This window comes from Pelodiscus sinensis, chromosome 1 (genome assembly GCF_049634645.1).
Source record: "Pelodiscus sinensis isolate JC-2024 chromosome 1, ASM4963464v1, whole genome shotgun sequence".
Lineage (NCBI taxonomy): Eukaryota > Metazoa > Chordata > Testudines > Trionychidae > Pelodiscus > Pelodiscus sinensis.
The window spans coordinates 185247492-185391670 of NC_134711.1; the positions used below are offsets into that span (position 1 = coordinate 185247492).

Consider the following 144179-nt stretch of genomic DNA (forward strand, 5'->3'; position numbering starts at 1 on the left):
TATATGGATTCTAGCTTCTGAAACTTTTCCAAACAGCTCCCCCTTCTAAATTTGCAATGCAACAGACTCACTTTCCTGTAATACCTTTAACACATAGGCTATGTCTAGACTGGCATGATTTTCCGGAAATACTTTTAATGGAAAAGTTTTCTGTTAAAAGCATTTTCGGAAAAGAGCGTCTTGATTGGCACAAACGCTTTTCCGCAAAAGCACTTTTTGCGGAAAAGCATCTGCGCCAATCTAGACGCGCTTTTCTGCAAAAAAGCCCCGATCGCCATTTTCGTGATTGGGGCTTTTTTGCGGAAAACAAATTCGAGCTGTCTACACTGGCCCTTTTTCCTGAACGGGAGCAGCATAGTATTTCCGCAAGCACTACTGATTTCTTACAGTAGGAAGTCAGTGCTTTTGTGGAAATTCAAGCTGCCAGTGTAGACAGCTGGCACGTTTTTCCAGAAAAGCGGCTGATTTTCCAGAAAAACTGGCCAGTCTAGATACAGCCATAAAGAGAAACATCTGTAAGGTTCTTTTCCCTTATCCAGAACCATCTACCGGTATAATCCATCCCACGTCACCAAAGTGAATTTTAACTTATTCAAGGACTGTGCTTTCCATGTAATGTTTGCTAATAAGAAATAAAAATAATATCTTATAACCCTTCTAGATAGATTATTTCTTTGCCTGGCATTTTCAACTTTTGGAGCTCCTCCATTGTCATGTGACCTGTCTTTAGATTTCTGCCTGCTGGTCTTTAGGGCTACATTTACACTGCAATGCTATTTCAGGATTCCGGAGTATCCCGAAATAGCTATCCTGCATCTTAACAGCAAGCCCGTCATTTTGAGCTTGCTATTCTGACGTCCCTGTAAACCTCATTCCGCAAGGAGTAATGAAAGTTTTGGAATAGCAGGTTATTTCAATATTTGGTGTTGTATAGACAGCGTCAAATTCTGAAATAAGCTTTTTCAAAATAAGATCAAAATAAGATACGCAATTTGAGTAGGTCAAATCGTGTATCTTATTTCAAACCATAGTGCAGTGTATATGTAGCCCAGAAGTCCAAAATATTTTATACTGTGCAAGTATTTTAAGCTGAGTGATAATGATTTCATAGCAATATGGGGAAACAATTGCACAGTACAAATCAGACTTACTCTAGTCTCCCTTCATCAGCACATCACTAGCACTGTAGATGAGCCTAACAGAATTCCCAAAAGTAGAAAAGGACTTTATAAAAATTAAAACGACAAAAATAACATTAGTTTTTTGGAGAGTGGGTAATGGTGCATAAGTCCCAGAGCTAGATGATTTAAAGGGGAGAAATCCTTTGCCTCTTCTATAGGAGAAAAGAAAAATTGCTGTCAGATTTAATTTGCATAATTTGTAATATTGCACCAGCGCATTTTCATACAGCCTTTTTGTTGTAACATTTATTGTTGATTGGAGTCCTGATTCTAGAAATACTAAATGGTGAAGACAAAGGAATTTATGAAAAAGGAAAAAAACTAAAACGCTACTGACTCTGACAGGTGAATAAGCCCAAATCCAACAAACAGACTAGAGGGAATCCTTTCTCAGAGATGTGGGGCTCTGATCAAGGGTTTTCTTTTGCTCAGGTTTTCTGCCCATACATTTTGAAGTCTTGCTAGAGTTGGTTTTATAAATTAAAAAATAGGCCCATGCTTAGGTCTATTGCAGGGCAGGGAGAGGTGGAAAGGGACTGGGAATGGGGCAGAACCTTACCATGCAGCAAGTACAGCTGAGATGAATCCAGCAAAAGACTATACTAATCTATTTTCCCCGAGAATAAGGAAGTAGCAGAAAAGGAACCGAGTTATAATCTTTCACAGGGCTTCTCCTCCGTACATAGGGCTACTTGTGAAAGATCAGTCTAGATGAACTAAGTATAAATAAAGGGTATGCATTCACTCTCAACTGGGATGTAAGAGTGTAACTGTTTAAATGGTTAACCAATAAGCATCAGTTTATCGGTTTCTGTTATGGTTACACGCCAGCTGCCACCCCGCGCTGCCAATTCTTTATCAGAGCCTGCAGTGTGGGGAGGAAGCCAGCTCCCCGAGAGTGAGGCTGGCAGCTGGAAGCCGGTACACATAAGCCAGTTCCTGGTGCTCCTGCGGGTCAACTGTCATCCTGTGCTGAGGGCTTTGCAGTAGAAAGCTTATACTTTCTCCCCAGCTCCCTGGGAGTGGAGCCAGCAGCTGGAAGCTTGTGCGCATCAGGACCTGGTGCGCACCAGCTCTCAGCTGCTGGCTCTCCAGAAGCAGGGCCGGCATAACAGGCTTTTATAACAGACTTTCTTCTTGATATGCTTCATTTCTTTCATGTCTTGTGAAGAGTCAGGGAACCTGTAATTGCAATGCTTAATTTTTATACTGCAGAACCTGCAGCATGTAATCTTGTAATCCCTACGATTTTTAACAGTTGCATGGCTACAATGGTTACATGGTTACATTATTAACCATATTTTTACATTCCTACTCTCAACCATTCCACTCAACCCCTCTGTCTGTTTTTCATTAGGGTTATAGTTGGTGGGTGTGTTGAAGGAATGTTGTTGGTTGGAGGGTTTTTTTTGGAGGGAGGGATCTGTCAGGGCTGTTCCCCACTTTGGCACTCCAAGTGCAGAAGGTGGAGGCGTACAAGAGACCTTAAATACCTTGCCTCTATAGGCTTCTGCTTAAAAAACTCCACAAAGTTACAGATTCTCTGGCCTTAGGAGATAGGCCACCATCAAGTGAATTAAGAGAAACCCTGAAAACCAGGAAGAAACACTTGAACTTCTTCCCAAGGGGTACTCCCAAGCTCTTTTGCCACAAGAGAGCTTGAAAAGAAAAACCAAAAACACACAGAAAACAAACTGTGTCTCTGCTAGCTGACCTCTCAGTCTAGGGAGGCACATACAGAGACTTACTATTACCTTCCAGGACACAAGAATTTTATTAAAAAAGCAAAAAGATATATACTTGATAAAGCATACTTGGTTTCTAGGTGTTACAAAGCAACTAAGAACAGATCAAAACACAAAGAAACACAGTATCTTTGGGCTGCAGCTTAAATATGGTGAGTGGGGGAGAAAAGGCACACAGAATTCACACAGAGAAGTTTAAGCAAACAGCAAAATAAAGAAAAATATCCTGATTGTGACTAAACATACATTTCTCTATTTACTCATGACCCATACTGATCCATACTTCAAGGCCCAATCCATTCCCATGCCCAATTTTTCTTGTAAAGACATGGTAATACTGTTTGATCATTTCATCTTGCTTCCTCCAGCTGCTAACTTAGAACTCCCACAAAGGAATACCAGCCAGGTATCTATATTCCATTTAAATTTCAACAGTCTTTCCCATTGGCTTTCATGGCTTTCTGCCAACTCCTCCTAGCTATCTGAGTTTAACCCTTTAGTCACCAGGTGCTGGTCAGCACTCCTATCCATTATAGGGCCATTAACTGCAAATTGTGTGATGGTCTTTATTTGATAAAGCACAGTAAAATACATTGTAGTTAGAAAACTGCTAAAATCTTAAGCCATTTGAATATAATCATTCAGTTAGAGATCAAATAGCATCTCACAGTTGGCTGGAACTGGCTTTGTTTCCCACATTTCCACAATTTAAAGTGGAAGTAATAGAGGAAATGTTGTGTGGGGAATGCTCAGATAGTCCTTTCTAATGGTGGAAATACTTAAGTATCATCTGTATACAACTAATATAGAACAAAGTGGTTTATTATCACTGTTTTCTGATTTATGACTCACATTATGATTTTATTTTGAAATGGTTGGATTAAAAATTAATGTGTGGTAAAAGAAGAATACACAACAAGGAATGGAGATCAGGTTCTATCAGAGGCAAAGCCCTTCAATGATTTATTTCTTATAACCCTCCGAAATGAGCATCTCAATGCTGTGTTTGCAGGGACACGGCAACATGCATAACGTTATGTTAGCACTTCCAAGGTGCAACAGCTTTCGTTTTCAACTTTGAAGTGCCACACACTATTCATCTTTTAAAAGTTTGAGTAGTTTCTAAGAAATATGAATAATTTATAGCCAATGTGCTTAGGCTTGATTAGTGTTCTTTTATAACAGACTGTCTTTATTATATGCTTCATTCCTTTCATATATTGTGACGAGTCAGGGAACCTGTTATTGCAATGCTTACTGTACAATTCAACTTTGATCATGTATACAATGAAAGTTAGATACTGAGATCTTTGTTTCCTGTTCCAGGCACATTAACATTACATATTAGAAGAAGACAATCTAGGGACAAGTTAATAATCATATACAATCATTTCTCCTGAAGAACTCTGGGAGGTGCTATTCTCTCTGGCTATGTCTTCATTGATGCGATCTTGCTGCCTGTCTACACTGGTGGGGAGTTCTTGCGCAAGAACACTGACATTCTAATGTATGAAATCAGGCCTTCTTGTGCAAGAACTATGATGCTCCTGCTCAGGAATAAGCCCTTTTGTGCAACTGTTCTTGCACAAGAGGCCAGTGTAGACAGGCAACGTGAATTTCTTGGCAAGAAAGCCCTATGGTTAAAATGGCCATCAGAGCTTTCTTGCGCAAGAGAGCATCTACACTGGCATGGATGCTCTTGTGCAAAAGCACAGCTCTTGTGCAAAGGCACATGCCAATGTAGATGCTCTCTTCTGGAAGAGTTTTTGCACAAGATCTCTTCTGCAAAAGAGTTCTTGCGCAAAATCATGCCAGTGTAGACGTAGCCTCTGTCTTTCCAAATCACAGTTCCTTTAGACAATACCCCTTTTGCCCACATGTGAAAGCATCCTTTATGTGTGGTTCTCCCAGGGGCCTAATTTGAAATGGACGAGATGCCGGGCCTCAAGCCAGCACAGCAGGCCCAGAAGTGCCAGGGTTCTGAAATGCCAAGGCCAAAGGTGCCGGAGCTCAGACCTGGCGCAATTTAGGCTCTGATTCTCCCCTCTTTTCTGTGGAAGGAGCGCTTAGCTGCTTCCATGCACTGTCCCAACATCATGACCATGTTAGCCTAATGATTTAAGCCTCACAAGTGCTGTAAGTTTTTAGACTCAGATGGGGAAAATGGAGCACAGAAAGTGAAGTGAATTGCCCAGAGTCACTAAGGGCATGTCTACACAGCAGGGCTAAAGTCAGAATAAGCTACACAACTTGAGCTACGTCAATTGCATAGCTTACATTGAAAAAGCTTAATTTGGCTTTGGGTGCTGTCTACACAGCAAGAAGTTGAAGGAAGAATGCTTTTCCTTTTACTTCCCTTATGCCTCGTGAAATGATGAGTTGAAGTAAGAAGTCCTCCAACTCGACATTAATTCAAAATAAAGGCTATCAGTCTAGACATGCACTATGTTATTTTGGAGAAACATCCATTATTCCGCAATAACGCTGCTGTGTAGACATAGCCAAAGAATCAATAGTTGAGAGATGAGAACTGAACACAGAAGTCCTGACTCCCACAAAACGCACTCTTCCAGATCATAAAATGATCCATTTTACTGAAGCTCTCGCATCTGGGATGCTTAGTTTTGTTTAACCAAACAAAAAGACAGTTTCAGAAATAGTCATCTTAATTATATGTACCATTAGATTACAAATACGCATTTAATCTTAATTTGATAAAAGTACATAAATATAAGACTTTTACACGGGTTATAATACCTCGGGAAATTATTACACTTTTAAAGTATGGCATAAAATCATAGACCTATAGGATTAGAGGGGACCACCATGGCTAATGAGTCTAACTACCTGCTAAGAGGCAGGATTTACTGTGCATGACCCATCCAAAAGAGATGGATATCCAGCCTCTTTTTGAAAACCTCCAGTGAAGGAGCCTCCACAACCTCCCTGGGCAGGAAGGGTATGTCTACACTACAAAGTTAATTTGAACTAACAGACGTTAGTTCGAATTAACTTTAATAGGCGCTACACATACAAACCGCTAGTTCGAACTTAATTCGAACTAGCGGTGCGCTTAATTCGAACTAGGTAAACCTCCTTCTATGAGGACTAACGCCTAGTTCGAATTAAGTAGTTCGAATTAAGGGCTGTGTAGCCACTTAATTCGAACTAGTGGGAGGCTAGCCCTCCCCAGCTTTCCCTGGTGGCCACTCTGGGCACCACCAGGGAAACTCTTCTGCCCCCGTCCCAGCCCTGGAGCCCTTAAAGAGGTACGGTCTGGCTACGGTGCCCGTGCCAGGTGCAAGCCTGCCAGCACCCAGCCAGCAGACGCTGTACCTGGCACGGCACGAACCAGCCACCCGCTGCCACCCAGCCCTCCGCCTCTTCCCGGGACCAGGCTGGTGGCTCCCAGGAGCCTGCCCAGGGCTGCAAGAGGCAGGCACCCGCCTGGTCTAGTGCGGAGATCGTGGACCTCATCGAGGTTTGGGGGGAAGCCTCCAACGTCCACAACCTCTGCACTAGGCACAGGAAAGTGGCCGTCTAGGGCAGGATAGCTGCCAGCCTGGCCACCCAGGAGCAGGTTTGCATGAAAATCAAGGTGGTCCAGTGAGACCCCCCGACCCTGAGCCCTGAGCTTAGAAGATAAGAACACAAGAATGGCCATACCGGGTCAGACCAAAGGTCCATCTAGCCCAGTAGCCTGTCTGCCGACAGTGGCCAACACTAGGGACCCTGGAGGGGATGGACCGAAGACAGTGACCAAGCCATTTGTCTCGTGCCATCCATCTCCAGCCTTCCACAAACAGAGGCCAGGGACACCATTTCTACCCCCGGCTAATAAAGGAAGAAATGTTCAATAAATATTTCTGTTATGTACTGGGTGATGGGAGAGAACAGATGTGGCTATATCATATCAAAATAGTCTTTCCCTTCCAGTTTTTCAGGAGGATGTGAAACAGCAGCTACTAAAGTTAGACATTTTTAAATCAGCAGGTCTGGATAACTTGCACCCAGCAGGTTTAAAAATCTGGCAGAGGAGTTTGTTGACTCATTAACATTGAGTTTCAATAAGTCTTGGAACTCTGGGGAAGTTCCAGAAGACTGGAAGAAAGCCAATGTACCACTATTTTAAAAAGGTAAACAGGATGACCCAGGGAATTATAGACATCAATCCTGAGCAAGATAATTGAGCAGCCAGTACTGGACATTGATGAACAAGGAATTAGAGGAGGGAAATATAACAAATGCTAGTCAACCTGTTTATAGAAAATAGATCCTTTCAAATTAGCTTGATTTTTAATACATAACAAACTTAATTGATAATGGATATAGTGTTGACATAATATACTTTAACTTCTGTAAGTCGTTTTACTTGGCTCCACATAACATTGATTTAAAAAGACTAGGGAGGTATAAAATTAACATGGCACACATTAAGTGAATTAAAAGCTGGCTGGTAGGTCTCAAAATGTAATTATAAATGAAGAATCATTGAATGGATATGTTTCTAGTGGGGTCCCACCGGGATCAGTTCTTGTCCCAACACTATTTAATGTTTTTTATTAATGACCTGGAAAAAAAAGATGAAAACATCACTGATTGCAGATAATACAAAAATTCAGAAAGTGATAAATAATGAAGATGACAGATCACTGATTCGGGTGATCTGGATCATTTCGTAAGCAGGGTGTAGGTACACAATAGGCATTTTAATATGGCTAAGTGCACACATCTAGGAACAAAGAATGAAAGTCAGACCTGCACAATGGAGAAGAGGCTCTATCCTGGGAAGCAATAATTCTGAAAAAGATTTGGAACCCATGGTGGATAATCAGTTGAACATGAGCTCCCTGTAGGGTGATGTGGCAAAAGGACTAATGAAATCCTTAGTTGAGTAATGAGGGAGAACTCAAGTGGGAGTAGAGAGATTATTATACCGCTGTGTTTTGAACCAGTGTGACCATTGCTGCAATATTGTGTCCACTTGTGGTATCCACAGTTAAAGAGGATAAATTGGAGCAGATTCAAAGAAGAGCCATGAGAAAACATGCCTTACAGAAGAAGTGGGTAATAAGCGAGCTGTGGGCCAAACACAGGGTGCCAAAGTTGCTTGGCAGGCCACCAGATGCTTTATCTGCTTGTGTGTCTGCATGTACAGCCGCTCGTAGCTCCTGTTGGTCATGCATCGCCGTTCCTGGCCAATGGGAGCTGCGGGAAGCATTGTTCCAGTCCACACCACTTCCTGCTGCTGTCATTAGCTGAGAACAGTGATCTGTGGGCAAGAGGAGCTGAAAGCAGCCATACTTGTGGAGGCGGGTAAATAAAGTGCTGGTGGCTCACCAGGGGCTACCATGGCAAATTGCCTACAGTTTATTGACCACCTCTGCTGTCAAGTGATATATTGAACCTCTTGCATCTATGTAGCTTAACAAAGATATTGAGGGGTGACGCTATTACAGCCCTTATATCCACTTGCCTCTAAAGGTGTTTGCTAACATCAAAGACAATGTCATCTCTTTAATTACCTCCATCTATAACAATGCCAAACTAGGAACCCTGCTTCCACTTAAATGAAGATAATTGTCCACAATCAGCTGCTGTTTCATTTGCGGGGGGAGGGGGAGGAGTAAGGGTGCTGATACCTTTGTAGAGGATAGGGTCCAAGCAGGCTCTTTCTGCAACTGGCTGCTCCAGCAGTGAGCCAGCTGCTCTCTCTTCTGGCACCACAGCAGCCCCTGGTGGATGAAAGGTGTAATTGCCGTACCTTTCCCCCCCCTTCCCCCACAGAGTCTTGTTATTCAGGGAGGGGAGGGGGGAGAACCTGCAGAGGAAATGAATTCTGTGCCTTTTTTGTTGTTGTTGTTGTTGTTTAAAAAGTGAGAAAGTCATGAACCCCTACTGCCCCCGGTTCTGGCATCAGTGAATGATAACAAACAGTGGACATCACATTTCCACTTTTAATTCCCAACTATTTCAGCACTCTTAGGAAATTATTTGTAATGCTCCCTTTGCGCTAATATTCAATTAGCTTTCTAATGAGTGAAGAGCTTGCATGAGATGGCCACTTTACCAAGTACAGTACCAGCACAAGAGTTCACAAACAGCTGTTTCAAAGTAATTGAAATCATAATGTGCAGAAAAATTACTTTTATAATGGTTGTCTTGAAGATTTATTTTTTAAAAAAATGTAATTAAAAAGTAGATTTAGAAATATGCTCAGCATCCCAAAAGATTAAATATTAACATGGTACATAATTAATAAATGATACATCTCTCAATTACTAATGGGTTATTGACACTAAAAGCCTAACATTATGGAATATTAGGGCAAACAAAGGCTTTTGGGGAATATCTCCAAGCTTCCAGGGTAAAGCTCTATCTCATTCCTCCTGAAAAATCAAAATGGATTTTGAAGGCCCCTAAAACCACTGAAAAAGAAAATGTACAAATGTAACTGATGACTCTAATGATTAAACTGGTGCTGAGAAAATTCAGAAAACATGTAGTATTTTTGAATACCATCCTGTAGATTTTCAGCAACTCACCTAAAAATGGCAGAGACAGTTCTTGCTCTGAGATTAGCAGTTTACAACAGGCACATGTTATTTTAATTAATGCCTCAATGTTTTTAGACATATTGCACAACTTGGATATAAGGGAGACATTAACTATGGTGTCATACTTAAAATATATATTCTTTACATAGATTGAAATTAGGGAAGCCACCAATGAATATAAAACTCTCACCACAAACCAGAAATTTCGGGCACAAGAGATTTGCTAATCCAGGCACTTGGTATAGTTTTCCAAACTATACAATAAAATGATAGAAATTAAGACTTGTGTGTTATTGGTTGTTTTGTTTTCCGGGGACACCAAGTCACTATCCACAATGAATCCAAGATATCTCTCTTGAGTAGTTATAGCTAAATTAGTCCCCATCATAAACATACAATATGATGTATGTAATTGTGGATAGTTCTCTGAAAACATCCATTCAATAGGCAGCAGCAGTCAAAAAAAGCAAGCAGAATGTTAGGAATCATTTAAAAAGGGATAGAGAATAAGACAGAGAATATCTTATTGCTGCTATATAAATCCATGTTACAATCACATCTTGAATTCTGTGTACAGATGTGGTCGCCTCATCTCAAAAAAGATATATTGGCATTGGAAAAGGTTCAGAAAAGGGCAACAAAAATTATTAGGGGTTTGGAATGGGTGCCCTATGAAGAGAGATTTAAAAGACTGGGACTCTTCCTCTTAGAAAAGGAGGCTAAGGGGAGGGGATATGATAGAGGTCTATAAAATCATGACAGGTATAAGGAAAAATTGTTTACTTGTTCCCATAATATAAGAACTAGGGGATCACCAAATGAAATTAATAGGTAGGAAGTTTAAAACAAACAAAAGGAAGTTTTTCTTCACACAGCACACAGTCAACCTTTGAAACTCCTTGCCAAAGGATGTTGTGAAGACCGAGACTTTAACAGGGTTCAGAAAAGGACTAGATAAATTCATAGAGGTTAGGTCCATCAGTCGCTATTAGCCAGGATTGGTAGGAATGGTGTCCCTAACCTCCGCTTGTCAGAGGCTGGAAATGGATAACAGGAGAGGGATCACTTGATGATTACCTGTTCTGGTCACTGTCACTATGGAATTTGGAATTGGCCACTGTCGGACAACGGGATACTGGGCTAGACGGACCTTTGGTCTGACCCAGTATGGTCATTCTTATGTTCTTATGGTTTTCAAACTTTTTTTTCTCATGTCCCAGTTGAAGAAAATTATTGATGTCCATGGCCCAAGATAATTTGACAAAAATGTGGGCTCCAAAATGGGGCTGAAGATGAGAGCTTTGAGGGGGCTCCAACTTTGGGGGTGGTCAGGTCTGGGACATGAGAAACTTGCCTTGAGTGGTTCCTGTGCAGCAGTGCAGCAGAGGTGCGAAGGCAGACTTCCAGCCTGTCCTGGCACCACAGATCATACTGCACCCCAGAAGTAACAAATTCCCAGCCAACGGGAGAGCAGTGCACTCTGTGCACTCTTCCCCCGCCTCCCTCCACACACACACATCTATGAGTTGGACCTGCTTCTGGTCACTGCAGCAATGAGATCCAGTTCCTAACATTCTACAATCCATTACTGGGTTGCGCCCCATATTTTGAAAACCACTGTATTAGGACATAAGCTTTCCTGGGTAAAACCCACTTTATCAGATAAACTGGAGTGGAAGTAATAACAAAAGAAACATGATGGGCTCTGCCATGTATATTGGCCAAACCGGACAGTCTCTGCACTAAAGGAGAGATGGACATCAGGAATTGTAACACACATAAAAACCTGTAAGGAAAGTAACCTCTCTGGACATTCAGTAATGGATTTTAAAGTAGCCATCTTCTACAACAAAATTTCAAAACCCAATTACAAAAGGAGACAGTAGAACTAGAGTTCATTTGCAAATTCATTATCAGATTCAATTAATTACATATCCTAATATGCTGTATGTAACTAAACAATAAAATATTCTATACTCTTACATTATCTATGCCCAGCACAATGGAAATTTATATATAGCATTCAATAAAATTTGTTTGCACAGTAGTATTGATTAAAGGATAATATGTTAGTAGTGTTTAATATGTGCCGTATAGATTGTGATGGTATACAATTTATAGCAATATAATTTCTTTTTGAATGTACATGCCGAACTATGTCAAGTGTATGTTTTACCATATGGCTATAATCTTCTGACAAATTGTATCTTGACTATGGGTAAATTTGCTAGGCCCACATAGGCCATCTCAGCCCTAGGAAAGTATTTTGAAATTTCTAAAGTTGATTTAATTACTCCAGATTTAACAAATTTGAACTAGCATGTCCCCACTACAGGGAAGCTTCATAATTAGTCTAAGGCAGGCTCCATTAATGTGGACATGCTACCTCAGACTTAGAGCCCCAGGAAACACTGAGGAGTAATTAGTTCAAATTAGTCTGGGGAGTAATTATTTTGAAATAGCGGCATCAAAATGTCCACACTATCGCTATTTCAAAATAACTATTTTGGAATTAGCGTTACTCGAGATGAAAAGCAGGAATACAGATTTCGAATTCTGCAACCCATTATTTTGAAATAATGGGCTTGGTAGTGTGGACACTCTGCTGATAAATCCAACAGGAGGGGGCAGTATTTCAAAAGAAAGTCCTAATATAGACCAGGGCATAGTGTTTATAAGCTGCATGCAGGATAATTACAGCAGCTTGTTATTGCAACTTTTTATTTGTATCCTGATTTCCTGAATCAAGATATTATGCAGTTGAAAAGCTGATATAAGGCCAAATCTGCTGATTTTACTCACATGGGGAATAAGGAATTGGTAGTGCTTTCCAATTTCCAGTCCGCTCCATTTCTTGTAGGAATGGTGCCCCAAGGCAGTGAAGTAGGTGAACCAGATTCTGATCTCTTTTATACTGGTATAAATCCAAAGTTAACCCATAAATAAACAGGAATCTTTGGATTTTTTAGGTGAGTAACTGAAATAGACATCTTGTCTAACACAGCTGCTTGCACAGGTAAAACAGGCAAGATTTAATCTGGACTACAAGGATTTATGGAAAAAGTTGTTTTTTCTCGAATGCTCATTTTAGTTCCCTTGTGATAACAAACCCAGTTTCCCCTGCAGCAGATTCACTCTAGGCCTAGCCATTGAGCCAGCTGTTGCCCTAGCTTTATAAAGTAAACTTGTTATGAATTTCACTATCATGTTTTCCCATCTCCATTTCCGGTCTTTTCTTAACAATCCTGGCGGGCAGTGACCTGCTTCCTATACTTCTGTTTTGAAACAAAAGGCTCTCGAGGAAAGAGATGGACAAGCTGTTTCAATAACTACATTGGCAGGATTTTGTCTGGCAGGTTACAGCAAATACATTACATTATTAAGCCATTATATTGAATGGTGGCTCTTTATCCTAGAGAGCTATTTCCAGGAAGCTTTGCTTGGAACCTGTTAGCACAGTCACAGTGTTTTTCTTTGTTGACGGAAACCCCAGATCAGTGAATTGGTTTTAATTCCCAAGCTGGCAAAGCTAAGTATTGACTATCTCCAGAGAGGGTTATGGCCATGTTGCTTTTTATAGCACCCCCTGGCAGCCAGTCTATGAGATGGCATCAATCTTTTTTCCCCATCCACTGGTTAGGGATACCACAATAACTGCTGACAGTCAGACAGGGAGGAATGTAACTAGAAAATGGCAAATGGTACAAGGAAATGCTGAAACTGCAATGCTAATAGAGAAAGATCCCTTGGAATTCTGAGGGTATATAACAATAAAATGTAATTGTGCTGGAAATTAAATCTCCAAGCAATATTGATTGCTCGTAGCTTTTTACAAAAAAAATTCAATCGTATTTACTATGTAGAGATAAGAGCTGACTCCAAGCACTTTGTCTGATTCAGAACCTTATATCAGAAATCTAAAGATCACTCAAATTAAGGGGAGATAGCTAACTACTCCCCTGGGTATAATTTACTTACCCCGTTAGAGCAAAAGAGGAATATTTTACTTACCCCGTTAGAGCAAAAGAATAGCACAGTACAGAGTCAGTCCAAACTGAGATATCATTCAGCAAATCATGGCAGTGGCTTTTGTTTTTCTTAAAAGGTGTGGAAAATCATTTATTTCCATTAACTCTATATTAATTGTTCTTGTTCTCATTCAAAAAACTCTGAAATTGTGCAGCCAAAATCCCTGTAAATTCTATAATCCCCCATTTTATATTATTATTTAAAACAGGACTACTGAATATGCGGGCCCGTTTGCAGCCCGCGATGTGTTTCGGGTTTACATGGGGCTCAACCTGAAGAAGTGGGTTGTGCCCATGAAAGCTCATGCTACCATCTACATTTTTTGTTAGTCTCTAAGGTGCTGCAAGACTATTCGTTATTTTTAAAGTTTTTTCAGTTACAGACTAACACGGCTACCCCCTGAAACTTTTGAACATTAGTACTATATTCCCACATAATACAATGTCACAGAAACTGCAGTCAAGAATACTAATAGCAAGTGGCTTTTCTCTTATTATTTTGATTTTTCCCAGCAGAGTTCCCCACTCTAATTTTGTTCCGTAACTTGTGGTTTACAGCATGTAGGCATGTATTATGTAGTACAGTAGAACCTCAGAGTTACAAACTGGCTGGTCAACCATATGCCTCATTTAGAACTGGAAGTATATGATCACGTAGCAGCTGAAACCAAAAAAAGCAAACACAGTATAGTTCTTTGTTAAAAATAGACTACTAAAAAAAGGAAAAAATGGCATTTTTCTTCTGCATAGTAAAGTTTCAAAGCTATATGAAGTCAATGTTCAGTTGAAAAATTTGGGAGAACAACCATAACATTTTGTCCAGAACTACATACTTTTCAGAGTCGCAAATAACCTCCATTCTTTACTCTGAGATTCTACTACAGCTTTCATATTTCTACCTTATATCAGTGGTCTAATTCTGAATGAGGAATATGTTCCTCTTGAGTGATTAAAACTGTTAGGAAACATAAGACTCAGTCCAAATTTAGCACAAACCTCAAACCAAATCCTTGAATTTGTAAGGTTAGATTTGGTTCAAAAAAAATATGCCAGCCTGCCATCTCCAGGAAGAATAGAATTTCTGGAAGGAGGACAACCACCAAGTAACATGAGATAGAAGTTCCACATTTTTCTTCTTGCAGTATGTCAGAATATGGTAATTGTCATTTAGAAACCAATTAAGAAGAGCATATTAGACACTTGTCCTGGAGGACAACTAAAGGAACAGGGGAAACCACAATAGGAAAAAATAATCCCACAAACGTAATTTAGCCAAAGCCTTCACACTCAGAGTCTGCTTCCCCTAGCATTGGCAACATGTAACCTCACTTCCCAAGCGGACACCTGTTTTCTAGTCCAATTTCCTGAACCTCTCCCCAAAACCACTTCATACAGCCAAAGGAAGAGGGGAATCCCACACAATACTACAATGGGCTATTAGGAAGGACAACAGCCTCTTTGGGATTGCAAAGAGTGAAGAGAAAAGGAAACATTTAGAGCTAGATTCTGACATACTTGCTTGTCTTGACTAACACCGAAATTCCTGAATTCAGCATGGCACATAGGGCTTCATCTAAAACCTACCATAGTCAATGAAAATCTTTCTACTGCCGTACATGAGCTCTGAGACAGGCCATAAAGCACGTACATAATATTAATCATGTGCTACAATCCAGTTGAAGCCAATACATTTGAAGCATGTGCTTGACTTCTTTGCTGAGTAGAGATAGACAAGCACATTCTTAAGTGTTTGCTGTATTGTTCCCTTTTTTTGCACACATAATCCCACTGAAGTCAGTAGGATGAACTATCTGGCTCTGTAATTTGGCAGTGAAATGCTTTCAGGCCAGTAGCACTATTATCTTTATTCTGTTAAATGTGAATATCAACTATCAGTCAAAATATATTTTTGAAAATAACAGTAATGTTCAAACTTTTGCAGTTCTCTGGAAAAATTCCCCTGAAATGAAGCAGAGCAAGCTGTATCTGGTTTGACTTTTAATCAAGCTATTTTCCTTCAACATATTGAGAATTTGGAAGTAGGGAGTATATAATTCAGTATGGAGACAGAATACACAGTTATTTGTTCATGTTACTTGAAATTGTTTATACTAATTTAATCTCATATAATACACAATGCAATGCATCATGCCATATGTGCTAAACTGCTGCCTCTCTTCTACACCAAGCAAACTTTTTCCTGGGGGCAGTCTAAAATTTTACAACATTATTGTTACACCTAGAAAATATTTGAATCAGGTTTTACTCTCTTTTCACTGTGAGGTAGTGACTTAGGAAACCTCAGTAATGAGGTAGCTCTGTATGATGCCGCCCAAACACACTCCCAAGCTGTACCAACCAAAATGACTAAAATTGCTCAGGTTTGTACTCGGAAAAGCCAGGCACTTGGAAATCAATTTTTTGGAGGGGAAGATGATACAACTTCATCAGAAAAATGAATCATTTGTCATGTGCTCTGGCAGTTCTCCATGTGTTTATCTGGAAGAGGAGGTTACTGGAAGATGGCAAACAGAACCATATCGTCTACAAACTACCTCCATATAAAGGAAGGGATTAATTTGAAAGTTGCTGGCAGAAGTACATAATTGCTTCTAAAATAGCTTCCAAATGTGTAGATCCTGAAACACCTATTAATCATGTATACTTGTCAACAGCATCATATAACCAGTACTTAAGCAAAGCAAAAAGAGTTTTAGTAAAATTATGGAAAGATGAACCAAATGGGTCTGTCATTTTTTCCAGCTGACTGTGACACAGCAATTCTAGGAAATTCACAATATTACTAGTTATTATGAAATGCTCCCATCATGCACCAAGCTTTACATATTATATTTTAAAGAATCTAAAAGTTATTAAATACATGGGGTGAAATCCTGGTCCTAGAAAAGTTAATGACAGAACTACCATTCAGTTCAGTAGGGCCAAGATTTCACAGTAGGACTCTACCACTAATTTTATACAATCAAAATTGAATGTTATTGAAAGCAGACAAGAGGGATAAATCTTCCACTTGGCAGCTAAGATGAATTTGGGCAGACCAAAGACCAGAAAACTGATACCAATCTGCCTTAATGGACCTGAACATTTTGCTCAGTATTTCTTCTTGCCCAATATTTCTTTCAAAAGAAAAGCGATTATGAAATGCCAATTTTCCAACATGCTTCAGTTCCAGTGTATTTTAATGATGAAATACTCATGAGCAATGATTAAACCAATGGCAACTTGGGCTAAAAAAACAAATTTATTCTTTGAGTTCAGTGACCCTTTCCTGGTGGATAATTCTTGCACTAACCAACAGGCCAGTTGTTTCACAACACTAGTCCACTGTGTATCTTAAATTATTTAAGAGAATAGTTTTTTCCCACTTACTTGCATTGGTAAATAATAATGGAGAAACCATTAAAAACTATATTTCTATTAATTCTGTGATCTGTGAATCATGTTGGCAACATCTGAGTCTTTGGCAATTGCTTTGGTCAGATGCTAGTTGATGGCATGGTCACTTGTACCTGATCCAGCTGTAGTTAGGGTGCAGAATCATGGGCATCCTTGGATACATACAACACCCACACTCTATACCCTAGGACTATGTCTACACTGCAAGATTTTTGTGCAAAAACAGCCAAAATTATTCCACATTGAATGTAGCATATGGGCCCCTTGACTAGCTAGGAGCGATCGATTTAGAGAAGCACAAACAGAGAGATTGTGAATTTAAGAACAGTGTAAAGTAGACTTCACTGCACAGGGAAGCTGGGGCTCAATTTTCAGCTCTGGAAGAAGACTTTTTAATTGAGGATCTCCATGACTTGCACAGCCAAATGGTTAAATAATAGCTAAAGAAGTGTAATGCCATCTGCACACAGAGATATTCTAAATCAATTACTAAACCTTTCTTCATTTTTCCAGATAACTAGCCAGAATCTGCCCTCAATCTAATCTGTGCAAACCTACTGAAATTGATGAGTTTTACCCTCGAAAGCTCATGATACAATATATTTATTAGTTTCTCAGGTGCCACAGGACTGCTCATTGTTTTTAAAGGTACAGACTAACACGGCTATCCTTCTGAAATTGCTGGGCTACCTGGGTATAAATTAAAAAAATATTTGGTGCAATGTTTAATTTTATCCGCCACATCACAGCTGGAAATATGCTATGTGACTATGTATTACAATATAAATGATTGCTACTGGCATGAATAATAGGCTATGGGTAGCAGCTGGATCTTACATTTACTGTACATATTAGTTGAAATATCCTTGGTGTATTCAAATAGCCTATTATATATCATAATGTATAATAGATGGATTGTATAATAATGATACCAGGACCAATCTGTGAAGTGTGGAACACTGGATGTTGTATATTCCCAGAAGTGCTATTATTGGCTCAACCGCTTGCCAAGGAACTTACTAAACTGGAAGCTGCTAGGCCCACACCATTTCTGACACACGACCCATGCCTGCTCCGATTAAATTCAGTTGGATTTTTGCTACTTAAAGAGGACCAGGATCATGCCCGCAACGCAACTGTTTCACAGTGGAGCAATTTCAGTCAGTTTGCACAGATTTAACTGAGGGCAGATTCTTGTGTAGCCTGATATAAATTCATTTATAAAATAAAAACATGATCAAATAGCTCCCTTAAATATCCAGCCTTTAGCACTCTTGTTCTTCCAAATCCAATCTCTCCTCCCAGCATGCACAAGTGCCCTGTTGATTTCAATGGCAGCTGCTTGTATTTAGCTGCAAGGGAATAGGCCATTGGTCTTTCCTATCAATCCCTGTGTAGCTAGCTCAGGTTAGTTGTGGCTGAAAGTTGTTTCAATCCATGGCTGATGAGGAGAGGTCTGTATGTCCACTGGTGGTTTCCATACCCATCCCAGTTGTGAGAAGTCCTATGATGGAGAGAAATCCCCTAATAGGTGAGAGAGTCAAGGACCCAGTTACTCACTTCACCCACCCCTAATTAAGTCACTGTTTGGCAGGCAGAGACAGAGGGACTAAAAAGAGATGAGGTCATAACCTTGTAAGTAGGCTGAGAGAGTTCAGTCAGAGGGAGTGTTCAGGAAAGGGTTGTGGATTTGTTGGTGATTAAGTGCCCCCAGAGGCAGTAGGCTGGACAGGCCAGTACTCAGTACCAGAGCCAGGGAAAGGCAGAGCAGACCCCACCAGGAAAGGGCTGAGGAGAGGACCCTAAGGATAGATAGGATTCTTTGGGACTTCACCTGAATATCTGGCTACCTAGAAAGTGTTTGGACTAGCTGCTTCTCAGATGGATGCACACTAGTGATGAAAACCCCAGCAATGTCACGCTCAGATGAAGGAGCACACTGGTGGTGAATATACAAACTTACAGATCCACATCACAAAACATACCACATACATGGGTACTCCTCTGAGCATCACCGGCACAGAGACCAAGAGATAAATAAACACAGAAACTGAATTCTCTTGCCCCTCAAGGGCAGTCCATCAGGGTCAAGGTGGAAGGGGCAGGAGCAAACTTATATTACTTCAAGCCATGCAGTAGTTTTCCTATGGGTCAGAGGAGAGCACCAGTGTCCAGAGCTGTCACTCCAACACATTCACTTCCTGCAAATGATTTTGTTTTTTAAAGAAAGCTCTGCTGATATTACAGGAGTGGTATGTGTGCATGTGTACGTCCATGCTTCCCTTAGGGTGTGTCTAAACTACACCCCTCTGCCGACAGAGAGATGGAGATTAGGCACTTCACTATTGCAAATGAAATGGGGATTTAAATATGCACAAGGCATAAGGGATCAGTCGGAAAAGGGTTTCCTTGTCAACCAATCCCCGTCTAGGCTGCCCCTTTTTGCCGGCAAAGTGCCGCATTTCTATTCAAATGAAGCACAGGATGTTTAAATCCCCGCTTCATTTGCAATAGCGATGTGCCTAACCTACATCCTGTCAGCAGAGGGGTGGAGTTTAGACACAGCCTTAGTGTCTATGATTCTGCCTCCAAGTCTGCACACTGCAGCTTCATTCCATGCATCCACCTGCCTATCTTCCACCTAAACTCAAGGCAATCCATGAGCCTGTGAAGATAGGAGAGGACCTATATTGCCTGTGGGCCTTATACTGCAGACGTGCCCTGTGGCTAACTCCACACAACACAGCCCAGAGGGAAGGACAGCGCTGTGGAAGCGATGCTCACTTTAGTCCCTAGTTAGTGCAGTCAGTTGGGACATAGGCCACTCCCTATGTTTGAGTCCCCAATATGTCTACTGAAGAGAAAGGATTTGACTAAGGATCTGCCACTCATGTAAATGTTCTAATTGCTGACCATAGGATCTGCTGATATGTAGGGTGGCTCAATTTCTCCTAGTGGAGCTGTTCCACTTTAAATATTGAGTAAGTCAGAAAGAATGAGAATCATTCTATAGTCCAGGAGCAGAGTTCCTGGCTGTGGATTACACAGAGTTTATACCCAAGCTGTAGATAAATGGCTTTCCCCATGAGATGGATGCCATTATGCCCAGCATCAGTTCTGGAACACCTACAGGGAGTGTCTTCTTGTGCTTTCTGCCCCATTGACAGCTGAGCAAAATCTGCCCCTAAGGGTGTGTCTAGACTACATGGCTCCGTTTACTAGATATAGCAAAATGAAGCGGTGATTTAAATAATAGCCGCTTCATTTACATCAAAATGGCCACCACACTGTGCTGATCAGCTAATTGTCGGCACAGCGCGGTAGTCTAGATGGGGATCAGCCGACCCCAGAATCTTTTGTCGTCAGATCCTTTATGCCTCTGGAAATATAAAGTGCTTCTATTGACATCAGTGGAATAACTCCACTTTTACAAAAGTCTAAATTGAATTGAAAGTCCAACCAATAGCCTTTAAAACTATTTTATGAAATTACTTGTGCTCAGTGCATTTAGTTAAGAGTATCACAGTTTGACAGTGGTCTGAACTGCTCTCAAAGGAAAGGAGGGAAGTAATTATGCATCCCCTATCCTCTACTTGCTAGTCACAGAAGGACACCGAAAGGCCAAAAGGAAAAAATGCAGGCAGTAAATATGAATAAGTTCAGTTTAAAAAGTACATTTCCATGTAGTTCAGGAAAATGACAGTTGAAGAGGGAAATAACCACAAAGTGGGGGACTCATTTAGTCTAATTTTAAATCCACTGAAAGACACAGTTTGACTCCAAGGTTAGTGTTATGGATTACACATGTTCCCAGTAGGAAAGACAGAAAACAGAATCAGTGAGAATAGAGACACAGGTGGAAAAATGGAGTACAATGAAAAAAGTAACTTACAGTAACTTGAAATGTGTGGTCCACAGACACATTCCTCATTTAGTGAGTGCACTTCCAGTGTGCATACATTGGAGAATTTTCTAGTCAGCAGTGTCTTTGCACCCTCCTCTCCTCCTCTACTGCAAGAGTAGAAAACAAGAAGGAAGGGTTTGCAATAAGTGGCCGGTTGGCCAGATGCAGTTCAACACAGTTAGCCTGTCAAGCTGATGGATGCTTTGTTTACTTGCACCTCCTGCAGCCCATGGTTCACTGTTCTCGGTCAATGGGAGCTGAGGAAAGTGGCATGGGCCAACCTACCACTTCCTGCAGCTCCCATTGACTGAGAACAGCCAACTGCAGCCAACACGGTGCACTCCAGGTGATTCTCAGGGCTGTCTGGAGTGGAGGGGGGTGTGGTGCATGCCAGGCAGCACTGAGGGCTGGCTGCTCCCAGCCCTACCCCTTCTGCCCAAGGCCTTGCCTCTTCTGGAAGCACAGAGCTGGGTCCCCCCCTCCTTGCCCAGGAGCCTGGTAAATCTGCTGGTCTCTCTGGCTGTACCCCAATGGGAAAAAGACCCATAGTCAGATGGCATCTGGCAGGAGGCCTGCTGCCTGGTCCATTCCTACTTGGTTTGGACAATACAGCAGCAATTTTCTACTTATATTACTAAGATTGCCTGGCCATGAATGGCGGGAAGGAAGAAAGATTTTCATGCTCTTTATAGACCCCTGGGTTCTAGAACACTGATGCATCTGACGGAGTGGGACTTTGCCCACGAATGTTTATGTTCCAATAACTCTATTAAGGTATGTCTACACTACAAAGTTAATTCAAAATAACAGTCATTATTTTGAATTAACTTTAATAGCGTCTATACGTGCAAACTGCTATTTTGAATTCAATTTGAAATAGTGGGGCGCTTAATTCAAATTTGGTCAACCTCATTCTACGAGGAGTAACACCAAATTTGAATTACCTAATTCGAATTAAGGGCTGTGTAGACACTTAATTCGAATTAGCTGGCCTCCAGCCCTTCCCAGGGTGCCCTGGTGGCAGGTTGAAAGTAGGGTAAATGGTGGGTTCTCTATAATTTGAAGTTTATATCACAATTTGAAGTCTTCAGTAACTCAGCCAGAGGTTAGTGGTGGCTGAGGTTCGGTGCTTGCAGTGTATAGGAGATCAGATTGGACAATTTTAGTGGTCCTTTCTGGCCTTAAAGTCTGAGAGTTCTTTGCTCTTGACAATCTGTCATGTAGGTGTTTACCTGGATTCTGACTCATTCACCAGCAGGCACAGGCATGTACACAACTGGAGAACTGGCCCAGTGTTGTTCCAGACCTGAGATTTTGAGTAGCCCATGACCTGTCCTTCTGAAGTAGTCCGATACCATTGCAAGGAGGCATAAATGGATGCAGTGCCTATCTAAGGGTGCATCTTACTTACTTTTTAGTAGAGCCTCCTTGTGTCTCATCTGGGGAATTAACTCACCATTGTCCGTGCCCCATCCTGCAGCTGCTCAGCTCATTACTTCAGTCATCCATTCTGTGGTCCCTCTTTCACTAGTTCAGTGCTGAAGTGTCTGATCTTCATGGCTTAAGCCTCTAGCCCATCAAGTTAAGTAAGTGTCTTTTGGGGGCTAATTTCTAGTGGCCCCAATGAGTTCTCTTGTCACCACCTGGGATCCCAGTACCGGCTGCAAATAGAACTGTTCATAGCTGGTAACCGGGACCTGGTACCATCAATCTGCTCATAATGATGTTGGTGCCAGTGATTTCAGTGCCAGCCATAGAGCCTTCAATGGATTGCAACAGCCCCTCATTGATGAAGATCGCTGTGCATCCTGGTGCTAATGAGCACTGGATACTGAGGGGTTTTTGTGGTGCATCCTACACCTCCTCAGTAGGGATCTCCAAAGCCATTCCTACCTCTTTCATGAAGCCTTGAAGTAGCTTGTATTCCAGCCGTGGGAGGTAGCTACTACTCCAAAGCAAGACAGCATCCAGATAAAACTAGGTTGTGGGTGACACCATCTGTTCTTTGATGGTACCTGGACCTGTTGCACTGGAGCTGCCCTCTCATGGATCTGGTTTTGAGGACACCGTGAGGGTCCAGCCTCTAGGGTAGCAGTGACGGGGAGGCCAGGCCAGCGTAGTAGAGACTGCAGCACTAGGGCCTAGAGTGTCCTTACGATGCTCCATTCTCATGAAGGGGGACAAGAGATATATATCCAGAGCTGAGATCAACATGGCCAAGCCCCATGTACCAAGCAGGAATGTTTATTGGCTGTCCTGTGAGTCAGAAGATGGAGTGCAGCCACTTGGAAAGGGTTGTGGTTGCCCCCTGAGTGTATGGAGAACCTGACATGATGGCAGAAATAGCAAGGGCAAAGGAATCAGGGATATGACTGCAGCTTCAGTAGCTGCATAGGCAGCAGCCTTGGCAATTGGCCCAAAACAGTGGAGCATCTACAGATCGCTATGACAGTGAGCACAATTGGAGTTGGTGGTAGAGGTTAGCAACTGGTTGGTACTAGAGACGGCTTCTACCTGATACCCAATAGGTTAATGCAGACTACCAGTTAAAGAAGGAGAGACTAGGGAAACAGATGAAAGGGAGAAAGGAAAACAAACTAATTAAATTGATTAAAATAGACATTCCACATACAGAGCCCTTTTTTATGCCAGCCCAGCTTTTGAGGGCCTTCTGTACCACATCGCACAGGCTTCCCTTCCACTAGAATTGTGTTTATTTATATATTATAAACTGAATCATATCTGGAGGGAGAAAACTAGACTTAAATTAGGGGGGAGGGTGAAATCTCTGACTTTGAAATTTAGGAGCCTTACAAAAAAGAGAAGCAGGCAACCTTCACCCTGCCCTCTCCTGTTGAATGCACCACAGTAGCTGTTGCCCTGAAATGGGTCATGGATTTGGACTGTCCTATGGGCAGAGTTAAACTAAAACTGTGCAGAAGAAAGATGCAGACAGCCTGGCTTGAGCTGGGCAAGTCTCCTCCATAGGCAGATTTATTTTCTAGGTATATAGAACCATAAAAAAGCAAGACAGTAAGTGAGACATAAGCATACTTTCATATTCCTTTCATCTCCACAGCCTCCTCTTATTCCCACCATAATCATCCAGAAGAGCTCAGTCATCATACCCTTGCAACAAATCTTCCAAATTGTTTGAGGGTGTGTTTCTAATTGTGGTGAATTACTACAGGGGACTTGAGAACATCCCCTCCATACCCTTGCATCTGTCTTGTTATGCACTAGCATGGGACAGTACCAGACATTTATTTAAATAGTCACCTTTACAGCATTTCTAGCCAGTGAACTAAGAAGGGTTTGCCTTTGGCCAAGCCTATAAGAACTTTGCTAAGCTTTTCTCAGCTGGAAATTGAGTATAATTTTCAGTTTTACTCTTAAAATCCCTTCCCGCTATAGAACACAAAGTCTTCTCCAAGTCCTCAGCAGAAACATTCTATAATCCCCTATCCCAAAGAAGCCTTTAAATCAAAAGTTTTAAAAGAACACAGGTGCTGCTGGTCAGCACTGATTCTGGCATTGCACACCTGTGCAGATCTGCTTCTTTAAAAGGCTGTATTCTGGCAGGGCTCATGTCCTAAAGCTGCAATTCACTAATGCTGTAGGCAGAAATTCTCCTCAGAGAAGAAACCTATTAGTTCTTAATTTTGTATTAAAATATATGGGGGCTTAATAATAAAAGGCACATCTACAGAGTAGAGCTAAAGTCAAATTAAGCTACTCCACTTCAGCTATGTCAATTGCGCAGCTGAAGTTGAAATAGCTTAATTCAGCTTTTGGTGTTGTCTATATAGTGGGAAGTCAAAGGAAGAACACTCTTTCTTTGACTTCCCTTACTCCTCGTAAAATGAGGCTTAGAGGAATTGGAGTAAGAAATCCTCCACTGCGACATTATTTCAAAATACAGCTGCTCCCCAAGTTGCAAACAGGGGGTGGGATAGCTCAGTGGTTTGAGCATTGGCCTGCTAAACCTAGGGTTGTGAGTTCAATCCTTGCAGAGGTGATTTGGGGCAAAAATTTGTCAGGGATGGTACTTGGTCCTTCTGTGAAGTCAGGGGACTGGACTCAATGACCTTTCAAGGTCTGTTCTAGGAGATAGGCAATCTCTATTATTATTATTATTCTGAAATAACATTGCTATGTAGATGTACTCAAAGTGATCCAGAAAGGAGTAATAACATTCAAGAAATTAAAAGGGAATTAGAAATGCTGTCTGGGCAAAGTTTGTGTCTTCAAACATGATAATATCTGCTAACTACTCCTAAAGTCCCTACTTCATGTTTTCCCTCAAACTCCTAGGAATACCACCTATGACCACCTTGATAATGCTCTAAGTCTCACATACCTCCACTGAAATAAAGTTACACTGGTGTTAATTGATGGAGAGGCAGCCCCAGTATAAAGGGAGAAAGCCTAGTTTGACTGCATATTTCTGACACAATGAGCCACCACTGCAAGAAGTGCTATTTTTTACTCTCCTATGTGTGAAAAGATTTAGCTGCAGCTCTTCCTGGTATGTGCTTTTGACTCAACAATTCCAGAAACACCTGGATAAAATCAACTACATTATATTGTATTAGGAACTTTGTATATCTTAGTTATACTGTTAGGAATAAGAAGGTGAATAAAAGTAACTGGGATTAATATGAAGAGTAGGTTAACTTTTGCATGGTGCTGAAAAACAGGCAGGAAGGAGGCGGGAATTAACATCAATTTAAAAACTGTCAAGACCAGGCAGTTCTAAACTCAAAAGGATCTAAAGATTAAGGCTTTTGGCTTGAGTCATTGTTATTTGATACTTACAGGAAATTAAACCACAGAAGCTGTAGTCAAAAACATTAATAAAAGCAAGGAAATTCGGAGCTAAGGAAGAAATCTTATGATATTCTAATGCTATTTTCACTGTTGCAAAGGCTTTCAGAACAGTGGGTTACTCTGTAAACTATATTGAGTGTGCTGCAATACTTAGGTTGAACTAAGAGATTCAGCATTATCTCTGTATTTACATGGTCTGGATGGATGTAAATCATGTTAGGTTACTCAGAACTTCATCTGCTTTAATCTGAACAGTAAAGTGTAGAAAAGCGGCGCCATCTGTTTTTTTAAAAAAGAAGGCAAACTTGAAGGGCACTGATGAGATTGTTTGAAGTAAAAAACATCTGGCATGTGCAATGAATCTGGGGGAGCATCTTTCTCACTGGTGTCAAATCAGAATTACAGAACTGATAAGAATATGCAGTTACACTGTTTGTAGTTTTTGCTAATAGCCTACAATTGGTCAAAAATAATGTATATTATAATTCCTGGAATAATATTCTGTCCATGTAATACAGATAAGTAGTCTGAAATTAAAACAGTGAAGCCATTTTTAAGGAGCCTTTCCGGCAGCTGAGGAGGATTTATCCCAACATTCTCATTAAGGGTTGTTGTGGCCAAAAGCAATGACCCCTCCTACAACATAATGCTTTTCATAGTAAGGTAAGAAGCCAATGATTGGAGTCACAGGTCTGCAGTTAACAGACTGCTTGGCTAGCTTGTAAAAGCCAGCTACATAAGGGCCCTTTCTCACATAAACCCGGTTGCTCATTCTCTGCCATTTAAAACAAAGTCAAAAGTCTCTGGGAATAAGGCCTTGATTGAAATTAGTTACGATCAAAGCCAGAATGGAAGCCAGCAGTAGCTATAAGGGGACAGTGGGAACTCAAAATCTAAGTATTCTAAAGTACAATGAGATTCATTAATTAACTTATAAAATGTATTCAGCAAAGAGTTACTTGTGGTAGTATATATTTCATATTTAAAATAATAAATCGAAATTGCCTGCTCAGGGTAAAGCAATCACACCTCTCTGTTTAAATGAATTGTGCTGACTAAAACCTCTGCTGAAGATTAAATAGCTGATTTTTAAAAGAGCAGGACATCGGGAATGTATCCTTTTTTTCTTGATATAATTAAAAATGGTGTACAAAAAAAATGTGACTTTATATGGGTCTGTTGATAAATTGTATAGTCAATTGTTTGACCACACATTCGTTTGTTATGAAATGTACTCAAGAGACTAAAAAACCAACATCAGTCAGGTTTTTAATGCACTTCTGGAAAATGGTATTTTATAGAACTTGTCTCCAAGAACCCATGTTACATTCACCTCACTCAGAAGGTCCACTCCCAGTGTTGCACATTTCAGGTGATATTATTTATATAATTTTAGAAGTTATAAGTCTTCACGTGTCATTAAAATCCAACCCATCAATTTGTCACAGCTCCCTAACTTGTTCTGTTCCTTTCTTATCTTTGTTTTGAATACTAGCATTTCAGGAACTTTTCCATGAAGGTATTTCCCCTTAGCTTGTACTAAGATGTAGAACAAATGTATCTTGATTTATTTTTACAAGTTTCCTATCTGATTATGCCAAATACTTATTTCAGCAAATGCAAAGAGTTAAGGGATACTTGACATAAGTGAATACGAGTATAGTTTAAGCCAGTTTAAGCAAAATATTGTAACCGTGCATACATATATATGGCATGGCTAAGATATTCATATGATATATACCGGCCAGCATATATTGATCAAAAGGTTAATGATATCTCAGGGAATGTTAACACTAATATATTAAACCCTGGTCCTGCAAGTAGACTACTACACCCATGTAGAGTGCACTAACTTCAGCAGGATCCTGGGCACCTAATAGTTCAAGTATGCAGATTAGCTTATAGAATCGTAGACTAAGTATTGGATTGATAGATAAACTTTAGCTGCATTCTTATCCATCTTTATAATAGAGCCCAAGCAGTTAGCTCTATTGTTCATTCCCTTTTGGGCACTCATTTGAACTGAACATTCCAAGCACTTGTGATCTCGGCATCACAAAAAGCACTATTGCAATTCTTGTGATCAGTGTCAGTAGACTCACCAAGGACAAAGCTAGCAAACTCTGGCTAGCCCACTTCTTACCCCGGGAGGTGTCTCTGTAGGGCACTGATGGGATGTGAAGGTAGCTTGTGCTACAGTTGATTATGTACTGTTCCTATTGTGTAGAGGGATCATTGTAATCTTGAGGGCTCGAATAATTCAAGCACTAAGGGCCAGATTTTAAAAATACCACACACACAAACCTGAGCCAATTCGCATTTAAGTAAATGGAAAGACCCCAATCTACCTCAGTGCAAAGTAAATCTCAAGATCCAGTCTCACATTTAAAATTCCTTTCATTTCGAAAGAATCTACTTTACCACTAATTAGGCATGAATTTCCTAGAAAGACAAATGTTAATATTGAAAATGTACGTGTTCAGATCCTAACAGAAAAATGCACAGTACTGACTAGACACTGCATTTCAAATGCCCAATTTTACTGAAGAAGCCAAAAAAGCTTGGCATATTTTAACTTAATTTATTCACAAACCATTCTGTGCTTTCTCAAGGTGTACAGAAAAAAACGATTATGAATTCTGTTAGCCTGAAATAATTAAAAGGTCATCAATTTACTGTCACCGTACTGATATGGTTTAATTACGTTCTATAAATATATTGAGCAAGCCATCAGAAGATTATTGTATTGCTGAAATGTGTTGTTATCTTAACAACAAACCAATGTGCATTGAGTGGGATGTATGAGGGAATGCTTGAACTTAGTTTTAAATGAGGGGAGCTGATATGAATCTAAATGTTATATTTTCATTTATTTATTATTCCACTAATAAACACAAAAAATACAGTACAACAGAAATCACACTTGAAAGTTTGTGTTTCAAATTCTACCAATGGTTCATTAACAACATTAGGATGGACAGTTAGAACTCTGTTAATTCATCAATAGAACTTTCCTTAGTTAAAAAATAGCATTTATCTCCTCAGAGAAATATGATAAAGAAAACCTATAGGCTGATTTAAAGCACACGGGCTCAGTGGTATCAATAAGTATAGCCCCACTGAATTAAATAAAACTACATGGATTCATCCCAGGATCAGAATTGTCAGGATTTTGTTTGAAGTAACATCTAATACTTTGCTTTATAGATAATTATATTGATTATATTTTATGTGTTTTATATCATTTGAATAAATCTTACGAAGCCTGAAAACTTGACAATTACCTTCTTTTGCAATAGGTGTTGTTCAAAATGCACATTTATAGTACTGAGATACTTACCTTTATTGGGGACATGCCTTTACACAGTATTTCCTGTACTCAAATAAGATATACCTCAGACACTTTAGTAGGTTTGATGGCATTACTGTGAGCCTAGTTCACCCATTGTACATGCTGAATGTTGGTAAGGGAACCAATAAACATCACATTCTCAAATGTTCGCCAACAAAAGAACATAAATATGGACAAATAACTTGTATTTAAAAAATATAATGCTAAATATAACTATTTTGCATTATTCATGCAGCTAGAACTATTATTGTTCATATTTCCAGGGTATCCCTCCCGATAGAATTTGGGAGCCATTGCATATATTTAGAAGGATGTCAATCCCACCTTGCAAGACATAAGAAAAAACCCTTCTCTCTCCTAAATTGGTTTAATTCTAAGAGATCCCAGTCAAGGATATTTGCAACTCCATTCCTGGGAGAAGACTTACTTAAGGAATTAGACTTATTTTATTGCATAGCTAGCCGAGAGACTCCAGCTCTGGTAGTAGTGAATTCCACAGGAAATATTCTCCACTAAGAAGACCTTCTCCCTAGCTTTCACAAATGCAAATCTAGTATCATTCTTAAAGCCCTGAGCATAGGCCACATGGGATTATAGATCATGACACAGCTTCTCAGATAGCTACAGCTCATGTGCTATTTTGACAAGAAACACTAGGGTCTGAATTCTCCAGCCCACTTAGTCCTCTTTGCCCCCAGACAACTCAAAATCAAATAAGTATTGGTTTTGGTACAATGGGTTTGCACAAATTCTCAACTGCTCACTGGTTTTACTAAGAAAGAAAATAAAACTACGGGCCAAAGGAGAAAATACTTATGTGACCTACCTCAAGTGACCTTTCCCAGCAATCATAGTTCAAATCAAACCACATGGCCAAATAGCAGCCTCAGATGTTCAATGATAACCTGAGAGGATCAAAAAGTTATTATTCTCCTTTAGAGGAAAAACCAACCTAAATTTTGACAAACTACTGCTGAGCAGCCTTTGAAGATCAGTCTCAAACCAGCACTGATTTTTAACGTTTTCAAGGTTGAAATCTAAAGTTCTGCATATCAGCATACATCCAAGCAAGGAATATATACATATGGATAAATTTAACAGCTAATGAAAAATGTTGTTACTCACAATCTATGGGTATGTGTACACTTGCCCCCTCGTTCGGACTAGGGAGGCAAATGAAGCATACTGAAGTTGCTAATAAAACAGGGGATTTAAATATCCTGTGCTTGATTAGCATATCCGCGGCCAGTCGCCATTTTAAAATGCCGGTAGCCCGAATTAACTCGCCACATGTAGACGTGGTTGTCCGATCCAAAACCCTTCCCTCAAATTAACTGTTACTCATTGCATGAGGAGTAACATTTTAAAATGGCGAACAGCATTTTAAAATGGTGACCAGGCTGCGAATATGCTAATCAAGCGCAGGATATTTAAATCTCACCCTTCATTAGCAACTTCGGTATACTTCATTTGTCTCCCTAGTCCGAACTAGGGGGCAAGTGTACACATACCCTATAAGAGTGTTCTTATTTTTGATAATTTCTCATGTATTATTATGGTCTAGGATTTATATCAGCACATTGAAAATTGAGCAGTCTAATGAGGACATCGGGGTGAGTGGGGTGGGGTAAAATTTCTAGAAAATTACAGGTTAACATTTATTTGTCCAAATCTAATCATAAATGTTATAACTGGCATGAACGCATCTTGATATCTTTGTGTATCTAACAAGAAGGAAAAGGTTTTATTTTTCTTGTTACTATACTGTCCTATTAAGTCCTACCTGAATACAACAGAAATAATCCTGTAGCATAACACTCCCTATTTGGGGGCAAATATGTACTGACAACCACAAGTCTTCTTTTATTTCTCACTACATAGAAAAGAGAGCACAATTTAGTCTTCAATATAGTTACATGTTCTGTTATTAGCCTAGTAACTCTTGCAGCATAGTTGCCAGACACCTTTCCCAATAAGAGGGTTAGATTTTTACAATATTTGATTGAAAATGCACAATGACATGGAACCTGTATTTAACTGAAGGAAAGTGTGTGTCAGAATATTACAGTGCAATCAATCAATCACAGACAGAACTATGATGTCACACAGTCTTCCTCCAGAACACAAGTGTCATCATTGTACAGTTGAAGCCTAAGGACTTTTTTTTTTTTTTTTTTTTTTTTTTTGCAGGAATAGTTGTGGTTGAGAGCTGTTTACCTATATTAAGTTTGTGTACAGCCCTATGTAAATTACCAGCAGATTGTGGTCAGCGGTTGTATGCAGACTTTGTCATTTTGCTTACTGACCACACATTCCCATTGATCAATTCTCAATTGGATTATTGTTAGGTTTAAAAGCGCCTCAGCAGCAGAAAGTAGCTGTGGTAGCTGGCAAAGCAGAGATGGATAGCAGAATAAACAGTGAAAGTGACAAGATTTGAGACTGAATTGATCACTGTCAGCGAGTTAGTGGTCAGCTGTCTGACCTTTGGTGCTCAAACTAAACATCAGAATAATGTTTAGACAAACACATTTGATTTTTGAGGTAATGGGTATGTCAACTAAATGACAAACCTTAGAAAGGTCAAAGGGATAGCCATTTTTCAGACTTTTTTCAAGCACTAATCATTCAGTTAGGCAACAGTGCATATCTGCTCTGGACAGAAAGAGAACTTCACTTGTATGCACACTGCAAATTGTTCAGTCAAAAACCATAGTACAGTAAAACCAGTTTATCATACTCATCTTCTTTCCAGAATCATATTTTGCTACAATTGACATTTTATTACAACTCTATGCTCAGGAATTTAGATCCTGATGAAGGCCCTGCTATGTTTTAATATTGGCATCATTCATCCTAGCAAGTGAAGAAAATTATATATGTATATATATGCAATTGATAATCATAGCTTTATTTAATAAGACCATGAGGTATATATGACAAAGCATAGCTTACTCACTGCTGTTATTCATTTCAAGCAATCCATTCTTTACTTTGGCTATTTTTGATTATATGCTATTTTGTAATCTTTCTTGCATGCTGCACATAAATCATATGTGTATAATGCTAATTACAGTCGTTTAAAACATTTAGACAGACTCTGAGCAGAACTGGACAACAACAGACTTGGTTAGAATTCCGGTGCGTGACCTATACCTGAACTCCCACAGCAATGTTATTGGAGCAGCAGGAAATACGACAAAAATATTACTGTGGACAAACACTTTGAGATTCAAAATCATTGGCTATGACTGTAGAATGTAGCTAAATCTGTGCTTGAGCAGGCATTACTTTTTTAAAAATAAAGTTAATTGGAAGCTTTACTTAGCAAAGTACAGAATTATATGACAGGAAAAAAATAGAGCTTTTGACTATTCCTGTGCTGAAAGATCACTACAGTGGAGGATGATGTCTGGGGTGTTTGTCTATCAGGATGACAGAAACAACAAGGAAAAAAATCATCCTCCTACTTATCTGCTTTTACCACAAAAATATTCACAGCACCAATGGGAAGAAAAGAAGAAAGAGATAAAGAAGTAATAAATGATTCCTAAATGTGGTATGAGTTCTTTCTCTCTCTGTGTCTCACATACATACACTCCCCTTCCTCCTCCTGTGCTCCCTTCCCCAGTGCATCAAGGCAGTTGCTATTTGGCATGCACTACAGGCAGACTAGCAGCAGCTATAAACATTCTGCATAGCTCTGTGTATTGGTCTCAAAAGGGTTTGAGTCTATATATTTCACCAAGTAGTCACCAACAGTAGCCATCATCTTTTGGGCAAAAGAAGAGATGGAGGGGAGCCCATTTAGCCAGCTCTAATAAAGACTGAGTGACATGTGGAGGAACCATCATAATCTGAGAAGTCCTCCTAAACCATTTCACCCAAATGCCTCTCACTGAGCACTGAATGCCATTTTATAACAACGTCTCTCATGATCCTCAAATACTCTTGATCAACAGGGTGCATAGTTGTACAATATTTTAAGAAGGTTGGGAGGAACTCAACACTTCTATACTAAGTACTACGGTCATCTGAAGAAGTGGTCTGTGTCCACAAAAGCTAATGATACCACCTACATGTTTTGTTAGTCTATAAAGTGTTACCAGACCATTTATTGGTTTTTTAAGTTTATCCTGTACAAACTAACTCAGCTACCCCCTGAGGATTCCTCAGTGAGTCCTAATATCACCAGCAATGACTGCTTAACCTTATGACAATGTCACTAGCAATGACTGCTTAACCTTATGACAATGTCACTAGCAATGACTGCTTAACCTTATTATTTAACCATGTACTAGTGTACTGTAATAATATATATTATTTAGCCCACCATTTCTTAATCCTGGTGTTTAATTATGTGTCTGAGCTATAGCAAGGTGATGGGAAAGGGTGAGGTGTTGAAAAGAGAAAGGCTTTTTATTACTAAAACAGTCCATATCCGATTTCTCTATTTTCACTGCAGTCAGGGTCTTCTCTGGCTCTACTGCTGACACAAAATGTTGGTTGCGTTTATCTGGCAATTGCTGCCTCTCCATGAGCTGATGACAAAATACCATGGCACTCTAGAATTTTTATGCTGCTCCTGCTACTGGAGTTGTCAATACAGCTGCTGCTTTCTTTTAATCTCATTCGCATTCTAGGATACATAAGGAATGTGGGCACATCCTTTCTGGTGTTGCATTGAAAGCAAAATGATATATGCACAATCAAATGAAATCAGATGCCACTTTACTTTACATTATAGAAATATCTCATGAAGTAAGGCCTGTAATCTTACATAATAGCTCTTGAACATTTCCTCACATGGTAAGTATAATGTAATTATAAGATAGAAATAACCACGTATTTATTTCTCTGATAATGAAGAGTGCCTGTTACATGGCAGTTAATTTGGGATGTGATAAGTACTCTTACCATTATGCTACAGGATATAGATACAGGGCAGATTTAAGAAATAGGTGAACCCAAAGAAATTGCCTTCAACTTTTACTGCTGGCCGTCAAGTCTAGTGTGTTTCTTTAACACAAACTATTTCTACTGACACTCCAGGGATAATTTTTCAAGACTTTTCTAGACTGTGGCCCACATCTTTGTGTAAACACAGGCTCTGCTGAACCTAACATAAACAGCAGTTGGTCTTTGTGTACAGAAAGCATGACAAATACCACTGCCCTAAGCATAAGTTGTTCTGCATCTTCTTAAATTCTAAAGGCTGCCATAGAAAATAATAATTTAAAGTCCAAAAAATGAAACCTGTTTTCTGATTGCATTTAGATTATTCAATGTATGTGCAATGATGATTCCTGTGCTAACCTAAACCATCCCATTTTATATTCCATTGCAGGCTGCCTCATTAGCAATAGCTGCTGATCACCACATAATCAACATAATGTGTTACGGTATTTCATCAAGGACTCCCACATAAGGTTCCCTATGAATCTGTAATACACCTCATGTCCCAATAGTGCATATGCTTGCAGGGAGATTGAAAATAATGAATACTTTCCAGAAAATATAACCAAGAAGAAAGGCAATTCCAGTTAAGTTCATTTGCTGGCAATGTGTGATTTTCTTCTGGAGTAATGTAGTGAATCTGTGGTACTAACTCTTAAGCATAATAGTTTGCAGAGGGATGAGAGGCTGTGAAGATCCTATAGAAGCAGCCACTGCAGGACTATGTTTTCTCTGTGGAAGTATTTGGAAAATGCCTGAGGGTTGGTGAAACCCGTTGCATTTGACAATCGGAAAATAGGCTCTTGGGAATTAGGAAGATATATCACTTCTGGTTGGAATGCTTGAGCAGTAGCCAGAGATGGGATGAACTTTTATCAGACATAGGGAAATCACGGCAACCCTTCTATGAGTTTGGCAGCAAAATTTTAATAAGGGGCTGCAACATGATCCCTACGACAGCACATCACTGCTTACAGAAGCCACTAATACCATCATTTCACAGTCCACACTATATGCCTCACGCACAGATTAAATGGGTCACCAACATTACAATGTGTCTGGGCTCCACTGACCCAAGAGCACTCCATGATCTGTGTTTCTTGAACAATAGCACAGTATTGGCATTCTTAACATTCAGTCCAACTTTTCCTAATCTATGTTCCATTATTCCAGCCTTTGAAAATGTCTTGGCAGATACATAGGCTCAGTATTGATTTCCATTCACCCGTATCGTTACTGGTGTGTAGCAACCTATGGTGTAATATGAGAAAAAATATTGATTTCAGGAAACTTAATATTATTAAAAGACAGTTGTATTAATCTCTTTCCTGGATTTTGGCTGGGGGTTTTCAGCCTCAGAAAATCAATGAAGCGAATACCCTGGTTAGATCAAGAGAGCTTGTTAGACTCTTTTTATTGTAACAGTTCCATGTTATGTTAAGAGCAGAAACTCTAAAAGACTATAGGCCCAGTGACAGAATTACAGAACTTGAATGACTGGAACCATAATGTTGATAGTTTCTTCAGTGACCCCTGAAGGAACAGGAAAGCTCCATAGGGAGTGTAAAATGTATTCGTTTTCCATGCAGCTCCAACCAAAGTCTATGGTATTTCAGGAGATCATTATGATCATTATTTACTAACTTTTGAATACAATAAATAGTCTTGTGCCACATTAGAGATTAATATTTGCTAGCCTCTAAGGTGCCACAGGACTACTCGTTATTTTTAAAGTTACAGACTAACACGACTGCCCCTCTGTAACTTTTGAATGATACTAAATTGTAGCTACATTAAGGACAATACCCTCCCTCTCAGAATACAGGCCAGTCTTGCATGAACTCTAACCTGCAAATGACTGATACCTAGAATATTTGATAAGCAAAATGTTCCCATGTCTTAATTCATAAACTAGTTTTCAATAATTGTCCAAATCTGCTTCTCTTATGCTTATTCTGCAGATGGAGGCGGCTGTTTCTACCTTCTTATCACATACCTGAATGACCGACAGGATTCAAAGAGATTAACATTTCATTTGGGAACTAGAACATCCACATTTGGCAATAAACAAGAATTACCATGGAATTGCTAAGAGAAACTTTTTTTTCCACAATAATCCAATAATTCCTGAACTCCCAACTAAAATCTATTTCTCAAGCCCAGAGCCCCCTTATAACCATTTCATTATATTCAATCCTCTAACTACACAACAAGAAATATTTTTAGTCATAATGTTACAGGTAGTCAAAACAAAATACTCTCCCTCCAATATTTTTATCTGAATTTCCATCTGATTAGAGGCCGTTACAAGTTTCACCACCACCCACCCCAACCAACTCCCTGTAGCCGGAAATGTAAATATAACCTGACTGCAGAATTTCTGTCATTCATTGTCCCAGTTCTCCCACACAAAGATTGTTTTAGAAGGATAACACAAATAGAGTTGGGATCAGTGGATCCACAACTATTCTGATTCACTGGCCACTTTCCCTTCTTCAAAGGTCATATTGGTTTCAGATACACAACAGCGCTAAGCTATAGGGTGAGGTTTCTGGCCAGCAAGGTTCCATGCTGTGATTCAAATTTTGGCCCTAGTTGAAAACTGAGGTTGAAATTTAATCCAACTGAAAATCTACCTTTTGATTTCTGTGGCAGAAAGGGGATCTTGGCCCCCAGCTGCCAGTTGAAGTCCATGTTAGTCCATGACTTTTGTTGACAAAGATATTTCTGTCTCATCCTATTTCTGTCCCATACCACTGTGGCTCTTAACTATAACTCATCTATATGACTGCAGAATCTCACCATATTGTTTTCAGCTCTTTGCTATACCCTATCAACTGGAAATACTTTTATGAAAAACCAATTTGCTATGAAATTATTATTTCACTATAATTTTGTGCCACATAAGACACAATATTTCCCACATTCCCAGGAGCAAAGACAGTATGGTTATGTGAATGATAACCTACAGGCAAAATTAACAGAACAGTGTCCATTTTACTAACCTCTAGTCCCAAACCAACTATACACAACCACACACCACCTGACTTGGAATCTCATCAATTATCATTATAAAAAAAGCAGGAAATGAATGGCTCATGGTTTGAATCATCAATAATTTAAATAAAAAAGTCATAAAAATCATCCTTCTTCCTGCAGTGTAAATGAATGTGATTCTAAGTGTATAGTAAAGACAAAGTAATTGCCAGCAAATTAACTTCCAGGGAAGATGAAAAGGGAACTCTGTCTTGTCTTATTGTTGCATCATTTCCTACGAATGGAGTTTTGATTATCTCTTTTTAGAATCTAGTGTTAAATTCAATATATATGTGCTCATCTGGGGCAAGAGAAATGTAACATGAGCTGTAAGTGGTGTCCAAAATGTTTGCACAAAAATATATTGTAGCTAGATACACAATGATGGGCACTATATTCAAACTTCAGATAGACACTGAGTTTATAGCCTTTTCCTTAGCAATATCTCCAAAGAATATGTAAAATTTATGTTACCATACAAGAAAGGGATGAAGGTCTTTAATATGTCATTATTTTTCTAGTTTTTTTCAACAACAGACTACAAAAAATAACAAGTATCCACGTACTTTAGAGGCTAACAAAAATATATCTCTAAAGGTGCTACAGAACTATTCATTGGATTTTTTTAAGTTACAGACTAACCCAGCTACCCCTCTGAGACAAAAATATAAATTAGAGAACACATGCAATTCAAATTCTATGCTCAGATGTTCTGAAATAATATAATAATCCACCAAAAAGTATTACAGAAGAAGTTAGAATCTAAAACTATTAAATTTAAGTTTGATTCTGTCCTGAAATATCTAAGGGTATGTCTACACTAGCTCGTTAATTCGAGTTAGGTAGGCAAATCAGGCCATCAGAGTTGCAAATGAAGCCTGGAATTTAAATATCCTGGGATTTATTTGTATGTTCCCATCCGGCCGCCATTTTTAAATCCCCCTTAGTTCGAACGAACTGCCCACAGCTACACGCAGCAATTTAAAGTTAATCCAAACTAAGTCCTTAGTTCGGATTAACTCTTACTCCTCGTGAAATGAGGTGTAACAGTTAATCCAAACTAAGGACTTAGTCTGGATTAACTTTAAACTGCCGTGTTTAGCCGCGGGCAGTTCATTCGAACTAAGGGGGATATAAAAATGGCGGCCGGATGGGAACATGCAAATAAAACCCAGGATATTTAAATCCCAGGCTTCATTTGCAACTCCCGTTGCCTGATTTGCCTACCTAGCTCGAATTAATGAGCTAGTGTAGACATAACCTAAGTAAATAATCAGTAGCTTTTGGGGGGTAAGTATGATTCAGAGTCATCTTCTCCCCTCCACTCCACCTACATGGGGCAAACTTGTCCTTCTAACCAGGAGGAGCTGGACAGTACAAGCATACCTCCCGAGTCAATCCAATGGAGTCCAAACATAACACAAAACAATTTAGTTTTTAACACCTCTTCAGGTTCAGGGAGAAAGTGCAACATCTACAGGCAGAAAGCCCCTTTTAGCAATGTATTGCATTGCATTTCCATTGGCCCGCTGAGCCAAAATCAGAAATAAAATCCGCTTCTATACATATATGCAAGATACACAGTGTTGTGTAGGACTGAGCATTCAGTAGCTGAACTGCTCCTGTTAGGCTGTGATATAAATCCAATTCACCAGTAAATGCTAGAAGTTCAATTATATCCCTCCCATTGAAAATATATTTGTCTTGTATCTTTTTGCTATGTATTGGGTATTTGAAAGCTAACAAAATAATAATCTCTCATTCTGGTGAAATGTGTCTTATATCTGAGGTAAATATTTTAAAGTCTTGTTTTGAAGGTAAATATTTAAAATGGGGAGACATGGATCCCCAAAAGGATTAGCTAATTGTACACATTATTCTACAGTAGAAAAGAATTTGTGCATTCTTTATTCAATAGACCTCAAAAAGTTTACAATGTGCTAAGTTTGGATACAGAAAGTGCAGTGACCTTGGTCCTCTCTGTTCATTGCTCTTAGGCTGTGTCTAGACTGGCCAGTTTTTCCGGAAAATCAGCCACTTTTCCGGAAAAACTTGCCAGCTGTCTATACTGGCCACTTGAATTTCCACAAAAGCACTGACTTCCTACTGTAAGAAATCAGTGCTTTTTGCGGAAATACTATGCTGCTCCCATTCGGGCAAAAGTCCCTTTTGCGCAAAGCTTTTGCGCAAAAGGGCCAGTGTAGACAGTTCAGATTTGTTTTCCGCAAAAAAGCCCCGATCGCCATTTTCGCGATCGGGGCTTTTTTGCGGAAAACAAATCTGAACTGTCTACACTGGCCCTTTTGCGCAAAAAGTGCTTTTGCGGAAAAGCGTCCATGCCAATCTAGACGCTTTTTTCCAAAAATGCTTTTAATGGAAAACTTTTCCGTTAAAAGCATTTCCAGAAAATCATGCCAGTTTAGATGTAGCCTCACTGTATATTGAGTTTTACAACAGTAAAATTCCACTGGCTTAGGTTGTGTTATCCCAGTTACCCACTGTCAATAGCAGTAGATTGACATTAGATTGTATTGCCAACAAACATGGCTGTCATTTTGTACTGATAGCCCAATTCAAGTCCTACCAATGGAGACAGTTTCCATCAATTTAAGTGGGAGTTAGTTTGGGCCCTTTTACCTGGGTGCAGCAATGTGGAGAAAGAGCTGAGTAAACTCCTGAGTACAATTTGAACTGAGAATCACCTGAGTGCTTTTTGGTTTTAAAGTAAGCACCCTGGAAACAACAAAAATTGTGTTTTAGCACTATCTCTTGCCAGCTTCATTAATATTCCAAGGCTGGGTCCAATATACTTCATATGTACACTTATCAGCTGTCGACTCCCCTTTTTACTCTGGGGGTCCCATGAGTGTCAAGAACAACTGTATCACTTGAAAAATCTGCTGGAATTATTAATAAAGATAAAAATATATTTGTCCAATCTCTAAGTGGTCACACAGCTGTTAAGAACATTTTCAATTAAATATAATTTCACTGAAATATGCAGTTTCATCAAATCCAAAACACTTACGGTGCGTCTACGCAGCACCATTTTGTGTTATGCAAATTGTGTATTTTATTTTGATTGAACTTTGAAATGGCATACTTTGAAATTTGCTGCTGCTACACAGCACCAAATTTCAAAATAACACTCTATTCTGAGACAGCCCTTAACCCTTGTGGAACGAGGAATACAGGGATGTGAAATAGCATGTCTGCTGTTTTGAGACTTATCTTGAAATAGTAGGCACGTTCAAAAGATGTGGGCTAGCTATTTCGGAATACTTATGGTATCACAAAATAGCCCCATTGTGGAGACGTACTCTTTGTGAGAAAATATTGGTTTGGAGAAAGATTTCACTGAGAAGGTTTCTGAAACCAAGAGCTCTGTGTTCTTATGTGACCAGAGACACAGACCTGAATTAAAAAATTGAGCTTTTCGATTTAAAATCAGCCATTTTGACAAAATTCCACTTCATTAATTCTAAACATTTTTTTTCCATTGTAAAGCAGAACAAAAACAAATTTCAAAACCTTGTGACAAAATTGTGACAAAACAGAATTGTCATCCTCCAGCCAGCTCTTCCCAAGGTGCTGATCAGAGACAGTCAGTGGAATACTTTTATTAGTGTTGCATGATTTTTGTCAGGTGACACTTGTTTTCAGTGAAAAATGCAATGTTGCCAACACCAAAATATTATGCAAATTTGTGTCAATTTCGCCAAATTGTTTCAGTTAAAAAAAACTGGGGAAAAAAACATTTTGTTTTGACATGTTCTAAATTCAGTGTGTCAGTTTTTCAGTTCAAAATAACTTCTGTTTCTAAAATGTCCTTTAATCTTATTTTTAAATCAAGGCTATAAAATGGTCAAAAACAATACAAACTTTTCAGCTTGTCAGAATGGAACCTTTTGCTTAGCCTAGAATGATTTTTCTTTTCCTTTTCAATTTGCTGAAAATGTTTTTAAAAAATCTTTTTGATTCAGCTTTTAATTTTGTGTTATTTTTTTTCAAGATTGCCAACAAAATGAAAAATCCCTCATTTGCCCAGCTCTAGTTTTTAGTTCTTTACACGTGTTGATGTTGCATTTGTGTGTTTGTGTGAATTAGAATATTCTATTTGTAGTTTGTGATTTTTGCTTGCAGCTATTTGTTGTTATATTGCTTTGGGGCTGCTAGAGTGGAAAAAGACACCACAGCAAGAGCATAGTCAATGTGTAGAGAAGCTCATTTTAAGGTTTCACCGCCTCTCCTTTTCCCCACAAACAGGGAGTCTAGTATAGGAGGCATTCTTGTTGGTGATTTATACTGCACATGTGCTTTGATAGGCTCTTCATATTTCCATTGAGGCCATTTGCTGTCTCTGCTATGATCACTGACCATACATTTAATCCATTTTTATTTTTATTATTGCTTTTGGGTATGTCTACACTACCCCGCTAGTTCGAACTAGCGGGGTAGTGTAGACATACCCTTTGTGTTACAATGATGAATACTCCTCCGAGTCACCAGAGAGTAAATAGGCTATAGTATATGTTGTCAGTTTAGTCGTCATTATATTTTATTTTTCATAAATAAGTATATTTCTTCATGTATAGTGATGTGTTTCTTCTATTTAAGTTTGTACTTTTCTATACAAAGTTGAATACACTGTTAGTTTATTAAGTTTACACCAGAAATGCGAATTGCTTCACTGAGTATAATGGCCATACAACACTGCTCTGTAAAACACATAGGCACCAATTCAAGAAAGTATCCCTATTTAGCAAAGCACACAAGTATGTACTTGACTTTAACATTTGTGTTAGCCCCATTGACTTTGATATGAGAGGACCATAAAAATGTGAGATGCCAAACTAGGGATAGTGGGAGATTAGCAAACATTTTAATTGTTACCTTTTATGTCAGTCAACATTTTCCTTTCAGATGGACATTGGCAACTTGAAATATAGTCCATCACAAAAGATGTTAAGATGTTTCAGGAATTCCTATTCTTATGGTTTTGCCATCGGAAATTTTTTTAACATTTTTTCTCTTTCAAGTTGCTATGTGAAAGACCAGCACAAACAAAAGGGGCAGTTGACTGACTGACTGAATATATAAGGGACACAGCAAAGCAGACAAAACACTGTCAAATATACAATATGAACATACAGGAAAATAGAAGAGGTTTCCCTCTAATTCCTTTATTTGTTATAGTTGGTGATACTTGAAATAAAAAATGTTGAAGTGGAGGTGTGATTTTTAAGCTGACAGCCTCTCTTTTAAATTGTGTATATTATGGATCATTGTAACATAAAATGATTATACCATATTATATATCAACTAGTTTAATAGTAATGGCTACAACATTTTAAAGTATTCAAAGCACAGCCTCAATATATCTTTAAAACTAAAATGCATTAAGGGGTATTAATAAAAACACTTTTATTGTATATGAGATACCAGTATTGCTTCAGAGTATGCATCTCAGATGTTCATACATGATGCACACAATTGATCAGACATAGGGTGCATGAAGACAGACACAGGGATGGATCTGAATGGCAGACTGCAACTGGGAGGGGGGTCTGTTCACTCTAACTAGCAAACTTGTCCAGTGCTGGATTACAGATATCCTAGCATACAACCCATAATTCAGGGTAGACTCTCCTGGTATACCCTTAGGATTCATCTCACTTTTCTGAAACATCTTACCCTCTCCAACCCTACAGTGAGCAGGAGAGTGGGGGAGACAGAGGGCAAGGAAAGGGGAACTTAGTCTTTAAAAACATCCGCTCTCCCCTTCTCCAGGTATCTTTCTGTTCTGGGTTCACAAGAGAGTCTGGCTACAAGTTACAATGAACTCAGCATTCTTAAAAATTAATATAAGTGCTTTTTAAATCCTATGATTCTTTAACCAAACTATCACACAGTGCCACAAGGAAGGAAAACAACCCAGCAGGCTTCTGCCAATTTGGAAAAAAAATTCTTCCTGGCCCCCTAAAACAGGCACTCGATTGGGTTCCCATCATCCAATAACAATGCAGCTCCTACAAAGACAGAGGGTGGAACAGCAGAGTGGGATATTCTGGCTGGCATAAGTAAGAGCAGCACTATGGCTGCTCTGACTTGTGCCAAGAACCAAACCAGAATTGAGAGAAAAATAAGAGCTTAGAGCTACAAGTTTGTCACAGCTAAGAACAAAGCTTCTTTTCTCCTGACTCCCAGACCAGTGCTCTATTCCCTGGATAACAAGAGGGTGGGCAGAATAAAAAGAAGATAGAAATAAAGATGTATCAATAATAATTAGCAGCCTAACCAACAGCTTTCTAATTCTTAAGCCTATAGTAACTCTTATAACCAATCCCATGCAATTGTTTCTTTTTCCTTTTTGATAAATTCTTGATACTCAAGTTCTCGTGAAAATAGGCCAGTTTATATTGTGTGCTCTAGGAACGAGAAGAAGCTATTCTCTGTTTAAATTCTCAGCTATGTCATAGGTTGCACATGTGTGTTTCTGTGATTTGTGAAAAGTCCTTAAACATAAGCAGACTCCCCATCTCTTCTAGCCAATGTTTAATGGCCATCTTGCCTTGTTTTATTCTCCCCTGGGAGTACATTGCCTTGAGCAAATCCCTTGAAGCTTATTGACTTCATATTTTCATTGTTTCCTTGTCAAGGTTTTGCTAAGGAAAACTTTTCTCTGACAATGACTGCATCTTCCTAAAAGCTTCTGATTCCTTCTGTTTGAAGCATTGGATCCATCATCATATTTTTCTGCCGTAATTGCCTTGGGCCAATTTCTTCTAAAAGAATTAAAAATGCAAATCTAATATCATAATTGGGTAATAGGATAAGCTTGGCAGCTCAATCAATACTATCTTCCACTGTCAATAATAAGGCTATGATGCATGTTTGTCAGAACTGACCAATCTCACTTTATCACTGGCACTGTGGTCCTTCCACATCTATAAGCTGTGACATTTTATTAGTATCCTGCTATCAATCAACCCTAATTTTTGGATCATAGAAATTCATGTTGTCATCTTGAAGCCTGGCGGCGTCAGGGTTGCTCTCCGAGCCAGGCGGCAGAGCCTTGCAGTCTTAGCCTTCTCAGAGACTCCTCAGTTCAGTCTGATGGGGGGTAGGGACTGACAATAGCACACTTGGGTGTCTTCATTTTCTAGCCACAAATGACTGGGGTTAGCAGCAAAGGACGTGGCTCGTAACCACTGTGGAAAGAGAAATCTGTAGATCAATAAGGGAATGCCCACTGGTATTTGTTCTGTGGTGCCTATTTCTAAAATAGTGGGGGAGGAATAGAAAACTTCATCCCCTGTGCTGATCCCACAAAACCTGTTTCAGGCAGTTTTTTATACTATTTAATAGTGCAGCCTTAGTTCTGTGTAATTAAATGTCACAAAGATGGCTTGGTGTTAAAGCAGTTAACAACTAACATACTAGCACACATCATTTGCTACTGCACAGTGATAATCACAGTTAGGCTGTGTCTAGACTGCATCCCTTTTTCGTAAAAGGGATGCAAATTAGACACATCGCAATTGCAAATGAAACGGGGATTTAAATCCTCCCCGCTTCATTTGCATAAACATGGCTGCCGCTTTTTTCCGGCTCGGAGCTTTGCTGGAAAAAAGCACCAGTCTAGACGCGGATCTTTTGGAAGAGAAAGCCTTTTCTGAAAGATCCCTTATTCCTTATTTTAAGAGGGATAAGGGATCTTTCGGAAAAGGCTTTATCTTCCAAAAGATCCGCGTCTAGACTGGCACTTTTTTCCGGCAAAGCTCCGAGCCGGAAAAAAGCGGCAGCCATGTTTATGCAAATGAAGCGGGGAGGATTTAAATCCCCGTTTCATTTGCAATTGCGATGTGTCTAATTTGCATCCCTTTTACGGAAAAGGGATGCAGTCTAGACACAGCCTTACTGAAAAAGAGAAGCTCTCTCCGTGATGAAAATCCACAGTACTACTAAATACACGTAGGGTGTGTCTAGACCACAGGGTTTTTTCAAATGAAGTGGCCTTTTTTAAAAAAAACTTCCCCTGCATCTAGACTGCTGCCACTTTCTTTCAAAAGTAAATCGAAAGAATGCAGCAGTTTTTTCAACTGTGGAAAACCTCATTTTACGAGGAAAAACGCCTTTTTTCAAACATACTCTTTTGAAAAAAAGGCGCTATGTAAGGCACACTGCTTTTTTGAAAGAGAGCATCCAGACTGCTTTTTTGAAAGTACTGGTTGTAGTCTAGATGCTCTTTTTTGAAAGAGGCTTGCAGTCTAGACGTAGCCGTACTTCTTTGTTTTGGCGTATTTTCAAATGCTACCTTTCCAGAAGACACACCGACTTTGAATCGGCACTCATTTACACTAGAGAGATGAGGTGGATGAAGTAATATCTTTTATTGGGCCAACTTTTGTGGGTGAGAGTGAGAAGCTGATTTATACTTATAGCAAGAAGGGGGTCTCTGGACTCTCAGGGTATGTCTAAATAGTTAATTCAAAACAAGATATTTCAAAATAACGCGCCTACACACAAAATTCATTTCAAAATAGTGTTTTGCTATTTCGAAATAGCACGTCCACACTGATTGGATGCTGAATTGCATTTAAGGCCAGCTGAAACTGGTTCCAGCAGGGTATCAGGTCAGTAGTTACTTAGCCTCAGGCAGCAGCCACACAATCTGAGGCCTGTGCTTAAAGGGATCCCCCCTGGACAGCCAGTTCTCAGCTTTCCCTGCTTGCTTGCCTACCTTGCTGAGGGACAGCAAAGCATTTTTGTCTCTGTTTCTTTGGTTGCCTTGATTTGGAACACCACAGCACTCGGCACCATAGAGCCAGAGCTGCCCCTGGGCACTCTGGTGCTCATTTTGGATGTCTTGCTGCAAGCCTGGCAGCAATTGCCGGAGACTGCCTGGCAGCATTTGGAGCAGCCCAAACCCTAGGCCCTCTTCCAGATCCTCCTGGGGGACGAGGGGAGCAGCAGCAGTGCCTGGATGCCAGCGTACCCCACCACATCTGGCATCTGCACACAGCAGCGACTGGTGGGACCACATCATCCTGGAACACTAGGAAGACCAACAGTGGACCCAGAACTTCAGGATGAAGAAGGACACTTTCCTCGAGCTCTGTGAGTGGCTCACCCCTGCTTTGCAGTGACGAGACACGCACATGAGGCCCACCATTCCCCTACACAAGCGTGTGGCCATTTCCCTCTGGAATCTCTCCACGCCAGATAGCTACCGATCCATGGCGAACCAGTTCAGCATGGGGAGATCCACCGTCAGAGCAGTGCTCATGCAGGTAAGGCAGTCTCCAGCCACTGTGCCTCCCTGGAGGGTTTGTTCTGTCCCAGCCAGACTATTCACTGCCCGTGGTGGCCAGGATTGCAGGGGGGGGGGTTGCTTCTGGGAGGGGGTACAGGGCAGTAGCGGGGAAGGAGCACTGTCAACCATCCTGGCACCCCAGTGACTCTCGGTGGTTTTGTGTGTCCCTCTGCAGGTGGTCAAGGCCATCAATAGCATGCTTCTCCGCAGAGTCATCCACCTCACTGATATGGACGAGGTCATCAAGGGCTTTGGCACCCTGGGCTTCCCCAACTGCAGGGGGGGCAATCGACAGGACACACACATCCCCATCCATGTCGCGGAACTCCAGTCCTCCCTGTACATAAACCGGAAGGGATACTTCTCGGTCATCCTGCAGGCTGTGTCTGACCACCAGGGCTGCTTCCTGGACATTAACATGGGCTGGTCTGGAAAGGCACATGACACGCGGGTTTACCGCAACTCCTCCGTGTTCCAGAGGCTGCACACTGGAACTTTCTTCCCCAGCCACCACATCAAGGTCGGGAATGTGGACATGCCTGTCTGCCTGGTGGGGGATGCGGCCTACCTACTGCAGCCCTGGCTCATAAAGCACTAAACGGGACACCTCAACCCCTCCCGGCAGGCCTTTAATGCCAGGCTCAGCAGGGCCCGCATTGTGGTGGAGGGGGCCTTCAGCTGGCTGAAAGCCGATTTAGATGCCTCCTGACCCACCTGGACCTCTCCAAGAAGAATATTCCATACATGGTGGTGGCATGCTGTGTGCTGCACAATTTGTGCAAAAGGAAGGGGGAGGCTTTCCTGCCAGCCTGGACGGCAGAGGCCGACCACTTGGCTGTCCTCTACGTGCAGCCCCGCATCGCTGCCAGCCAGAGGCCCATCGGGGGGCTGTCCATATCTGGGAGGCCCTGCAGGAGAGCTTCTACCCAGGAGGAGGACTGAAGTCTCCCTGGCGTGCCCCACTGGGGCCTTGTGCCTTATTCCACCCTCACGTCCTTCCTCTTTCCTCTCCCTAACCCCTCTTCCAGATGTACAATAAAAACATGTGTGTTGCCAAAAACAGACTCTCTTTATTGACCATAACTAGGGTGAGGGGGGAATGAGGGTGAGAGAGGGGCGGGCTAAACCTGGGAGGAGGAAGCTGGAAGGGGGAGGCAAGGGAAGGAAGGGGGGAGAAGCTCAGGGTTGAGGGTCTTGCTGGTCCACCTATCTCCCAGCACTGTGGGTGTGGAGGCCTCGGCGTCCCCGGGGCGGGGGGAGCGGGTATGGAGGGTGGGGCGGGGGGGAGGAAGAGGCAGGAGGTGGAGCAGGAGTGGGAGGAGGAGCGGTAGATGGGGTGGCAGCAGGGGCTGGAGCAGCAGGAGGCACCAATCTCTGCTCCAGGGTTTGCAGGTGGTCTCCCGCCGCAGCTGCAGGTCTTCATGCACCCAGTGCTCCAGGATATGGACCTGCCTTTGCAGGAGCCCCAGGTGATGCTGCTGGTACTCCTCCTGGTTCTGGGTGAGCCTGTTGGCCCGGGTGTGGGTGGATGTTCTAGGTGGGGTGGTGCGCCCTGAACTCGCAGCTGGTGAGGCTGTGGAGAAAGAAGAGAAGTGGTCAGTTCTCTCTGGGGACACAGTGGGTGAAGCCCAGCCCCCCTCTGCAAGGTGTGGACGGCAGGTCTCCACACCATCAGAGCCGATGTGCTTGCACACAGGCCATGTTTGGCATGTCCTGCTATCCCCGGGAGTGTGAACTGGCCCGGGACTGCACCCATGCCCCTGTGCTGTATATAGTGTGAGGATGAGGAGGGAGGGAAGATGTGCCCTGCCTCTGCATAGAGGAGGCTTGTGGAGGGAGGGTATTGTGCAGTGTCCCTCCCCGGGGTCAGGAGCATGTCATGGGCCTTCATAGATACACGCGTGTGAGTAACAGGCCAGGGACCCTGTGTGGAAGCCAGCGGGGGCCACGTGCCCAGGGTGGCACGGCACATGCACAGGTTGCTGTGTGCTCCGTGGTCAGCAAGGCCCACACGCGCAGTCCCTGGTGTCCCTCTCTGCCCCCGCTCCCCGCCCCGCATAAGGGACAGTGATGGTACTCACATGTCGAGGCCTCCCCGGCCTTGGATGACACCAGTGACATGGCTGCAGTGAGGCCTCGGAGGTCCTGGGTGAGTGCCACACTCCCTCCAGGTTCCTGCAACTCCTGGCCATAGTCCTCCTTCTTTTCCTCCTCCTCCTCCATGCCCTGCTCAGAGCCCTCTGCCCCAGGGTCGATGTGGTCCGGGGCATCATAACAGGGGCAGAGGTCTGGGTCAGCCCCTGGTTGGGAGCTGCCCCCTGTGGCCCTGGCATAGGCCTGCCACAGCTCTTTGATTTTCATGTGCACCTGCTCCTGGATGTGCACGTGGCCTTTGGTGTCCAGGCTGTCAGCCATCCACCTGTATACGGCCACGATCCTGTGTGTCTAGTGTAGAGATCATGTACATTGGAGGCCTCCCCCCAAACCTCAATCAGATCCATGATCTCTGCATTGGACCAGGAAGACATCCACCTTTTGCAGCCGCTGGCAGGCTCCTGGGAGCTGCCAGCCTGCTCCTGGGGAGCAGTGGAGGTCTGGGTGCCAGTGGGTTGCTGGTTTATGCTGGGCCAGGGGCAGTGACTGCTGGCTCTATGCTGGCAGGCTTGCAGCTAGCACAGACACTGTGCCCAGAGTCTACCTCTTTAAGGGCTCCAGGGCTGGAGCAGAGCAGAAGAGTTTTCCTGGTTTGGCCCAGAGTGGCCACCAGGGCACCCTGGGAAGGACTGGAGGCCCCCTATTTCGAAATAAGAGTCTACACAGCACTTATTTCAATTTAGCTATTTCGAATTTGCCATTATTCCTCGTGGAATGAGGTTTACCAAATTCAAAATAAGCGCTCTGCTATTTTGATTTAATTTGAAATAGCGGTTTGGCTGTGTAGACGCTAGTAAAGTTATTTCGAAATAACTTCGTTGTGTAGACATACCCATAGTGGTGTAAATCAGAGTATCCACTGAAAATAATGGCTAGAAAGACAACAAGAATAACAAAGTTCTACAGAAGGAGCATACAATAATTCAGACAGGGAATAACACTATCTGATTCCCCTATTGACTGGAGATGGCATGCTCAAAACACCCTTCACCTTAAGTAGTCTGCATATAGAGATAGACAGATATCATTATATAGTAACTAAATGCAGGAACCAAAAGCAAAAAGCACAAATATGAATGATTTACATGATCTAAAGCCTTCTCCCGATCAAGGGAAATCAGTCTAGTATGCAAATCAAACATTTCTGAGGCTGAAACCACGTGCCACACTAGGAAACGTTATCAAGAGTTGATCTATTGAGGATGCAACTGAGCTCATCAGAGTGCATGAGCAAACCAATCAGTTTTCAATGTATTTGCCAAGGCCTTTAAAAAAAGTTGGAGCAAGGAAGGGACACGGGTCTCCAATTCTTCATCTGACCATGGTTCCTTTTCTTAGACAGCAGGGTAAGAACCACTCATTGAAAACTGAGATCCTAAAAAAAAATCCTCAAAGAGCCATTGAGTCTGAGGTGGAAACCCGTGATCTGCAGCATACAAGTGTAAAAAGAAATTCACAGCAAAGTTCCTCATCCCCACAGGATATGAAAGCACTTGGCTCAATGATTTCTTGAAGTGGCCATTCATTTTCTGTTCTACAGGTTTCTTTTCCAAGCTGAAGAAAAACTGAACAGGTGAATCCATTTGATAGAGTGGCCCTGAAATTGGCCCTAATCGGCATACCCTGAATTTGCTCTCCAGCAGGTCCTGCAGGAGCTGTTTTATTTATGTGTAGGTCTTTTGCAAATCAGCATGAAAGGCCCTTTCATATTCCACAATCCCCAACTCTAACTCTGGGGAAGGGTTAGGGTTGTCTGCTGTGCATATCGCTCAGAAAAAGCGTATCATAATAACTGTACTCACCTCCCATCCTTGCCTCAGGGAGGAAAAAATATTTTGTGAGGCAACCCAGGCCTCCCAAAAATAACTGAAAGAGTCCCAAAAATGAACACCTGGTGAAAGATCAGTATTAAAATGACAATATAGACAACAGTCTTGAATAGAAAGAAGAGACTACACAAATGCACCTAACTGTGATCAGAAATCCCAACAGGAACAATACAACTAGAAAGCGAACAAGACAAATGATGAGTAAAACATAGAAATAGTCCAAATGGGCCATTGGGAAAGAGCTGGCACAAGCATTCAGCCAGATGTATAAGCATTCACATAAGGGTGAAAATGTCATCACATACCAGACAGGTCAGAAACTTGTAAAACTAAGTTCCCTCTAAGCTGTGTGGCTGCTCCAGCACACCGCAAGGGAGTGACACCTCTCCCCACAATCCCAGTCCCACCAAAGCTGCCACAGCGAGGGAGAAGTGCTCTCCCCCAGCCCCAGGCGTCTGTGGTGAGAGAGGGCTGAGGTGAGGTCTGCACTCCAAACCCCACCTCTCCAGCCACACCCCAGAGCCTGCCTCCCCAGTCAGAGTCCTCCACCCACCCCACAGTCTTCATAACTTACTAGGACTCTAACCAGCTGCTCATTGACAAAAAAAGCAGGAACATTAAAGATCATGACTTTAACAGCAGCTGTTTTGAGCAGAACTACAGGAAATAAAGCACCTGAACAACAACGTTTCCTCTAAATTTTCCATCCATGTACAGAATAAATTTTATGTGCCCTGAAGAATGTGCAGATATGCGCTACCTCTAGAAGCATGTGCTGCCAGCTGTGGATGCTGAGGGAACTCTACTAATTATCTGGGAAGCATTTGAATCTCTCCTGGGTGGCCACCCAAGCACTCATTTTACAGGAAATACTGCTGCACAACATTTGCCTCCATGACACTGGTTTAACCAGGCTAAGCAGGCAACAAACAAAACAAAAGCCTTGCTCATGCAAGCAGCTTAAAACACATTTTTAAGCCAATCATCTTTTCCCACTGTGAGAACACACTGCTTATCAGAAACAGAATCTGGAGGCAAAATTCACAACTCATAAGCACAGCTTAAACCCTCAAAAACCACAACAAGCAGAGGCCTCTATCCCTCTGGATTTGCCATAAGCCCTGAGGGCAGACAAAATTAAACCCACAACAACCACAAAACTAAACAGAAACGAAAAAAACAACAATTCAGAGAACAGCAAATCACACCCACACTCCACCTCACACCCAAAAATCCCCCAATCCTGAGGGAAACCGACAGAAACAAAGAGAGGCACAGCATTAGCTGTTACAATGATTACTGCACAAGGACTAGCCCCTAACTGAACACTTGGATCTAGAAGAAAATTCCCATACAAAAAAGCTTTGTAAAGATGATGTTAAGGTTTCAGGCACACATCCATGTTATAAGTGTGCGTTAGCCTTCAAGAACATTAGAGAATTTTAAAAATCAGAGACCTAAAAAATTCAGCGTTAAGGTTGCACTCCTCAAATAACACACGAATTTGTGCTCAAATAACTTCAGACTCACCTCTGCCCTGGTATCATTGCAATCAGACAATATGCTTAGAAGCATTGCTCCTCCTTTTCTATATTTGGCTTAAGGAAATATATTTGTTCATTTTCAGGGAGAGAAGTCATTTAAACGAAAGGATGGAACAATCAACCACAGATAACTTGATTTATGGATCAATTTAGAACTGTCTGCACTTATCAACTTCTTAAACCTCAAAGAATAATAAAAAAATATAAAGTATCAGTTACAGAAACAACTTCCTTATTTTTCAAGGAATTAAACCGGTTCTAGAATGTGGCATAACTAGATAAGTATTAAGATCCATGGAGCTAGGATTCTTCCAAGCTACTATTACTATCAGACTAGGGTTAGTCAGCTACCTCCTCCTCTCAGTGATAGAAATGTAGCCGTGTTAGTCTGGTGTAGCTGAAATAAAAGGCAGAACTATGTAGCACTTTAAAGACTAACAAGGTGGTTTATTAGGTGATGAGCTTTCGTGGGCCAGACCCACTTCCTCAGATCAGTATGTGGAAGAAAATCGGCACAACCAGATATACCAAAGTGATACAATCAAAAAAAAGTGAACGCATGTGAAATTGACAAATCAAATTTTATGTCACTACCTCACAGAAACTTACCTTCCCCTCTCACCCCCACTCTGTTCTAAAATTTGATTTGTCAATTTCACATGCGTTCACTTTTTTTTGATTGTATCACTTTGGTGTATCTGGTTGTGCCGATTTTCTTCCACATACTGCTCTGAGGAAGTGGGTCTGGCCCATAAAAGCTCATCATCTAATAAACCATCTTGTTAGTCTTTACAGTGCTACATAGTTCTGCCTTTTGTTTCTCCTCCTCCTCTCAGGGTCTTGAAGTTCTTCTCTGCTTCTTGGGAAGTACTAAACACAAGAAAGCATAGGAAATGCAGATGACCTAGGCTGAGTTAGTAATTTTAGGGACAGTGGATTGGAAGTGGGCACTCCAGAGGCAAAGGGGTGGATTCCTGGGTCCCTAAGGAACAATCTGGGAAACTCATGTCTCAGCCTCTAGAGCAGGGGTGGGCAAAAGGGCCTCTGCAGGTCGAATCCAGCCCACCAAGCGGGTTGATCCACCCCACAGAGGTCCTGTCACTCCCCCGCCCCCAGGCCAATCAGGGCCTGGAAGTGGGAGGAAACACGCTAAGTCTCCTCCTATCCTGCTCCTGCCTCTGCCCTGCAAGGAGTGTGCAGCATTGCGAACCACTGTGCACTTCTTGCAGAACTGGGACAGGGTGGAAGGAGACTGTGTACTTGATTGGCCTGGGGGTGGGGGGAGCGCAAAGTCTCCTCCCACCCTGCAAGGTGCTCGGCACTTAGAGTCAACTGCCAGCTGCTGCTCAGCTGGCAGCCGACTCTAAGTGCAGCACTCCCTTGCAGGGCGGGGGCAGACTTCACATGCTTGCCCCGCCCCCGGGCCCTGACTGAACTGGGGGTGGAGGGCATAAAGTCTCCTCCGTCCCACCGCCAGGGGCGTGGGCACCTAAAGAGACTCACCAGCTTTTCAGAACAACTGGCAGTTCTCTCTAGGGGGCAAAGACTTCACATGCTTCCCCACCCACAGACCAATTAGGGTCTGTGGGCAGGGAAGCATGGAAGTGTCCTGGCCCGGCCCCTTCTTCCTGAGGCTCCCAATCAAAAATTATTGCTCAACTCTGCTCTAGAGGCTAATCAGGTGTCCACTGGTACCACCGCAAGCCCTCCATTCTAGATGTGGAACTGCAGAGTTCCTTCTCCCCATCAGAACAGAGGCAAACTTTCCTCCATTCAAAGCTATACCCTGATGTGTTCCCTAATAGACCTGTACTGAAACACAGATTGTTCCCTCTTATTTTAGCCTCACAAGGTGCTAGTGCCAGAGGTGAGAAAAGCAGAGGAAAACCACTACTTTTGAATGTTGAATTTGTGTTTGAGATCAGCTCATACCAGAGATCAGTATTTCTTCTGGTCAAATCTGCAACCAGTGCAACACATCTCATTTTAAACCTTGCCCTTTCCAATGAGCAGGGCCTGCTATGTGCCGTTCTTCCTCGTGTCTCTCTATGTGAGCGAGGCATGTGATAGAGATGCAAATGCGGATGGACAGTGAAGAGAAAGACACTCCAATAGGAGACTTGACAAATGGTAGGATAAAGCCAGATAGAACACATATATCAAACTTTGAAACATTTGCATGCCTCTTATATTTGAGGAGGTGTGACAGTGTTTCTTGTTACAATTATCTGCAGGCATTGGTGAAGCAGGTGTTGGCTAGTGCACTATGCCTCAATTTTGATAGTTACCCTTCACAGTATTTACTGTTGCAAGTACACAAAAGTGTATGGCCAACTGGCTCATTTTCAAACACATCTGATGCACATTTCAAGATGCTAAAAACCCTGCTATGTAGCTTCATGGCCTTTTGCATATGACTTGCTATTGCCTTAGACATCCAGTGATGCAGCTATGAAAATCTAGGGCACAACATTTAAGCCACTTTGTAAAATAGTTTGCTTTTTCTAAACTAAAATAACTTTCAGACCCGCTTTTGTTAGTTCATCCTTGGACTACTGCCTTCAATCCTTTTGTCTCGTAAGCATCTCTTCCATAAGACAGCATTACCAACCATGACAGCATTGATTTTCAAAAGTATGATTGCTAGTGAAATATTAAACCCTATTGATCTGAAATTCAGGATCAGTTGCACGTTGGATTGTCTGCATATTTCGGGGATGGACAGTTTCATTTATCAGTTCTTCCACTTGCTGAATAATTAGAACTCCATCATGTTCCTGCTTTAAGATGTAGGGCTTCACGTCAGCCTTCAGCATCTTAAAAAATGTTCTATGCATTAGGTTTACTAATTGGTCAGTTTATCCTCTTAGTGAAGCTTTTTCATTCATTATTGAGCAAATTCACTCCAAGTCCTCTGGTTTTTCAGTCACTATGCGCACATCTACACAGCAGTGTTATTTCAAAATAACTCACTTTATTTTGAAATAACTAGGTGAGCATCTACACAGCAAGCCCGTTATTTCGAATGTCTAAATAATGGGCATTTTATTCTGAATTCTGTAACCCTCATTGTATGAGCAGTAACACCCATTTTGAAATAATTATTTTGAAATAGGGCATGTGTAGACAGGACAGCTGAAGTTATTTCGAAATAAGGGGCCTCCGGGGCTTCCCACAGCTGCCCTGGTGGCCACTCCATCCACAGCCATAAGAACTCTATTGTTCCCTTTCCCCTGCAGCCCTGTAAGCCGCAGCCTCAGTGAGGGAATCAGTTTGTGGCACTACATGAGCCCTGCTAGCACTGTACCACACACAGCAGCGCCAGCTCTGCATTCCCTGCTGCCATGGCAGACCCCACCACACCACCCATGGATGCAAGCACAGCTGCCGGCATCTCCCAAGCCCCTTCCTGGGGGGCGGAGGAGATGGGCCCCATCCTGGACTGGTGCAGAGATCCTGGACATCATTGAGATCTGGGGAGACAAGGCTAACCTCCAGGATCTCCCCACCAGGCACAGAAACACCAACACCTGCATCCGGAGGGCTGACAGCCTGGTCCAGAGGGGCCACATGCGCACCCAGGAGCAGGTGTGCATGAAAGTAAAGGTGCTCAGGCAGGCCTATATCAAGGCCAGGGAGTACAGCTCCTGCTCAAGGGCAGCACCCTAGTCCTGCCTCTACTTCAACCAGCTCCACCACATCTTGGGGGGGGGGGGGGCAGTGCCTTCTTTCCTTCATTGTGGCTGGAAACACCCACTGTCACCCTCCTGAAGGGCAGGCCTGTGGCCAAGGAGGAGGAGGACAAGCAGGCCACTGACACCACAATATCCACCAGCCAGGAACTCAGCCAGCCCCTGGAGCTGATACCACTCTCCCAGGATGTCACCCAGGAATCAGACAAAGCCAAGGAAGGCCCATCAGGTGAGCTCCATTTCTTTCCCTAGGCACACACAGGGAGAGGAGGTGGGCTGTGAGGGGCTGCACACTCCTCTCTTGGCCTTCTCGGCCTGGGGACTGCACAGCAGCCTGTGCACTTGGAGCGCCAGGCCAGAGCACACAGCCACAATGAGGTTGCCTCAGAGGGCCCTTGTGCTCCTGCTGACAGGTTTTCTGGAGAGGCCTGCCTTATTCCCAACTCCATGGTGGGACACCCTCACACCACAAGCCACCACTAAGGACACACACACACATACACACACACAGAGTAGTGTCACATGGTCAGGCCCACTCTCTCGGGGGCAATATGCTCTCCGGGGCAAACACAGTGAGGCAGAGGACACTAAGCCCCTGCAGGGGAGCCTGCTGGGTGGGGAAGGAAGTTCAGGGGACCCCAACTCTCTAGCAAGCAGCCTCTGCCACGCACACACACCTCCCACACTGCCCCCCCCCCCCCTCCAGCGGGCAGGGACAGAAGTCCTCTCCCTGCGGGATCCCTGCCACTGCCAGACCCGGCGTGTGTGCAGCAGGCAAGGAAGCTGAGCCGCCCCATCACCCCCTTCCTGCCCGAAGGCTCCTGACCTGGCTAGCATCTTCCCATGCCTGCTTGTCCCCAGGATGTGGGGATAGCGAGGCTTCCCCCAGGGACAGCTGTGCCCCTGCAGTAAAGGGCCTGCTTGCTCCATACACATCACCTTTGTCTGACCTGAGAACTTTCGGTGTCATCTCAAGGTATGTCTACACTACCCCGCTAGTTCGAACTAGCGGGGGTAATGTAGTCATCCGCAGTTGCAAATGAAGCCCGGGATTTGAATTCCCGGGCTTCATTTGCAACTGCGGATGACTACATTACCCCCGCTAGTTCGAACTAGCAGGGTAGTGTAGACATACCCTCAGAGATGAGGATGAGGCTTCATGCACCCTGTCTCCTGAGATGACTGCCCTTCTTCATAGCTGGACCAGCTGTGAGTGAGGCACACACCACGCCTCCCGTGCCAGCCTCCTGACCCCGTGGGAGCCACCTCCACAGATGAACCCATGAGGACCTGGAGTGGGAACACATTGCCTGTCTGCATGGCCTCCAGCAGTCTCTAGAGCAGCAGGACCAGTGGTGAGAAGTGGACCAGGACCTGCCGCAACACCTGCTGGGATTTGGCACAAGAGACCCGCAGCATGTGTGCAGCATATACAGCAGCCGTCAACCACATGAAGAAGCCTCTCCTTCCCCTTCCACCTCCCTCCTCCCATATTCTTTCCTCTGTCCCTCCCCAATTTTCATTAACACAAATTAAAAAAACATAGTTCATTGTCCCAAACCAAAAAGTCTGCTTTATTGTATCTGCCGGGGAGGGGAGAGGGAGAGGGGGAAGGGAGGGCTGGGGAAGGGAGGGGTGAAGGAGGAAAGGCACAGCAGGGCCCTGCAGAGGCCCCTTGTGGGGAGGCCCAGGGGAGAGTCTCACAGATGTCCTTGTCTGAAACTCTCCCTCAGGGCCTCCCAGATGCGCACAGCCCCCTGATGGCCTTGCTGAATGGCAGCTGTACACGGCTGCTCAAAAGCCGTGGTAAGCCACTCAGCCTCTGCCCCACAACCTGGCAGGAACATCTCCCCCTTTTCCTCACAAATATTGTGAAGGACACATCATCCCACCACTACTTGGGGGATGTTCTGCTTGCCGAGGTCCAGGCAGGTGAGGAGGCAGAGGAATCTCCCTTTGAGATGCCCAAAGGCATCCTCCATCACAGTGCAGGCCCTGCTGAGCCTGGCATTAAACTGTTCCAGAGAGGGGTCCAGTGTAGGGCTTTGTAAGCCAGGACAGCAGAGGGTAGGCTTCCCCCAATGCACATGGGCATGTCCATATCCCTGACCCTGATGGTGCGGTCATGGAAAAAAGTGCCAGCATTCATCATCTGGTAGAGGCTGGATTACCTAAAGATGCGGGCACCTTCCCCAATCACCTGACATTAATTAACGTGAAGCAGCCATGGTGGTGCTCAACAGCCTGTGGGACCATGGGGAAAGTACCCCTTCTGGTTGATGTAGTCGGCTGCCCGGTGGTCTGAGGCCCAGATGGGGATGTGGATGCAGCCAATCCCCGCCACACACAGTTGCAGAAGTCCCTGGCGGCAAAGCCAGTGACAATGGTGTCCACATCACCCAGGAGGATGAGCCTGTGCAGCAGGATGGTGTTGATGGCCCTCACCACCTGGAAAAGGAGACAGAGAATCACAGGGTTGCCAGAGCCCTTGGGAGGTCCCCAAGCCCAACCCCCCTTTCTCCACACACCAATCCCAACCCCAATTAACCCAGGGATTTGCGAAGGCAGGGCTGGAAAACCTCCCAGGGAGGGAGCTTCCACTACCTTTCCCCCTTCCCTAGGTCCAGGAGCTAGAGACTGCGGGTACGTCTAGACTACATCCCTCTGTCACCAGAGGCATGTAGATTAGGCTACCTGACACAGTAAAATGAAGCGGCAATTTAAATAATCGCCACTTCATTTAAATTTACATGGCTGCCGCGCTGAGCCGACAAACAGCTGATCAGCTGTTTGTCGGCTCAGCGCGATAGTCTGGACGCTCCCCTGCCGACATCGAAGGTATTTGTCGACCACCCAGGTAAACCTCATCCCAGGAGGCATACCTGGGTGGTCGACAAATACCTTTGATGTCAGCAGGGGAGCGTCCAGACTATCGCGCTAAGCCGACAAACAACTGATCAGCTATTTGTCGGCTCAGCGCGGCAGCCATGTAAATTTAAATGAAGCGGCGATTATTTAAATCACCGCTTCATTTTACTGTGTCGGGTAGCCTAATCTACATGCCTCTGGCGACAGAGGCATGGAGTCTAGACGTACCCTGCTTTGCAAGAGGCCTGGCTCCATGGCAGACATGCTGTGGTGTCCGCAAGGACAACCAGAGCATGCAGCAGAATGGTTTTGCTGTCCCTCACGGAGGTAGGCAAAAGAGAGGAGCCTGAGACATGACTGTACAGGGGGGTCCATTTAAGCATGAGCCTCAGGTAGCCTCAGGCCGCAGCTCTAGGAAGTGACTGCTGTCCTGATGCCCTGCCTGAAGTGCTTCTGAGGGGTCTTAAATGTGATTGAGGATCCAATCAGTGTGGACGTGCTATTTGGAAATAGCTCAGCATTACTTTGATGGGTATTTGCAGTGTAGACGTGCTATTTCGAAATAAGCTATTTCAGAGTTTTTAGTCCAAAATCGCTTATTCCGAAATAATGCTGCTGTGTAGACATTCCCTATAAGGCCACGCTGTTGTTTCTTCTTAACCCATGAAAAAAATCACAAGATCATTAATGGAGATTCCCAAGGGTAACACATATATTCAAGAAAATGATTTGTAAGAATTTAAGCTGCAGCGGTTTATTTTAAATGTCATGGCCTGATGCTTTTATATATTGGGGTACGAGTTAACCAATTAAGGGTTTCTACCTCTGAGATTAAAATTTCCACAAAATTCATCAAAATGATTTGCCAACAAAGAACAATGTTTTTAAATACTGTAAAGAAATTATCTGTAGAGGACAGAAAATACACTAGGAACTTTTAAAAGTTTGCAATACACATGGGCTTCATTAAAAGTAGGAACAGCACGTCTCATTCTCTTTGTCTACACTGTTTAATACTAACAGATGAAATCCTAGCCCCATTGAAGTCAATGGCATTTTTTGTTGTTGACTTCGTTAAGGTCAGGTTTTTACACCTAATATTTTCTGTGGGGCACAGATATTGCAGATTATACCTTTGCAACCCAGGAAACTCTTAGTGCCAATTGGCAGAGGGCACATGGGTACCTAAGGGGTATGGAGATCTCCTGAGTCTGGTAGCTCCATCCTACTTCACCAAAAAGTGCCATGTAAGCTCTCTTAATTGAAAACCTGGGTAACACTGGGTCTTCATAATGGCCATATGATGTATGATTGGATGTGTGTGTGTGTGTGTGTCAGAAACAGAGATAGAGACAGAGACAGAGAGAAATGTGCACACAGGAGTCTTTCCACTGGCTTGTTGCAGTTGGAAAGTTTTAAGGTGGAAAAGTATCCATATGAACCTATTGCCACGTACGCTGTTTTGATAGTTGAATAAATGTTTGTAGACCATATCACTTACATTTTCTGATACCAGTTTTGTCCCTAGGCAAGAGCAGTTTGAGTGGCATATAAAAGCCACTGGCAAGCATTCAGAATGGAAGTGGAGAGTGGAACTCCAGAGAGTAACAAACTAGTCAATGTGTTTAGAGATGAAAGGGAGATGGAGAAGTTTTTAGCAAGGCAAATGGGCTCAAGGATGAGCTTGTATTGTGAGGAGACAAGCCAAAGTAGAGTGAGAAATTAAGAGGACTAAGGGAGGGGATAAGAACATATGTGAGGGAGATTAGAATATGGGATGGGGTCACTGAGGTCGGTGGCAAGGTTAGCTGAGGAAGGCAGATGAGAAACATCTGTGTCTGTGACCCAGAAGGTGTAGGAAAGACTTGTAGAAGAGGAAGGGGAGAGGAAAGATGAACCAAGGAGAGGAGAAAGTTGTGTGGTATTTTTTCAATTTTCTCTTAGAAGGAAGGAGTGTGGAGAAAAAAAGTTGAGACAGGAGAACTGGAAGGTTTGAGGAGTGCTTGTGCAGTGCTTGGAAGCATCTCAGTTTTCCCCTTTTAAAATATTCTTGGAATCATTTTTCATCGGCATTATTCACAATAACTTCCTTTTCATTTCCCCTACTGTATTTTCTTGTCTGTGGTTTTATTGGCAGGGTGTTAACTTGTGATATTATAGAGTGGTGATAGTCTCTCCATAAGTCAGGGTGTAGCTGAATTTCTATTATCTCCACAATTTAGCCCTTGCATCCTTCCTTTCCTTATAACTATTCTCAGAACAAATATTATTTCAGCCTGATTCTGCACACTTCAACACTTTCTGATCTGTCCTGAGTGTTAACAGTGTAACCACTGTCTTATTGGTTTTACAAAACCAATTCCTTGAAATGTTATGCGAATACTGAAAAATTAGAAACATATACTTGTATATGGATATAAATGCCTAAATGTTCAAAACTGACTAGTGATGTTGGGTGCTTCAAAAGTCTTCAGCACCACTGGACTCTGACAAAATCAGCCCTTTCAGGTGGCTGACTGTCCTGAGCATCCCCAAACCACTAATCACTTTTCAAAATCTCGACTAGAATAGATAACATAACTGTGTACAGTACAATGTGTAATGAAGTCTGTGAGCTACCACCATTTATAGCTTAACAGACAGCCTTCCAAGAACAGTGAAGCAGAATTCTACTCTGTATACTGATGAATACTTTGGAGTAGTCTCCTCCAACAGGAAGTAGCCTAATTAGAGAAGTACTTTGTGGAGGTTTCACTGCATTATCCAAAACAGCAGTGTTTTTCAGAAATCTACTATAGTATTAAACTGATATCTTTCGAGTTGTATGAGACGTATATCTAATGTGTATCTGATTAAAATGTGACGATTCCTGAATCCTTGATTTTTAGCAGCAAAAATAAAATTGCAAAAATTTCAAACTGAATTTTTAAAAATTACAATGAAATATAGGTTTTCCTTGGAGTGTTCAGAGCCTCAGCATAGATAGCTTGGGCAACACAAGAAAGTAATAAAATAAGAAGGTATGAAGATTTGCATTTTACTATCACATGACCTGCTGGTAATACATTTTGGAACTCTATGCCTAAATGTGAAGTTTCAAACATATATTGATTTGATGCTTCAATTGTATATATCACAGAATAATCACCATATTAATTTTCCTAATCCAAAAAATCCTATAACATAGGCATATTTATGGTGGCTCTGCCACTTTATATTAAATATATAATCTTCTTAGTGATGAAAGGCGTACTATTATTCTTTTATACAGCTGTCTTCCCTCTGGGATAAATTTTAATGTTCCTGAAAGGTGAGATTTTCAAAAGCCCCAAGTGATTTAGGAGTATAAATTCAATTGACTTTCCAAGGTGACTTGTGTTTTTAAGTCAATTAGGCCAGCTTTACAATGGGACTTAGATACCTACAGATATGTAATGGGATTTATAAAACCACCTACAGGCCTAACTCCCATCAAAATAAATTTGAAAGTCAATGGGGGTTAGATGCCTAATTCACTTAGGCACCAGTGTAAATCCCAGTTGGCACCTATCTGCATCTTTAGGCACTTAAGTACCATCGTAAATCTGGCACTTAGGTACTTATGCAAAACCTAGTCTAAATCAGTAACATATGTTAAGCTAGAGGCTATATCTACACTTTCTTTGATCAACAAAACTGTAGACATTCACACACCCTATACTCCCTTCCCCTCCTTCCCCCCTCTCCCCCCCCTGCTTTGTTAGTAGGACCACTGTGCTGCTGACAATGCAAAAGTGCTTTGTTGGGGGTTGGAAGTGTTTTGTCGACAAAAGTGCCAACAAACAGCATTCACACACGCTGACTTTTAGCAACAGGGCTGCGTTAACAAATCTGTCTCGCTAAAAGCTGAATAGTGTAGACATACCCAGAAACTCTAGAGAATTGTTTCATTATTTTCTCAAGGGGCTATGGAGTACTCAGAATTGCAAAACAAAATCTTTTCACTGTAAATATGGATTTTTTCTTTAAATGTGTGTCTTAATCTGCCTCATGCACTTTTCTTCTTGTTATGATTAGATATTGCAAATTAAATGACAAATATTGTTCAGCTAAAATGCCATATCCACGTAGCATTTTGGATTAAAACAACATATCACGTTGTATAATGTATGTAACAAGTATAACAATAAAAACAAAAATATTCTCAATAAAATCAAATAGAATAGAGAGAAACAAGTCCAAAACATAGATCTGAGAAGAGAAAGAAAATCCTGAATTCATTAGTACTGGCATGAGGATAAAAATACTGGGGAAACAAGCATTGGCTAGGCTTCCGTGAAGCTGGGCTCATTCTCAGCAGCTGAGAATCTAACCCACAGTTCTGTGCTTAAGAATTTGATCACAGAAGAATTAAAGAATCTAAGGGACCATTCTTTTAAATGTCCCAAGCTAGAAAAATCTTGATTGCTTAGAAATCATTGTCTTAGTATAGAAACAGCAGGCTCTATACATCATTCATGATGTCATTTCCATGTTTAGCTTTTAAAATATTAATGATCAGTTCTGGCCTCTCTTTTGCTGACCACTGAAAACAGCCCTGTTCCCTGGAGAAAGCCAGGCCCGACTCTATAAGGCTGCAATTGAAATTCAGTCAAACCCTTTGGCGAATGGAAATCATTTATTGTGTGACAGTGACAGAGCGCAGCTTCTTTTTGTTTGCAAAAGAGCCCAGGGACTCTATGTCTGTCCATTGTCCTCAGCATCAGGATTTAATATCTACAGTTCCCCAAAACTTTGCAGCTTTGAAGACAGCAGGCTGTGCAGCAGCTGGAGGATTTGGCTGGAACAGGATCCAGGCCAGAACACAAACTAGTTTGCTGGTTTCTATTCTAACCAGTGGGCAGAACACTATATCCATTGCTGGTACATTTGGAGAGGAAGAATATTGACATTGACTAACATGTTATTGCACAGGGGGGAAATTTCTCTAAAGTATTAACAAAAAGAATGAACCTAAAAGTAAGTATCATTTAAAGCTACTCTACCAGAGACAATTCTTCCAAAGGGTCCAATCCACCAGTTGCAATGTACTACCTTGATATACACAATTAAGAGGATGATGCTAGAGAAGAGAAGAGGCATCAACAAGTCCTGTGTAAATAGAACTTGGCACTTTATTTAGCACCACAAATCAGAAGATTTCAGAGCCCCAGCACCTACATTTTATCTTCTGAATTTTTTTACCTACTCATCAACCTTCACCGTGGTTTGATGGCTGCTACCTATGGCTGAAATATATCTTCCTCTGAAAGCCAATGTAACATCCACCCAAGGTGCATTTCAGTCTCACTCATGTCCCATTTTGTATGGTGTAATGAGACTTAAGTGACGGCTAGACTTTGGGCTGGCCCTTTGCACAGGGGTGGATTTTAAAGTCAGAGGTGATGGAGAGTGAATTTGTGAAACACGGGGACTTCCTTAGTAGGCTTTGATGTTCAGGCATTTATCTATGGTTAAAGGAAATACCAAAAATTTGCAAATACCAAAAATTTCTTCTGCTTCATTAAAATATTATCTATGATCAACATTTATAAAAATAAATCTGTTTAGAAGAAACCTGTTTTCGTATTGAAATTGTATTAGTGTCACTTTGCAAGGTTGCTAGTTACTGAGAAAACAGAAATCTTTCCACTCGAACGACTGGAGCCAGCCTGGAGTCAACCTGTGGAACTCCTTGCCAGAGGATGTGGTGAAGACTAGGAATTTAACAGGGTTCAAAAAAGAGCTACATAGATTCATGGAGGTTAGGTCCATCAATGGTTATTAACCAGGATGAGTAGGAATGGTGTCCCTAGCCTCCGCTTGTCTCGGTGACAGGAGAGAGATCACATGAGGATTACCTGTTGTGTTCCCTCCCTCTGAGGTATCTGGCACTGACCACTGTCGGCAGACAGGATACTGGCTAGATGGACCTTTGGTCTGACCCAGTATGGCCGTTCTTATGTTTTTATGACTGATTCTTACCTTATATCGTCTATGAATTTTTTAATATTTGCCAGAGTCTATACTTCCCTTTAAAATTTGCCAAACATCAAATCCATCAGAATGCAGACTGCTACCACTTGCACCTGCAAACAGATTAAATAATAGCTCCAACTGAAGTGTGAGCTTCCCCTTCCCTAGTCTGTTTCACCACATTTCAGAGGGCATATTGCTGTTCCCGTTACAATTTTTTTTTAATGTTTTTCCTGTGGCTCTATTTATATGCTAGTTGACCAGACAGGGCCTATAAGGGCATGTCTACACAGCAGGGCAGAACTTCAGCTCCATCAATTGCGTTGCTTAAGTCGAAATAGCTTATTTCTGCTTTTGGCGCTGTCCACATAGCAGGAAGTCGAAGGAAGAACACACTTCCTTTGACTTCCCTTACTCCTTGTGAAATGCGAGTTACGTGAGTTGGAGTAAGAAGTCCTCCTGCTCGGCATTATTGTGAAATAAGGGCTTGTCGTGTACACACACATTTTGTTATTTTGGAATAACATGAGTAATTCCAAAATAACGCTACTGTATTGACATAGCCTAAGAGAGTTCCATAGTACAGGAGTAAAATAATTTATATAGTTCTTAGAGACCCCGAATCAGGGTGAGGACCCCTCTGTCCTAAGGGCTCATCTCTGAACCAAGGTGTGCAGTGTAAGCACAGGGCTGAAAAACAAAGCTGATAATGCAAGTGATCAGGAGGAGGCAGGAAAGTTCAAGTAACAGTGAAACAAGTATTATTAGAAAAACAAACTGTAATCTCAACATAATCCCAATTTTTTCTTCTTTAAAACACAATTGTTTCACTTTCTGCATGTACATAATAATGTTAAACCTCAAGCGGAGGGATTTAGTTCAAAAAGCTTAATTACAATACAGTTTAATTAAGTTTGCCTTGTTAAATCTATTTGCTCCAGAGGATCTTTACAGAGGAATTCTCCTTGGTGGAAAGCCCAATAAACTTACTGAGGGGGTGAGTCTGTTAAGTATTCCCATGTTGGCTTTTTCCTGTACATGAGTATTTTTTCAAAAAGTTAAAAATGAAAGCTCCCCATTTACAACTCAGACTGAATGTATGTGACCTTGAGTTCCACAGAGGTTAACCTACTCTGATTAACTTTTCCATGTTATTCCATTAAATAAAAACAGTTTTGACACCCAGAGACTGAGGCATCCTAGAGATAATACAATAACCTGATGCAATCATTGCAAATTGAATTGCAATAATTCACTTAGGTGACCATACATATTTGTTATGTGTAATATGAAACATTGCAAAATGAAATCAATAGAAATGTTTCTTGTTAATGAAGATATACTGGGCTGTTATGTGTGGGCTGTGGACTCAATACCACAGAAATCTTATTTGTATTCTAAAGTCCAGGGTATCAGGATAGTTAAAAATGAAGATAGCATTACTTATAGATGAGATGGCCGGACATCTGGAAAATTATATCATAAATTTTGTGTTGTATCCTGTTCTTTTATGGTGAAATTCTGGACCCATGAAGTCAACGGGAGTTTTGCCATTGACTTCAATGGAACTACTGATTTCACAAGAGTCTCTGCAAGAGTTACAGAACCCTCAAAGAAATTTACACAAATGAAACTCATGTTCATTAAAGTTCACAACTGAACTTACCTATTGAAAACGGCAGAGACCAAACTCCTTTGCAATTTGATATGAAATAAGAATACAGCTTTTTCTCAATGGCTGTGTCTAGACTGGCAAGATTTCCACAAAATCATCTGATTTTGCGGAAAAACTTGCCAGCTGTCTACACTGGCCGCTTGAATTTCCGCAAGAACACTGACGATCTCATGTAAGATTGTCGGTGTTCTTGCGGAAATACTGTGCTGCTCCTGTTCGGGCAAAAGCCCTCTTGCGCAAATCATTTGTGCAAGAGGGCCAGTGTAAACAGCACAGTACTGTTTTCCGCAAAAAAGCCCCGATCGCGAAAATGGTGATCGGGGCTTTTTTGCGGAAAACCGCGTCTAGATTGGCCACGGACGCTTTTCCACAAAAAGTGCTTTTGCGGAAAAGCATCCTGCCAATCTAGACGTGCTTTCCCGAAAATGCTTTTAATGGAAAACTTTTCCGTTAAAAGCATTTTCGGAAAATCATGCCAGTGTAGACGTAGCCAATGAGTCCCTCCTTTCTCCCCCCCCCCCCTTTTAGACACTGCCTCCTCCGGGAGTGGGAAGGGACCAATCTCTGTGCTTCTGCTATGCCTTCTCTGTGCAGGGACTAATATGGTGCCCGATTCTTATAAAAGCTACTCGAAGGCAGGAGGAAAGCTTCTTTCTTCTTCCCACCTCTACTGCACATCTATGTGCATGAAAAAGACTTCAGATGGGTTGGCCTTTTTGGAGGCAATTCCATGAATTTGCATCTTACTGCTAACGAATGGGATTCGGAGGTATAGTTAGGTCAGAAGGCTGCAGTGGTATTACATCTGGCAAGCCTCCATTGGAAATACTCTGCTTCACAAAGCCCCTGTGTTTTTGGAACTTTTTAACTCAATTAATATAGGGCTTATCTGAAAAACTACAGTATCACAGCTGCAGACCTGGGTAATCTACCTCCCCAGAAGGCAGTAGCTAAGTTGAGGGAAGAATTCCTCCACTGATCTACTGTGTCTGTACAGGGGCCTGGGCTGGCTTATGTACATCGTTCCAGGGGTGCGTGTAGCTCAGTCAACCTAACCTTTTAAGTGCAGACCAGGCCGTAGTCTTTACCCATATGATCACTGGATTAAAAGGGTGGCCAAGATTCAGGTGAATTAGCAGAAATGCATAGAGACTGAAAAAGAACTGTATACATAGAGCAGTATTTAACAGCAAATTTTGTCAGGTGGAATTTTAAAGCCACTATATGTGATTCTTTTATGGTCAGTCCAGATATTTCAAATCCTATTAAATGAAAAAGAGGTTGCCTGAAAAAGCCCTAAACAGAAAGTTGTAATAAGGTCAGCCAAAGAAACACTGGAGGGATAGATGAGGCATACTTAATGGAACATGGCTTAAACTGCACAGAAAATTTCTTTGAAAGTCATATACAGCTCTAGACACTGTCATTAAAGGAGTCTGAACTCTGTGACCGAAGAGATCAAATCAGTGAAAACTCGGCATGCTAAGCTACATGAAAACTTATGACATTGAAGCAGAGGATCAATTTGTTTGGGTGTTTGTTTGTGAAAAGCCTGAATTAGAAAATTGCGTACCCTGTCTCTGACCATCATCTGCAGAATTTTAAAAAAACAAAACAAAGAAACATTCACTGACCTCAAAATGATGAGAAGGCCCAGTTCAAAAGGAGAAGGAAAATGGATACAAGACCTTTCAAAAGAAAATGGAAAATGGTCATTAAAAGCAAATGTCTTGACGAATTTGTAAAAAGTTTCTACAATGGATTCTCTGACTCAGGAGTGTGACCTGGTGACAGCAGTAACCTCAATATAGAGAATGGAGTTTTATGAATTCAGAAAAGATTTCTGTGGTTCCTGTAGCAAGCCAGGGTTTGTGACATGAAAAACAAATTTACCACAGGGCTAAAAACTCATGATAAAAGGCAGTGCATTGTGGAAGACGTGAAAATTTTAAAAAGACAAGCTGTGGTTTTAGTTTTAGCAATGAATTTTGAAATTAAAGGAATACTGTCAGGTTCAAATCAGACTTTAAAAATTAAAATTCCTTCTGTATGGTTCTGACAACATCATTTAGCTGATTAAAATAGATTTATTTTTAACAAAAAAATCTAATTTATTTTTCACCATTTTCCCCCACTGACTTTTTTCCCCATTTCTCTCAGCCTGGACAGAGAGAATCTCACTTTTGTTTATAGTTAGGTTTTAGTAACAGATGAAGGAAAAAGAAAATTTTCATTGTACCATTCACTGCCATCACCTACATATCTGGAGTAACAAACCAAAAATAAAACAAATGTGAGCGAGGTCACTGCCCCTTACAATTTGACATCAGTTATGAAAACTAGAATAGACTATCATGTCCTCCTGCCTCTTCGAAGAAAGAAAGATCCACAAAAATCACCACACACTCCAAGATGGGCCAGCAGTCCAACCACTATAGGGTGAAGACAGGAGGGAAAGGACGAATCTATACGAAGGGAAGAGTTCACCGACTCTTTAGCGGACATACATGGACAGTGCCCTTTTCACTGTTCTTCAGTCAACACCTCATGCCACTCTACAGAGTCTGTAAAGCCTACAGCCACAGCTCCCAGCAGGCAAATGGAAAGAGTGAGAAGATTCAAGATTTCATTTAGATCATTACAGACCAATAGTCTGAAGCAGTAAATGATTTGCACACATGTTCTTATGAAAAAGGCATTGCTCATATGCAAATGGCACTAAAACAGCATCCAGCCATTCCAAAACAGCTTGGACATCATAACGCAGTACATTAAATTTTGTTATTGGAGGCTTAATATCACAAAAAAGTATCTACTTCTAAGGCCTTGCCTAGGTTAAAATTTGCATCAAAAGCATGTTTTTAAAATGAATTTAGTCTAATTTGTTTGTGTAGGCTCACTAATTTCACTTTAATTGTGACTTGTCATAATTTAACTTATTCCTGTAAACAAAGAAGCTTGGGGACAAATCAGCATGCAGACAAGACCTTATAAAAAGGAAAACCAGAGTGATATTGTGACTAATCACCTCAGGAGATGAGAATCTCTGGGCATATAAATCTGCCAGAGAGGACTCTTCCCATAGCTTCCATTTTCTAATCCATTGCCAGGAAAATAAAATTACAGCAAAAAAACTAAAACAGACTAAGAGACATAACGGGAATTATGATATAACAAACTGAAATTCCCTTTAAAGAAGCAAAATGCAGGACAATGTAGCACTTTAAAGACTAACAAGATGGTTTATTAGATGATGAGCTTTCGTGGGCCAGACCCACTTCCTCATATCAAATAATGGAAGAAAATAGTCACAACCATATATACCAAAGGATACAATTTAAAAAAATGAACACACATGTAAAGGACAAATCACATTACAGAACAGAAGGGGGATGTGGGGGGGGGGGGGAAGGAAGGTGAATGCCAGTGAGTTAATGATATTAGAGGTGGGGAAGGGGAAATGTCTGTGAGTTAATAGTATTAGAGGTGATAATTAGGGAAGCTACCTTTGTAATGTGTAAGATTGTTGGGGTCTTTGTTAAGTCCGGTGCGGAGGGTGTCGAATTTTAGCATGAATGCCAGTTCAGAGGATTCCCTTTCAAGTGCAGATTTGAATGTCTTCTGAAGTAGGATGCAGGTTAGCAGGTCATTGAGACTGTGTCCTTTCTGGTTGAAATGACAAGAAAAACAGTTTCTAGGGAGACTACTAGGGAGACTACTGTAGGGATTCGAAGTTGCAAATGAAGCCCTGAATTTAAATATCCCGGGCTTTATTTGCACCTTCCCATCCGGGCGCCATTTTTAAATCCCCTTAGTCTGAACTAACTATGTCTTAGTTCGAATTAACATTTGACTGCCGCGTGTAGCCATGGGCAGTTAGTTCGGACTAAGGGGATTTTAAAATGGCGCCCGGACGGGAAGGTGCAAATAAAGCCCAGGATATTTAAATTCAGGGCTTCATTTGCAACTTCAAATCCCTAAATTAGCCTCCTAGTTCGAACTACCCTCAGAGGTAAAGAATTTATTCAGTTGGTTTTATAGTAGTCGGGTGCATGGCTGAAGAGACCCTCTTGGGAGAGACCATCTCTGCTGCATTTGTCACATTTAAAGGTGATATTTTGATTCTTTGGGCTTTGCTTTCTGCAAGTTCTTTTCTCCTGTGGACTGCTCCCTCTCAACTCCAGAGAGCTTTGCTAAGCTCTTGTTTCCAAAGGCTGAGGTCTTGAGCATGACCTTCACATTTATCCATGTCCATTAATTTGAGGTCTCACTAGCACACATTCTTGAAATGCAGTTTTGAGCATCCTTTACATAGCGTCATCCATAGGGGGAACACGGGGTCTGGAGCACCCAGGGCAACTCCCTTCCTGCAGGCCCCACCCCTGCCCTACCCTGACTCTGTTCCACCCCTCCCCATCCCTGCTCCACCCCTCCCCATGCCTTGCTCCTACTCCACCTGCATCCCATCCCGGCTTCACCCTCTTACCCCCTCCTCCGAGCAATATGAGCTGGGGGATTGTGGAACCTGGCATGAAGCAGCAGCAGGGGGTACCCTCCCCCATACTCAACATCGTGATGGGAGCCAGAGAGGCCCCGCCCCACCACCTTCTCCCACTGTACTCCACTTCTCTGCGGTGGCAGGAAATGGAGCGTCCTAGGGCTGAGTTGCTCTGCTTCCCACTGCTGTGATGAAGCAGAGAACAGCCAGTCAGGTGAGGGCAGCACTGCAGAGCAGAGCAGAGCAGGCTGCCAGGCCACTCTGGATTCCACTGCTGCAGTGAGGGGTGGGGTGACCCCTGCTGCCACCCTGCTCCAGGATCCCATAAATCCCCAGATCCCGCCTATCTATAGGACAGTTGAGGAGGCTGCCACAGGGCCCCACAAAGTGCAGGACTTGGGGTGGGCTCCCTGAATTGTCCTATGGATGGGACAGTTCTGCCTTTTAGTCTTTTTTCAGATGCCAATTCACTCATTCGGCACACCTGCCCAAGCCAACAAAGGTGTCTCTGTTTGAGGAGTGTTTGCATGCTGAGTATGCTGGCCTGTTTGAGCACTTCACCATTAGTGACTTTGTCCCTCCAGGAGATTCCAAAGATTCAATCAAAGCAATGCATATAAAGCTGCTACACCTCGTCTCCTGGTATGAGTATAAGGTTCATATCCCGCTCCAATATAGAAGTGTGCTGATAACACGTGCACCATACACACTGATCTTGTGTGTTCTGTCAGTATTGTCTGTTTCACCCTTTTTTCAGTCTAAACAGAGTTGTGACAACTTTTCCAAGGCAGATGCGGAATTCCATTTCAAGTGAAAGGTTGTCTGCAATAGTGGGCCCCAGATATGTGAACTCGCTCATCACTTCCAGTTCATGGTTGTTAATCTTGATGGAAGGTGCTTCCTCATCTCCTTGGCACATTGTTAGTCTTTTTTATGTTTATAGTAAGCCTAAATTCTTCGGGAAAACTGTCCATTAGGCTTCTGCATGGGTTGTCGTTGCTGCATCTTCAGCAAAGAGGAGGCGTTGGATAACGAGTCTAGGTTTTAGATCTGAGTCTTGCAAGATTGGATAGCTTTCCATCAGACCTTGTGTGCAAGCAGATTCCCTCATTTGAGGAACCTAATTCTTGTTTCAGTATCAGGGAAAAGAAAATCTCAATTTGAGACATAAGAATCTTGCGCAAAAGGGGATTTTTGCACAGAACAGACCCATCTACAATGCTTGTTTTTACGCAAAAACCTCTTGCACAAAAAGCATCAGCAGAGAATATGCAAATGACAACATGACAAATGCTAATGAGCACTTCATTAGTATACTCTCTGTTGGCAAAAGGCTGCAGTGTAGACGTAGCCTCAGTGAAAAGATCGTATCAACAGTAGACCTTTCAGCTCAGAAGCTGCACTGTGTCTGCACTGGGATTGAAGTCTGTTCACGACAACTCGGCAAAGGCTTTTCCCATAATAATAAGAAGGGAAATGCCATGATGATTCTTATGGTTGCTCCTGACACCCTTGTTTTTATAAAGTGTGATGATGTTGGCACCTCTCATGTCTTTTCCCTTCTTTCCAGCACAGGCAAAGCAACTCATGAAGACGTTGCAGTAAAATAGGTTGTCCACACTGTATGCCTGATGGTGTGCAGTCTTTTCTAGGGGAGACTTTTCATTTGGAAGGCCATCTGTCACACGGTTAAGCTCCTTTAAAGTAGGTTCATCATCAAGTTGGTTCATAACAGACAGGCTTTTGAGAGCATTGATGGCTGCATCCATAATAATATTTTCATGAGAGTAAACCTCAGAGTTTACTATCCAGCAATGCATCTGCTTGATGCAATCACTGATTTTTCCCCCCTGTGGTTGATTTCAATAGAGCTGTCTTCCATGTTGTGTCAACTCTGGAGACAAAGCCAGAGAACCTCTCCAGGGCATAGCCTGGACAAATGATGTGGAGATCCTCAGTTGCCCATGCATCTGGAAACCCCAAAGGAGAGGACCAACACATCTGGTACCCAATCGGCTGCAGGAATTGCTGGAGGATGCTAAAATGCCTAACCACCTTGGGGGATCTACTCCAGATTTTCTGTCTGAAATTATTCTCATCGACCTGCATTCTCACAAATTCACCCACAAGGCAGTGGGGCCTTTTTGTCCCAGGTTGCTTCCTTAGCCAGTGGGCTGCACTTTGTCTGATACCTTGTCTTCAACCTTACCACCATGAGTGACCCTACCAAGAGTACAGGACTCCAGAGGACATTGTTCTTAGGATCTTAAATATATGCAAGTTTTTCTACCGCATCAAGGTGGCAGCCCAATGAGAGGGTGATACAGAAAAAAACATCAGCATCTGCTGAGACCAGACTGGTTTATTTTTTCTGAAGTATGAATAAGCTAAAGGATAACAGAAGAAGTTTTTGCAGAAGTCAGTAAACTGAAGTTTGAAGAACTGATTGACAAGTTATGGTGCATTGCATCTGTTCATGATATACCCATCCACTGTCCATTATCTGAGTGTTTCCTTGTGCTTCCTAGACTGTCTTGCAACCAGGGCCATCCCTACAGGGGCCCAGGGCAACTCCCTCACTCCAGTGCCCAGGTGTGGGGCCCAGGGCAACCCTCCCTCCTCAGACCCTGCCCCCATTCCACCCCTTTCCCTAAGTCCTGCTCACTACTCACCATAGCAGTGGGAGCCAGAGGAACCCAGCAGCCTGCTCTGCTCCCTCTTCCAGCCTCCTACACTCTGCTTCACCCTGGTGTCAGGAAGTGAAGTTGCTTGGGGCTGAGACACTCTGCTTCCATCTAGCCGCCACCATGAAGTGAAGCAGAGCAGGCTGGGAGAGGGTGGCAGAGCGGAGGAGGATGCTGGGTCGCTCTGACTCCTGCCGCAGTGAGTTTGGGGGCCTGACACCTGCTGCTGCCTCATGCCAGCCCCCTCCCCCCAACCATGTAATCCCCGGGCCATGTTTAGTCCAGTCCATAGGACGGTTGAGGCATCGACTGAGGGGCCTCCCAAGCTGCGGGGCATGGGGCAGCTGCTCTGAATCGTCCTCTGGGTGGGAGGGCTGTGCTGGTAACTACTTGCTGTCTTACTTAGTTGTAAGGTCCTAGGGAGGAAGGGACTATCTTTTTGTTCTGTATTTGTTCAGCACTTACACATTGGATTTGTATCCGTAACTTGGTATTCTAAGCCTTCCTGCAACTCAAACAGTAAATAAAAATAATAATAACGACATTGGCTCTCCGAGAGCACAACAGAAACAACAGGACAAAGCACAGGCTTCTTGGTTAGCTATAAAAGGCAAAAAATAATTTCATATTGCATTTCAGAAACCAAGAAATCTTTGGTGAACTTTTCAACAACAGACAGCTTAGTGAGGTATACCTAAAATAAATTTAGGGAAGATCTACCACACATACTGTAATGATGAATGTTTACGGATATTTTGCACCATTTTGTTAATTTTAAGGCTTCTTGAGTGTCCATCTACAAACAGAATATGGCATGCAAAATAATCACGATTAAACTCTCTCTGTCTCTTGCTCTGATTTTTTTAAAGTTTCCTTTAATTTTAAACACCCAGTGGGTGAGATTTTCCCAAGGCATTTGGATGCTCAATTTCTATTACAATTATTGGCATCCAGATCCTGTAAGCATCTTTGAAAATTCCATACATTATTTTTATGTGTGGTTAGTGAGTGGCAAAAAAAAATTAGGAGAGTGGGTAGTCGTTAGAGCTCCCAAATAACTCCCCAGTCAAGAATTCTATGTGCACATCTTGACTTCTCATGTACTGTGAGTTAACACATCAGTTAGATGCAGGTGGAGACACAGACCTCATTCTCCAATGCCTTTCCTGTTGTGTAACCATTTCCATCTGTACAAAGTGGGTTACAAAGTGTTTGACACCCGCTTTGAGTATCAAGTCCGCCTGTTCGTGGTTTTCCAATCTCCTTCCAAGAGAGCTTGTCAGCTCTATATCAGCAATACTGACACTGATGGGGAAACTGACATGTTTAACAAGCAATAAATTAAGAGTTTAACCTGCTCTGACTGAATATGCTTGCATCTAAATGGCACCATCACCATGCTGAATGGATCCCTTGTAATGATGGATGAAAATTCAATAAAGATTTTAGAGCCAGAAAAGAAGAGAGAGTGTACAATTGCAGTATTGACATACAATTTTCTGCTCTTCACAATCAAAATCTTAATTGAATTCTGAGCATGTTGAAGGTATTGGACAGGGTGAAACAGGGAATAGTGTGGCTGGGTGTGAAGGGAATCCATATATTTTAGTGGGGATTCAGATATAATTTTAGAGATTTTGATTCAAAGTCCACTGAAGTCAATGGAAAATCTCCCATTGATTTTAGTGAGTTTTGGATTAGGCTCATAATGAGGCATATTCAGGACCCGTTTATATAAGAGATGGGGGCTAATGAATCTTGACTTCTCCAAACAAGAAGCACCCAGCTACCTGCAAGTAGAATAGGGCTGTGTCTAGACTGGCCAGTTTTTCCGTAAAATCAGCCGCTTTTCCGGAAAAACTTGCCAGCTGTCTACACTGGCCGCTTGAATTTCCGCAAAAGCACTGACGATCTTGTGTAAGATTGTCAGTGTTCTTGCGGAAATACTATGCTGCTCCCGTTCAGGCAAAAGTCCTTTTGCGCAAAAGTTTTGCGCAAAAGGGCCAGTGTAGACAGCTCAGATTTTTTTTTCCGCAAAAAAGCCCCGATCGCCATTTTCGTAATCGGGGCTTTTTTGCGGAAAAGTGCATCTAGATTGGCATGGACGCTTTTCCGCGAAAAGTGCTTTTGCGGAAAAGCGTCCATGCCAATCTAGATGCTCTGTTCCGAAAATGCTTTTAACGGAAAACTTTTCCGTTAAAAGCATTTCCGGAAAATCATGCCAGTCTAGACGTAGCCTAGTTGTATTGCTGATCAATGCAGTCTTAGGATCTCTTGGGATGGGAGAGCAAATCCTGCCCATCACTCTTAAATCAGCTTTTTAATTCCAAAGGAAGATTCTCAACTCCCATTAAATGTAGCACAGAGACCTGAGAGAGAGTGCTACTTTTTCAGAAGTTGGCACTACCTTTTTTCTTACCCAATTTTTATAGTTAAACAATATTCCTCAACATAATCATGACAAACATGCTGCATTCCAGGTTGCACTATCCTATCATGAATGAGCCTGAGGTAAATTGTTAGCTTATACAAAATACTCCATTTACAATATTTTGTATGCTTCTTAGAAAATCAATGAATCCCTTTTATATATGGCAAAAATCCTACCCTATGCTGCCTATGCCACCCTGCAGTTCTTTGTAACCTTCCCACTTCTACAAGCTTTGCTCCTTGGAGTTTCCTGCACTGAAACTCTATTAAGATTTAGGTCACACATTCTTTCTCTCACTTCTTTTTCATATAATCACTACTCCAATTCTTCTCCATTTCCCCCCAAAATGAGATCCCAGTGAGATAATCTCATTCTACATATCACCCTCTCATTTCACCCTCCTACCTTTTCCACTATATTGAAGGGCTCTTGTCAGATTGGGCTTGTCAGATTAAGAAAGAAATCTACTGGGCAAAAGGTAGATACTGTACTACTTCTGCTCCTGATGTAGCGCATAGTCATCATTCATGGGGAACTGTCCAGCATGGGTCCAGTGCTGAATAGCAACCTGAAAAACTGGTGGCCCCTTCATTTTCTAGTGCAAAATCTGTAACCGGACAGAGAAATAAGAATGAGCTCAGTTAATGAATTGAACCCAGCTTGAACTTTAGGTGTGAAAAGGAATAAATACTTCACCTCCTTTGCTCTAACTACTCCAAAAGCCTACCTTTCCACAGAGAGCCAGGTGGAAACTCCTTCCTCCCCCACAATGGAAGGTTACTAAAGATAATATGGAACTAAATGTGTGGAAAAGAGAATAAGGTCATAGAGCAGTGGTCTCCAACCTTTTTACACCCAAGATCCCTTTTTAAATCTCCAAACAGGCGAAGATCTATCACCCCATCTCTTCCTTGAAGCCCCACCCCTTCCTTGAAGCCCCACTCTCTCTATTCTCCTTCTGTCCATCACTTGCTATCCCCAGCCCTTACTTACACACTCTGATAAACAGTTTATTTTTAAATTATGCGATGTATAAAATTAAAATCACGTGTTTATAGTTATGCAATAAATGGTCTGTTTTTTATTCATGCTATTTAAATCTAAAATGAAGCATTTATAATTATACATTTTGTGGGGACAGAGTTCTGCGGCTGGGGACAGGGAAGAGGGAACAGGGTGCTGGGAGGGCAGAGGACAGGATTCTGCATGTAAGGGACAGAGTGCCAGTGGGGACAGGGTTCTGCAGCTAGGGACAGGGTGCCAGTGGGGACAGGAATAGGGACAGAGTTCTGTAGCTGGGAACAGGAGAGTGGGGACAGAATTCTGTGGCTGGGGACAGGGGAGTGGGACAGAGTTCGGGGAGTGGGGACAGAGTTCTGTGGCTGGGGACAGGGGAGTGGGGACAGAGTTTGGGTAGTGGGGACAGGGGAGTGGGGACAGAGTTCAGAGTGGGAACAGAATTCTGTGGCTGGGGACCGGGGAGTGGGGACAGGAGAGTGGGGACAGAGTTCTGTGGCTGGGGAGTGGAGGCTGGGGAGTGGGAGTGGGGTGCCAGTGGAGAAAGAGAGTCCCCTGTATCTGCCTCCTCCCAGGATTCTCCCCCCCCCCACGAGGGAAACCAGCGTGTGCCTGCCCCGGGGCCGACCCCCCCCCCCCCCGCGGTGCAAGGAAGCCCCCCATGCACACGCCTGCCCCGGGGCCGACCCCACGCAGGGAAGCCCCCTGCACGTGCCTGCCCCAGGGCTGACCGCCCTGCACGCGCGCCTCCCCCGGGGCTGACTCACCCCTCCTGTGCGGTGCAGGGAGCCAATGCTCCCTCCCACAGTACACCCGGCAGAGCAGCTAGCACTACTTCTGGAATCGCCAGAAGTGGCGCTAAGCTGCGGGACTTCTGTCCATCCCCGGGAAGCCTGCAGTACCTCCATTTTCACTTGAGGTAGGTAGTGGGCTTCTCAGGGGTGGGAGGGAAATGGGGGTGGGGCGGACAGGACGCCTCGCGATTGACCTGTTGGTGACCATGGTCATAGAGTGAAAATAGGAGATTTGAGATCATTGGCAAAGTATCAAAGTTCTGGCCCAAAGCAGTCATAGAAAAGCAGTGGATAGAAGTTGTAATTTAGTACAAACAAATACGGGTGTGTCTCTGGCTCTTTCTCAAACTACCTTGACGGTTCATGTTCAAGACATGGCTACTAAGCTATTTGTTCTGTTAGAAGATGAGTAGGCTCACTGCAGTTCATAAATAATTCCTTCGCTCCTTCTAAACCAACCCGTCCCAATTCTTATCACTATTCCTACCTCCCCAGCTTCAGAAGAATGGAACCAATAGTACTCCCCTGAAATCCTGGCGTGTGGTCTTAAAAGCCTACTCATCTTGATTTAGATAGCTTCCCTAATCCCCTCTAGCCCTTCACTCTACCTGCAGCACCTTTGAGAAACACTAGTGTAGATCTTCCCCTCCTTTCTTACATGAAACTGTTAAAAATGAGAGCATTCTTGTGGGTATCTGGGTTGGCATACATTGAAATGAATGGGGTAGTTCATACCACACCTCAGAAGTAATGTCCAGTGTTCTCTGCAGACTTAGGCAGGCCTTGTTACATTAGCTACATTCACTTCACATTTTGAAGCTTTTTTTCTTCCAGCCATCACACCAGACTTTTTTTTTTTTTTTTTCAAAACACAAGCTGAGGTCACAGGAAACAATGGAGAGATCCTGTCTATGCACTAGAAAACACTGCCTGTCTATTACATAATTTGTTACTTAGTAATGACAACCAGCCAGGTTGTCCACCTGCATACTATTAACTACTCCATTAGGGGAAGAGGGAAGTTATAATTCTTACTTTTGTAATTCTTGTCCATGACTTTAACTGTGTTTCCTAGCTTCAGCAAACTGAAGTCCTTTTAGAAAGCCAAGGCTAAACTTCATAAGCAAACACATGTTCATTATTTGTGTCAGCTCACAAGATTATTCAAAACATTTGCTATAGTCATAGGTTTTGATCGGAAGTATTTTACTCTGAATTACTTTATTATTTAAAAAATTACATGTTCAGACTTCCCTCTCCTTGTGTGTGTGTGTGTTGTGTATCTGTCTACATACAGAGGCCTCTTGATTTCTTGCTTTATCTACATTTAAGAGTAGAAAGTGTGTGCTACACTTTTATGCCAGCAGTTGTACTCAGCCTCACATCTATAAGTTAGCTAACTGGGACATTCTGATGACATAGGGAAAATGGTTTCTAAACCGTAAGATTTAAATTATTCAATGTATTTTTTCAAAGTGCCTCCCTTTTCTCTTAGTTAAGATTAATGGGCTGAGGAGTCTGTACCAAGCCAAAAATGTTTCAGTTTTCAGGATGGAATGAGTCTAGCTGAGATCTGGATCTACTCCAAAGAGAGAGACTTTCTAGCTTGCTCTCACAACTGCTGTTATCTCACCAAGGCACCTCCTCTTTGCACTACATTCTGTCCAGACAGCACCAAACATTTGCAAGACTTATTTCTGAGCCAATACCAGGCCCACCGATGGGAGGAGCAACTGCCACAGGGCCCAACAATTCAAAGGGCCCCAGGACTCGTAGCCACCACTGCTTCTTCAGTAGCAGAGATAGCAGCTGGGAATCCCTGTCAGAGTGCCGCACCACACGCTCTGCACAGCTCTGAGGACTGGGGAGGGCAGCGCTTTGCTCCAGGCAGCACTGAGGGCCGACTGCTCCCATTCACAGAATATTCTCTGCTCATGTTCTCGACAGAAGCAGTGAAGCATGCTGCCTGCTTTTTTCTCCTCCTTCCTTCCTTGCACTGGGTCACAATGTAGCCTTACCCAGTGGGCCAAGACACAGAGGTGTTATAAGCAAAGATTCACCTTCCTACCTTCCTCTCCATGCTACCTGATTCAACTCCTTCCAAGCATCAGGTAACACCAATCTTCTGTGCTGCGAGTCACCTGCTGTTGTTTCTCCTGCTCACTGTTCTGACCACTTCCTCTCTGAAGTGACAAATGCCATTAGTAATCTACCATCGCTCCGCTTTATTGAGAAGCCTTATTCTTGATCTTTCTCCTCTGTCTCTCTCATTTTACTAAATTGGTCCAATAGATATATTCCTTACGGAAATATCCTATAGATTAGAGAAATTACTGTAAAAACCCATACAAAATAACAGAGAATCGGCTCATCACTTTCTATTGCACAGATATAATTCTCTGTTAAATTCTACAGGATTGTTCAAAAACCCTATGGCTACATCTACACAGCAAGGTTTTTGCAAAAAAACCTGCAAAGCGTCCACACCTCAAATGCACTCTTGCACAAGTAAATCGGCAGTAAAATGGCAGAACAGAGGGCTTTTTCCAGTGTAGGTAAACCTACTTTTATAAGGCATAACTCCTTTTTGTGCTACAACTGTTGCACAAAAAGGCATGTATTGACGCTCCACGGGGGTTTCTTGCACAAATAGAGCCTATCTGAAAAAGCACAGGTGCTCTGATGGCCATTCTGTGAATGGCCATCAGAGCTTTCTTGCACAAGAGTGTCAATGCAGTGTGGACGCTCTCTTGTGCAAAAGCGCATTGCAAAAGCAATGCACTTAGAGATGTGGACGTGCTTTTGCGCAATAAGTTTTTGCACAAGAACTCTTCCGCAAAAGACTTTTTGCACAAACATCCTGCAGTGTAGACTTAGCCTATTAGATTATCATTTTCTATAGGTCTTTTCCAGAAATGATATTATGTGTAGACAGGAAATTCCTTGGCTGTAATCATTTATTATTGATGCATTACCTATAGTTTGAAAGGCAAAACATTTATCTTGATTTTAATTAAAACTTCAGTGAAAGAAAGAAAGAAAGAAAGAAAGAAAGAAAGAAAGAAAGAAAGAAAGAAAGAAAGAAAGAAAGAAAGAAAGAAAGAAAGAAAGAAAGAAAGAAAGAAAGAAAGAAAGAAAGAAAGAAAAAGAATTTGGGATCCCTAATTAGGCAAATATCAGCCTGTGGGAAATTGATGCAGACGGGGACAGTGAATGAGGAGTGTTAGAGATGCCATCAGACATTCAGAACGAGCAACCTAGAAAACAAGTGAAGGAGAACAGGTAAGAAAGTTGAAGTTTTGACTGGGAATGCTGGAAAAAGTCCAAGCTGGACTGGAAATATTCATGAGAGAAGAAAATTAGAAAATTCAATTTAGGATTCAAGAGGAATCTCCCATCAAAACAAATTGGAACATTTCTGCTTCAATTTACCTGAAACTAAAGCTTCATCAAAACACAAGGGAACCTTTTAGAAACAGAGCCAGTTATAGGCACACTAAGCAGTCAAAGTTAAACAGTGTTGTCAAAGCCAGTTAGTAAATACAGTACTTTTGTGAATTGATGGTGCTCTGCCTAAATAATTTCAAATTTCTTGGCAGATCTTCTCATAAATCTTCTAAATTTCTTGTTCATCTATTGTATTTATTATGTGCAAGTAACAAGCCCAAATTCTTAATTAGCTGAGATCTAAGTTTTCTAAAAACAAATATAGGGAGTTCAATTTTTGATGGCAGAGAGAGAGTAAGCTATTTGTTTGAATTATGACATATATTCCTATTAAACAATGCCAACTAAAACTGCACAGCTAGCTAGGCACAAATAAAGAATTAGGTGACAAAGGAAGTTGGGAGAACTTTCAGTACACAAAAAAAACTAGCTCCAAGAGAAATAAATATAACTACCTTGGAAAGTTTATTTCTCCCATCAGAAACGTACAGGTCCAGACATTTGTTTAGCTTCTTCCCATAAAAGCAGACACTTCCAATAACCGTCTCAGGTATCTCAAACTAAAATCTATAAAGTAGACAAAAATAAATATAATGTAAAGAGAATTTTAGCCAGTTGTTACTCAGAGCTAGCCCATTACATTTTCAAATGTATGTAATATTTGTTTCTACAGTTTCCCAGCATTCATAACCCACAAAGCCACTGGGAGCTTTGTAGAAAAAAAAGCTAACTAATGTACAAGGCCCAGAATATTTACATTGAGCTAGACTGCCCTTTTGTCTGTGTATCCAGGCCTGATTCCTGGGAAATAGGTGAAGCCTTGACTCCAGCTCCCAAAAAGTAGGCCAGCACAGCAGAGCCAGGGCCAGTGCAAAAAAAAAGGTGGTAATTTCCTACTGGTATAGCTCAGCAATAAACCACTACTCTCTTGAGGAAGGGAGAAGCAGGGAGGGAACTGTCTCAGACGAGTGTCTCCAAGGTACAATTACTTTTGGATTAGTAATGGAATGATACAATTTATGCACCTTTCCTTGCTCATGGCTGTGCATAGTGGTACAATCTAGCCCTTAATGGTCCAAGTCCTGTCTGCAGCATGCAGCTTGAGAGGCCAGGATGTACAGTGGGCTTTTACATAGAGTTGAGGGAGGGGAAAAAATCCTTTTGAAGTCACACACACTGGCAGTGGACCTACTCTGCAAATGTCCCTGAAGAAGCCTCTGCAACTGCTGCTCTCTGCAATGTGGGGGTATGATCCAGGGAATTACAAAGACAATAGATTCACCAGTCTGCTCCCTCTAAGTTTGCCTCTGCTTTGCCCCAAACTTTCACCTTCCAATGCAATTTAGTTGCACAGAATTAAATTCCATGACCTATAAAAGGGGTCTGTAGCTGTGCAGGTTCCCCAGTTCTGCCCCCTAATTTCCACAGGGAAACTTCACTGGCTCCAGGGGATCAGGGACTTCCATGATCCCTGAAGAAATGGCAAGATGTAGCCCAGTATGGATGATTTGCTCATCTATTGCCTATCCATGAAAATCTATCTATTTTAGAAATGTGTGTGTGTCTGTCTGTCTGTCTGTTTGTGAAGCTATCTGTTCAAGAGCTCGTCCTAAAGGATAAGAGCAAGGACCACCACATATGGTAGGCAGCTTCCTCTTATCCTAACTTAAAGCAAGGTCATGGTTTGGTTGGGCCAGGACAATGGGATGTGCTTGGAATTCGATTGTTTCTCATCAAATGGACATGGAGGGATCTAGTAGGTAGAACAGTGGAGTGAACACAGAAAGGAAGCAAGCATCCCAGAGACAAGCTGCTGGACGGCAGCACCCAAAACTCTGGCCTGCCCTGGGGAGAAACTTCTAACCACCACACAGCCCCTCTGCCCCTGGGCCAGCCCCAGGCAGCACTGGCTGGTGACCTCCGTGCCCCCACTACCGCCCCTGGGGAGAAGACAGCAGCCAGGACAATGCCGGGCAGGAAGACTTCTAGTGACTTAATAAAGTTCAGGTATCAGAGGCTGCCCGTGGTTTCCACAGTATAATGAACTAAACAGAACAGGGAAAGTATACTAGGCCAGTTCTGCTGGTATGAATCAACATTGCTGCACTGCAGTCCCTGCAAGACTCTATCTAAGGTACTCATTTGGCCCCTCAATACCATAGTAGCTGAAGGCCTCCCAGTCTTTGATGAGTATCTCCTTACATTACCGCTGCAAGATAGGGAACTCCTGCTATCCCCTTTTACAAGTGGGTATCTCCCACCTCTCAGGAACATGCCCTATCCCTCAGGCTAGCGGATAATCTGAAGCAGTGCCCCCTCTGTCTCTGCTGTTGAAGCCATTCCGTTTTGTATAAATACTCAGATAGTCCTAGAGAAAGAGACTGGAAGTCTCTGTAGCATGGTGGGTGGTGCAGTCACCTGGGAGGTGGGTGACCCTGCCTCCAGTCTCCTTGCTCTAATCAGTCTATGAGTATTAGTCCAGAGGGAAACAATTTCAGCAGGGGAGACTGGAGGAGTCCCATCACAGAGTGGCCCACAGGTCAGTGGTTAGAGCACGCTCCTACAAGGTGGGAGACACCTATTCAGAACTTTGCTTCCCAGAAAGCAGAGGGAGCATTAAATACAGATTCCCAGGTAAATAATGTAACCAGTAGGATAAAAAAAATAAAATTCTAAGGGAGATGTCACCTTTTCTACCTGCCACTGTATCTTGAATGGGCCCAAGCTGGTAAGTGAGCTCTGAGATGCCTATAGGTGGGATAGGCTGGGCAATTCCTAGTTTCCGCTGGGCTGAGGATGCCCCTAGGTCTTAGGTATGAGATAAGCACCTGGATGCCAACAGCCAGGCATAGTGCACAAGCCCAGGCAGAAGTTTAGGTGCATACAAGGCTAGGTAGCAGCTGAGCAAGAGGTCAGGGAGTGAGTGAAATTAGGGTTTAGGCCCTTAAATCCCTTTGTGGTTCTGGGCTTAAGTGAAGTGAGAGCAGGTGGGAGTGCGGGACGGTAAATGCAGGTTTCCATCGAGGGCTCTAACCACTGACCCATCCTTCCTCACTAGTCATTCCCTTGACTCTGGTAGAACTGCGCCTGTTTACACCAACTGAGAACGTGGCTCAGGGTGCTGCCTTCTGAGCTGCTTGTATAACTAATTATGAAACATCACATTCATTTTACCTGAATGGGCTTGAATCCAAGGCGACAAGCCTAGGTCAAGTGATTTTGTGTCATTGTTATTTCTGTACCATGTCCCCACAAACACGTGTAGAAAGGTCCCTTCCCCAAAGAGTTTAGACTCGCAGGAACTAAGGATGCTGGGGGGCTGTAGCACCGGCAGGCTTGAAGTGGTTTCCATCACAGACAGGGTTCTCAGTTTGATTCAATGGCTCTCAGCACCCCTACTATGCAAATGTTTCCCGTGCCTCTGTTTACAATCTAAAGGTATGTTTACACTGCACTTAAAAACCCACAGCTAGCCCAGACCAGCTAACTCAGGTTCGTGAGGCTCAGACTTACGGTCTGTCTACACTACAGTGTTATTTTGAAATACACACAAAATGCATTTCGAAATAGCATTTTGCTATTTGAAATAGCACGTCCACACTGAGTGGACTCTGAATCACATTTAAGGCTGGCCGGAAGCAGTTCCGGCAGGTCACCAGGTCAGTACTTACTGTGTGGAGCTGCTTCCTGAGGCTATCTGAGGTCTGTGCTTAAAGGGACCCCCCTGGACAGCCTGTTCTCAGGTTTCCCTGCTTGATCATCTACCTTGATGAGGGACAGCAAATTTTTTCTCTGCGTGCTTTGATTGCCCTCACTCGGGACGCCACAGCACTCTGCGACATGGAGCCAGAGCTGCCCCAGGCACTCTGGTGCTTTTCTTGGACGCGTTGCTTTGAACCTGGCTGCACTTTCTGCAGGCTGCCATCCACGAGGTACATTGGGGAGTTGTCAGTGTCCAGGAGGCCCTGCGGGAGAGCTTCCACCCTAAGGAGCACTGGGGGCTTGTGCCTCATTTCTCCCTCACATCCTTCCACTTACCCCTCCCTAACCTCCCTTCCTGATGTCAAATAAAATACATGTATTTTCATGGACACAAACTCTCTTTATTTAACAAAACTGGAGGGGGAGGAATGAAACTCTGGTGAGACTGGGGAAAGGAGGCGGGAGAGGGGAGAAGAGAGGGTGGGAAAGGGGGGGAAACCTGGGAGGAGGGAGCTGGAAAGGGGAAGCAAGGGGAAGAAGGGGAGGGGAAACTCAGGGCTCAGGGTTGGAGGGTCTCACCGGCCAACTTGATTGTCATGCAAACCTGCTCCTGGGTTCGCATGTGGCCTTTGGTGGCCAGGCTGGCAGCTATCCTGCCATAGATGGCCACATTCCTCCATCTAGTGCGGAGATCATGGACGTTGGGGGCATCCCCCCAAAACCTAAATAAGGTCCATGATCTCCACCCTGGACCAGGAATGCACCCGCCTTCTCTGGGCCCTGGCAGGCTCCTGGGAGCTGGCAGACTGCTCCTGGGCAGCGGTGGAGGGCTGGCTGCCAGTGGCTTGCTGGCTCATGTTTTGGGGCCACTGAGTCAGGGGCAGTGACTGCTGACTGTGGGCTGGCAGGCTTGGAGCTGGCACAGGCATTGTGGCCAGAGTCAACCCCTTTAAGGGCTCCGGGGAGCAGGGAGGGAGAGGAGTCTTCTTGGTTGAGGCTGGAGTGGCCACAAGGGCACCCTGGGAAGGCTGGAGGCCCCATATTTCAAAATAAGTTTCTACACAGCACTTATTTTGAAATAGCTATTTTGAATTTGGCGTTATTCCTCGTGGAATGAGGTTTACCAAATTCGAAATAAGCACTCCGATATTTCAAAATTAATTTCGAAATGGCAGTTTGACTGTGTAGATGCTAGGAAAGTTATTTCAAAATAACGGCTGTTATTTCGAAATAACTTTGCTGTGTAGACATACCCTAACAGATTAGTGAACTGCAGTATAGACGTTCAGGCTTGAACTGGAGCCTGGGCTCCAGGTCAGTGGGAAGATCCTAGAGCTGGAGTGAGAGCAGGGGAAGGGGTTAATAACAGACATACCGTAAGTTAGACGTAGTACAGACAAGGTAAACCATCTGTTTCTTTGAACCACTGGGCACCCTGTGATGTTTTTATTCCCAAGGAATGGTAAGGTAATTGAATGACAATTCCTAAGTCTAATATATGCACATTTTTTCTTGTGACAAGCTACAGTTACATTATATCATCGGGAAAGAGTAAGCATTAAATCTTCAATGATTGGAGGGTTATATTATTGCTATTTCATTAGCAAGATTTATAACAGTATTTAGTGACTGCTACAGTAATAGCTGTTATCAGTCTGTAGCTAAAGAAATATTTCATATATTTTATGATTAAAATCAAACATTATTAAATTCATAAAAGCTGAATCTTAATATTTACTTAGTAGAAACCCTAATTTAATGGAAAGTCATTTCTATAATGCTGGAGCTTTAACTATACTTTGTCCTGAATCCTACAGCGATAAATAAAATAAGCCCTGATTTCAAAGTGCCAAATTCTGGTCCCCTTACTTACATTGAGTAGCAGCAGGTCACACCACAGTACCATTGATTTCAATAGGCCTTTTAACAGAGTCATGGTCTTTTCAGGTCAGAAGGGACAATTATTGACCATATCATTTGAACCCCTGTATGACACAGGACTTAGATCCATCCAGTGATTTTGATCACTGCAGCTTCCTAGTGTCAGGGCTGTGCAGTGGGAGCATACTAAGATTTGGCCCACAGCTTGCACAGCTGATGATTTTCAAGTAACTACTACAGCGGTGCTGTCTTTTAAGGCAGACACACAGGCAGACTCACTGGCAAGCCTCTCCTTTGATTCTGAATGAGCCTGAGCTTTGCCTTGTTTGTCAGGCTCCCTTGCTATTGCCAGGTTCTACTTGCTGAAATGAACTATTGGGATTAGATCAATGGGAGTGAGATGCCTAACGGCCTCTGAGGATCACGGAGCCCTAATTCAAGAAAGCCCTTAAACTTCTGTTTGAATCCATCTCTATTCAGAGTTCAACCAAAGTACCTACTGAAGTCAGTGTGACTTAGCATCCCAGGGCTGGAAGAGATCTCCAGAGGCCATCAAGTCCAATCCCTGCCCAAAGCAGGACCAACCCCAACTAAGTCATTCCAGCCAGGGCTTTGTCAAGCCGGGATTTAATAACCTCTAGGGATGGAGATTCCACCACCTCCCTCAGTAACCCATTCCAGTGCTTCATCACCCTGTTAGGGAAATAGTATTTTCTAATATCCAACCTAGACCTCTCTCACTGTAATTTAAGACCATTTCTCCTTGTTCTGTCATCTGTCACCACTGAGAACAAACTCTCCCCATCCTGTTTAGAACTCCCCTTCAAGTAGTTGAAGGCTGCTATCACACCTTTAAGTACCTCCTTAAACACAACTCTAAGCCTGTTCTTATTTGGGAAGGAACTAAAGGCTCATTGTATAAATTAAACATACACTTAAATTCCACTGACTCCTCTGGGAGGCAAATCTTTTTTTTTTTTTAATTAAGCACGTGCTTAGGTTCATACCTGACTAGGAATGCTTTTCTGTCTTATCCATCCCTCCACTGTGGGGCACTGCACCCCTGAGCATGTTGGAAGGGAAAAGTTGCTACACTCTTCTGAGCTAATTGTACCTCACTTTTAAATGGGGTATTCAGGAGATGAGACGGAAGATACCTTTGCCCTCCCCACACCCATGGCTTGCATGAGGGCCACAACAATCTATACCCACATTCCAAAAGTAACCCAAAAGTCCATAGCTGAGGTCTTGAACTTAAATGTTGACAAATGAAAATGATTTTAAGTTCATCTTTAAGTTTGCATCAGAGTTTAATAATAAGCACAGAGTCAAGGAGAAATTCCATTCTTATTCTTCTTTATCACCTGGGGGGCGGGGGAGAGTGAATGGAGGATGGTAGCAGCCAACCTAAAGAAATACAGCCTATTCTGCCTGAGTGGCTTAAGTAGGGAGGGTCTTGGGACTACTTGCTGTTGCTCCATTAGGGCCTGATCCAATGCTTACAAAGGGGTTCTATTTATTTTATTGGTCATTGAAGCAGGTACATAAGAAGCAATGAGCTCTACCTGTAATGCCCACTGCTAGAAAGTAACAGGTACATACACTTCAAGGTTTAGATTTGGCCATGTTGCTGAGAGATTGCACATTGACTAGAACTCCTGTTATTTTTCCCCGTTCCAGCCCACCTATGGGAGTAGAGGAAAACTCTCTGGGTATCCCCTTGCCTTCCTAGAACACCCATGAAAACAGAGCAGAATGCTGCTCTTTGGGTCCATTTTAACAATTTTAGGAGAAATATCAACCTGAAACCACAATTTATGTGAGGATAACATGTTAAGACAATAAAATGATATATAACTATGTAAAATATATGACTATGTAAAATATATTCTGGTAGGTTTTCCTATTACAGCATATTTATTGACCCAAACTAAGATGGTTACCAAGTTCTGCTGCCTAGGGAATAGATTATACCTGGTTTAATACATCTTTCGAAGCATCTTTCTTGTTTTAGTCTCTGTCACCACAAGCAAAATACTGAAAGTAGTGACAAGTATAATATCAATAAACATAATAATAATTGATTTTCAGGAGATGAAAAATCTGAAATTAGTGGCCATTTCCCCAAGAGCATTGTTTGATTAATTTAATGCTCATCTTAGTCTTTCTAAGTTGGTTTAATACTGCTGATCTGCTAAGCAAGACGGAGTGATGGGGCTTGTGGTAATGGCCCAGAGGAAAATAAAACATATTGCATAGTCCAGCAGTTTTTTTAAAGGAAAAATTATGGACTGAAAGAAAACTACTCCCAAAAATATATTGTGGAGATGCTTAAAGTTGTTAGTGTTGTGAACCATTTATGGGGCTTTAGGAGAGATGTGGTCGGGGTGTTGTTTGGGTTGTTGTGTTAATTATGAACAAATGTTTCTTATGAGCACTACACAGAGGTGTTACTTATGAACAGGTTTTACTTATGAAGACTTCTACACCAGTGGCTGATGAAAGATGTAGAACACTGCATCACCCAGTACTGGACAGTCGCCTACTGAAAGGACACAGACAACCTGGTTCAGGGGCCTAAACAAAAAGGGATGCAGCAGAGAGGACAAAAAACATCAACATAATACTTGGGTGTTGTGGAATAATCTTTTTGTTAGTTTGTTTTTACTTCGCCTGAAATTTCCCAAGGCATTAAATTTAATTATGTTCTTTTTCTTATTTTCCTTCATTTTGATCTAGACCTATAAAAAGAACTCAGGTAATATAAACTTGTTACAATTAATCTGCATATCTGAGTCCAAAAGCACAGTCTGCAGTGAAAGGTACTGTAAGTAGACCTCTTGTACCTATGAAATTGAGAAAGCTCCACAAAAGTGTAATTTAGAGACAAAGAAGCTTTCTCACTGGCATACTCAATCCATTAGTGATTCAGACATAGTTCATTACTGAAACAGACAGCATTCATAATGTTTAGGCAATGGCATTCTTGGTCAGTCCTTAGTATCTAAATTGAGCTCTCCTTCATAGGCTTCCTTTCTTCAGACAGTAGGGAGAAAACCTGTACTACAGGAACTATAGTTAGCTGCCTGACTCTTTGCACCTAGTGTGGTTTCAAAGAGGAAATAAAGAGCATTCAGAATGACTGAATCTCATCACATCTTCCAAACATCCTCATTAAGCTGTTATAATTAGGGTTGTATTGTTTTCTTCATTTTCTCTCGATAGTATTGGCTGGCAAAGACAGATGCCTTTAGCCCTCTAATAAATTAATTATTAATGTAGTAGTTAATAATTCATGTTAATTGGTACTATACGCCACTCCCCACCCCCAACAAATGTGAGCAAAGGTCAAAACTTGTTAACAGCAGAGGTGAAATCTATTTTTAAGTTTTCTTTCCCATTATATATCAGAGAAGTCAAGATATGGCTTGTAAAATTTAATTGTATTTCAGCAGACAAGCAAATTCTAAAGGCAAAGGTCCAGTTTACATACTTCGTAAGTACTCTCATTAACTGAGCATTTGCACTATTGTCATCATATTGAAGGATATAAAGAACCTGCAAATCTAATATTACCTGTCTTGAACAAGGCAGAAGACACCTCTAGAATTAGTCATATAGTATATTTCTGAACAAAAGGCTATCAACAAGCTTAAATAATTAAGACATCAGTAATTATTTTTAAATACCTTTTGGTGAGTGGATTTCATGATCAGTATGTGCTGTTTTTTCTGGGGAGGAAATTGGTTCAAATAACACTAGAATTTTGAACTTGAAGCTAATTATTTACAGAACAAATAACTTTCTACAAACATTCTTTGCTCTCTGAAGACAAATCCACAATTTCCTGCATATATTCCACTATTTAATTAAAGAATTTTATATTCAGAATAACTACACTGTTACTTTTCCTTTTCTTGTCTGTCCCAAGCATGCCACTGACATATAAAAGTACACCTCAAATCTGCTTTTAATTTGATAACAGGTTTGAAAAAGGTCACTTGAAGTCACATTGATTTAGCGCAGTAAAATGTCCCCATTTAAAAAATACATTCATGTTTTTCATTCAGTAATCAGCAGGAATAGTCTTTTTGTTTTGTTTTGTTTTGTTTTGTTTACAAAACAGAGGTTCACAAATGTACAATGCAGCTTGATATGTGAGGGCATTTGGAACACTTAAAAGGAATGAACCAAAATAAGCTTTGAAGACAAATTCTTCCAGCCTTTTTTCATTATTTTAAGGAATTTGCACAACACAAGGTTTTCACTTTGCTCACTGTAACATTCATTTCTATCATTTTCAAATAATGATAATGATATGGGGTCTGATCCAGCTCTGATTAAAGTCAATGGGCGTTTTTCAAAGTCTGCAACAGGTAGAGGCTCAGATTCAGCAACAGATTGTCTTTTTTTGAAAGGCTTTGAAACTTGCTGGCATTACTGTAGAAGCTATTCACTCTTTTCTCATAACTGTTGTGCAAAATCAAGCTTGTGTTTTGAAAATAAAATAAATCACAGCTCAGGAAAATACACAGGGATATAGTTATGTGCCTTGTTAACATGAGGCAAAGAAAAATACAGATTCAAAAAATCTCAACCTTTCTGAATCTAAAATAACATAGTGTCCCGTGAGCATAGCTTATTAACCAAATTATGGATGAGTATCAGACACATTGATAGAGATCATCTCCAGTGGTACGCAAGTAAGACAAATAAGGGCAGGGGGCGTAAGCCATGCAAGGTAGAATCTATCACACTCTGACCACACCATAGCTCATCTTTGTTGCAAAAGCAAGAAATCCTTTTTACCATCTCCGAGTAGATGCAGAGTTTGCTATACCAGCCTGAAAACTCACCATCCTCATACTGTTTCTTGTAATCAGTAACCAGGATTCAGCCTTGTGTATAATAAATAACAAGGAGAACCTTTGTCACTAAATGCAAATAAAAGCTATTCCACATGTGAGATGAAAGAACCAACAAGAATTCAGGCTGTAAGTACTTTATTTATTTCCTATTTTACAAAAAAAAAAAAATATTTTTTGAACTTTATTCTCAAAAAGTGACAGTCCCACATGCATCCTGAAGTATCACTAGACACTGGTGGTTCTGTAACTGTAGTTCAGTCATTTACAACACTGGATTTAAAAAAAACAGTCTAAAACATTTATATAAGGGCTTTGTCTATATCCATTTGTTGTCTCTTTTCTACTATTTCAATCATATGCCCCCTGAAGTAGGGATCATTTTTTCATTCTGTATTTGTGCAGCACCTTACATGATAGTGAGCTGTTTCTTCATTAGATTTCCTAAGCATTACAGTAATACAAATAAATAAAATTAATAAATAAAATAATAATAATAACCAATAATATATTACAATAATAATAATAAATAATAATAATAATAATAATAATAAGCGGCCTCCTAGCTACCATAGTATCTTTATGCTCACAACATCACTGTGAACTAAGGAAGTTCTTTTAGGACTATTTTACAGATGGTGAAGCAGAGAGAGACTAAAGGTATGCCAACACTACAACATAAGCCTAAGGGTCAAACTCAAGCTCAAGCCTAACTTCCCCATCCCCTTCCATTTATACATAAATCCTGCTATCCCAGGTCTCAGACTCCAAGCCTCTGGACCCCACAGGAGTGGAAGATCTGAGTCAAGCTGAAACTCAGGGTTCAAGGCCTATTGCTTTGAAGTGTAAATGAAGTTCCACTGGATGTATGCCCTGGAAATCCACCAAAAGTATCCCATAGTCCCATGGCCTGACTTCCTTTTTTGACCTGTGAATAGTCAAGTTTTCCCATATTGCACCACAAGCAAAGGGGTTAGTGTGGACACATTTGAGAAGGGCATTAGGAAGTCTGAGCTGTAGGTGGTTGGACTCAGGCCCAAGTAATGCATCTGGAGCTCCAGGTTAGGACCTCGGATTCAACAATCCCTAATCTGGAGTTGCAAATGAATGTAGGTGCCCAAACTCTAGATTAACAAGACCAGGGATTGCTAACTTAAGTCCTACTAACCATGGGCTTACATAAAGTGGAGATATACCCTGAGTAACTTGCCCAAAGTCACACAGAAAATACCTGGAAGATCAGAAAATTGAAATAAGTCTCCTTACACTCTGGGCTAGCAACCTTGATGCTTGGACCATCCTTCCACTCAGAATAGAATATTAAGAAAACATACTCTTGGTAAAATTCAGGTACTCGTCCCCAGGGGATGGGTAAGGAAATAAGTCTTTTCCATCAGTAAGTCATTCGGTTCTAGAAAAACTTAAAAAACAACGAATAGTCTTGCAGCACCTTAAAGACTAACAAAACATGTAGATGGTATCATGAGTTTTCATGGGCACAACCCACTTCTTCAGTTGAATGGAGTTATTCATTTCAAGGGCTGTGCCCACGAAAGCTCATGATACCAACTACATATTTGTTAGTCTTTAAGGTGCTGCTAGACTATTCGTTGGTTTTTAAGTTTTTCCAGTTACAGACTAACCCTTCTGAGGGTAAATCTACACTACCGTTTTTCTGGAAAAACAGCCGTTTTTCTGAAAAAACTTCACTTACGTCCACACTGCAATTGCAAAAAAAAAAATTGAAAGAACAGAGATGTTTTTCTGACAATGGTAAACCTCTTTCTACAAGGAAGAAGTCTTTTTCCAAAAGCTCTTTCAAAAGAAGAGGAAAAAGGAAAAAGCACACGTGCCCTGGTGGCCATTCCATCCATACTAATCTCAGCTGAAATACGAGATAGCATCTGTTCAGTGTGGACGCTAACTTTCAAAAAAGCAGTTCACTTTTTCAATGTGCTTTTGCAGTGTGGACACTCTCTTTCAGAAGAAGTTTTTTCAGGAGATCTCTTCCGGAAAAGCTTCTTCTGAAAGAAGTCTGCAGTCTAGACATAGCGATTTGGTTCTGTTACTTTTGATTTTAGACTGAAAGCTCTTTTGGAAAGAATTGTCTCTTATTATGTATTGTACAGTTCTTAGCAGAGTGAGGTCTTGGTCTCACTTGGAGATCTCCTGGTGCTACTATAATAAATATATAAATGATCATGCCATAAGAACTGATAAATTTAATTACATTGAATATAGAAGCATTGTTTTACCAATCAGCATATACACATTCAATGATAGTAGCCACATACAGAAGAATTTCATTCTCTACTCCATCCCCACCTAAGAACTATTGAAGAACTTGAAGGCAGAAGAACTGGTATAGTCTTACTGGATTTTGCAAGAGGATATTAGAAGTATGCTCCAGCTCCTAAGTGCTTGAGAGCCCAGCTCTGCTGAAGGCCTTTTCCCTCTTACCATGTAAACTATCTGTTACTGCTCCCAGGAATTCATTCCTCCTGCTACAAAGAATAACCGAAGCCCAAATGTACCATGGCTTTGGGAGCAGGCTCTGGCCCTGTTTGTATTCTCCCTATTCTAGGTACACAGCATGGATAAACTACATTGAGAATTGCTACATTTTTCAAAGAAAACCCCCATGCTTTCTGCATTCTGTTCTCAACTCAAAAATGGGTCTTTTTCTATGCAAAATGTTAATGTACAGCTACAGGCTGAACCAATATGAATGCAGGTAAAATGTACACTTTGCATCAGAAACGGGCACACATAGCTTTTTCCACATGGTATTGATACAGAAACAACCCTGCCACATATAGTGAAATTCGAGGAGGGCTGATTCACCACATGCTTGTACTTTATGACACCTTTTGAACCAGTCCAAAGTGAGCATCAATGTTACACTGATGCTACAAAGGCCACATCTGACACCTCCTTTACACTCTTAAGAGATGAAAATGGCTACACAAGATACAAAGCCATTGGGAATCAAGCCCATAGTGTGCAAATTGATGTTGATTGACACAGCAAATATTTCTGCACCAAACTCCATATAACAACCATTTTTAATCTCATCCATCTCAAACTGTAAAACATTGCTTTTTTTTTCTTGTGCCTTTGCTTACCTCTCTCCATGTGAGTTAAGAAAAAATACAAAGTTAGGTGGAAAAGAATCAGAAAAAGAAAATGCCAGTGTCACAGAATTGGTAATTAATGGTTTGATTCTGCAAATAGTTATCATTTGGAGCTAGGGGGAAACCAGATAGTCTGGTCTGAGTGAATTCAGGAGGTATTTTTAAATTTCCATTTCAAAGCAGAACAAAAAGTATTTCAAAATTTCCTATGTAATAAAATAGCAACAATTTGAGCTCAATGGAAATATTTCATTTTGATACACGTGAAATATTTTTGTTCCACTGTTGACCTTTTTTACGTTAACTATTTATTTCATTTGGAAATGTCATTTCAGAATGAAAAATCAGAATGTTCTCTTCCAAACATGCTGAAACCAAATGCTCTGGCAGTATCCCAATGCTTCATTGCTTTTTGCCTAAATGAACTTGTCAAAATAAACATGTTTTGGTAAATATTTTGATTTCAACAAAAGCAGCATTTTCCATCAACAAATGTTTCACCAAAATTTTTTATGACCTGCCTTATTACTAAGCATATTCACATGCAGAAATCTGCATAAGCTGTCCTCAGAACCCTAAATCAATGGGTTTATCCGTGGTAGTAAGTATTATGCTCATTACTAACTGTTTGCAGGATCTAGCCCAGTGTGTTTTCTTTCCTCCATTGTCATTTCCCAATGTCAGTAACTGTTGTTAATGTGCAACAAAACATAGTTGGGAGCAGGCTGAGTCACAGACATCGTCTGTTGCGCTCTACTCACATGGAAAGGAGACAGAGCTAACAGGCTCAAGTAACAGCCTGCTCTTGGCATCAGCTGTTGCTAATTTTCTTTGGTGTGCTTTGACTACCTGTCTGAAACGGTGCTACAGTGCAGGAAGGAAATTTTTCAAGAGATTAAACTATTATAGTTTCCTGTGCGGCTGTCTTAGCTGTGTATGAAAAAAAGCTTTAAGGGCACTTGAAAAGAGATTTGTCTGAATAGCAAAGTTGTTGTGATTCATCCCCTGACTCAGAGAGTCGGGATTTGGCCAATTTCCTCAGGAAAGTGGTTGATTAGGGCCCATGGATTTATCCCTGGCCTACATATAAGATGTCATAAAGGTGATGAATGGTGAACTTGCCATCACAGGAAGCTCAGAGTTTATAAAAGCTATTTTTAAGGGCATGGAAAGAAAATAAGTCTCTTGTATTTTTGCCAAAATGCTCCAATGGTTAAATACCCCTTTGTAGCTGCTAGTAATTAATGACACTGCTTATCAAAGACTGTTGTATTTTCCAGTTTTACAAGTTTGTTTGAAAAATTGATTCAGTGTGTTTCAGTGTTTACCCAAAAGGATATCTGGGAATAAAAATAGAATGTTTCCACAAAGACCAGCATTTCTTGCTCATGTTGAATCTAAGCACAGTCATGTGCTTTTCTGTCCTACTGCAGGAAAGGGTTCAACTGGTTTGTCCCCCGTAAAGAGTTGTCATAGGCAATGCAATTTAGTGAGTGCAGTGCAGGACAACTAACTGAAGTTATAAATTAAAACTGCATTGTTCCTGATGAGGACAGAAGTCAGTATAACTTGAGAAACACCTGAGAGTATTGTACTCCTTCCATGACCCATCACAATACTTACTTCTCTTGGTCAGCTTCCCTTCGCTGTCTTCCAGTATAACCAGGGCTGGACATATGGGTGAGGAACATGGGAGATCACCCAAGGCATCCTGGTCAGGAGGCAAGAAGTGGGACAGGTCGGGGGTGCAAGGCAGCAGAAGGAAGCTTGGGAAATTGGCGGGGGGAAAGAGAGCCAGGGATAATGGGAGGGATGGATGGAAAGTCTGGGGAAGCTGTGGGGACCAGGGGCACCAACATATAAGTTCACCCATGGTGCCATTTTCCCTAAGGCCAGCCCTGAGTATAACCCTCACATGCAGTCCACAACCCCTAATTCGCTAATTTAATTTTTAAAATGAATGCCTAGGCCAAAAGAAAGCCACATACAACATTAAGCACATCTCTTGGGCGTCCCCTGTGGGATTTTCTGTGCTGTGATCGCTCCTCAGGGCCAGCCCCTGGCATGAGGTACATCAGGATCACACTCTTCACACTTCTGAGATGGGCATTATTGATTCCACCTGACTATGGGGAAGCTGAAGCAGATTGCGATGGAGGGCCAGACTCTGAGGCCTCCTTTACATGTTACCAACCCACTATTAACACCACTTTCCACTCACCCCATTGAAGGAACAAAATCAAATTTGGAAGGTATGGCTGGTTGAGAGGACGCTATTTCTGGGAACAGTACCCCTGTTGATATCAAGCCCTACTAGAAATAGGGGGGTAAGGCCTGTCTGTGATGTAGCAACAGCTCCAGTTCTTGGTCAGAATGAGAAATCTTTTGGTTGTTAGGTTCTTCCTACTCAATCTTAACAGCTCCATTCCCTTCTCCTCCAAAGACCTCTGTCTCATCCCTGGTCCTGTCTCAAATACCTGCAATGTCTGTGCAATTTGCAACACTCTCAACTTTCACAGCAGCACAGAGATTTACTGTTTATATTGTTTCCCATGCCACATCCATTTAATTACTCTGCTCTTGGCACTGTGCTTTTATCCATGGCTTACTTCCTCTTCTCAATTTACCCCCTTCCCCTTCCCCTCCCCGTATTTTTATTGTGACTGCTACAAATGAACACATGGAGCTGCTGATTACTTAGCGTCAAAAAGAGTCTTTAGAAGACAATTGTTTAGAAAAAGTATCAATTAGTATATCACTGTTTTTATTCTGAAATGAAATATGTTTATTCTTTCCCCAGCACATCAGTCGCCCATTCCCAGCCCCATTGTTAAATATTTATACTTTAATAGCAAATTTACTGTAAAAAAAAACCCTATTTTTTGGAAATGAGCTCAAATGCAGTGAAGACCATTTTTCTTTCAACCATATTTCATATTCTTGCATGTACAAACACTTAGGCTGGCTGAAAACTTTCCATTTCAGCCTTTTTGACCTTTAGTTATAGGACTGCCAACCCCAAAAGTTTAAAAAAATCACAAGTCAGACAACAAAAATCAGAGAATTGGCTTAAACAACATTAAGCTATTTTAAATAATATATTTGGGATCATTTAATTTGTCTTCTGGTTTCTGAGCCTTTAGGCTGGACTCATATCACATTTTCACATTTTTATCCACAGCCATGAGGCTAGGTGCTCCCTTTTTAAAAATATAAGAACTGAGGTTCTCTTGCAATCTATTCAAGCAGCTGGGTCTGTGTGACAAATATCATCTGATTCCCACAATTCAAGATACAGCTGTGAGACCAGGCAGCACTATGGGTATGTCTACACTAGCCCCCAAGTTCAAATTAGGGAGGCTAATGTAGGCATTCGAAGTTGCAAATGAAGCCTGGAATTTAAATATCCCAGGTTTTATTTGCATCTTCCCATCCCGGTGCCATTTTTAAATCCCCTTAGTCCGAACTGACTGCCCGCGGCTACATGCGGCAGTCAAATGTTAACTCAAACTAAGTCCTTAGTTCGAGTTAACTGTTACACAGCATTCCACGAGGTTCGAGTTAAGGACTTAGTTCGAGTTAACATTTGACTGCCGCGTGTAGCCGCGGGCAGTTAGTTCGGACTAAGGGGATTTAAAAATGGCGCCCGGACGGGAAGATGCAAATAAAGCCCGGGATATTTAAATCTTCATTTGCAACTTCGAATGCCTACATTAGCCTCCCTAGTTCGAACTAGGGGGCTAGTGTAGACATACCCTATATTGCCAAACTCCAGTGCCAGAGTGGGCAGTATTGGTAAAACCTTAAATGGGAACAAAGAGCAGAATCAACTTTTGAATGAATTTACCGATGGGCAATAAAAGCTTTATCAAAGAGAGTGAGAAGCTATCTGTGCCTCAACATGCTAGATACATACTCAATGTATCTGCTGATACATATTAACGATATGTGTGTGCTTTCACAATTTTGAAATATCGTCAATGACAGTGAGCTCTGTGGCCTTTCAGCAGTGTCAATATTGCTTAATTTTTCTGGCTCAAAGTTCATAACTGAAGGGCCTATAAAAAATACTACTGAGGGTTTCTTTAGATTAAGAGCTTCTGGGCAGCAAATGAGTAGTAGGGGAAAGCTATTTATTTTGGAGGATTTCCAAGATTTGCCAAGGATTTCCTTAGCAGTACATAAAAACATTCTTTTTGTCACACCTGGTTAATGGTCACATAGCTGCACAAAGAGTGGCACTCAGTAGTTAAAAGAACCCGAAGGGTGTGACCACACCTATACCACTGCCAAACAGAAGGAAAGTCTGCTAATATCACAACAGTGCACTTGACATCTGACAGTTTTGATGATGTGCAAGAGAGGGAAAAGGTTATAAAGCTCATATTTTCCCATAGGGAAATGTCATCATCATCCATTCAGTAGGCAAATAGAGTTCATAACTGAGCCAGTTGAGGCAAAATGTTTTAGTAGTCTTGATCTACACTAACGGTTCTGATCCCAGAAACATTTATGCACAAAAGTAAATTTACTCACATGTATTTATAGAACTGGGCTCTGACAGCTATCAGAAGCGCAATGAGGCAATGGGAATTTTTCCATAGTTTTCAGTGGGAGTTGTAATGAGCCCAAATACAGAGCAAAATAGTGGTACTACCCTGTATACTTGCTTGAACAATATGTAAATATTTATTATCTAATATTTTCAGGCTACTTATTACATTTGAGTCAGTAGCAACATTTGATACTAACACATTAAACCTCATTTTTTTAATTTGTTACATTTTTAGTTCATTTTAAATTAAAAATAAGTACACTACATAGCATATGACCCAGCAGGAGCCGAAAGTCAGAAGCAGCTATAAGGAAGACACTAGTTTCAACATGGATTGTTCAAGGTTTACGAACATACAGAAAGGCCCTAGTCCTGCAATGGGATCCTTACTGGCTCTAAGAACTAGAGCTATGTGTGAATAAGTGGTTCACTAATGGTTCTGAAAATAAAATAAAATAAAATAAGTTTTGGGTAAAATGAAGTGTTTCTCTTGGATTTCAAGCATTTTAATCATTGTTTAATAAAAGCAAACGAAATTTAGAAACAAAGGTCTAGCTTCACAAGGGGACCTAACAGGCACACTGATGGAAGGGGCAAAGGGGCCAATTCCCCAGGCCAGCTCTGAGGGCCAGCTAGGAGCTGGCTGTCCCAGCCCCACCCCTCTCTCTCTCTCACTCTCTCTCTCTCACACACACACATACCCTGAATTGTCTAAGGGTCCGGCAATCCCCTGGGATCTAGGTGCCATTCACAAAATTAAAGATGCCAATTGGTCGTGCAGCGGTGCACCCTTCTCCACGACATCCTGTGCTTAGGGCACTGCCTTAGGATGTGGGAGGCTTGAGGGTAAATCACTGCTCAGGAGAAAAGATTTGAACCTAGGCCTGCCACCAGGCTGTTGGCTATTCTGAGTTAGAGGACTCTCCGTTTCTCCTGTTATATTCTCCTCCACATTGTATTAACACAATGAAAAATATCCATTAGGCCAGACAGAGAGAGACTCAAAGAGCAAATGACCATATAGCAGTGGTGGGCAACCTGCGGCCCATTGGAGTTCTATGTGTGGCACACGAGACATTTTGTTTACCATTGCCAGATCCTGTCCATGTAGCATTTCCTATCAGTATTGCTAAAGTGACACTTGTTTAAGCAAAGGCACACAAAGTGGAGCGAGTGCTGATGGCACACAACATTCACTGTGAGAGCCATACACTCCTTCTGCCCCCAATCAAGGTACTGCTATGGTTCAGTCAACATATCCGGCAAATTCTAGATACACAAGTGCAGTTAGCAAACCCACCCTATGCAAGGAAACCATCTAGGTTACAACAATCTTGCGGCCCCCTGAGATGAAGGAAGGCCACTCATGTGGCCCCCTCACTAGTCAAGATTGTCCAGCACTTCTCTATAGCCTGATGGTTAGGCCACTTAGCTGTGTCTCCACATCTCAGCTGAGTACTCTAACCACTGAACTATTGGAGATAGAGAGCAGTTGCCACTACCTCTTCCTCAGTTTTGTGGCAACAGCACCTAATGTTGCAGTTAAATGCTCACTACTCATTTGCAACTCCATCCTGAAATTTCTTTTTCTCTCAGCCAAAACAATCAAAATCAACACAAAATAGCTAAACATTTTGGTTGAAACGAATCTGCATTTTTCAACTAATAAACATTTTGCACAATTTTTTTCCTTAGCTCTAACTGTTTAGCTGGGCCTGAATTTGAAATATATCAGGACACACTATAGACGTTCTGAACCAGGTATTTCCCAGTTTCTTGGGTTATAGTACATTTGTGTTGCACATTCATATACACAGAACTTTCTAAAATGCCAAGCTCAGTCCATCCATTCCTCTAACACATTCTCATCACACAGCTGAGTGAAGTCTTCTTCAACACAGCTTCATCATCATAAAAATTCTGGTGAGATTTCTGTAACACTTACTCAAGATTAAGGTAGTTAGTCAGTGACTGGTCAAAGAAACAGATGAAAAACACTTCTACATTTGAGGGGCATACGGAAATCATTAGAACAAAAATACAAAGACATCTTCCTTCAAATCAAAAATCTGACAGCTCTTCAGGAACATCTGGCCTCTTTATTGTCCACAAGATGTTATGAGATGTCCCAAGAAAAACTCTAAATTGGAACACAGCTTGCTACAAAGATTTTCTGAGGAGTCTGCCACTTGCCTCATCAATATATATTGCCCTTATCTAATATCTAGTATTCAAGAAAAATTAAGTGTTAGTGCGGTATTGGTGGCCTCATCGCTTGGACCACATTAAAAGCTGTTGAAAATTACTATTTCCTACCTGTGGGTTGCGGGATGCAGTGTGTTTACGGCAACAGATCGAAACCCTCAACATTCAACAGCATTGTGCATACATTGTCCCAACACCAGGGTCAGCATTCCACACAGAGCTCAAACTCCAGACAGGACACAGCAAAAAGATCCCCCTCTACCCATTTTTCTAACTCTACTCTATGCAGCCATCCCTTTCCCTCAATTCCAGTCAGTCCCACCCCTTCCTTTGCCTTCCCTCAGTTTGTCTTGCACCCCTATTTTCTTGCTCCACTTCCTATCTTTGCTAACAGCTGCCCACATCTTTCTTCAGTCTCCCAAAACAATAAACTTGTCCTTGATAGCTAGCTGTTCAATATATGAGTTCTGTCACCTCAGATCTTTTAATCTGATCATTTTCTCCAGCTTGCCATCCTAGCAATCTTTTTCACTCTACATTACCGTTAATGCTCATCAAACTTCCCTTCTTGATTCCCTTCCCACTATTCCCAATTCCAGTCCCCATCTGTTTCCTTCTGTATTTCTCCTTTGCTAGCTGCCAGCAACCAGAATGATCCTCTCCAACTCTAATCTTTCTTCTGTGCTGTTTCCTCCATCCCTCCTTTCCCCCAAATTTTTTCGTAACTCATGTTTCACATCTCTTCTGGTAACCTATCAAATGTTGCTGTTCCAGTCACATCATTATTCCTCTTTTCAGGCAGCAGAACCAAAGCACTATGACTTTCTACTTTTTATTCCTTATCTTCACCTAACTAATCTTTCATTCTTTATCTTCCTCTCTCCTGTCTGTAGGTGGTTCTAACTTATATCTGCAGACCAACTCACCACATTTAGGCTAGAGCTGTGGGGAAGTGATTAAGTGGCACTTCTGAGTCCCTTCCCTTGAGTTTTGTGGAATGATCCTTGCCCAAAGCTGACTACTGAGAGTTGTGCCATTGACTTTAATAGGAAGAGGATTAGGCCTATGGTAATTAAGTCACCTAGATTTATAGGTAGGGAGATCAAAGCCCCACTAACATTTTTAAATGTAATTTCTAAAATATTTTAATATACGGCAAGATGATATGCTGTGCTATGCTGAAAGGTTTAATTACCCTTCCATTAGGATGACCAGCCTAGCTCAGTCATGAGTAAGGCAGTTATCCCAATTGCACACAAATATCACCCCATACCATATTACAGTAACAATCCTCTCTCCCTCATCTGTCACAAGCATACTTTGGCAGCTTAAGAGAGAGAGATTAAATTAAACATTCTCTATATATTCAATTTTTTCCAAACAGTATTTTCAACGTCCTTGTTGTACCAATTGATCCTTTGACAATTAACAATGCAGTGCATTTCACTCCTGGCTTCATTTTAACAAGACTGATTGGACTATCCAAGATGTATAAAGCAAGATTTCAAAAATGAGCTTATTTTTTAAGCTCAATTATTAAATTTTCTCTGACATTTGCAGTTCATTTTTGCTAGTGAGCATTATACATTAATACTTGGAGTTCATGTGGAGTTTAACAATATAATTTCCTATCACTGAAAAGTACAATGTACTTTGGCAGAAACCAAGTATATGAAGAATTAACAGTTATTGAATTCCAGAGGGAAAACAATTTCTGTTAGAGAGACGATTGCCAACTGTCACACTTCCATTTACAGACATGAATTTCTCTTTGTTGGCCACCAGCAGGACATTTTCCATTGCATACAGGATATTCATATGAGCTTTAGGACCCAATCTTGTTTCTACTGTAGTCAGAAATGTTGCCATGGACTTCAACAGCAGCAGAATTAGAATCTTAAATAAAGATAGAGATTTTATAAGCTTACATTGCTACTGTGATCATTGTTAATTTGGTTGGGTATATAAAGCCCTCATGCCACTGACAGCTTTGATTTTTGGGGAATGATTTAAGGCTGAGCAACAGAACATTAACCCTAATATTGTTATTTTTTCTAGGCAATTTTTAAGAAATGTCAAAGGATGGTCAAAAGCCATGAAGGCAACCACTATGGCACTAGAGATGTTGGGAGGTTTAAATCAAAATGTTGTGAGTGTTTATATTTTCTAGAGGTGCTTGGTGGGAAACAAATCAGCAGAAAAATTAGAAGTTTGCTGAAAAATCAAAGACTAAAATTTTTCAGTGAAAACCAAAACACTTTTTGAAGAAAACTGAAATTTTTCAGCCCAAACCAAAAATGTGTATTTGGAAATCCTGCCAAGGTGCCTCAAGACCCCCATTCTTTACTATGCACTGAATCCTTTGGCAAAACTACATCCCTTAGGATACAACACAGTCACTCCTGCTGCTGAGTCACTGTGCTGCATCATGGGAGATAATACAGCCGGGGGAACCCGGCCCACAGAGGAGAATGGGAGTCTGAGGCACTTGAACTACAACTCTCATGAGATACTGCATCAGCATTTCCAAATTAAAATGTTTGCATTTTGACTGACTTCCTCTGTCATGAGGTGAGCACTCACCACCCCCACAGCGCCTCCTGTTTGTCACTTGGGGAATCAGCTCTCCTGTCTCAGAGTGATTCAGTGGCCCAGACTCTGTTGCCCGTCTGCTGCTGGTTCAGCTCCATGTCCCTTCCTTTTCACCTCAGACTGTCTTAGGTCAGTGCCCCTGTACTCTGGGGTCCTCAACTCCCAGGGAATCCCCAATTCTCCTATAACCAGCTTGCCTCAGTGACCCTCTACCAATCGTCATTTAGCCCCTTACCTCAGGGGCAAACTGCAGTCTGAAATGGCCACTCATTGGCAAGGGGATTTGGACCTGCTGCCTTTTCCTGTCCTGGCTAGTACGCCCTGCAGCCTGGGTGCAAGGTGAGATCAGGCCAGAGCTCCCCCGCACTGCTTTGCCCTCCTGCTCCCTAGCTAGGGCAAGAGTGTCTGTTCACCTCCCTGCAGGATCCCTTATTTGTACAGCCCCAGCTGGGCCCTAAGTGGCTATCTCTGCCTCAGCTGTGGGTTCCGCTCTCTCAGCCTTCTCCCAGGGTTGGGTTTTATCCCTTAAAGGGCCAGTACAGGCAGACACCCCATCACATCCCCCCAAAAGCCCCAAACAAATATTTTAGCTTTAATATTGGGTTTTTCAACATAACGTTTCACAGAGAAAACAGACCAACGTCTTATAAAAAAATGAGTGAGGGATATTTTTTTGTGTGTGCAAAACACAAATTTTCCATCACAGAACAGTTTTAGCTGAAAATATTCAATGAGTCCAAGTATTGCACAGGGACAGAGCTTCTCCAGGCACTCATGGTGATATGATTCCGAGCTGCCCCCCTCTCCAGCCAAGCAGGACCAGATAACCTGCAGGGGCTTTAGTGACTGCAGCCCAGGGCCCCAGGCTAAGGAGGCCTTGCAAAAAAATCTGCATTTTTTTTGCAGCACAGAGATCCTTTTGCAGGTTCTCCCTTAGCCTGAGGCCTGGGCTGCAGCTCATAGAATCCCTTTCTTGATCCAGCCCTGCTTCTAAGTAAACTGAGTTATTTGTTTCACTGATCTGATGGACAAGGTTTACTCTGAAGTGAGAATCAGAGTTGTGTCTCACAACAGAGAATCAATAAGGCAATGCTACTCCTGTTTTTACACTGGTTAGGGAAGAGGCTAAACATTTTATTGTAAAGAACAAAGTGAAAGAAAACTTGTGCAGGCTGATTTTGAAAGAAGACACAGAAAGGAATAGAGAAAAAAAATCCAGTGAAATAATATATGATATGACATATTGAAAATGCAACATATCCCACTTATGCCTATTTAATTTTGGTCTGTTCTTCTATCCCTAATAAGAAGCACACACTTCCTTTCTTGTTAAGTTTGTAAACTGAATCACGCTGGGAAAAAATATCATAAGGATGATCCTGTAAACCATTGTACATTCATAATAGCTACTCATGCATGTAATGGTTTTCCTGATTGAACCCAAAGATTTGACTTACAGGGGGTAAAAAAAGTTCAGAAATGCAAAATGAGCATACCCTTAGAAATGTAAGTATTCCCTGTTTACTAAAGCCAGGTCTTAAGGTATGCAACTCCAGCAACGTAAATAATGTAACTGTAGTTAACATGCCTTAAGATGAGCTTGGGGCAGTCTCCACAGTGGGAAGTCGATAGGAGAAACATTCCCATCAACTTCCCTTACTACTTGTAACAGCAAGGATTATCCATGCTGACAGTGGCACCCTCAGGCTATGTCTACACTACACGGTTTTTGCGCAAAAATGATTGTTTTTGTTCAAAAACCCCCAGAGCATTAACACCTCAAGCATGTTTTTGTGCAAGTAAATTTACAGTAAATCAAAAGAACGGCAGGGGGTTTGCGGTATAGGTATTCCTCTTTCTACCAGGAATAACTCCCTTTTATACAATAGTTCTTGTGCAAAAAGCTATGTGTGGACGGGCAACAGGGGGGTTTTGTGCAAAAAGAGCCAATTGAAAAAAGCACTGGTGTTCTGGCGGCTATTCTGTGAATAGCAATCAGAGCTTTCTTTTGAGAGAGTGTCCATGCAGTCTGGACGCTCTCTTGAGCTTTGTAGTGTGGACACGCTCTTGCACAAGAAGTTTTTGCGGAAGATGTCTTTTGCAAAAAGCTTCTTGCGCAAGAAGCCTGCAGTGTAGACATAGCCTCAATGTTCATTTTAGCAGATCTTTACTAGACCCAATAAATCAAACTCCAGAAGATCGATTGCCAAAACATCGATCATCCAGTAAGTAGAAATTTAGGCACATGAGTATTTTTTCCTCAAGTAAATAGTCCCTTTGAGCTCAATGGAACAATTTGTATGAGTAAAATCACTTATGTATCTAAGGGTATGTCTGCATAGGAAAAAAAAACCCCACATCATCAAGTTAGGTCAACTGACTTGAGCTTGTGCGATAGAACTAAAAAAGAAGAAGGCTAGAGCAGAGTCCTGAGAATCTCCCTCACCAGGCCTCAGAGCCTGCCTCCAGCCTGAATCTGAATGTTTACTCTGCTTTGCTATGCCCTGTAGCACCAACCCAAGTCAGTTGACCCAGGCTCAGAGACTAGCTGCTGGGAGAGGAGGGGAGTTTGTTTGTTTATTTGTTTGTTTGTTTGTTTCTGTGTGGACCTACCTAATTGTCTGCAGGACTGAGCTATTACAATAGAATAATTATTTCATCCTTAACTACTGTGACACTATAATACATTGCATTATATCTATGAAGGGTAGAAAAACACACTGTGGTCTGAACAGATGTGTACCAGAAGGATGCTGAACTAAAATAAACAGGATGGAGGAACATTAGTGTTCCTCTTGTCCTGTAATTATATGTTTGACCCCTCAATGAGCATAGAACAATAGGGAGCTGGTGTCTGATTTTTATAATAACAGAAAACACTGACAAAAAACAGAGTTTCACAGAACTTCATTAACAATATTTATTATCTTGCAGCATATAATTGCAGCATGATGTATTTAAACAGGCTGAAAAAATGAGCTCCTACAATTCAAAACAAGCCATCTGAGCCAATATGGGTTTTTTTCCCCAAAAAAGTAATTTGTTTTGTGACTAAAACTACCCAGGAAAAGCAATTTGACTTTTCCATGTCAGATATGATAAATGGTGTGGGCTCTAAGTCGGCAAACACGTCTGACTATGAGTAACTTCACAGATGTGAATATTCTCATTGAATCTTCATGGGATGAACCACATGTGTGAGGTTATTCATGTGTGTAATGCTTGCTGAATTGAGGCCTAAGAATTATATAGCAAATATAGCAAATATTAGTGGTACTTGCTTTGTATGGATGGTTTTAAGACATCCTGAATCATCTTTCACTATTTGCTATGAAAATAATTAAAGATATCCTCAACAATTATTAGTAGTGAGCTCTCTTCAAACCTCTATTAGTAGTGAGGTTTCTCTAATGTAGTTTGGAAGTAGTGAATTTTTTCTAGTTAGATACAGAATATTACAGGATACACATTTCACCTGCAATGTATCACAAACTATAATAAGTATAAAAGGTCACTTTAAAATAGCCTGAGCCCCCAAACTTGATGAGAAGTGTTTCCATATTCTAAATCTCTCCCTTCCATTTTCTACTTGGTGCTTAGCAACTGTTAGCTACTATTAGTGTCAATGGGAATTATATAGGCTTTGTACCACTCAGGATTTGGCCACATTTTTTTCTATTATTATGTCACTCAGATTTATCTTAATCAGCTAATCTGTCATTAAAATTTGTCTTAATGGAAACACCACAGTGTATCCAGGACCTTTGATATATTTTTGCTGACCATCCAAACAGCACAAGAATGAGAAATTATGGTTGAAAATTTTATTTGTAGAGGCATACAAACAGTATTTATAGCATAATCTAAGGTTGCAGTCCAGACCTACAGTTTTTACACTTTGAATACAATAGGAGTTTTGCTGTGTGAAAACCAATGGATCAAGCCCCTGCTTTAATCAAAATCACATTAATTTTATTTCCAGTGAAAACAAGAAAGGGTGGGGAAAATACATGGGTGCCAGTTGGAAATATTCCATTTGGGGGTGCAAGAAAGCAATGGAGGGTAAAACATTATACAAAAACAAGTTCTTATTAGTGGACCTCCAAAACATTGCTGTTATAAAAATTGCTTTGAAATTGCTACAGATGCCAGCAAACTACAAATCTGCTCACATATTATTTGGAGTTACCTGAGTTTACCAGCAGGTACTTCTGACATGCCACTGCTCAAATGTGGTTACATAGTGTAATATAAAAATATTTTTTGGCTTTGTTGCAAATGTGCATAATGGAAAGACAAACATTATTAAAAAGACCATCATTTTTAGTGATTAAAATAATCCACAGCAGGAAAAAAATGTCTTCCATAACTTTCCAAGTTCCCATTTGTCATAGTTTTGCAGCAAGGAACCACGGTAATTTCATTTTTCTTGACTTCTATTAAAAAGATCAATACGTATGATTCCAAAGAGTCTCGGCTCATGAAAAGATGGAGCTAGTCTGTAATCACATATGAAAGTATTGGTTGTCATTAGCAGAAAGATTGATTTGTAAAGACAGCGGGCCCAGAGTGAAAGTACTTAAAAATTTCCATTGGGCTATTGCTGAACAACTCAGCCCAGCAACCTTTCACCTTGCAGATAATTAAATACAGATAACGAATTACCATATTAGAAGGAAGAATTGCATTGGGGATATTCAATAGATGCCCACTTTAGTAAAGCAATACCGAATTTCTGAATAATGATTTTTTGTGCATAAAACCTAATGAGCTCTGACAGAACAAAGTCATTTTTCAACATGCATTTAACTCCAATTTGTCGAATAAGATATCCATAAAGTCACCTGAGGTATGAGACGCTCTAATGGACTGTAGCATAAACAGTCCAAGTCTTCACTGTCATGATGCCTGGGAGGATGTGATCAAGTGAGATTTGCAAGCTATGGACTTTCTAGTGGGAAAGTGGGTGGTATTCTGAACCCATTTAAAGTCCATGGCAAAGTTCCCATTGACTTCAATGGGGTCAGAATTTCACCCCAGCCCTTTTCATGAATTTGCCTAACTGGCCCTCTGATTCACCTTGTGTAATAGGAATTGCCAGAGAAGAGCCAAGAGCAGGATTGTTTTTAGGATAGGACTACAGTGCATTAGGAGAATTGTGTAAAAGAACCTTCACACTGCTTCCTTACACCATTGCCACTGTTTGACTGGTAAACTTTGAAATTGGTGCTTCAAATCTTCAATTTACTCCACATAGCCAGAAGTGTGGTGAGTGTTTGTAAATATGTTTATTTGGTTGAACACGGACTCATGTGTTTCTGGCCCCCTAATACCTGGGGCTCCACCCACTGCAATTAAGCTGCCAACTCTGCTTAATTCAGCCAAACTCAGCTTCCTCCGGTCAGCTTTGCACGGTTTATCCAGGCATATGGACCAGGTCAAATCGTGTTCCAGACCATTCACAGGAGACCTTCTGAAACTGTGTACATGCATGGGGTGAAATTTTAGTTCTAATGAAGTCAATGGTAAAATTCCCATTGACTTCAATTGGCTCAAATTTTCATTCTTGGTTTAGACCACAGGTGGGGAACCTAAGGCCCAGGGACTGGATGCAGCCCTCAGCTTGCCTAGATTCGGCCCCTGAGGCTCAGGGCTTCCCCCAGCATTGCAGAACCCATAAAGATGAGGGGTGGGAGGGTTTTCACTTGTGTGCAGCCTCTGATTTTTCTGTGGGTCAGTGGCTCCCGACCCAAAAAAGGTTCCCCACCCCTGATTTAGACCCATTCATAGAACTGCCCAGCTGGTGGTGCTGAAATTAAGGGTGCTGCCATACCTCCTAGCTTAAAGTAGGGATGTGACGGACTAGTAGACTAGTCAACTATCAGATAAGCAAATGCTTGTCAGATAGTTGACAGGCTAGTCAACTAGTCACTCCTCCCCTCCCCGCACACCTCTCTGCTTGCTGCCTCTATTAGAAAGAGGCAGCAAAGAAGGGGGAAGAGGAGGGGGTACTTCAAAGCAGCAGCACCCCTTGGCAAACCCCAGGCCAAACCCCAGGCTACACGTGGCTCTGTTGCTTTGAAATACCGCATGCAGCCCAGGGACAGCTGGGGTGTGCACACAGTGTTTCAAAGTGGCAGCACCACGTGGAGCCTGGGATCAGCAAAAAACTCCCCTGCTGACCACAGGCTCCATGTACCGCTGCTACTTTGAAACCACAGGGAGCCCGGCATCAGGCTCCTTGTGGCATTTCAAAGTGGCAGCGCCGCGTGGAGCTTGGGATCAACTCCCCAGCTGATACCAGTCTCCACTGCCACTTTGAAATGTCGCAGGGAGCCCAGCATCAGGCTGCATGCGCTCTGTCAAAGAAGCAGCGCTGCATGGAGCCCGGGATCAGCTGGGGAGTCCCCAGCTGACCCCAGGCTCCATGTGGTGCTTTCGCCTTGAAGTGTAGCAACAGCCCTAGGTACACTTCAAAAGCGGAGGCACCGTATCAACTAATCAAATAGCCGATGCAAAATATATCCATTATTTGATTAGTCAATTAGTTGATATTTAACATCTTTACTTACAGTACTAATAACAAACACCCAATATATGGTTTCCAAGCTTTCAATCATCAGCACACCATAAAAACTGTTCCCACACTTCTGCACCCACTGTTTTCAAAGAGTTTAGGGCATGCCCATATTTGAAACTGTTTTCAAATATAGTCCAAAATTGTAGTGTAAAAAAGATCTTGAGGAGCAAATTCTGACAAAGTGTTCAAATAAGACTGTGAGGCAATTAGAGAACATCAAGAGTAGTCTGCAGACTGGCTAAAAATTTTATAGGACAAGTGGAGGAAGCAAGCAAGTGAAAGAGTGGACTCAGGAGAGAAATAGAAAGAAACCTGATATGGTAAAAAAGGGAACTTGATAGCCTTCCAAAGAAAGAGAGACCCAGGGAAAAAGGCAGGGATCTGAAAAGAGAAAAGGTGAGAAACTGCTTATTATACATTCAGATTTTTGGATGCTAAGATATCAGCCTAAGTGAGCAGTTTTCAACATTGTCTAGAATATGGGCCCCATGTTACAACACAAAAACACTTAGGAATAGTTTCCATCTCGTTGTTTAAAAAGCAGGATGGTTACTGTCCTCTGAAATCTATTCATGACCCCATGAAAGCTGTTGGTGACCACCAGTTTCACAACACATGGTTATGGATAACACACCATCCTTATAAACTTAGTAGTCCCAGAAGCCAAGCCGAGCATTCCACTTACGTGAATGCTGTGTTTGTACAAACTTTCTACAGTACTAACTGTAGTTTGCTGCATAGTGAGCTCTCTGAGAAATAAACTACATCAACGAGTATGAAATTTGGAAAGCTCATATTGTCAGTAGTTAAGGAAAGAGCATTCTTGGGGTCTTTTGCTGAACATACTGTAGCACAAGAAAAATTATTTTTCAGCATTTCTCAGTAAAACAAAGCAAGAGTACATGTTTTTATGGAAATACCATAAGGTAGGAATGCTCAGTTTCTTGGTATTTCCTGTAAAAATACCAGAAAAAAGATGTTTTCTTATGCAATTCCAGTGAAGAGAAAGGCGTCTATAAAGGAATTATTATTCTTTCAAAAGCTAGAATTATATTTACCTTCTATAATGTGGCAGACACTTCCCAAATTGATCCTGTGGAATTATTTTACCTCTATGGAAAAAGACACCTCAGTCCTTTACAAGAGGGGATCAGAATCTCAGAACAATAATTTTACACAACATATATATGTAATACTTACCCTATCCAATCATTTCAACCCCAGTCACTTAATTTTTTTAAAAAAATGAATAGCTAAGGATACCATTAGATTTACATTGCCCACTGGTTAAAAAAAGCACCTCATTTCTCTGCTTGTGTTCAAACCTTGCCTGCTACTTACTCTTACTCAGAGAGCCGGGCCATGAGACGATAGCTATTACTCCTAATTCTACGCCAGCCCATTGTCAGTTCAAGAACTGAGGAGAACTCAACATGATCTTACATGGGTGTGAGAATCCTGAGCGGAGTTCTAGTCAGCCAGCTACACAGTGGAATGTTCTCCTAGGAGAGGAACAGAAGTTGCCAACCAATGAGGACAGGTTCTTAAACTCGCACAATTAGCACTATAAAGGTTCATCAAATTAGCACTACCCTGTTCAATCTAAACCTTTCCAATGGTCCAGAAATATCGTGAGTATACCTTTGGACTTGCAGTGACAGCAATAGCTGCACTGGAAGAGGGGATTAGCCCCATGGAAGGGCAGCATCAAACCAAGAGATCACTAGCTTAGACTGCCACATGGAAGAGCTGAATTAAATAATTTCTTATTAAAAAAAAGATTTAAGTGGTTGGTTTCATTATTTCCAAAACAAAATGTTTCTACATTTTTGTTTCAGAAAGCCGTTCCCTTTTGAATTTCCCTCGATTACTACTGACAGTGTTTTTTAAACCTCAAAATTAAAACAAAATATTTTTTAAACTTAAAATTATTAAAATAAAATTATAATTCCCTGAAAATATTTTTCAAAAATCATTTTGGGTCAGCCTGAAAATAATTTTTTTTTATCACTGTTTAGTTAGGTCACTGGAGCTCAATCATTTCTTCTCCTCTGCTTCTGTATTCCTTTTTGGTTCTAAGCAGACTGGGTATTCCTGATGTCTTGTCCCCACACTCCAAGCATCAATATCAATGCATGTTTCATTAGCTGATGTACCAGAGGCGCTTCTGGTCATTCAAAGTGAGCTGTACTCTCAGTGGAAGTGTAGATAGGGGGAGGGCTTTCACAAGCAGGCAGTATTGCACCAGTTTCTTTCCTGAGCAATGCAAAAATCCACCCAAAATTTTCAGAACAATAAAATCTCATGTGGGAAAAACTTGCCACTAACTGAGTTGTGTTTATTTGCTTAACATAGGGGAGACTAAAACTTCAGTTCTGCTGATGGCAGACTTTAAGTAAGTGCCCTTTTCAGTAATCTCTTTGTTCAAGTAATTTGGAAGACATAAATATGCATTCCACATTCCAAGTACAGGCAATGGCTGAAGAGGGAAATTGCTCTGAAAACATTTTTCTTTTCGTAAAGCAAACTCAACAAGGAACATTTATTTAATAAATTTGAAAAAATCAATATAATTTTAATTTTAAGAAGTCAGAGCCAATGCCAATCTGTCTTTAAGCAAGCTTGATAAGAATTCATGAGGTTTTTTTTCTTTTGGTAAGACAATAAAATTAAAACCAGAATAATTTAATGATTCTGATACTGGTTTGTTTAGTGGTTTGAAATTTGGGTCAGCATCATTTGTCCTGGTATCTTCTGTTTGCTATTGTAAATCTTATGTTTTATTTATCTTAAATTTACCATTTGTATACTTTTGTTAAAAAATAACAGAAGATAGGTTGTTGCACTAATTTTGGTGAGAAGGAAAATAGACAAAAAAAGTTTATGCTGTAGAATTACTCTTTAATACTTAGATTACTTAAATGTTCCAATTAATGGCAAGAGAGGCTTTTACTATCTTTGTTAGGAATGAAACAGATTATTCTCTGCAATGAGAAATCTGTGACTTCTGCATTAATGGGGGAAATAAAACTTGAGGTTAGAAAAAAATGGAAAATAGTTTAATTCTACTGTATTTGGTTCACTGCCCCAAAATTGCAGTGGTCAGATTAGAAAAATTCAGAAAGTAGTAGTGGAAAATTATTTCTTTAACACATCCTAGTCCAGCTGGTACGTTCCCACATTTTTGTGATGACTATCTCATTACATCTCCGGCTCTTGTCACAGTCTGTTAAAACATTACTTGTCTGTTAGCAATGGGCCACTTCATGCCCTATAAATCCAAACTTAGAAGGGACCCGCTATACAAAAGATTTGCCCCAAGCCATGTGGAATGTGTAGTGGGGAGTCAGCCACCTCTCTGGCACGTTCTCCATACCTGTGTTTTTGGGTGCAAAACATTGAGTCACTGTTTCCCTCACCTATTACTCATGGACAGGACATGTTGCCCCTTGCTCTGTTCTCATGGAGCACAGGATTTAGCTCCTCCTTATCAGAGTGACTTTTCATTTGCAAAATTAAAATCAATTGGTTTGATTTTTTTGTTTTTAATTTTAAATATTGAACTACATAATGAAAACGATCATGTTCCTATAAAATCAACATTAGTCTTTAACATAACATCAAGAAAATTTAATCAATAGTGATCATAGAGGTGGTTACCAAATATATACACAGCTGCAATAGAAATAGACTATATTTGACTGTAGTAATAGGAAGCAAATTGAAAGATATGCAATCTCTGATTTCCAAGGGTCCACATCTTAATTCACAAAAACATGTGGTATTATAACAATAAACAAAAGAAACAGTGTGGTTTTAGTGAAAATTAGATTTCTATCAAAGTATCCTTTCTTTTGAAACAGAAGCAATAGCTCCAGAATACATCATATGCATATATATACAAGAGCAGATAGATTTCATTAGCCCTGGCAAAACTTTCTGCTGTATAGCTGAAAAATCAGCTTTATCAGAATGTAACTGCAATGTCCATCTGTTTTATCACAGATTTGAACACCAAAAGTGATCTAGCCCCTTCAGTGTTAAGAGACCACTTTCATTTGCAGCAATGCCAAAGCCAGTCTACAATAAAGTAGGTTGTAAATATGGTATTAGTCTCCCACAACATCTTACAGCACTTCAGATGGCTGCAAAGGCTATGGGCCGAATGGACCAATGAAACTACGATACCAATTAAAATCTGATTTTGTGCTTGTGTATGGTGTGTGTTTTGGACACATGTTGTTCAGATCAAGGCAAAGGAAGGATTTTGAAGGGTTTTAACTAGAAGGTTTGAGCTCTGAAAGAACATTTTGAACTGTTTTGCTCATTCATTGAGCAAGAAATCAACATAACCAGAGATCCAAGAACATCTATAAGTGTTTTTTCTGTTGTTTCAATTAAGCTTTCCTCGGGCCGGAAAGTTTGGCTAGTTTGAGAACTGAGTGGAATTGTTTTCAATCCTTACACTGAATATTTACATTCATTAAGGAATTAACTGCTCCTAAAGTAGATATATAGCAGGAATAGGGAAGAGTAGTGGAGCTACAGAAGGGGAATACCAGGTTTGGGCTCTCTGGGACTACACGAGATCTATTGGTTTGTGGGAGGCAGGAGAGTAAGACCAATGTGTTCATTACACCTTAACAAGAGCAGGCTGGTGGATCCACAACGGAACAGTTTATGCAGCCACCAGAACTAGCCAGGTGTAAGAATAGTGGTTTGTGAGAATAGCAATGTGTTACAAGCTTGAAAAAAAAATACAGTTTAGATAAAACATGTTCATAATGAATATTTCTATGCTACAAAGTATTGGGTTATAAACTAATGTTTACTTAGACCCTAAGGCTTTTGGGGAAGGCACTGTCTTTTTTTTGCTCTGTTTCAAAAAAACCCACCACAATTCGGTCCAGACCCATATCTTGGGCTACTAGATGCTACTGACACACAAACTAATGAATAAATCATCATCATCTTTACTTTCTGGAGACTTTTTTGCTGAAGTGCTCTTATAAAGAAAGAATTGTGTTGCAGGTGATGCAAATATAGATGGTATACTTACGTTAGAAAATTGTTAGTTTCCAGAAAAATGTCACAACTTGTAAAGGAAAGTAAAAAAAAATTTATCACATGTATATTTTTCATTTGTACCCAGATACTACAAATATATTAATACACTATTTTTCTAGGGCTTTGTTTTTGTCTCCAGTTTCCAGAAACAGACATGCTAAATACAGTAAGGGTAGGTCTACACTAGCCCCCTAGTTCGAACTAGGGAGGCTAATGAGGGCAACTGAAATTGCTAATGAAGCGCGGGATTTAAATATCCCGCGCTTGATTAGCATATTCCCGGCTGGTCGCCATTTGGAAACTGACTAGCCTGAAGTAACTGCCCGCCTCTACATGTGGCAGAAAAGCAGAATTCTGAGATAAACCCCTTAGTTTGAATTAACTGTTTTTTCCACAAGGTTTAACAGTTAATTCGAACTAAGGGGTTTATCTCGGAATTCCGCTTTTCTGCCGCGTGTAGACGCGGGCAGTTACTTCGGGCTAGTCAGTTTCCAAAATGGCGACCCGCGCTTCATTAGCAATTTCGGTCACCCTCATTAGCCTCCGTAGTTCGAAGTAGGGGGCTAATGTAGACATACCCTAAGTGCTTACTTGCCAAAGCAGTCCTTACTCATATGAATAGCCTCTTTGACCTCAGTGGACTACTCATGTGTACAAGGGCTACTTCTTTAAACAAGGGTCTGAAGGATCAGGTATTGTGTTCTGTTCAAATAGTTCATATTGCCACAAGGATACCTGAATAAAAATTCACCTTTTTGCCACAATTGGATACCACTTATTTTTTCTATTAAAAAAGCTCATTCTCAAATGTGAAATTTTGAAACATTTAAGATAAAAGCTGGGTCTGTATACTCCAAAGCTGCAGCTGCACACAAATATTCTATACACAGTGTGCACATGCACATGTGTGACTGTTGAAATGTGTTTCAAGGTTCTAATGCATCTCCCAAGCTTATATGTCAAGTGACTTTGAAATTTGTGAAAGCAGGCAGATTTTTACAGCCCTTAATGTGATATAATAGCATGGATTTTAAGGACGTCAGCCCTTTTGGTGCGATTTAATACAGGCCGTTTAAAAGGAGAAATAGGAAATCTATGTGAACAGTTCCTAGCTGTCAGCTCTAATTTGCAATGACAGCTCACGACACGGACAGCTTGCAGTGCTATTGAGTAGTTTTGACTGCCTCTGAAAAGGGTTGATTTGAATGTGCCTGGTCTAGCTGTCTCCCTTTGAAAGCTGCTGGTAAAGTTATCCAATTCTTGTGTCCTAAAATGGAGAGAGAAAAAACTGCAGCTTAAGTTACAGTATACTATGTTAAAGCAAGTTCATATAAGTGCTACGGAAAAACTTTAAATGCATGTATTCAATAAAATCTTTTACTGACATGGGACTGTTCAGATCTCCCTCTCCTGCCCCCACTTCCACAACACTGAGGTGCAGGAAATAGAAAACTTCTATCCAAGGATAGGTCTACACTACAGCATTAAGGTAGTGTATAAGGTAGTGCATAAGGTATTTTGAAATACTTATTTTGAAATAGCTTATTTTGAAAAAACGCATCTAGACACAACATGCATTTCGAAATAGTGTTTTGCTACTTTGAAATAGCGCGTCCACACTGATAGGATGCTGAATAGCATTTAAGGCTGGCCAGAACCGGTTCTGGCAGAGCATCAGGTCAGGAGTTACCTTGTGTGGCTGCTGCCTGAGATTATCTGAGGCCTGTGTTTAAAGGGACACCCCTCCCCTCCAGACGGCCGGTTTTAAGGTTTCCCTGCTTCCTTGCCTAGCTTGCTGATGGACAGCAAAGCATTTTTTTCTCTGTGTGCTTTGTTGCCCTAACTCAGGACACCACAGCAATCTGCAGCATGGAGCCGGAGCCGGAGCCAGAGCTGGAGCCGGAGCCACCCCGGGTGCTCCGGTGCTTCTCCAGCACTTTCTGTAGGCAGTAACAGTCTCCCTGGTGTGCCCCACTGGGGACTTGTGCCTCATTCCTCCCTCACGTCCTTCCACTTACCCCTCCCTAACCCCCCTTCCTGATGTACAATAAAAGACGTGTTCGTTACAACAAAGCCTCTTTATTGAACAAAACTGGGGTGGGAGGGAATAAAACTGAGGTGAGACTGGGGAAAGAAGGTGGGAGAGGGGAGGAGGGAGGGTGGGAGAAGGGAGGGGGAAACCTAGGAGGAGGGATCTGGCAGGGGGAGGCAAGGGGAGGAAGGGGGAGGAGATGCTCAGAGCTTAGGGTTGGGGGTCTCGCCAGCCCATTTCCCCGCACCACAGGTGCGGGGAGCCTCAGCATCCCTGGGGGTGTGGGGAGGATGGGGAGGAAGAAGCGGGAGGGGGAGAAGGAAAGGGGGGAGGAGGAGTGGTAGATGGGGAGGCAGCAAGGGCTGGACAGCAGGAGGCAGCAAGCTCTGCCCCAAGGCTGATGACTACCTGGGGGGCACAAACCATCCTGCCCCCCAGGACGAGGTCCATGGCATCAAAATAGGGGCAGGGGTCTGGGTCTGCCCCTGGTTTGGGAGCTGCCCCCTGTGGCCCTGGCATACGCCTGCCGCAACTCCTTAATATTCATGTGAACCTACTCCTTGGTTCGCATGTGGCCGTTGGTGGCCAGGCTGGCAGCCATTCGCCTGTAGACCATTGCATTCCTCCATTTAGTGTGGAGATCATGGACGTTGGAGGCATCCCCCCCAAACCTGAATTAGGTCTATGATCTCCACCCTGGACCAGGCAGGTGTCCACCTTTTCTGGCCTCTGGCAGGCTCCTGAAAACTGGGGGACTGGGCCCGGGGAGCAGTGGAGGGCTGGCTGGCACTGGCTGCCTGGCTCATGCTGGGGCCATTGGGTCAGATGCAGTGACTGCTGGCTCTGGGCTGGCAGGCTTGGATCTGGCACAGGCACTGTGGCCAGAGTCTACCCCTTTAAAGACTCCGGGGAAGGGGGGAGGAGAGGAGTTTTCCTGTCTGGGGCCACGGTGGCCAGCAGGGCACCTTGGGAAGGGGTGGAGATCCCCTATTTCGAAATAAGCATCTACACAGCACTTATTTCCAAATTGCAATTTCAAAATTGGTGCTATTCCTCATGGAATGAGGTTTACCAATTTCAAAATAAGCCCTCTGCTATTTTGATTTAATTTTGAAATAGCGGTTTGGCTGTGTAGATGCTGGTAAAGCTTTTTCGAAATAACGACTGTTATTTCAAAATAACTTTGCTGTGTAGACATACCCCAAGTGATTTTACTCACTGCAGCGTACTGTATTCCAATCCTATCCATTGGAGGTATTGTATTCCTTAGGGTTGCATGAATAACTGAATATTTGGTTCGTACAGATCCGAAAAAAAGCCACCCTGAAAATAATTATATTTCAGGTCAATCCAAAATGAAAATGCTTTGGAAAAAACTTTGTTTACATCAACTGAAAAGTTTCTGTCAATCCAAAATTAAAGGTTTCATTTCAATTCTGAGGGTTTTAAATATTTATAAATTAATTTGTTAGTAAAGGTCCGGATAAATTCTGAAATGAAGATTCTTTCCAAAATGAAATTTCAAAAGGATGGCTTTTGGTTTTGTTCTAGTTGAGGGAAGCGGAGGGGAAGAAATCTGAACCAATCATTTTGACATTTCCAAAATAGTTTTCCTCTCCCTCTTGTCCCCTCCACCATAACACAGTTCACCAAAATTGGCTTGAATTTGTGCATTTGGGAGGGGTGGAGTTTTTACATAAAAAATTTCACCTATTTCTATTCTTTTGTAATATACTATATTATGCCCATTTATATCTCAATTCACTTCCCTTTCTTTAAATCTGAGCCCAATTCTCCTGTTGCTATGAGCAGAATCCCGTAACTTCAATGGGAGTTGCTTAGATCCTGCAATTAAACAATAGGCACCAGGGAGCATTCCTAAATATAAACACTGAGTTTCCCTTTCTTAATGTAGATTAAGAAATTAATTCCCTATAGCACATTGATCATTATTGGTTTTTTAACTATTTAGTAAGGAAGTTTTAACACGTTTACATATCCTTTCCATATGAGTATCAGAAACAAAGCAATGATTTCAACAGTTAGCTTTTCTTGGAAGAGTCATTATTGAATATCATCATCAGTTCTTTCTATTTAACTGGGTGTTACCATATTACAGAATGAGCATCATTACAACACCTATGTCATTTCTAGTGATTGTATTAAATTGAGTGAAATTCTAGCAGCGTATATTTAACAGACAACATATGTAAAATTGAACAGGTGCACTGAGGGTTTTTTCCATTTTCAATTCTGCTGGTGAATGCAGAGTACATTGAATACTGAAAACACTGATAATTATTTTTATATAATCATAGAACACAGTGCAATCCATCCCCTTCCCTTTTTTAAAGAGCCTGTAATACTGTACTTTCCTTCCCCATTAGTTACCACCTGCCACCAGTAACTTTAGACTCAGCCTTTGGCATGCCTTATAAATAGCAATAATACACTTAAACAATTGAATGCCCATGCAGTAATTCAATCGAGAGAATTCTGCTGCTGGTCATAAACTACTTAAGCTGTTCGACTCTCAGTTTAAGACGTCAACAAAAGTCCTTGATTGAATTACAGCCTTACATTTACCTGCACATCTTGTATTATTCACTGCTATGTATATATGTGGTACAACATGTGAAATGATAACTAAAGTCTGCACTGTGACCAAAATAAATTGGATTGTTCAGATATTAGGGGTGAGTTTCTGCCCCCATTGACGCCAGGGGGAGTTTTGCCCTGGCCTACAGTGAAGCCACGATTTTACCTATTTTCAGTATTGTATTCTGGATATATGACGGATTTAAAGTTTTGCTGAGCAATGTTTTTTACTCTATTGTGTGAACACTAAACATTTCACTTTTCAAGATGAATGTGAAAATGCTGGAGCTGATTCTCTGTTGCCTTGGTAGCATAAAGAGGATTAAAACACCCCCTCACAATACTGCTGTATAAGAGGCCTGCCACACTGACACGTATCTTCTGGAGTGGCATTACACTAGTCCTACATTGAGTCCCCAGCATAAGGAGTGTGCCAGGCCAGGCCAGGCTGGAGGAGGAGGGGACAGAAGGGAAGACAGAGCTTACTTTTAAGTTATATTGTGCAGATGTATTTTCCCAGTATGGAAATCTCCATATGAGATCTCAGCAGAAAACATATTTAGTCACTAGAAGCATGGCTTCTAGTCCTTCCAATGAACCTTCTATAGATGTGCAGTGTTTATTCCCAAATACAGATCACTAAAACCAACTTCTCCTACTGTACGTGCAAAACAGACTGTTGCTTAAGGGAGAGAAATGTTTGTGTAAGTATCTCAGGGCTCTGAGGGAGCAGCTCTTTTCTATTTTGTCTGGAGATGGTACAAACGTACAGCCATCCTTGAAGATCAGTAAAGAATGTTTAGATACTTTACAATAGACTAGCTGTCAAGTCTGCTGACAAGGGGGAGGCAAAGAGAGCAATTTCCCAAAGGCCTGGGCCCAGGGGGTCTCCTGGCAACCACCAGCAGTGCATCTGGGCCAAGACAAGCTTCCTGCTCGCAGTTGCTTTACACCTATCCCAGAAGCGTTTGGCATGTCACTGGGGTCTAGGGGGACAATGGTCTCTGCACACTGCCCCCACTTCAAGCACTGATGACACAACTCACATTGGATGGAAACTGCAGCCAATGGGAGCTGCTAAGGGCAGTGCATGCTGTGGAGACCCTGCTTAGAAGCCACTGCCAGAAAGATGTGAGATTCAGGAGCTGCCCAAGGCAAGCACCACACGCCTCACTCCCTCCTGCACCCTAACTTTCTGCCCCAGCCCAGGCCTGCAATTCACACCTCAACTCCCTCCCAAAGCCTCCACCCTGAACTCCTCTCCTGCACCCAAATACCCTCCTATAGCCTGCATCCTCTCCTGTACCCGAAGTCCCTCCTAGGGAATATGTCCCATAGCCCCTCTTGCATCCCGACCTCCTGACCCAGCCTGGTGAAAGAGACTGTGGGTCCGGGGAGAGTGAACAAGGTAGATATGGTGGGAGTGAGTGGGAGCAAGACCTCAGAGAAGAAGTGGGACAGGACAAGGCCTCAGGGAAGGGGCAGGGCTGAGCAAGGGTCTTTGGGTTAGCCTGATTAGAAAGTTGGCACCCTTACTGGGTAGGCACATGGAAGCCCTGGCCATGCCAGAAGAGCACACCAGCAGCGCGCAAAAGTCAGTGGAACACGTCCATGCAGCATGGTTTGTGCAAGCATGAGGCCCATTGACCGTTCTGCCCTGGGACCCAGAATTGCTGTTGGCCGGCCTGCTGGCTGTAGTTATAATGTAGTTCACAGTGTGTAATTACAGTGACCCCAGTAACAGTAAAATGGAATAACTTCCCAAAGACATGAGGGTGAGCAGTACAAATCTGTTGCTATTCAGGTTTTATGTTCAAGTGCAAGTTTGCCGAGTTTCAGGTACAAGTTGTTTTTTGTCATCAGTTAGAGAAAGTAGTAAAAGTTTCATGGAGTGTTGGAGTGTGGTAACTGAGATAGAAGGGGCACAAGTTATACTGGTATAAGGCATCTTTATATCAATGTAACTGCACCCGATCTAGGCACTGTTGTGGTATAATTATTTCAATTTAAAGAAAAAAATATATTCATATCCTTAAATTGGAACAGTTATCCCAGTGCAAAATCTGCGTGTAGACCACATCTTGCCATGACTTGTATTTTCTCAAACATTGTTCTGGTTCCTCAGTGAGTAAATTGCATCAATTTAGACTCCTTCACATAGTGGCATAAATCTAAAAAGCATTCAAATTACTTTAAGGGATAGAACTTAAACGATCTCACATAGCACCTCTGAGTATGGTTCAAATCTCTTTATAAATGAAATTCATCAGCAAGGTATTTATTTTTAAAAATTCAAATCTTCAGAAAAACCACATAACAGAAAATGAAATACTGTGAGTAGCCCACATAATTATTCATGATAGATAACTGTATTAAAAATTAAACATAAGTTATTGGAGGCATTAGAGTGCTGGCACAAGATGAAAAAGGTGCTTTATATGACTGAAAGGTTTCACTAGCTGCCTTAAAGTTTGGCTCAGTAGAAAAGGATACTTGACCGAATAAATGGAAAGCATTTATTGTTTGAAATATGGATTTTAATATAGTACAGCACAACTCAAAAACTCAGTCCATTGCAATATGGCTAATGTAAAATGAAACTTGCAGTTTAAAATAGCAGTCAACGTGCTCTCTGGCTTTGAGGACCAAAAGAAAAAATGTAGTCTCCCGAGCAGTTCCATGTCATCAAAGGAGAATTCTTCTCCTCATCCCCTACCTATTCCCCTACCCCCACACCGCCAAAGTCCAGCACAGCCAATCCCCATTTGGGCAGAGGAGCATGATTGTAGTCAAATGTGAAAATGTCACTGCAATACCAGAAGACAACAAGAAGGCAAAGAAAAAATTGCACTGCTTAATTGGTCTATATAGCAGAGATGACCCTGATTGACAAAGGGAAAATTCTGAACCAAAATTTCCCAAAGTGACGGTTGTTCAGATCCAGGGTTTGCTATGAACCCCCATCTGTAAAGGCTTGAACACTTACGCCTGGTCTATTGTAGACCAGGCAGGTCAGCTTAAGGTATGCCTTCCAGGTATGCAAAATGCTTAGCTGGAATCAGGTGACCTTAAGTCGAGCCATCTGCTCTGTGGGAGGCTGATGAGAGCACACGTTCCCTTCAGCTTCTCTTACTCATAACAGAATGAGGAATACTGGATGCTGGCAGGGGCTACCCTTAGTATTCCATTTGGGTGTCTACACTAGACTCCGTAAATCGAACAGTAGAAGATCCACGTCTGGAGAGTCAATCTTCTCCGTAGTATAGACATGCCCTTAGTTCTTGTTAAGCTGGAGTGCAAATCTACCCTGCACTATCATGCCACACAATAAGCGTCCATGTGGGCCCTGCAATTGTGCAGTAAAAGTTCCCAATGCACTTTAATCTGCTCCTGTTTCACAGTAGGGTAGATCAAGGCACACCAGGCAACTTTTTGTGCGTGGCAGTTGGGTCCCCATGGACACTTCATACACAGCAAGGTAGATTTATGTCTTGGTCTGCATAAACTAAGTGTTTGTATAGACAAACCTTCATACAAAGTATCTAGTAGTTCCACATTACAAATTAAAGGTCAGCAACACTTTATGGAGACTTCATTTATTGCACTAAGAAAAATGCAGATGTTAGCCTTTAGCAAGAGATGGCCATTAACAGCTGCATTAGTCTATACTGCAGAAACAGTGGCAATATTCTAACTGGTCATCGGCATTAGTCATGAAAATAGGAATAGTTATACTGGTTGGCTTCAGTTTTAAAGACAGCTCTGCACTATGGGGCAAAGTCGATGTAATTTACGCAGTTTTCGCTATGTGAATACCGTAGCTGGAGTTGATGTACCTTAGGGTCTCCACTGTGGGGCTCAATGAGACAAACTCTCCTGTCAATTTCCTTTATGCTTCTCATTCCTCTGGAATACTGGAGTGGATGAGAGAGAGCTTGTCAGTCAATTTAATGGGTATCTGTCCCACACTGGCCAGTAAAGGGTTAATAGAGCCCATGGGAGGATGCATGAGAATCAGCCAATAGGAGAGGACTATGAGGACCAGCCAATCAGCAGTATTAAATCGACCCCTGTCCCTACATATTCCCACACGTCCCCTCCCTATCCTATCCCCATGTGGCCCTTCCCTGGCTCAATGCGGTCACCTCACTAGCTTCTGAGCCCGCACTGATTCTGTCTCCTCCCAGCCCTTCATATCTCCATTCACACATGTCCCCGTGATCCCACTCAGAGCCCTCCTCTGTCTATTCCCCTAACCCATGCTTCCTAACCTGTCTCCATGAGCAGAGTACTGTGATTTAAGCAGCCAGCTGTTGGCTGTTACCACTGGTCAGCTGCTGCTGTCTTTTTCAGCAGCCTCTGATTGGAGAAAGGCAGAACCGCCCCACTTCTTCTGCAGAATATATTTTCTGTACACCAAAAAAAAAAAAATCCAGCACCAGATATGAATTCTGCACTTGCACAGTGGCACAGAATTCCCCCAAGAGTAACATAGATGGAGAGTTTATTCCACAGTTATTCATGGAGTTATATTGTTTTTGAGTGTTTGAATGACTCAAACTCATGATACAGTTTGCAACTCCAACGTTTCATAAATTTTAAACCATATGAGAATTCATTTGAAAATTCAATCCACGTCAGAAATAATAAATAATGAAGTGAAAAACTGAACAATTCTCCTACAACACAAAGGATGAAAAATATTCAGCCAAGATATTTGGTGATTTTTATTAATACCAAATACCATTGTACAAGTGAGGAAGGATTCACAAAGCATTCAAAAACAGGAAAGGAAGATAAATTTACCAATGTAAATCTTCCTCTTTCTCCCACTCCTACTGACAGCTAAAGTCCAGTGCTGAACTGTGCTTTGCCAGTTACGCTAGGCCTTGCCAGCTGGCCTTGCTCAGAGGCTTTTTGTCACGTGTATGACCCTTGGACCACCAACACAGAAAGTGGTGTCTTAAAAAAAAAAAAGTCCATTCCTTGGCTGATGTCATCAAAGAGCATCTCCGTAGCATGAGCTTGCAAGGTGCTTCCTCATGCTCAGACATATCTTAAAAACGGAAAAGGTAAATGTGACATTTATTTAAATTTATAAACATTTGTCTGGCAATCTGGGACAGTGAGCTCACTTATCCCAGACATGGCATTTGCTCTTCATTATGTCCCATTACTCACACAAATGTGACTCAGATGTTTTCAGGGGGAATCACAGAAGTGATACTGTATGCTTCAGCCTGCGAAAGAAACCTTTTCAAAGAGAAAAACTTGGATCCCTTTTAGGGACTCTTTTATTTGGAGAGGAAGCAATGATGATTAATTCCGTATAACTGGGGGGAAATGTGGCAAAGCAAAATCATGAAACCAATTCTATATGCAGACAATGCAAATCTGAGGTAACAGAAACCCCTTCAAAAAATCCCGATTGCTCAGAATAAATGAGCATCTTGAAATACATTATACTAAACCTGTTACAAACAACACTGCGGTATCCACAACGTGAGGCCATTTCTTCCTGTGAGAGCTCAGACAAGCCAGTTTCTTGGGGCATGGAATCCCAAGGGTATCCAGGTTTTTCTGGAACCCAATCAAAACCAGCCCAGAGAAAAAGAGTTTCCTACCATTAAAGGTTTAAATCGAGAGTTCAAAGAGGTTTTCCTGCAAGCCTGTTCTGTGATCAGAATCAAAAAAGACACATTAATGCAACCAGAACTCAATTATATCTAAAAATACTGGGGATATGGGGAAGTAGGAGCTTTTATTCAGCTATGTTTCCGCAAGCAGCACTGACTACAGCAGCCCAATTTGCATCCAGTCCCAGCATTGCATGGGACTTACAGCCATGGAGAATTGCCAGATCAAAAGGCACCCCGGCCAAATTTCTTCCCATCTTGATCAACCCCCTGACCTTGTTGTGTTCCAAGACAACCCTAGCTCCCCCCAGAATCCACCCTCCACTTGGGAGTCTAAAGAAATTGCACAGAAGAGCTGGCATCTGCTCTGCAGCACCTGCCCGACAGCTATTTACCTGGGAGCTTTATGTTTCTCCTATGACCTTGTATGTAAGCTTCTGCACTGGTATAACCACTGAGCTATGTTGAATATAGCCTATAATGTCATGGGGAAATATTGTTTGTCCCCAGAACAGGACAAGAAGCAAGGATTTGCGGCTAGCTGCATTTTTTTTGTCTACCCAAGAGCCTTGTGCACTGGGAGACAATGGACTGGAATCTGGTCACACTTACATTCCACTTCAGTTCAAAACCCAAACAGAGCAAAAGAGAGCAAGCAAAAAAAGTGTGAAATGTTCCATGAAAAACTGTAAGCTGATTAAAAATTTACAGAGTAGGGGTTTCAAGTGCAGAAGTGATGCATCGCATGAAGGCAATAGAGTACTTAGCGCTAAAATCCATTCCACATGCTATCTGGTTACCCCCTTTAGCCACGTGACACCCATTAGTGTCTGATAATAGTAACCAATCAGTTGCCCTGTGTTCCTTTATTTTCCTTCAAGAAATATCTCCCTCTAGTGCTTAGTCCTTCCCCAAGATGCTAAATAATGGATACAATATAAAGGCTTGTCATTCTGAACTGATGTCACTTCCTGTCAAAGTAATATCATGTATTAGGTGACATTTAGAGCCAATGTGGGTGTTGCTGCCATTGCAGATCTCAGCTGATGATCATAATCATTAGCAACAATTAGCTCTTTTCATTAAATTAGAGTTGTTTGATTTTGGGGCAATGTCATCATTGCCATTACACAATGCTGTGCAGAAGCAATATTGAGCATGCTATAAAAGGAACACTGCACCCATTTTGTTGAATGCAGTGGTGTGAGCATCTGCAAGGTAGTCCTTCCTATGGATGAACTGTGTACTGTTCACATTGCAATTGGCATGTCTAAGCACGGGGCTAGAGCCTGCCATCTGTCTGGATATAATTTTGATACCTGGGGGTGTGAACCCAAGTTAGTTTTTGACAAACTGTAAAGAAGTTTCCTTTCCCCTCACCTCTTGTTTTGTTTCTTCAGACTGTAAGTTCATCAGGGCAGGGACTGTCACTTACTACAAGTATCTTCAAGCCATAGCACCAGCATGAGAGATTTCATTTGGAGCCTGTTTTAATTATATTATTATTATTATTATTATTATTATTATTATTATTATTATTATTATTATTATTAATCAATTACATGTTTAATTTTAAAATAGTGAACAGCTGTTCTGGCATTTAAAGCAAGAATAGGGCAAGTTGTGAGCTGGTGCACATTCCCTTCTATGGGGCTTCGACACAGAGGGTACGTCTAAACTACATGCCTCCATCGACGGAGCCATGTAGATTAGTTTACTCGAAAAAGGGAAATGAAGCAGCCATTTAAATAATCGATGCTTCATTTAAATCAAAATGGTGACCGCGCATAAAAGATCTGCCGATGAAGGGTTTTGGGGTTGGCAGATCCCCTTCTAGACTGCCGCGCTGAGCCGATAAACAGCTGATCGGCACAGCACAGTGGCCATTTTGATTTAAATGAAGCGGCGATTATTTAAATCACCGCTTCATTTCCCTTTGTTGTCCTGCCTAATCTGCATGGCTCCGTCGACGGAGCCATGTAGCCTAGACACACCCAGAGATACCAATTGTCTCACTGCACAGATCCAAACACCATTGCCCCGTCCCCTCTTCCCTGAGGACATGCCCCTTTCCTGCCCCTTCTCAGAGGCCCTGCCCACTCTCACTCCATTCCCCCATTCCTCCTTTGTTTGCTCTACCCCGCCCTCACTCACTTTCACCAGAATGGGGTACGGGTTTAAGATGTGGGTTCTGGACGGGGGAGGGAGGGGAATCTGGACTGAGCCAAGGGCAGGGGTTTGGGATGCAAGAGGTAGGTGCAAAATGCAGGGTCCAGGAGGGAGGTTGGGTGTAGAAGGGGCTCAGGGCTGGGGTCAGCGGTTGCAATACAGGAGTGGGTGCAGCCTCTGGGAGGGAATTTGGGCACAAGAGGAGGCTCAGGGTGGGGACACGGGGTTGGGTTGCAGGCTCAGGGCTGGAGAACAGGGTTGGGGTCCAAGAGGGGTGTGTGGGCTCCAGTCTGGCAGTGCTTACCTCAGGCAGCTCCCAGTCAGTGACACAGCAGGGCTAAGACAGGTTCCTTGTCTGCCCTGGCTCCACACATCTCCCAGAAGAGCTGGCATATCCTGCAGCACCTAGAGGTGGGGAGTTCAGAGGACTCTCCACACTGCCCCTGCATGTAGGCATCACCCCCTGTAGTTCTCATTGGCACGGTTTCTGGCCAATTTGAATTTCTCCATCTTTACACTGGATGTATAAACAGGAGTGTGTGAGGGTTAATTCATGTTTGTGCCATGCTCTGAATATATAACGTGCTACAGAAGTTCTGTGTATGTTAGTATTATTCCTTAGATGGCATGTGCAGAAATTATGTCACACAATATGGCTGTTAGGCATACCCCCGTGAAATAGCAGGCTCTCCCACACATATTCAGAAGATTCCTGTATTAACTAACTAAAACTCAGAGCCAGAAAGAATGGGACTCCATGTAAGTGCAGAGAATCCACACTCGCAGATTCAGATGCAGGAATGAAGCCTAAATAAGTACAAAGAGAGTGACAAAGCAAACTGACAAAATCTTTATCAGTAAAATTTAGACCTCATGTATTTAGAGTCCTTCTTTTAGTTTCATAGCTTAGCTGTTGGCACAATAAAAAAAAGTTCTGAAAAATAAATTGTGGATACTATATAACAGGAATCAAATGACAAAATGCTACCTTCATCATGCAGTAATATCGATTACTAAATTAAAGAGCAACTTAGTTTCAGAGGGAGAAAATAATCATCATGAATCAAAAGACATACAAAAAACTAGTAAATAAATCACAGGTAGCAGAAAAATGAATTTAAAATCAATTAGCAAGTCACATTTCCATCTTGTAATAATTTAGTCAGAAAAAAATTGCCTTTGCATTTATACTATACCCATGTGTTTACAGATATAATTTTCTAGCACTTAAGATCAGGCTTTTAAGATTTACCACATAAATTACTTACTGTATGGTCTGTCAAGGAGGAAGGTTAGAAAACATTGGTCTGTCACTTCTGTAACTGGCATTTCTTATGTGTAAATATACATTTGATAATCAGAAAAACCAACACGGCTAATCCAAATTTCTGAAGCCATCAGCTGGGACCAGTACATTCAAGGGCCTTTGCCAAACGAAATTTTAATTTAGCGATAAACTTTAATCTCCACTAGGAGATTTTGCTTTATTCAGCTAATCTGCTAAAGTGCTTTCCCAGCCTAATCCAACTAAAACTCTGTGAACTGAAACAGGCAACTTTATACCTTTCACACATCCAATTATGTGGCATCCCAGCCAGGACCTCACAAAAATGGCACTGTAATGTTAATGCATATTACAGTACCAGCAAGCCAAATCTAACACTTCAGGATTGAGAATAGCTTCTAGCCATAGGAATTCTGAATACACTTTAATGGCAAGTGTATAAAGTCATTTATTTTATTATCATTCCTATAATAGTTATAATGTACACTAAATCCACAGCTAACCTATATTAATTTAGCAAAATTGAACCTCAGAGAGACAGACTCTGCTTATAAATTCATGACTTAATTACATGTGCCTAGAACCCTTGCAGTTCTGTGAATTTAAAGACTTAGGAAACATTTTCACAATACTTCCTTTGTAAAACAGTAATTTCCAAGGAGATGCAAATCCTTTAGGAAACCTATTATCGGCGTAACAAGAAGGAAACACCCCCTTTGGAAACATTTACATGACATGGCCATAACTACTATTTTATTATAGTGACAGTACATTTTCTTGCCAGTAAATGTCATTTTAAAAAAAGAAAAATTCAGGCTGTTTTATTTACAGAGATTAGTTAATAATTATAGACAATGGGCCAGGTCCTTAGTTGATGTAAACTGACATAATTCCACTGACTTGGAATGGACTTCAGTTGATTTATACTAGCTAAGGTTATCACCCTATGTATGCAATAGCTTTCAAAGGTGCTCCTTGCCATCCAAGGTGGAAACTCTAGCCCAGTTATTACTCTCTGGGTATGTCTACACTACAGCGCTAATTCGAACTAACTTAGTTTGAATTAGTTAATTCGAACTAAGCTAATTCGAACTAGCGCATCTAGAACTAAAAACTAGTTCGAATTAGCGTTTTGTTAATTCGAACTAGCGCGTCCACACTGATTGGACGCAAGGGCGCATTTAAGGGCAGCTGAAACCGGTTCCGGCAGGGCATCAGGTCAGTAGTTGCTTTGTGTGGCTGCTGTCTGAGGCTATCTGAGGCTCGTGCTTAAAGGGATCCCCCTGGACAGCCGGTTCTCAGCTTTTCCACTTGCTTGCCTACCTCGCAGAGGGACAGCAAAGTGTTTTTCTCTGCGCCTGTCTGTGTCAGTGCTTCCCTTCGGGGACGCCGCCGCAGGTGGCAACATGGAGCCAGAGCTCGCCCTGCACTTTCTGGTGCAGTTTATGGACTTGCTGCTGCAAGCCTGCCAGCAATGGCTGGAGGCTGCCTGGTTCCACTTGGTGCACGTCAGCCCCCTGCCTCTCCGCCTGGCCACCCTGGGGGCTATGGAGCAGCTGCAGCAGCGCCCGGGCACCGGCGTGCCCCGCCGCATCTGGCATCTGGACACCAGCAGCGACTGGTGGGACCGCATCATCCTGGAGCGCTGGGGAGACCAACAGTGGACCCAGAACTTCAGGATGAAGAGGGACACCTTCCTGGAGCTCTGCGAGTGGCTCGCCCCTGCTCTGCGCAGAAGGGACACTTGCATGAGGCCCGCCATCCCCCTCCAGAAGTGTGTGGCCATCACCCTTTGGAAGCTCTCCACGCCAGACAGCTACCGATCTGTTGGGAACCAGTTCGGCGTGGGGAGATCCACTGTCGGAGCGGTGCTCATGCAGGTACGGCACTCGCCAGCCACTGGGCCGGGGGTGAGGGGGGCTGCAAGGAGGGGATGGGCCGCCCCAGGGAAAATGGGGGGTCAGGGGAGGAGGAGGCAAAAGTGCCCCGCACCGTAGGGGCCATCTCTCCTGGCCGTACTACACGTCGCCCGGGGGGGGTTGCTCCCGGGAGTGGGGCGTGGGGCACTGCCAGGGCACGAGCACTCCCAGCCACCTGGGCGCCCCACTGATTCGCGCTTTGCTGTGTCTCTCCGCAGGTGGTCAAGGCCATCAATCGGGTGCTGCTCCACAGGATGGTCCGCCTCACCGACCCAGACGCCGTCATCCGGGGGTTCGGCGCCCTCGGCTTCCCCAAATGCGGGGGGGCCATCGACGGGACGCACATCCCCATCCGTGCCCCGGAACACCAGGCCTCCCAGTACATGAACCGCAAGGGGTACTTCTCCGTCCTCCTGCAGGCCGTGTGTGACCACCGGGGACAGTTCACGGACATTAATGTGGGCTGGTCCGGCAAGGCACACGATGCCAGGGTGTACCAGAACTCCTCCGTGTGCCAGAGGCTGCAGGCCGGGACCTTCTTCCCCGACCGCCACATCAGGGTCAGGGACGTGGACATGCCCATCTGCTTGGTGGGGGATGTGGCCTACCCCCTACAGCCCTGGCTCATGAAGCCCTACACGGGGCACCTCAACCCCTCCCGCCAGGCCTTCAATGCGAGGCTGACCAGGGCCCACATCATCATTGAGGGGGCCTTCGGACAACTTCACCCACCTCGACCTCGCCGAGCACAACATCACTCCCATGGTGGCAGCATGTTCTGTGCTGCACAATTTGTGCGAGAGGAAGGTGGAGGCTTTCCTGCCAGCCTGGATGGCTGAGGCTGACCGCATGGCTGGCCAGTACGCTCGGCCCCGCACCGCCGCCGTCCGGGAAGCCCAGTGGGGGGCCGTCCGGATCCGGGAAGCCCTGCAGGAGAGTTTCCAGGTGGAGGAGGAGGACTGAACACTCCCTGCATGCCCCACTGGGGCCTTCTTCCACCCTCCTCCCCTTCCCCTTTCCCCTCCCTAACCTCCCTTCCTAATGTCAAATAAAGACACCTGTTCTGGCAAAAAAAAACCTCTCTTTATTTTACATAACTGGAGTGGGGGAGGGAGGAGTGAGGGTGGGAGAGGGGAGGGGGAAACCTGGGAGGAGGGAGCTGGAAGGGGGTGGAAGGGGAGGAAGGGAAGGGAAGGGAAAGCTCAGGCTTGGGGGTCCGGCTGGCTCTCCCATCTCGCAACACTGCGGGAGTGGGGACCTCGGGGGGAGCGGGTGTGGAGGGTGGGGCAAGAGGGACGGGGGGTGCAGAGGAAGCGGGAGAGGGAGCACGGGCAGCAGGGGTGGGAGGAGGAGCGAGAGCTGGGGCATCCGCAGGAGCCGGAGCAGGAGGAGGCAGGAACCGGTCCACCAGGGTCTGGAGGTGGCCTCTGAGGCCACGGCCCTGCTCCTCCAGCGCATCCACACTCCGCTGGCGCAGCCGAAGGTCCTCCCAGACCCAGTGCTCCTGGTTGCAGAACAGCTGCTCCATGAACCGGAGGTGCCGCCGCTCGTAGTCCTCCTGGTTTCTGGCACGCCGGCTGGCCCAGGAGCAGGTGGCTGTTGCAGGCGGGGTGGTGTGCCCTGCAGTCCCAGGTGCTGCGGCTGTGGTGAAACAAGAGCAGCAGTCAGTTCTCCCTGGGGACAAGGTGGGTGAAACCCAGCCCCCCTCTGCAAGGCCAAGGCCCCTGCATGACACCCAGCTGCTGCTCCATGGTGGGCAAGGTCCAGGTGCTCGGTCCCTGGGCTCCCTCTCTCCCCCATCCCCCCATACACATAAGGGGAGCATGATGGTACTCACAGGTGGAGGCCTCGCTGGCCTCGGATGACACAGGAGATGTTGTCTGTGGGGTTCTTCGGGGGTCCTGGGTCCTGGGCAGGCTCCTGGCAGGCTCCTGGCTCGCGGCGTCCTCCGGCTCCTCCTCCTCGGTGTCCAGGACCGGTCTCTCTGCCCCGGGGTCAAGGATGCGGTCCAGGGCGTGAAAGTGGGGGCAGGCCTCCGGGTCGGCCCCTGGCAGGTAGGCCCAGGAGTAGGACTGCCGCAGGTCCTTTGTTTTGCAGCGGACCTGCTCCCGGGTCCACTGGTGGCCTCTGGCGGCCAGGCTGTCAGCCATGCAGCCGTAGACAGCCGCATTCCTGTGGCTAGTGTGGAGATCTTGGACATTGGAGGCTTCCCCCCAAACATCAATGAGGTCCATGATCTCCGCACCTGACCAAGCAGGCGCGCCCGCCTCTTGCGGCCCCAGGCAAGCTCCTGGGAGCTGCCAGGCTCGTCCCAGGAAGAGGGGGAGGGCTGGGTGGCATCGGGTGGCTGGCTCATCTTGTGGCAGGTGCAGGGTCTGCTGGCTGGGTGCTGGCAGCCTTGCAACTGGCACAAACTGTGTAGCCAGCCCGTGGCCCTTTAAGGGCTCCAGGGCCGGGAGGGAGGCAGACAAGTTTCCCTGGTGTTGGCCAGAGTGGCCAACAGGGCAAGCTGGGAAGGGTTAGCCTCCCACTAGTTTGAATTAAGTGGCTACACAGCCCTTAATCTGAACTAGCTAATTCGAACTAGGCATTAGTCCTCGTAGAATGAGGTTTACCTAGTTCGAATTAAGTGCTCCGCTAGTTCGAATTAAGTTCGAACTAGCGGAGCGCTAGTGTAGCGCCTATCAAAGTTAATTCAAACTAACGTCTGTTAGTTCGAATTAACTTTGTAGTGTAGACATACCCTCTGAGATGTATTGGCACTCACTCAGGGTATGTCTACACTACCCCGCTAGTTCCAACTAGCGGGGGTAATGTAGTCTTCCGCAGTTGCAAATGAAGCCCGGGATTTGAATTTCCCAGGCTTCATTTGCATGAAGCCGGCCGGCGCCATTTTTAAATGCCGGCTAGTTCGAACCCCGTGCCACGCGGCTACACGCGGCACGGAGTAGCTAGTTCGGATTAGGCTTCTAATCCGAACTAGCTGTACTCCTCGTGGAACGAGGAAGCCTAATCCGAACTAGCTACTCCGTGCCGCATGTAGCTGCGTGGCACGGGGTTCGAACTAGCCAGCATTTAAAAATGGCACCGGCCGGCTTCATGCAAATGAAGCCCGGGAAATTCAAATCCCGGGCTTCATTTGCAACTGCGGATGACTACATTACCCCCACTAGTTCAAACTAGCAGGGTAGTGTAGACATACCCTCAGATACCTGTGTGGAAATCAGGCAGCAAGCAAGAAACAGTGTTGCAAAAATCAACACCTTCTCTGTTTCCTGCCACACCCACACCTGCTGGCTTCCAAATCCATGGAGGTACATAGGCAGAGTGGCATTTGCAGAGCATAAGAAGGCGGACACTTACCCAGCTGTGTGTGAAATGGGAAGATCTGCATTTGGAGAACTTGATCTGGTCCCAGGGCAAGAAAGCATCTGTACTCAACACACGCTTTGTGCAACAAAGATGGAGTTAACCAGGACTTAAGTGCTTTCCTAAACTAAGTCCTGAGATAACCCTAATCATGAGAATGAGGAATCATAGCTGAGCAGTCATGTGATTATCTGGACATGTGGAGAGATGAATGGAGTAGGACAGGGCAAATATCAGCAAAGGAAATGTCTATTAATAGGCAAATTGACTTTGACAGCATTTAGGTGGTTTTTGGATTCCCAGTGCATGAATATTCTAGCAGACATGTTTACTGGAAAGAAATTTTATTGAAAGAGTGATTGTAAGTGAATATTACAGAATTTTTTGAGAAAGAATATTTAATATTCATACTCACACCAGAAACACGCTTCCAAGAGTTGTGCTCACCTAGTCAGGTAAGAGAAGGATATCATATGGCCCTCACGTTCAACAAAAATCATTCAAGTTTAGACAACAGAATACTTGTGACAAATGACACGTGAACAACTTACTGGCCAAGAAATATTTGCACAAATTGTTCAGCAAATACTTTCACACAACAAATAAATTCAAGAAAAACCTGACTGGTTTTCTGACAAGGAAAGAGGCTGTGAAATGGACAAAAATGAGGAGAGCCTGAGAAGCATCTGGAGCACACCAGGGACAAGAAGAAGAGAATAAGCTCTAGAACAGAAAAATAAGAGTGGCCTATGGAGGAGATAGGATATAGAGAATTATGCAAGAGGACTGACTGGTCCACATCCTTCCTGCAATGTGCTGTGGAGAAGAATATAAGAGTACTCCTAGGGTAAATAAGTTTGAGGAGGGGGCAGCATCCAACCTTCAGTTTTCATTCTCCCTCTCAGTCAACCCCACCTGCTCAACAATATCTTACAAAATCAGTGGTACTGCTCACACAGAGCAGAACAGTGCTCAACCTGAGTACCCATAAGCTGCATCTACACTACAGCTGGCAATATACTTCCTAAAGTGGGGAGACAGACACATGCCAGCTCTGCTTGTGATATGGCAGCGTAGCCAGTGTTAGCACAAGCAGCGGCGTGAGCTAGCCACCTAGTTACAAACCCATCTGGGCACCCCTAGTAAACAACTCAGGCAGCTAACCTGCCCTGCCATCTGTGCTAGCCTTGGCTACATGACTGTCTTTCACCAGTGTGTGTCTGTCAACCTGCAGTAGGAAGCACACTCCCAGCTGCAGTGCAGATGTTCCCTCAGAGAAGAAAGGAGAGGTCATTGGTAGCCAGAAAAGATAAAATTCTGAGCAATAAGAAGTTAGAAGTGAAACTGAGATGTCAGAGACCTGGAAAGAGAATGAGACATCCAGCCCTGGACGAGAACAGAAACCTTGAGAGGAAAGTGTTGGTCAACAAGCAATGCCAAGAAAGTCCATCCATCCAGGGAAGATCTGTGCAGTCAAGTAGATATTAAGTCTGAGATCTTTTCTGCCTTTTGTGTGTGTGTGTGAGATGCCAAAACTGAAACTATTTAGAAAATATATTGTATTGCATTTTAAGCAATTTCCATTGAAAAGAGGAGTTGGTTGGGGTTTTTTTGTTTTTTTTATCTAAAGCTCTAAAATGTTTTCCCAAACAACTATCATTTGTTAAAAATCTCTTATCACAGTTCTATTTGTTGATGTATTTTGCAAACTTAAATATATATCAGGGCACAGATTGCTAATGTCAGTCAATTCAGTGTTTCCTATGTGACTTCATGTTCGTGACTTTTTTAATTAGGTGTTAGAATAAACTCCCTATTGCCATGCCAGAGGCATATGGAAAACATTCCATATTTTTCACACATTTGTCACATGCATAAATCTGTTCTAACACTTTATGGCATGCAAGACTGCATAAAAAAATCCAGATTATTTTTATTTATAGTCTCCCCTACGAAAAGATATTGTTGTTTTAAAGTTAAGATTGCTGGAACATAGCTGTTACCAGCACAAACCATAAAAATCAAGGAAATAAGCAGTTTAGCCCCATCTTCACATCACTTATCAGCCCCTTTTCCCCATCTCAATGACTTCACATGAATCCCCCGTGGCATTTGCAATTCCGAAGTGTCTCATTAGCATCCCTTTTCCGGAAAGGGGTGCCAATGTAGACACAGCCTATGTGTGCTGCATCTGGTTTTGAACTGGTGTGTGTAAGGGTACGTCTAAACTACATGCCTCCGTCGACAGAGGCATGTAGATTAGCCAGATCGGCAGAGGGAAATGAAGCCGTGATTAAAATAATCGCGGCTTCATTTAAATTTAAATGGCTGCCCCGCTCTGCCGATCAGCTGTTTGTCGGCAGATCGGGGCAGTCTGGACGCGACGCGCCGACAAAGAAGCCTTTCTTGATCGGCACAGGTATGCCTCATGAAACCAGGTTTACCTGTGCCGATCAAGAAAGGCTTCTTTGTCGGCGCGTCGCGTCCAGACTGCCCCGATCTGCTGACAAACAGCTGATCGGCAGAGCAGGGCAGCCATTTAAATTTAAATGAAGCCGCGATTATTTTAATCGTGGCTTCATTTCCCTCTGCCGATCTGGCTAATCTACATGCCTCCGTCGACGGAGGCATGTAGTTTAGACGTACCCTAAGTGAGGCATGGTGTCAGACTGCAACCAGTGAGCATGAGATACATCTTTGTATCAAGTTTAACAAAGTGTCCATGAAAGATTGATGTGGGATCTGCATTCTCTTTGACTGGTCTACATTTTCAAAGGCACCAAAGGCAGTAAATCTCTCCACGTTTTTACCCTCTGCCTCCACCTTTGTCTTTATAAATGAGCTCAGGCCGCAACAGCACGTATCCAAGAGACAACAGCCACAGATAGAAAATCAATTATTCAGGAAATACTAGACAAGTGACGTACATGCTATGCTGCTACCCTGATCTCCCTCTCCACTTGCTTCATTGAAATGGCCAAGCTTGCATCTATCTATAGAGCTTAACCAACTGTGCAAGGATCAACCCACTGTGGGAGCAGGCTGGGGGACAAGGGAGTAAGGAGGAGTAGAATAGAGGGAAACATGGGCTGAAGAGGAACTCTACCTCCACCACTGGCTGTTCCCCCTAGAGTCCCTGTTCCTCTGTCCCAGCCTTCTTCTCTCCCTCCCTTCCAGAAAGGCCATGCCACAGCCAGGTGCTGCTGCTGGTGCCAGGTCCCCACTCTCTCTTCTTCCCTCTACCAGCTACACCCTGGCATGGCACAACAGGAACAACACTGAGAGCAAAGGAGAGTTTCCTTTCTGGCTGGCCAGGCAATACAGCAGAGCCCACGGGCCATGATAGAAACCCTACTTGGTCCCTGAAGGACTCATAAGAGAGATGATATGTGGGGTTGAACTTAGCAACAGGAAAGCCACAAGGAAATCCTAAGCCACAATTTGTGATTCCTTATTTTCAAGTTTTTAACTGAAAATTGCCTCTGTTTTAGTACCACCCTAGACACTGGCTAGGCTCCATTGGGGCGACGTCTACACTTAGAATGCTACAGTGGCACAGCTGCTCCAATATGGCACATCAGTGCAGATGCTCACTACAGCACCTCTATGGGTAATCAACCTCCCTGAAAGGCAGTGGCTAGATTGATGGAGTGCTGTTTTCACCTGGGGTCAGATCAGCCTAATCACCTTTGTCACAGTGTGGATTTTGCATGCCCCTAAGAGACAGAACTTTGCCGATGTAATTTTTCAGAGTAGACCATGCCTGCGAGAGCCTGGCTTGTATGTTGGAGAGGTGACTCTTTTATATATTTTTATAAGTTGAAATAAATAGGAGACAATTCTGTGGGGCTTTTTTGTGTGAAAGACTTTTCATCTGCTAAGGTACCACCAGACTAGCCTCGCTGACAGAAGTTTTCCTGGTGCCACATGGACACCTCTTGGAGAATGTTCTTTTCCGATGTATATACATGGGGAGAGTAGATGATAGTACCTTAAACATAGCCATTTCTGGACAGACTGACACCAGGGTTCTGTTAACTCTAGTAAGTGTAAGCACGATCACGCAAAACGGTAATGGCAGTTGAAATTGATCTCCCATGATTCCCACCAATTTGAACGGTTACGCTAAATGCTATTAAAAAGTATGGAATCCTTTTTGTCTTCAATTATTAAATGGAGTAATTTATGTAACCTAACCTCAATAACCTCACCGTCCTACTGACCCCCTCTTATGAAAGAAAGAGCAAACGCACAGCACAACGGTATTGATCGAGAATTAAAAAGAAGGAAAATGAGAGGATCAGGCCTATTAACCCTTCATTACAGAAGAAAGTGTCTAATTCATGGTTTCTTTTTCCCCCCCAGAGGTCACGTCCTTTTTTCATTTCTTGGGTCAGGTTTCAGTCTGACAAGTGGTAATTGATTCCGCTGCTGGTTAGGCTGGGGAAAGTGGGAGATGAAGTTTCAGTGAAAACAAATAGCACTTCGCAGGTCTGACCTTTCCTCTTGGAGCTTTTGTTGTGGTTTATTTGGGATGTGCAGTTTAAAGACTCTAAACCAGAGTGGTCTGTCTATTCAGTTTTGAACAATCTCCTTCACTAGCTTTAGACCTGACAGTTAAGATAAAAGCGCTATGTACTGAAGGCAACCTAGAAGCGTGTGTGTTTTCCTTATCTTCTTTCCTAAGCCTTTGCATAATATTTTAGCATAGGATCCAGCAGCGATTTTTGCTAGTGCAGTTGAGGCTCAGAAATCAGTATCTGAGGGTATGTGTAGACTGCATCCCTCTTTCAGCAGAGGGGTGTAGATTAGGCAGGTCAGCATTGCAAATGAGGCAGGGATTTAAATATCCCATGCCTAATTTGCATAAAAATGGCCACCGCGTTTTGCCGACTCAGTACTTTGTTGACAAAAAGTGGCAGTCTAGAGGGGAATCTATCGAGAAAGAAAGCCTTTTTCGACAGATCCTGTAAACCTCCTTGCAGGAGGCATAAGGGATCTGTCAAAAAAGGCTTTCTTTCTCAACAGATCCCCCTCTAGACTGCCGCTTTTTGCCCACTAAGTGCTGAGTCAGCAAAACGCGGTGGCCATTTTTATGCAAATTAGGCACGAGATATTTAAATCCCTGCCTCATTTGCAATGTCGACCTGCCTAATCTGCATCCCTCTGCTGACAGAGGGATGAAGTCTAGACATACCCTGAATGTTCTCTGATACCAATATGTTTCTGTCACAAACAATGTACTAAAATGTAATAGCAACTCTCTAGCTCCTAACATCTCCTGTGGAGCCATCTGTTAAGTTAGGACACCTCTACCATCCATTGTTGGTGGCTGTTCTTCCTGCTATAATCCTACCTTACTGTTACCTCAGCAGTAATTTATACCACTTTACACTCACATTTACTTGTCAGTTTACATATGTGTAATGTACATTACTTAAGTCAGTTCTGAAATTGGCCCAGGTTTTTTAAACTGTACTGGTTCCCTATAAACAAATCCTTTTTCAAAGTCTCATTTGGATATCAGCAATTGATTGTAATATAGCGATTTCAACTGTTAATGAAAAACATATGAATGCAAAAAAAACCAAAAATATGATCTGCTTGAGACTCTTTATTCTGTACATAGAGGAAAGGAAAATAGCCAAAGGGGCTCTATGCAAACACTTTCAATTAAGAACATTTCTCAAAAATAAACCTATTTATTTACAAGCATGTTGTTATTGCCAAAGCGAATCTTTATTTAAAGGTGTTCTCAGAAGACTTCACGGTGCTAATGTTTTAGCTAAAGCAACCCAAATATTGCAACTTCTACATTTGCCAACAACAATATGTTTTCAAGTGGAAAGGATTACTTAATTTCCTTTCATCCAGTGTTCTCGGACTCTGTCAAAGCCCTGGTGTTCTTCCATCTCCCATTTTTTCCTGTACTTTACACTCCCACAGTTCCCAAATGCCCAAGTACAAACCCCTGTCAGAGTATACAACTGGATGGGACTCCACAGGAGTTCACTGAAACTTCTGCCAGCCCTTGGGCTCCAGCTGAGTGACAGTCCAAGCCCAAGGCCAGTCCAAAAAAATCTGGGGCCACCTGCAATCTGAACTGCCCAGCTGCATAGCAGCAGCAAACAGCCATCTCCACCAGCTCCATCTGTCACTCACTTCCTTGTTAGTGGGGGACAGGCCCATGAGGAAGGAGATGTCAGGGAATGGATCATGTGTACAGAACTGGAGGTGGAGTGGAGAGATTATGGGCGAGAGCACTTTGAAAATTTTATTTTAAGCAGGAGCTGTGGAAACTTGTGAAATGCCACTGCCAGAGTTGTGGTAAATAGGAAGACATCACACTCTGCACCAATACCCCAGAGTAATAACACCATACAGTGATTCTCACACAAGTATTGCAAGCTGTTCTGGGTGGAGTCTTCCTAATCTGTTCCTCATACCCATTAAGGCAATGAGTTTCCATAGCATTGTCTGATTAAACCTGACAAGGCCCACTCACTGCCCCATCGCTGAGTTCTCAGCCCCTGCCCCCTATAGAGTGAGGCCCCAGAAGTAGATAAATGTGGCACTGCCAAGTACTGTGATGACGCTATCAGGACAGAGCCATTTCTTTTTCTCTTCTCCTCCCCCAAGTGTGTTTTGGGGAAATTTTATTGCTAACTGGCAGTTGGTTACATATGATGCAGTTAGCTTCCCTTCTATTGTTGCAATTATGGAAGGTTCCCAAAAGACCCCCCCCCCCCCCCCCCCCCACACACACACACACACACCAGTATTTTTTGATACATATTTTCGAATGTATTAGATAGGATTTCAACATTTTCTTAATTTTCCCATTAGTCTATAGTCCAGTCAGAAAAAGGTTTTCCTTGTTGACATAACTGCAATTAATTTAAATCAGTGGTGGGCAACCTACAGTCCATGAAAGTAATCTGACTGCGGGCCATGCGACATTTTGCTGACATTGACCATCTGCCGGCACTCCTCCTCTCTTCCCTCCTTCCCCCCGCATCTCCCAGTAGCTGTGGTTCACCAGTCCCGGCTATTGTGAGCTGTGGGGGAGGTGCTTGCAGACAAAGGGGCTACAGGGACATGCTGGCTGCTGCTTCCCACAGTTGCCAGGAACAGTGAATTCTGTCTGCTGGAAGCAGTGCCTGTAGGTGGTCAACATCAGGAAAATGTCTTGTGGCCCACAATCAGATTACCCACATAGGCCACGTGCAGCCCGGGGGCCATAGGTTGCCAATCTCTTATTTAAATGATAGGATGCTAGTCATGCAGACAGCATTTTCCTCTATCATCATCTGGAAAACTGAACGATCTGAATAAACACCTTGCTGTCTTGCTTAACCACGTCTTGAAAAAAAGCCCAAATGTTGATCGTTCTTGGGTCACCTACAACAGAGCAAAAAATAAACAAAATGGGAGTGTCATTCTACTCCAGTATAATTCTCTCTCTTTCTGTATTGCAAGGCTGCATTCCCTGAGCCAGAGTGTATGGTAAGCATGTCTACACTGCACCTGGGAGCGAGCTTCCCAACCCAGGTCCACGGACTTACGCCAAGCGGATTCACACTAGCACTCTAAAAACAGCTGTGTAGTCTTTGAATTGGAACTTGGGCTCTGAAGTGGGGGAGGTTTGAACAGATTTGAGAGCCTGAACTGCCACCTGAGCCATGACAGCCACGTAGCTATTTTTAGAGCACTAGCTCAAGCCCTACTCAAACAAGCATGGACCCGGGCTGAGAGGCACACTCCCAGATGCACTGTAGACACACTCTAAATGACAGATCTTGCATTCTCCTTCAAACTTACCCCTGCAGCCACTGAAGGTTTTTTCAGTAACTGTTCTGCTGTAGGGGGAAACAGTCCATGGAGCAGTCATTCAGGGCTCTGCAGTCCATGTGTTCCACTTCCACTCCCTCTCTACAAACTTAAGGGTGTTTGAGAGAAGGCAGAAGAAGAGCCAGGAAAGATGTGATTAACCAGATCCATTGTGCAAAACTCCCACGAAGGTAAAGTGCCCACTCCTACAGATCGTGGACTCTAGCAGGAGCTGCATTGGTGCTCTGCGCATAGACAGAAGCAAGCCATTCCTTCCAACTACTGTGAAAGCCCAAAGAACAAAGCATATTTTCTGTGGCTTTGCACTGCAGACCTGGATTAAGCCCAGAGTTCTTATGTTTCAGTATGGTATGTATTGATTATGAGTGCACAGTGGTGATAAAAAAGATTAAACTCTCTACATGTTTAAGTAACTCCTAAGCAATAAAATGAAAAGAACATAAAACTCCATCATTTAGCCTTAACTGTACTGATTCATAAATAATGGCATATTTCTAAATTGTGAGATTAGTCCAATACTTTTAAATGTACCAGGGCAAAGTGTGCTGGTTGTGTACATAGAGTAAAAACATTAAATGAAGAGAAAATGACAAGCACCTTAAATCATAAACAGCACCAAACTGTGCATCCAGATGTGCTATGGACCTTCAATCTAATAAAATCTGTGATATTACACAACCTATCCTATATAAAGCTTTTATAGTTGAAAGAAAGAAAGAAAGAAAGAAAGAAAGAAAGAAAGAAAGAAAGAAAGAAAGAAAGAAAGAAAGAAAGAAAGAAAGAAAGAAAGAAAGAAAGAAAGAAAGAAAGAAAGAAAGAAAGAAAGAAAGAAAGAAAGAAAGAAAGAAAGAAAGGGACAGTCACATTTTTTTCAGGCTGAAACTTGACATACCTTAACATTATGAGATAGTGCTAATTTAGAAGATTATAGATTTGCTACACCAACTCAGCATGATATGAGATATTTTTTAAAAGCAGTAACACCAAATTTTTCATGCTGATGAAAGAGGAATTTAATTAGGTCACTAAAAAGAAGAAGGAACTGCTGTAATATAAACCATTTTTGAAAAGGAAATTCATGCTACAAAACCTTTGACTAATCAAAAAGTGATGCAGATTTGAAAGGAAATACTCTGATTATATTTTTACCCATCTGGGAAGTCAGATGTTTGGAAATACCCAGAATTTTTCTAAATATTTCCTGCTGTTCATATAAACACTGCTCATGTTCTTAGAAACTATAGCCTGATTCTGATCTCACACTAGTTTTACACAAGGATAAATCCATTGATTTTGCAAGAGGTGCTTTTGATTCCGCTGATGTAACAGACAGCATGATCAGGCTCAAAGTGCATATAATGAGCCCAGTGATATACTGTGTTACTTCTTTGTTACCCACGTGCAATTCTCATTAAATTAGTGCTGTTACACAGGAATAAAACTGGAGCAACATAGTAGTGCTAATTCTGGCACCTATTGGCAGTAGATATTCTAAACGTAATTATTTTACAAACAATAAGCTTTGTCTCAGCTGCTGTACAAAATTATTTTTAATAATTTGCCCTTAAAAATCAAGATTAGAAAAGTTGAGTAATTATGTGTTAAAATGGCCTCTCCATTGATGTGAATACAAATCCAAAGTAATACCAATGGCATCTGAGGAGTAACCCTGGATTTACATCAGTGTAATAGGCAATAAAATTTGTCCTACATGTTAAGTCAGTATAAACAAAAATCAAGGAGGAAAGAAAATGAGGCATCAGTGTTTTCTATTTGTTTTCTCTTTACAT

The 144179-nt window shown here is 42.4% G+C and overlaps 2 long non-coding RNA genes across 11 annotated transcripts; one reads left to right on the top strand and one right to left on the bottom strand.

Moving 5' to 3' along the window:
• Positions 1-46714: 46714 nt before the first annotated feature.
• Positions 46715-91483, bottom strand: LOC106732223 (uncharacterized). Of its 10 annotated transcripts, none has more exons than XR_012898067.1 (8): positions 91389-91483; positions 81405-81516; positions 79571-79685; positions 76097-76298; positions 69585-69744; positions 67713-67766; positions 56677-57989; positions 46715-47895 (listed from the first exon to the last, which is right to left on the bottom strand). It is a non-coding gene; the product is annotated as an uncharacterized LOC106732223 (long non-coding RNA). The 10 variants fall into 10 exon arrangements; XR_012898065.1 differs by having other exon boundaries at positions 91342-91423; XR_012898070.1 differs by having other exon boundaries at positions 79563-79685; positions 91342-91423.
• On the top strand, positions 91482-117597 carry LOC142821019 (uncharacterized). The gene is made up of 3 exons (XR_012898074.1): positions 91482-91526; positions 103350-103440; positions 117379-117597. It is a non-coding gene; the product is annotated as an uncharacterized LOC142821019 (long non-coding RNA).
• The last annotated feature ends 26582 nt before the right edge of the window (positions 117598-144179 follow it).